This window comes from Larus michahellis, chromosome 1 (genome assembly GCF_964199755.1).
Source record: "Larus michahellis chromosome 1, bLarMic1.1, whole genome shotgun sequence".
Lineage (NCBI taxonomy): Eukaryota > Metazoa > Chordata > Aves > Charadriiformes > Laridae > Larus > Larus michahellis.
Genome location: NC_133896.1, coordinates 61026281 through 61153475, shown reverse-complemented (window position 1 = coordinate 61153475; position 127195 = coordinate 61026281). Strand labels below are relative to the sequence as shown.

Genomic DNA, 127195 nt, shown 5'->3' with positions numbered 1-127195 from the left:
GGGCAAAACTCAGGTCAGAGGTCCAGAAAGACTCCTGTATAAGGAGAAACTGGATAAACTATAACTCTTGTACCTGGAAAAGAAATACCGGGGGCAGAGGATGAAGGGATATGATACAATTCCACAAAGACACAAAGAGAGTATGAGGTATTTCTCACACCCCAGCACGCAGGGGCATGCAACCACAGTGTCCGACAGAAGGTTTGAAATAAAAGAGATTTTTTTTTTCACACAGCTTGCATCTACATTGTGGAAGTCACTGCCACACAAGACGCTATGAAGGCAAAAGAAAGACTATAAACCAGGTAAAAATAGCTGGTTACAGGTGAAAGCCTAGAGAATTTCTTTAAAAACATTATTCTACATTTGGCCTGTTTCTTGTACTCTTTGCTAGACAGCCAGTGCTGGGCACTATCAGGAAGAGAATACCAGACTAAGTGGGCCTTTGATTTTACACGGTGTGGTTGTTGCTATGCTCTTGCATTTTCATATACATTAAGGGTTAAATTCAGCATAATGTCTTCACTCAGGAGTTTTGCCAAGAAGACAAACTTGGGCATTTTGCCTGCTAAGTAAGCACTGTGACAGGAATTAGTTAAATCCAACTTTGTAACGGACACAGTGCTTAAAACCTTCACTGCTGTCCTCATTGCTGCTGCCCTTGGGTGCAAGGCCGTCGTCAGCACAGTCTCTTTTCCCCCTAGTCTTTGGTCTATACACTAGTCTATAACACTAACTGAAGAACTCACCCTCGCTCTTCTACTATATCTCCTCTTCATACTTATCAGCAAATCTGGAAACTTTGTTCAATAATAGCATTCAAGTTTTAACACGACAGATCCATCAATGGAAAAAGGCTGCATTGCATTGATCCTGAATTAACAATAGTACACCCAAGTGCAACCTATAGCTGCTCCGCTATTCTATTTTTGCGGAAATTGTATTTAAAACAGCTCAAATGCTGAGAACACATGAAGGCAAATCACATCCAGGGAACATGAAAATTTGGGGTTGATAATATACATTGCTTTGTGGTAAGAATTTCCAGAAAGAGTCAGCTTTTACAACCAGACTCGGATGCTATTTACTCACCTAAATAATTATTAGGAGGTTTTCAAAGGAGCTCAGCACTCAGTGTGCTGAAATCTTTTGAAAACCTGGTCATAATAGTCACAATGGGAACTGAGCCCTTTTGAAAAACTAGTCACAGCTGAGAGTGCCAAGGCAGCGAGAGCTGGATCTCAGACAGAAAACTTGCATCATAACATCTCTTGAAATACTCAGCGGTGGTTGATGGGAACAGATGAGCATCTACTCTACCCTCTGATTGAAGCCTGCATCGGATGAACCACCAGTGGTGATTTTTCCATTACATTGATTTCCCAATAGGAAACCTGGGTTCCAAAAATCCTTTTCTGAGAGAAGATATTGATTTTGAGGAATCGGTTTTATTTTCCCTCGGAACATCATTTCCGTGCTCTGCAGCTCCCAGAACCTCCGGGTAGCCTATGCTTCGCAGCTTGTGGATCCACAGAAGCCAAACTACATGGGTACTTAGAAAGGAGATATCTGTGGTCATCCTGGGCCAGGCCTCTGTAGTCCCATAAACTCTGCAGCTCTTCATGCTTTCAGATTTCTAGTTCCTTGCAGTCGTTATGCCCACAAGATGTGTTTTAGTTGCCTAGGACTGTTTCAGATGCCTCGTGGTATCCCACGTGGCTGCCAGGTGCTACTCCAGAAGGCCACAGCACTCACTAGTCCTGAACATCCAAAGGCATCTAAAGAGGCACTAGATGCCTGTGATTAGATTCAGGAGGCACCTGAATTGCTCCAAGCCTTTCTGCTCCTCGGCAGAGTCTGAGACAAGCTATTACACCTCTGAGGAGCTCAGTGTGCCAGGTAGATGCTTTACCCAGCAGGCAAGGTAGAAAAAGGTGAACGCTTTCATTTTTTTCTGCAGTAGAATTTCTTCAACTCAACCTGTGAATACTTACATTCTGAGTTGGAACAAAACAAAGTTATTAAAAACCAAAATATTTTCTACATGAAAGAAAAGGTTGCTTCTCACAGATTCAAGTTAAATGGTGCTTAGGAAGCCTGTTAAGCAGAGTTTTCTGCCTGGTTCTTCTCAACCACAAATTGTAACAGATATGAAGACTCACCTACCTACAATTAGACAACAAGAAAATTAGAAGTTGCACTAGCAGAAAAGACTAAAAGTTTTGTCACCTCTTCTTTACAAAGAAATAACTTTCTTTTGTCTTTATTTTAAACGTAATTCTTACCGTAGAATTACAATAAAAGAAAGTTTAAGAATTTCCCATTTAGCCTCTCCACACACTTCATAATTCCTCTATTCATTTTACCTCTTTTTAGTCTTCTACCTACTCCACACAGGCATTTATAACTTCCTGGCTTTCTAATCATTACCATTTTCATTCTCCAGATCCTCCCAAATCCTTCTATATTCTTCATGGCATGGAATGATCCGAACTGGACACCACAGTCAGAAAGCAGCTGAAGGGAATTTCCGTCATTAAAATATTCAGGCCACATCTTTAATTATCTATTTGGTCCTCTCTTAGGAAGCAGAGGTCTTTTCCCTCAGGAGATCAAACCAGAAGCTAACATTCAGTTCACCTTAGCGTATTAATGCTACTGAACAAGGTGAGGTTCATGAGATTATGCCACAGTGTTCTTCTGCAATAATGTTATTTCCCCGCGTGATAACTGAAGTTTTTACGTAATTTCACATCTGCAGGTCAAAATTTAAAAACAAACAAAAAAAGCTGAAGTTTGAATTACATTGTCCTAGAGCGCTATTCCTTATCCCTAAATAACTACACGCAGCCAGTCAGCATTTGTCACGTATGTCCACTCACATGGTACCACTCACTGGGGCCGCAGGGACTTTTGGATTCTGGCTGGTCTAATGTCATTGATGATGCACAAGAAGTGGATGCTAAAGAGGGCGTGAATGTGGAAGAGTCTGTCTTTACACTGCCAGAATGTTGCTCATGCAAAAGGATATTAAAATACATTCTGCAGTCACAGAGACAGAGATATAATGCTGAGTGAGAGTCTTGGAAAACTATCTGGCAGGGCTGGGAAGATACATCTGCAAAGCCAAGCGATGTTAGTGGGGCTGAAGAGTTAACATTGTTCCAGCTTAGAGTTTCATGTCATCAGACCTTGTTTCAGTTGCTTATAACCACAATGAATTTTTAAAAAACTAAATTAAAGCTCAGATGGGTTTGGTCTTTTTCCTTTTTTTTTTTTTTTTTTTGAATTAGATGATTGCATCTCCAAAAGCTTGAAAAAAAATATCCATTTTTAATATTGGAAAACAAGTCAAGCCCTCAAAAAAGAGAAAGTTTATAATTTATAACCTCTACATAACTCAGTTTTTATGTCTTTAGGTGAATATATCCTGTTACTCTCTCTAATTGCTGAACAAGATAATCCTGTTGGGGAGGGCATTTAATTTTGGACTCTTCATTTGTCTAAATACTTGACTTCTCCATGAAAACTTTCAGAAACTGTAGCTTCTTTTTTTATACTTATTGGACATACCCAGAACTTATCTATGTTTGTAGGTGAGGAGTTTGAAGGGTTCTTCACAACTGCCTTCGCACTTCTGTGCAGAGCCTTGCTACACATATGAGCCTTTGAAAAGGTTTTTCTGCATATGCATGGCTCAACCTAATCTCATTGCCAGTTACACTAAATTTTCGGTTTTATGCTTATTAGACTTTCCAGTGTGTTTAACACAAAGTACACTCATTTTACCATACCTTTAGTATAATCAGAAAGGACCTCTGTATGTTTATTTCATCACAGTAAACTTTCTAACGACGTTTGGTCTTCAAAATACAAGGTACAAAACAGGTGGGACTTCAGTGGATGCTCCTGTGTATTTGAAATCACTCTGATTTTTTCCTTCGTAGTGTATGTACAACACTTACATGCTCAGTGGGAGTCATGGAAGTCAGGGGAAAGGGAATAGTTCCCCGGGTGCTCAGTTTTTGACATCCTGAGTAAGTTTGTGGAGGTATCTGGATGCATCCTCTCCCTGTTACCTCATGTCCTGTGTACTCTCTGCAACTAGGTGAATGCCTCCAAACTTCTCCATCATATAAAAACTATGCACCATTTTAATATTGTCATAATCACATTTTTATATATTTTAGGTTGATGGTTGGACTCGATGATCTGAAAGGTCCCTTCCAACGTAGACAACCCTATATGATTCCATGATTTTATGCATTTTGGGTCTTTGTTTTATATATATTTTATGTATTCATTTAATATATTTTTTATCTATTTATTTTATCTATTTATTTGTATCTATTAATTTATACCCATGTGCTCTCGGACTACTTTTAGGAAATCAGTACACCTCAATCGGGTAAACGCGTCCACACTTTTCACCCCCCGGCGCATCTCCCCTGGGTTGCGGTGGGGTTTTACCCACGCAGGCTCTCCCCGCCCAGGGGGGTCGTGGGGACGGAGGAGCCCCTTCCAGGTGCTGCTGCCTGAGGGTTGGAGGGGGTTTGAAGCCGTGGCTTGGGCTCTGCTGCCCTCCGGTGGTCCCGCGGGAAGGGTCCGGGGCTCGGAGGCGGGAGTTGGGGGGAGGCGGGAGTTGGGGGGAGGCGGGGGGGACACCCCCCCGCCTCCGAGCCCGCTGCAAAACAACCCCAGGACAATCCAGACCCCGGAGATGCCAGGGAGAAAGCCCACCCTTGTCTCTCCCTCCTCCAGCAGGCTGTGGCAGGAAAGATTTAAGGACAGAAAAACCAAAAACGCACTGAACTGAAGACGGATGGAGGATGCCCAGGGAAGTTGTGGATGCCCCATCCCTGGAGGTGTTCAAGGCCAGGCTGGATGGGGCTTTGAGCAACCTGGTCTAGTGGGAGGTGCCCCTGCCCACGGCAGGGGGGTTGGAACTAGATGATCTTTAAGGTCCCTTCCAACCCGAACCATTGTGTGATTTTGTGCTGGTGGAGAAACGGTATTTTGTTCTTCAGCATGAACTTGCGCTGGAGGCATCCTCGCCCCAAGTGCCGCTTTTGGAGGCGCTGACACACACCCGTAGTGAAAGGCAACCAAACTATAGAAAGGCAAAGGAGAGAAGACATAGCCAAGGGAGAGCAGTTTTTCTACATCTTCAAACAAACGGAGCCAAAAAACGCAGCCTGAGCTTCCTTACCCCGAGTCGGGCTCTGTTTCTTAGGGCAGTGGTTTGCGACCTTTGCTGGCCTGCAGCCAGCTGGCAAACACTGGGCAGCACCACACTTGGCTCTTCCCCACGATGTCAGATGTCCCCGTAATGTCAGATGTCCCCCGTGGGCAACTTGTTGCCATTTGGGCCACAGTTTAGGGGTTACTGCGCTGCACACCCACACTGCGTTGCCCGCCTAGCACAGCACAGCACAGCACAGATCCCTGCAGCCTGCTGTAAACCGCGGCAAGTTTCTATATCATACGGAGGAAGACAATGAAAGATAACATTGCGTTATTCTGCTTGTGGAAATTAGGCCAGCTTGTCTTCTGCGTGATTTTCTTTCTCAAACAAATTTTGAGATGGCTTTTCCGAGACAAGATAATTGACTGAAATCAATTTGCTATAGCCGTAAACATGCACATTTGGATAATGTTATAAAGGCTGCATTTAAAAGGAAGAAGGAAAAAAAAAAAACTGAGCAAAGGTTGATTGCTCCACATCATTATCTGCAATTCAGTTCTATTACTAGTAAATTATTAACTATATTAAGCTAACTTTGTTTAAATCTGACTAGTCAAAACAAAAGCATTACTATGAAAGCATACAAGCTCTATGTTAGGCCAGAATTACACGAACTCTCTGCGTTGTCTGAAGCAAGGAAGGAAGTCAGCAGGTAATGACACCAGAGCTCTGGTGGTGTTTAATAACACAGCCTCTGCTGCTTCCCCTGACTCCACAAGCTCCCTTATGGTGCCTGGAGTTTCCAAACAGCCCCAGTCCCACCACAGCCAACTGCTAAGAACTGAAAGGTGTGTGCTTCTCGCTGGCCTGCTTCTCTACCGTGGGGCTGGAGGAATCGATGTAACGCTTCAAGCACCAGAAATCCATGCTCTACATCCCTCTGTCCATCCCAAATCCTGGAATCTCAGATTTTTCCTGGTATTTTGGCCTTACACACTGCAACCGTATCGGAACTGCAGAAGTACAAGACACACTTACAAACAACCCAGTCTGCTTCCTGCCTGGAGGTTTATAAACTGCAAAACATGTCTGCTTGAGAACTTGCCATCAAGATCCATTTGAGCCACCTTCTTATCTTGTGTAAACCCATTATTTGTTCCCAGTTTCCAATATCCTTTGATCACATCTTAAAGCTGAAGCTTCTTGCGTACTGACATTACACAAACAGGCAAATGTTAATTCAAACTACAAGTTTATTTTGGTGCATTTATCCAGCGGCTCATAACTGTGATTCATTTTATTCCAAACCTGTCCAAGGAACATGTGTTATATTTATACTCCATTAAATATGAGATTTAATGATTCTGAAGAGTTTTATATCACCAGGAAGAGCCACAGTCTTCGAAAAGGTCACGATTTATTACCAGGGTAGTACCTTCTGTGTTTTTCATGCCATTAGGCTGGCAGCAACGTGGGACCAAAGTCTATGCATGGTCTACCAAGAACTACAATGCAGGAGATGCAGAGCAGAGACAGGGACACCAAGATGACATTCATACTCCTGTACACTACCCTCACGTCCAGGCCTGGGTTACTAAGTCCTTCCCTTCACCCCCATGGCATGAGCCCCCCACCCCCAGGGCAGGAGCCCTGTCGCTCCATTGCCCTGCACATCGTGGCCCGAATGTCTCACAGCTGAACATGGGGAATGCTTCCACAAATCGGGGACTTATTTATTAAGTCCTATATCCTGCTGGACCTACAGGGCATAGGACCTTGCCTATGGCTTAACCATGACTTCCATTTTTTTTAGCAACATATTATTGTAGCAGAAACGGTAGCAGAGGTACCTGTGAGCAGCCCCTGATTTTGTGGTCGTTCCCTTTAGAGCATGGCGCTGATTTATAAGTTCAGCCTTACAGGTCCCCCACCTAACACCCCCTTAAAATTTGTAGTAAATAACGTTGTCCAAGTTAGCACCACGTATGCTACTCTCCTCATGTCTCCCTAGAAAAGCCCTCTCCGCCACAGCCTCAGCTAGAATGCCTTTTGTTTACAATTTCACCAGCTGAAAGACTCTTTTGAGAACAAAAAAAAAAAAAAAAAAAAAAGAGGGGAAAGAAAGAAAGCTGAAGAGGCCACTACGAGGATCTAATCTATGGCTAAGACCACCCCTTGACTGGCAGTCTGCATTGCCATCAGCTGTATGCATCATGAACGCATTCGGGTTTAGATCAGCTGTCTGTGCCTTCTCCCTCATTAACATTGATAAAAGCGATGGCCTCTGCCGGGCGCGCGGCATTCCACAGCATACCAGCTGCAGCTCTATCTTAATGCATCCTATGGGCTTGGAGAATTAATTAGTTCTGATAGTCACCATGTTTCAAAATGATGGCTGTCATAACCCCACAGATAAAATTACACACCCCTAGAATTTTCCACATGGCCCATTCAGACTCTCCGTAGGCCACCGTTGGCCTCCTCAGATGTATGGCACTGGAAAGATTTAACTTGCCAAACCTTTTTTTTTAAATCTTTTTGTTACGTTCCAATTAAGCCTGTGTTAATCAAAGGCAGTATTTCCCAAATATCCCCCCCCCCCCGGCCTTTCCCCAAGCCTCCTCCTAGGCAACTTGATGGTTCTTGCCCCCCTTCCTCCCACCTACAATTAGCATTCAGACGTTTCTCTTGGCAGAGCCAAAGCCTCCCTCCCCCTAGGAAGCTTTCTTCTTCTGAGCACATTTTATCTTTTCCTACCCCTCTGCAAGGTGCTTTATCCAGTTTCCAAACAAAGAGCAAAGTGACTTTCCTCAGACATGTGGAGTCTCAAACCGTATTCAGACACCCCTGGGACAGTTTTCCTGCTGTGATCGGCTCTAAAACTGAAGCCACATACAGTAAAAAGCAGCAATTTGTTTGTTTTCTGCTGCTTACTTTCAAATTACTAAGTAAGAATATTAAATTTATCTCAAGGCTGCCCTCAGCCTTGACAGTCTCTAAGACCTCCTTAACAAGGCTGCTCCCCTGAGAGAGGAGCTGAGCTGCAAGTAGGGTGGGATGTACCAGAAAAGCAGGACCAGCTTTTATTACGCAGAGCTCGTGAATGTTCAGGCTGCAATGAGTGCTCTGCTTCAAAAATAGTCATATTTCTTTTTTATTTCTTCCTCTAAAATGGTGATTTTGTCGTATGACTATTTGTGAAATGGCTGAGCTTTACATGAGTCTCTGAGAGCTCATCATATGCTCTTCAGCCATCTCTTGTTGAGAGAGCTTCATGTTCAGAAAGTTCAAGGGAATGATATACAATGCAAGTCATGTAGTCAATAATCAATTAAAAAAAAATTTAAAATGCAAGAAATTACATGGTTATCAAAACTATGTAGAGGAAGGTGAGTACTGGGGCCTACAGGAAGGATGGGGAGGGACTCTCTATCAGGGAGTGTAATGATAGGACACCCAGTAACGGCTTCAAACTGAAAGAGGGTAGATTTAGATTGGATATCAGGAAGAAATTCTTTACTGTGAGGATGGTGAGGCAGTGGAACAGGTTGCCCAGGGAAGTTGTGGATGCCCCATCCCTGGAAGTGTTCAAGGCCAGGCTGGATGGGGCTTTGAGTAACCTGGTCTAGTGGGAGGTGTCCCTGCCCGTGGCAGGGGGTTGGAACTAGATGATCTTTAAGGTCTCTTCCAACCCAAATCATTCTATGATCCCATACTGCAACCGTCACGTCGGTATCTCCACTAGTTTTTATTGACTTTTCAGACGACCTCACGCACCATATGCCTCACTCTGAGAAAGATAACTAACACATTGTAATGCTGAAATAAGTTGCAGCACAAAACATTGTTTTCAAAAACACCTCCATAAATAAACTATCGCATTTTCTCTGGTTGGTTGACATTTTCAGCATAGAAATAGAAGGAGCAACTCAGAGAGAGTCAGTAGGTGGATGAAGAAAGTAAAAAGGCAACCAGCTCACATCTACTTAAAGTAGGAGCATCCAGTCCAGGAATGCAATAGGAGAGCGGAGGAAGGCATGAGTGTGTGCCACAGCACATGGTATTTGCAGTATTACAGCACACACAATGACTCTTACTAATGTTTTTCACCGGGCTGCTTGCAACCTGAAAGTTTTCAGAGGTACAAGGGTGACTGGCAGCTGAGACAGGCAGCATCCAAGTGGCCGTTGTATCCCCAGGGAGGCTTGGCTGGGCTCCTCCATGTCAAATTGATCCCAGCTTTCAGGTGTATCCATGCCCACTGTCACTCCCACATTCCTTGCTCTCACTTCCCTCACCTGTATCAACATTATTGTGAAAAAATCCAAGGGAACCAACTCCACAGACGCGTTTGCATTTTGATATATGTCATCTAGGGCTTCCAAAATTTTCACCTTCTTGTAGGAACCAAAGAGTACCAAGACCTCTCCACCACTCCACAGCAGGACACAGAAAGAGGCACAGCACAAAGCTAAAATAAAATATCCTGCTAAAGCCAGGAAAGAGTAGGAAATGCAAGAGCACAAAGGTCTCAGCTGAGCTGTATAAGCAACAAGATAACGAAAATGTGACAGCTTGCCACCACCACCCTGGAGGAGGACAGCCCCAGAAACACACGGGCTGGACAGCCGGGACAGGATACAAACATGTCAAGGGCAGGAGCTGGAGGACGGCCAAGACAAAAGTCGGCAGGGACGCGGCGATGCGCAGGGTAGCACACTGACAGGTCAAATCCCCAGCGGGGATGCCAGAGGTGTGCAGACCCCGCGGCACTCTGTGCTCCGGGCACCGGCAGGGGAAGGGGAGGGCGGACGTGGGTCCCAACCTGCAGAAACCACCACCATCATGTTTCTAGAAGCAAAGGGGGAAACCGGGCAGACAGGGCTTCCTGCCCATGCCAACAGCACACTAACACAGACAACAGCGCTGGAGCCAGTGGCTGGCCAGTACCTCAGACACTGGCCAGGCCACCAAGGCAACCTCCTCACAAGCAAAGCACTATGCCAGGTTCCTGGCTGGCTGATGGGTACGCTGCCACACTGCACAGGCCGCTTCGAGCACCGAGTGCCACCTTCCCACCCCCCAAATCCCTGAGGAGCCCCATCCTCTGAGCCAGGTGATGTATTAGCCTGTATTTCTGCCCAGAGTGGGGCAGGAGCTGGCACCAGGCAGAGTTATAGTTAGCGCCCGGCACAGTCTGTATTTAACCCCCACGAATGAGGAAAATCCTTATCACCAACACGAGGAACGTGTGGCCGGTCCCTCCAGCTGGTCCCTCCTGGTTAGCGGGGAGGCTGCCCTCCAACACGAAGGGAGAGGAAGGAAAGGGAAGAAGGGTTTACTTCACACAAATGCCTATACGCGAGGTAAGAGCAGATAACAAGAGAGCTGATGTGTGTTGCTTTTTATCTCGATCTACAGGACAGGAAAGGGACATGCTTGATTTACTGCTCCTTTCATCACTGCCCTGTCTGAAGTGGCAACAGGCAAGAAACCCATCTGACCTCAAGCCGCTGCCGAAGCTGTCAGCTCCTGCCGTCACACACACAGGGACCCGGCAAACGTGTTTTGCCCGGGTAGTGCAGACCCTGCCCAGACCACCTGCCCACGCTCCAGCAAGACATGGCTGTAGAAGAGGGAGGAGAAGTTTTACTCCCAGACATCCCACAGAGGGCAGGATGCAGCCACGGGCTACCATTACACGGGAGAGAAGATCCTCCAGGATTCTGCTCTTTTGGAGAAAAACCCGAGACATTCCTTCCACCAGCCCAAATTGTATGCAAAACCAAAGATGAAAGGCCTTGACCTCAGAAAAGAGAAACGGCACTTCTCAGGGCCATATGTACCGTCAGCACGTACATCACAGCCCCTGGCTGCTATCTTGTCAGCGTAAACAAGAAATGATTTACTTTCCTCATTGTATAGCAGAAAGGAACAGAATCTGATGAGCATGCAGGAAACACCTTGCCCTGCCACCTCCTACCAGCAATTTTGCAGTACTCAGAACATATAACAAAAGTAGATGAATTTGTGTGTTTTATGTGTATCACCACTGATTTCTTTAGGAAAACAATAGGGAGTTCAAGATAATAGTTTGTAACTGCATCAAATGTTACATTTGCGGTCTAAAGGTGAATGCAGCATCTAGCCATTACTATAAATAGGAACCTGGGAGAAAGCACTATGTTTACAGCCACTGTAGACTCTTCAAAAACCTAACCTACCTTCAAGGCACAATTTTGTATCAAGGCACCCTTATGGAGTGCCTTCAAATGGCTGAAAAATTATAATGTCAGGGGCAAAAAGCAAAGCTGACAAACTAGAGGCAGCCAGATTATTAGGTATTTTAGACATAAGAGAGGTTGCCCTTAAAAGACTGACCAGAGCAGCAGCAAAGAGCAGCACTAGGAAAGAGCTGAACAACTCTGAGAAGAAACAGTCTTGCTTCTGGCAAATCAAAATGTCTGTCTACTCATCCCTCCGAATCATATGCAAGTAACACAGCTGAGTTAATTTTCCTCTGCTTAGCTCCAGGAAATCAGTAAAAATTACTCAACAAAAATAGCCAAAAAAAAAAAAATCCCCCTTTTTATCCAGCTAACCAAAGCGGGAAGATGTTCTTTTGGCCTCCTGAGATAAAGTCAGTGGTATTTCTCCCAGGACTACATTCAGGGGACCCACCCTTACGTTATTAGGGCTGATAAGCCAACTTCTAGAGATCCTTTGCTTTGCCTTAGATCAGCTGAGCAAATGTAACGATAACAAGCGCAGCAGTTACTCCAGTCCCCTACCCGTGCCCACCTAAAAGAAGAAAACATCTTCTATCATCACAGTTCAGTGTCCTTGGTTTTGTACTGACAACAGCTTCAGAGAAAGGGATAAACGAACAGAGCCCCACCAGGATATCCTGTCATTCAGTTAGGAAGGGTTTATTCAGCTTTGCAGTGAAAACTTTCAGCAAAGACCCTGCATTTTGGAATTTTTCCTGCCTGCAGGCAAGCTTCACATGCTGTATCCTTCACTCATTTTCCTTCAGAAAGGCAAGAGTCCCGTTAAACTATTTGCCTAAGAATGCAGAAGAAACAGCAGCTCTAACAAACGATCCCTTTACGTCAAAATTTTAGTTCTTCTGTCTGGAGGGCTCTGAAGGAAAAAACCCAAATTCTTTACAATGGAAAAAAATCCAGTTTTTTTATTCTTCTTGGCTTTTTTGACTGCAGTGAAACCGTGTTTGACATCACAAGGCCCAGATGAGGTAAGAAGCAGCTTTTTATTCAAGTAATGAATTATTATGTGTCTGTATTGCACTATGGGGCAGGGGCTCTTTCACTGTCACAGAGAGACTGGTTACCAGATACTGTAGCTGATAGAAGAAAAACCCACTTTAACAGTCACTGATGCCATAGGACACTGAATTATAAACCAAGAGCTGTGTAATTCAGTCCCCTGAAATAACAGAAATGCATCTGTTTATTTCACATGAGAATTTGGCTCAAATGATGTTTCATGAGTACGCTGAAAATGTCTCTAAAAAATGGCAAACATGGCAAAAGACTGTAGCTGACTTACTCATCAAAAGCAACAAAAGAAAACCATTGGAATTTTTGATAAGTCATATGAAAGCAGAAATTTTTCGCTAGTGAAAATTATCTGCTCTACTAACCACAAGGAGGAAAAGCTATTTCAGATAGGTGGGGAAAAAATTCTAAGGAACTGAGCTATTGGAAGTAATTGTAAAAAGTTATAAATTTAAGTAAAAGAGTTGTAGACTTTTGAGGAAGCAGTGCATTTGTCATGTACAAATCCTATGGATCTGTGGAATTTCACAAAATCTGTTTTCACCACCCTTGTAGAAAGGCAGAAAGTATTGGGTTGAAAACCTGAATCAGGAGTTCAACAGCGATACATTAACTCACTTAAACTGTCTCACAACATGAGGCTTTAAATTACTGCGTTCTGGAGAAAAAACACTCGTGGAAGAGGAAACAAAAGGATGGGAAGAAACTGTGGAGGGCAAAAAAAGAGGCAAGACACTCAGTTTTGTTTTAAATGGAAAAATACTTTGAAAACTACAAATAAGTACTGGGAAAGGTGTTATCTTATTCTGTCTCTAGAAAAGAGCTGCTAACAAATCACCTTTCTTCTATTCTCCATAACAGCAAAAAAGGAAAATGAAGAAATGGGAGAAAGTGGAAATAACTACACAATTTAAAAAAAAAAAATAGTTTTTTATAACTGGTAGTAGAGAAAGGATATAACCTATTTTTATTTCGATTTTACCTTTTCAAAATCTCCTTGAATTTTGTTGTTCTAAAAATGAAATGTTGGGGGAGAGAACTTTTATGCTAACTTTTTTATAAGAACTTCTTTTTATGAGAACTTTTGTAGTGAGATAATTTCCGCCACTCCTGAACCTTAATATCCTACAAGCCCAGACTCTTAATGGCTGACCCCGAGCACCTGCAAGGTCTTCAGTAGCATATATGGTTAAAGATTCAGAAAAACCAGCAAACACTCCAAGTTTATGATTCTTCAACATTGACAGTATTGGTTTGACTCAGTGGAAATACTCATAGAAGTTACGCTGCCTGGACTGTGTGTTTGTGCTGTGTTGGTTCTTGCTCTGGTGCGTGAGTCATCTCTCATTAAGGATGGGCCATTGTGATGGCTGTGCTGCTGCTGAGCACCGCGTGGTTTAAAGGGCCTGAAGTGTTCAAGCCCCCTCGTGTTGGTGCCTGGTGAGGTGGTTTTGGACGGGAAGCAAGGTGTAGAGGAGCTCCGGTTTGAGTTTTTGCGGGCCACCTTAGACCTGAAGCCCAAAGAGCTGGGTCAGTCCACTGTCCCACCAGCGCCGGGCTCTGCTGGGAGGGCAGGGAGGCTGCTGGGTCTGCTCAGCGTGGCACTGCTTGTCACTGCTTTGCCAAGTGTCTGAGCGAGTTGTATCCACATTATACTCACATCTGGAAAAAGGTCTCATTTTTATTTATTATGAAATGCATCCACACAACAGTAAGAGGTTTCACTACCCAAATATAACTACTGTACCTGAACATTGCCCAAAAATCAGATTTCAACAGTACATTTGGAAAGACTAAAATTTGAAGGCTAAATAGATGTTGAAATATACTTATAAGCTGCGTGATGACTATAAAGCGAAGTCCCTCAGAGCTCATGCAACTAAATCTCCTTATCAGTGTCTGCGATACATCCTTACAGTCTTCACTAGGGAAACTTGCTGCTATCACTAACGCTGAAGGAAGGATAACTAACATGGGGAGAAATCGCTGGGGTGAGGTCTTCATCCAGGACTACTGGGCTGTGGCACATATAGAAATCCTGCCCAAGGTGCCAGTGTACTCACCTAGGCCAACTGTGAGCTTCTGCAATGAGGCTGCAGCATCCTACATGTGCCCAGAAGGTCCAACGCTACCTGGATGGCACAGGGTTGCACGTCCACATATGTTGTTTGGGAACCCCTGGACAGAAATACTGCAGGATATCCATTGAGCAACACATGGTGGCACTGCAATGGGCTCCATCCTTGGAAGTGATGGCTTGGAACAGACCCTAGATAGCAAATGACCTGAAGCTCCTGCTGTGATGCTGCTGCACAAAGGGTTAATGGTCAATTTTCCGAGGTGGGAGACAAAGATGACCTTGCAGGGTGAGTGCACAGGAATTGCCTAGACAGGCCAGGTCTGACACTCCCCACTCAGGAGGGCCATTGCCAAACTGAGCAGACTCCAGAGGAAAGCTGGGGAATGACTGGGAAACTGGATTCGTAGCAGGGAATTCAAGAAATGCTATTTATTTAGGTGCACAAAGGAACTGTACTTTGATCTCAGACTGTAAGTATTCATAGGAAGGGACTAGTAAACTTGGTAGGAGAATGGCTTCCTACCTGTTGTGCAAACTACAGAGGAGCAATAGCTGGAAACGGAGGCAAAACCATCGCAGGCAAATCAAGACAAAAGCAACATACCACGGATTGTTTCTCCACAACTGATCATTTCCAAATCAAATGAATGCTTTCTAAAAGATCTTCTTGTTCATGCAAGAAGCTCCATTATCCTCTACTATGCTCCTCTGGTATAATTGTCCTTCCAGCTTTATAATCTGGGAAGCTATTTAAAAAGTCCATAGACAACTATTAACATATTTATGTATTTTCAAATGGGTGGTGCTGCTAGAACTGGCCCCTACATATATGCGCGCACACACACGCACACAGTGGGCAGGTACAGCTTTTCAAGATAAACATTAAGCATTTCCTCACGCTGGCAACGATTCAGACGTTGCCTTAATTGACTACTTGAGGGCTTAATTGAAATCCCATTCAGAGAGTTCACATCAATTCTACTGTGCCAGACAGGAAGCCTGTCGTGGTCAATATTGCTCAAGTCAGTTAAGACCACCTAAATGGGTCCATACTTAGGGAACAGTGGATAAATCTTGGAATAGAAAATGGAGCACTTCACAGCGCTTCCTCTCCAAGAATGATAATTTCATTCATTAATTTTGTTGGTTTTTAAAGATCATGTTTTGCATTAGATCATTTCTCACCATTTGTGAATTATGAACTTACTTCTACGAATACTCACAAGGAAGAAAAAATATGAGGCCAACAGTAGGTAGAGTTCAGCAAAGATTTTTTGCGTTAAAATAGGTCAACTGTTTTAGTAGTAGGAAACAGACACTATTTTTGGTATACAGATACTTTCAAATCTATGAATTCTACAACCACAAAATACAATGCCACTGCTGTGACAATACCCTAAGCCTTTTCTCCTTTATGCCACCTTCTCAAGTCATTGGTCAGATTTGCATTCTTGAAACTGGGACCTCCACAGCAAGGGGCACGTGCCCTCAGCATTTGAGCTAGAGGCCTATTACGGCCAGGTTTCCCAAGATGGGCTGGTTCCTTCTGTGGCTTTCTCTAGGTGAAAAAAGAGGAGGCTGCACTTCTCAGTGTGCTCTGGTGGGGTCAGGCCCGTCACTCCTACCAGATTTCAATGCAAAGCCAGACGTCATTGTTTTACGCCAATTGGAAAATACCAGCCATAATCCTCTAATTCAGTACAAGCGGTGCTGATAATATGAAACCTGCCTTTTGAGAGGAACAAAGGTTTGTGCTGTGCTCTGTGTGCACAGAGCCACGAGCGACTTCCTCCACACCTTATGTTTAGTTTTGCCATTGAATGGAGGAGGAACTTGCCGGCACTTGTCTTTCTCCATCCTGCTTTGGGCTCGTGAGGCAATTTCAGAACTAACGCTCTGTAGGCTGATGCTGCGTCGGTAACCCGGCTTCTAAGTCTGCTGAACTTAGCATTTGTTGATAAAGCATTCTTAGGAGAAATATGACACTTAGAAGGGTTTATCCTGCAGTGCTTGGACATATTTTGTGAAGACAGGACTATCACAAAGCCCTAATATGTGGTCTGTTACCTAGCTTAGCTCCAGAGCAGGGAGCTCCTGCTGAACAAGGTAGAGCTTGTGGCTGTGAGCAAGAACAAAGCTGTTAAATTTGTCGTTTTTCAGCAATGCCACTGGGGGCAGAGTTAAACCAACTCAAAGAACTTTTTCCTTCCTTTTAATTAATCTTCTCCTGTTACAGATGAAGAAGCAATGTGACCAAAAGCTGCTCGTTCGAATGAAAACAGAATGCGTACCTTGCTCTTTAAACCTCAAAACCCAGTGCCCTGCTGGTTACACCAAAATTACCAATGGGACTGGGATACCAGACTGCAGGTATCTCTTCTGTCAGACCTTCTCTCTGTGAATATTGTTCTCCATTAATTAGAAAACGTTAATTCATATTAAAAATGTCATATTTTATGCAATTTTTGTAAGGAACGTTTACCATTGGCTTCACCAACTCCAGAACTCAAGTTTCACTCAGAGTAGTTCACGCCCAGCTAATCAGCAAATGGTATAAGAGAAAAATAAACATTTCTATTGAAGGCCTATCTGATTTTCTTTTGAGTGATATCATAAAATCACTTCCTTGTTTATTCTGCATATTGATATGAATGATATATAAATATCATATGATAAATGTATATTAACATATAAATTATGTCTTTATATTATTCATATCATATTATCATATATATATTATCATACAAAATCATACAGATTTTTCAAACTGCCAGACTGGGGAGCTGTGGGGGGGTGAAGGGCAGGAAGAAATATCTCAAAACAAATATGAAATCTTGTCTTTAAGATTAAAAAAAAAAAAAAAGAAAAGCAGTATTTTAGGGAAAATGTAACTATTTTGAGCTTACCTAACATTTAAAAAATCTTGACAGTAAATAAATTTTAAAACACTATTTCAAAGCAAAACTTAGAGAAAATTTCTGCGTGTAGGTTGCAGAAATTAAATAAAATTAAAAAAAAGATAAATATACTCTGCAAAAGAAACAGCTCCAGGATCTTTTTAGACCTTGGTGTTCAATGTATGTTTTAATGAAGAAAAAAAAGCCAGATCAATACAACTAAGCTTAAAATGCTCTTGTCTGACACTGAAAGGAGGTTAAGAATTTCATTTTTCCCCACAGGAGGCTTTTAAGTAGTTTAAAGCAGCTTCAACTTCTTTTCCTCAGGTATTATCTAGAAATTAAAACACACGTACTTTCTTTTCCGGGATGTCGGCATCACTGTATGAAGGAATTTGAACAACCTGAATGCTGCGAGGGACACTGGGGCCCAGATTGTATGGGTAAGCTCACTTTTTTTTTTTTTTAATAGAATTTGAGTAGAAGTAAAGCAGTGATTTTTCTTACTTTCAGAAACTATTGCCATGAGAAGATTGCTCCGCAGAGCTTATTATAGGAGTAGAAATAAACAGCAGTTTTCAGCCAAAACTTAGAGGATTTAGAGAAAAACACATATTCAAAGCTTCATTTAAAGAAGAAAAATACATAGAAAAATTCAAAAAACTCAGGGAAACCCCTTGGTTTTGAGATTTTCAAAACAAATCATTTCAATTCAATGCTTGCAAAATGACTTTTCGTTTGGGAGGATCCCCACAACAGTTTAAAAATTAAAATTTTCAAACCACAAATTTAAATGTTTCATTTTGGGTCAAAAATACCCTCATCTGAGTCTGAAATATCTCCAAATCTCTTTAATTCTTTACTTTTTGATGCAAGGACGGTCTTTTCTTTTAGCTCAACTTGAAACAGTTTTTTCCTCTGAGTTTTTTGAACCTCCAGCAAAAGCTAAAGGCCATTACTGGAGCAGGGGTAATCAGGAGTGCCTCTCTTCCCGCTGCCCCTTCCTCAGGAAAAGCCTTTCAGCATCCCCACAAGTGCATCAAACCTCAGGCTATCGAGGCTGGGCATCAAGACCCTCTGAGGAAGTTTCCCTGCCCAGATAGAGCATTTCCTTCTCTAGTTAATGGGGTCAAGGTCTGGTTCAATATCTGTGAAGTCCTTTTGTCCGCAAAATATAATTATAGCCCAAGCTATGATTTAAATGCCAGTCATTTATCTACTTAAGCAAAATAGTCAAACCCCAGCTTATAGCTACTTCTATAGAAAAGATAGCCAAACAGCAGAGGTCATAGTGTGTGGTCATGTCTTCTGAAGATAACCACTTGTGTGGTGATTTACCACCTTTCAACCAAATGCAGCCTAAGTGAACCGGTAGGAGGAAGGCAATGCTACAAGTGATCATCAACCCCTAATTCAGGGTGCTCTGGGAAGGCCACATTAGGGGCATCGGTATTTCTAGAGAGGGACAGAGCTCGCTGCCCCCAAGCCGGAGCCCTGCCTTCAACACTGCAGGTAGGAGGCTGCAGAGGCAAGGAAGGCCTCTCTTCCTTCAGACAAACTTCCTGGCCCCAAAAAGCAAAGAATCAAGGTCTCAGCATTGTTTCTGCTGTCATTCGGGGGAAGAAAATAGCTCTTTGCATTATCGCAATCTCTCTAAGAACATACGGCATGCCTTGAAATGTTTGGAGGAAAGACGGTCCTTCCTGAGGCCAGAGAAAAATCCCTGACTAGGTGTTTACTTCACATTTTGCATCTGATGGCAATGACAAAATTAGGTCTTAAATAGCACTCTGGCTTCCTTAAACGATAGCACACGCTGAAACACAAAGTGTGAATGAAAGGTCTTGTCCCCTTCCCTCCCCACGAAGTAAGGGGAAGATGGGCTTCAGTAGGAGCTACTCCCTATCCTAGCTCTGGGCAAATATTTGCATGGCTCCAAAGAAAAGCCTGGGTACCAACTGAAAGGTGTGTGTTATTGGGCAACTGAATAGAAAGCACTGTAATAAAGAAAAAAAAAGTGAAAGGGAAAAAATAAAGGCCAAGAGGAAAGATAATAAACCTAATTCCATCAAATTATACGTCCAAAATACATCATCTTTACAAGTTCTACCCACTGCTTCAGCACGCCGGGAGTCAGATGAAGAGAAGGAATCCAACAGGCTGCATTTAAAAACACTTGGGAAGTGCTGAATTAAACTCTATGAGACAAAAACCCAATAGATTTAAGCTTTTTTGGCCTAGGTATAAAGATTTGGCCTTTGGTCTCTAACGGCTGTAAGAGCTAAGCAGAAGCATCTCTCTCTTGCTACTTTTCAAAAAACATCCTCAACAAAAGCAAAGGTCTTGCTCCCCTCCAGAACCGGGGTGGCGGCAGGTGACTGTGCCAGCATCACTGCCATCGCCGCTCTCTTCTGCAGCCCCGTCGGCCAGGGGAAGCATTTTATCTGCCTGACCAAACTCGTACAACAATATGGTAATTTGCTAAACTTCTGATAAAGCTGTCCCTTGGTGGTGGTATCAAAACAAGAGACAAGAGGATAGCGAAGACAAGGGGAAGTGTAATGAATATCAACTGCAAAAAACCTGTTTTGTCAGCAATTTTAAAGTATACTTCCCTAGAATTTATACCATAAACTGAGTTTTCTCGTGATTTCTCTATCTTTGCGCATTCAATAAAAACACCAGTGCCGTTAAAACTGTTCCCACTCAGAGCAAATATTAAACAGTTTGCACCTGCGTCAGTCCTAAAGATGAGATATAGCTATTGCATGGTAGCCAGAAATCAAGACTCACAAAAAGCCACTTTAAAGATTAAAGTATATGTATTTATTACTTCACCTCATTTCTGGTTATTTCATCTCAGTTCTTAATAAATCTTTTTATTTCAGCATGTATGAGAGAAACTCAACTAAATATTTCATCTTTAAATTTATTGGTTTTTCACAAGAAGCTTACTCAGATCCAACAGACTTTACAGACTCATCATTAAGGAATAAATTAAGAAATATTAACAGATTGGTATAAAGCCAAAGCCTTCACTAAAGTTAGGTGTATACGTATACGCATCCACTTACTTGCTCATCACTCTGTCCAAATCAAATTGATTTTCATGAAAACTTCCACATTACTTAAACACTCTAAATCAGGATTACGTTACTCAATGGGAGAACAGATCCAGCGCTGCCCATCTCCACCCACACAGAACAAACTGAGACTCTTTATAAGCGATAAATCTCCCAGTAGAGTACAGCAGAGAACCTGTGAGGGCAGTAGGAGTTTGATACATTTAGATACCGCCTGCATCAGGATTACGGTACCTAATGGGAACTCCTGTTACGGGAAGGAAGGGCTTATGGAGGGGAGTTACTAAATCATTTCCACGGAGAGGCTGAACAACTGTAAAATATGAGGATATCCCAAAAGGGGGAAAAAAAAAATAACAGAACAATCTAACTAAAAATTACTGTAACGTGCATTTCCTACAGGCAACCTTTCAGCACAAAATTGAATGCTGAAATATTTCAGCCAAAGTTTAAACTATTTTGATTTGGAAATAAGGTAATTGTTTCTTATCCTCTCCTGTGGGGTGGGGTTTTTGGTCAGGCTCTGTCTCACCTGGTATATCACTGCCTGTAATCATGGTTTTATCTCCAGAGGATCTGAAGAGCATAGCACATCTTTGGCAGACAAGTTTTACTAGTGATCACACCCATTCATTGTACAGAAATGGGTTATGAGATACCCAAATTTCAATTTCCAAGAGCATTTGAATCAAATATCACAGTCTTTCTGGAGGTAGCGGGCGAAATGAAAAACTTTCCACGTAAAGGAAATGCAATTTGTGGGTGAAAGGAAGAGGCTTATTTAAACTCTGATTGAGCATCAAATATTGTTCTGACAGCAAATTTTCAGTCAGAGTTGTATTAACCAACAGAAGAAGTGGTCAGGCAAACTCCACTTGTATCAAAAAAGTTAACAGTTTAGTGTGTTTGCACATAGAGGTTCATCAGCAGGGACAAAATTAATATGGTACTTTAGAATAATAAAACTATTTTTGGTACAAGCTATTGATTACAATCACTAGCTTAAGTTCCCATATTAGAGACGGTGATGGTCTCTACTGAAGCTGAGATTCTAGTGAAGAGAACAGCAAAATATCAGCAGTCACTCAAGATCCCTGTCTGGCCTAAAACCCTGCAGCCTCCAACTTCCGTCACCCCTAACATGCAGGGGGAACACGTAAGGGTCAGAGCAAGCTGAGTAATGGCTTAGCGTTGTCATTTGAGAGAGTTGGGGTTATACAACCTGCAGAAGAGAGGGCTCCGGGGAGATCTTCAGATCTTCCAGTATCTGAAGCGAGCCTACAGGAAAGATGCGGAGTGACTCTATCAGGGATTGTAGTAATAGGACAAGGGGTAATGGATTCAAACTGGAAGAGGGTAGCTTTAGATTAGATATTAGGAAGACATTCTTTACTGTGAGTGTGGTGAGGCAGTGGAACAGGTTGCCCAGAGAAGCTGTGGATGCCCCATCCCTGGAAGTGTTCAAGGCCAGGTTGGATGGGGCTTTGAGCAGCCTGGTCTAGTGGGAGGTGTCCCTGCCCATGGCAGGGGGGCTGGAACTAGATGATCTTTAAGGTCCCTTCCAACACAAACCATTCTGTGATTCTGTGATTTCTAGCCTGTCCGGGAGGAGCTGCATCACCATGCAACAGGAGAGGACGCTGCTCCCAGGGTATAAATGGGGATGGAACGTGCACTTGTCAGGTACATCCCCCTTCTTTTAACAACAGCATATAAGCTCTGCTAAGAAATAATGCATGTTATGTGGTATAAATATATTAAAAAGAAAGTATTTCAGAAATAGCAGAGATGATCTGCTTGGAGTTCATTTTTTGCTTGGTTTGTACTAATCTTCACACTATTATTTCTACAGACTTGAGCATGTTTGGGTGATATTATTAAAGAGCTCTTCCATCTTGTCTTTCGGAAACAGGTGGTTTGAGTTCCTCTGTTTTTAAGACTGTGCTATTACTTATGATTTTTTGCCCTAATTAGAAAGGACTTGTACTTGGGACTAATACTCTCAATATAATGTTTGTTTGCTGAAAGTGCAATGTGCAGTGCTTACTAACTTCAGCCAAAAAAGATTTTTTTAAAAAACAACTCCAATGAATCTTTTTTAGCTCCCCCTCTACTGGTTAATCTTTCCATTATACCAAAAGCACATCTTCTGGAGACATGTAAGAAAGAGACAGAGTGAGAAGTAGTCATAAAATACAACCTAACAATTGTAAGAATGATTTAGGCATTAAGCTTGATTACTGTTCATTATTGTTTACTTGCTATTCAGAATATCTGATTTGATTTGAAGTGTGAGAGCTAAAAATTTAAAATAAATTTAAAAAAAGACAGGAAAAATATCATTCAAAAGACAACGTTTTCTAGATTGCAGTAGTCATCTCTGATTTACTGACTGAACCTTTCACGTTATTTTCTTTTGGTAGCTAAAGATGCTGTTTAGTTAGAGGCTGCTAAGCATGTATCTATCTACATAGAGATAGATGAGAAACTTAAGTTTTGATTTCCAATCTGTAATTTACAGAAAGGCTTTGGTGGGACTGCCTGTGAAAAATGTGCTGAAGATAATTTATTTGGGCCTCACTGCTCGTCAGGTAAGTTGGAGCTTTCTTTATTGAAGTGGGGGAAAGAAGGTGAGTGAAAGCTGTATTCAGACATCGGGAAATCGCTGTGAAATGGGTAGGGGGTCTAAGGGTTTCCCGTCAAGAGCTGCTGTCTCCTTCAGGGAACACAACAGGGAAAGAAAATAGGCAGCTATTCAATTCCTTATTCACAGTGGGGCTGGATTCAGCTCAGGACTGTACAGACAACACTCTCAGTGTTGCACTATAAAAATATCTTAATCTTGTCTTGAATATGTTTGCTACAGCCAACAGTCAAATAAATTAGGGATTAGAATCATCTGTGTGTTCCTGCAGGTATACCTCCCTGTTAGCCAGTTATCGTGTTATCCACTGTTCACCCTAAATTACAGATTCAAATTTATTTGATCTAAATACAGAAGGTTGTTACAGTACTATAGTTGTTATAGTTGGATGGGAACGTATCAAATGCATAATTTATAGTGGCTTACAGTGTTTTAGTATGTTTTCTAAATACATCTACAAACTGGAGCATCTGTATTAAGGCATGAAATATTCATGTGGTATTGAAATCAATATATCTGACTCAAAAAAGGCCATTTTGAATCAGGCCAAAAGTTGTTCTAGCCTAGCATCCCATATCGGAGGCCAATAGTTGATATCTACGAAAAGAGTAAAAGCGGCCAGAAATGCATTCAAATTGCAGTGTTTAAAGGCTCCTGCTGGATCCATCCTCCATAAATTATCTACCTTGCCTCTGAGTCCAATTCTGCTATTGCTTTACACAATATTCTGTGCCAAGGACCTCCATAATTTAGTCAAAAATGTGAAAAAGGATGAATTTGGTTTCATTATGATTTTTCACTGGTAGATCATTCCATTGGTTGGCCATACTTCTATTAGGAGAAGCAGGACACTGAGGGAGGGATCAGAGCTATGTGCCCTATTTGTATATGTACCACAAGTGTATATATTTGTATAATATTTTCCAGTTTTGCCTGTATCTTAATGATTTCTAGTATTTTATTTGCCTTCCTAACCCCTGCTGAGAATTAAACAGACACATCGGAAAACTGCCTGAAAAAAAATACTAAGAAATGTCACTTTTTTAAGCGGTAACGCTTGTTTATCTCTGACTAAAACTCTCTTTGTTCCCTTAAGATCTACTTAAAGTTCTTTCTAAAAAGAGTCACGAATGGCCTCACTTTAAATGATCTGTGTTTCTACACTAATCCTACACCACTGCTGACTCAAAAGCCCTTTTTCCACCAGCTGTCCACTGGATGCCACTGTTGATACACAGAAATGTAACTGAGCCAACAATTTAATGAAAATAGGGTACTTGAATGAATTCAATATCGTAAATGTAATTATTTTCCAAGAAGCTACCGGAGGACTCAACTGCATATTAATTTAAGCAACATTTTACACTTCAGCTTTCAGATATTTGAGCTCCTCCAAGTTTTCTAAGCACGTGCAAATACTGTGCATTTGTGACTAACTGCTTTTCAGCAATACATTAGACATTCCTGGGTTTTATATCACAACTACTAACATAGGTAGAATGTTACTAATTAATTAGCATAGGTGATTTGCATGAGCACAGGATATGTTTGTAAAGGCAAGAGGATACACTACATCAATAGGAATAGGACCAGAAAAAGGCCTGAGACCTACACAGTGAGTAATTATTCTTTTAAATAAATAAAGTCTGTTTAGGGGGAATAAAAGTCCCAAAACTCATCTCTTCTGGAGGTGTTTGAGAGAGGCAAACAGAATTGAAGTAAAAATGAGTAATTTGTTAACAGCTATAAAAACGGTCTCCCTTATACTTTATATTCAATTTTGACTCAAGACTGTATGTCAAATTTTACAAGTTTTATGTTATTAGCAACTAGTCAGTTTGGTGTTTATAGCATATGTCCTGAAGATTTTCAGGCCCCAGGCTATTAGCAGCCTGCAAAACTCAGTATGTTATTTCCTGTTGTACTCACAACTATACTCACAGTTGTGTGTTATATTCACAACTGTGAGTATTGATCTTCTCATTAATGGAAGACTATAAATTCAGGAACTTGGGTCAAAACTGGGTTTGGCCAAAGCTGTTGGCCAGGACACTATTTCCTATATGTAACCACTAATGATGTCTTTCCAAACACCATTATTATTCAGTAAACCTAGTCCATCTCTCCACATAGTTTGCAACTGCGTTCATGGAGTATGCAACAGCGGAATTACAGGAGATGGAAGATGTACTTGTTTGTCTGGATACAAAGGGCTCAGCTGTGATGAGCGTAAGTAGATTGTTTTCTATATAAGATATATTCAACAGCTCTGATGCAGCTAGAATTGTCAAGGATGAACATAACATTAGTCTCAGGGTAGTCACTCTAGAGCAATCAAACACACACTGAACCTCAAACCCTGTGTGTGAGCTCCTGTAATCATCATCACCACTCCAGTCAGCAGAAAAATGACAGCAATGAGATCAATGGTCTCTAGATCAGGCGTTCTTTGAACTAGTATACTGCAGAAGGCAATGCCTCCTGGCAGAGTGTGCAGACACAGCTTAACCTGTCGCGCTCTGTCCCTCAGCGATAGCTGAATGCGAGGCCTTACGGTGCCCTGCAAACTCCAGATGCACTGCCTCAGGAGAGGATGGAAGACAACTGCAATGCACGTGTCTGCCCGACTACTATGGGGGTGGTACACAATGTGAACGTGAGTAATTTTTATGTCCACCGAGTTCTTTGTATACAACATTGTTGGTATTATAGTTCAGATATTGTGTGCGCTTTTGAACCAAATCTCACCGTCTAGTTTTTCTTGGGTTCATATCACAAAAGCATTCTCACGTGCACAAACTAGATACCTTCAGGGTGAAACTAAACCCTATAATGTGCTTCAGAAGCACATCAGTCCAATTTCTAACAAGCTTCAGTCCATGCAACCAGACTAAAGCTAGTAAACCCCCTTGAAATACATAGTGTGGATACTGGGTCAACAGCGGTTACAAATCCATTCCTATCACATCCCTCTACTTGCTAAAGTTCAATACCATAGTTTGCTTCCATAAAAATCAACAGCAACCAAGGCCTTATATTTATTAAATATTCATCATGTAGCGGCTCAGCTTCATCACTAAGCATAGACTCTACAGACAAGTAAAGCTCATTTTAGCTTTCCTATTTTTCATGACACAAAGCTAATAGTATCTCAGATAGAGGTAAAAGTCTAGCTTAAAGTTGTCTTTATAGACTCCTCAACTTGCCACTGAACGTGCAAATTAACTATATTACAAGAGTTCAGATTTTCTTTCCTCTACTCACATTATCTCTTACAGCACCAGCTCTTCCTTGTAGACCAATTTCAATGAAGAAAAGTGGTTGTATCCGATGCTGGGAGTGCTATTTAGTAAATGTTGGCTTGGATCAGGCCACAAATACAATACTTCTTATCCTGTCTGGGAATATTTACATTCAATCCTCCTCTTGTTCCTAACTATGGTGTCATCCTCTTTGAATAGGTCTGAATCCAAGAGCAAGGCATCAGAAAGTCACTCCTCAGGGAACGTGACCTTCTAGTAGGCAGCGTAGACAAGTGAGAGAGAAAGAAATTGCAGCAACCAGCAGATAAGAATGATGCTAGCATCCCTGCCTCTTTGGGTTTTGTATTGATGCAGTCTGAGTGGATGTTGCTCCTCTGTCCTAGTGCCTCTAGACGCTGGGGTCATCTGTGGCTTAAGCCAGTGTCCTTTACATTTGACTGGCTAGGAAGCAGAGAACAAGCAGCTCCAGCACAGCTAAGTATGTAAGTGAGGATAGCAATGGCTGCCCCAGACTCTGCTTGGAAGTGGTGTTGCTTATGGTGGATTTGAGAATGTGAATATGTGTGTACACGTGTGATTTCACACAGAAACAGAAGAGGCAGCCTTGAAAGGGTGAGGCTGAGCATTGCCAACTCTCTCAGTCCCAGCTGGCGGGGAGAGGGGAGGAGAATGGGGGGGAATGGAGGAGGAGAGGGGAAGACAGTGAGCAGCACCACCTTTTAGGTTAGTCTGGGACCAGCCACCTTTCAGCTACAATATGTGCTTGACCATATCCTAAACAGGACCCAAAGGTGTGAGGAAGTGTTCTCCAAGCACTGATGGACTATGAACAAGGATAAACAATGCTATTGCCTTGAAAAAAAGGGCTCATGGAAATAACTAGTGAGCTTCCAGCCCGGTCCTGAAACTACAGCAGTGTGGAAGACTCAACTAAAGCGCTTGCTGGCCAGTTTTCCATATACCTGAACAGATGACATTATATTGTTTAATTACCGGAAAGAAAACAGCAAAGGCCTATTGTATTGAGAAATATTTTCCAACTGATCTAACATGTGCTTAAAGCTTGTACAGACCTCGTATCACCTACGTGACCTTCTCTGGTTAATATCTACCAGAGAACAGAGAAATAGTTGTGATATTTTAATGAGCACGTTACATGTTTTAATCTGTTTATAACTCAATTTGCCAAGTTAAGAGATCATGTCTGTTCAAAAGGAAACAGTTGGTTGCTACGTTAGTATAAACACATTCCTCCCTTCTGTCTTCATGCCACCACTATATTTCAGACTTGGCTGCTATGGGAAGTTTAGTCTACCCAGGCTTTGTTTGCCACGGAGGTGCTCTGGCAAATCCTCACCTTCAATTTCAGAATGGTGGGCAACAATTCATTTACTTCACTTCTTTTTTCACAAGCTATCAACCCGTGCTCCAAAAAAGTCTGTGATCCTAATGCTGACTGCGTTTACCTTGGACCAAATCAACACAAATGTACCTGTCGAGAAGGTTACAGAGGGGACGGTCAAGTCTGCTTACCCATAGACCCCTGCCAAGCAACATATGGGAATTGCCCTCCACAGTCTACTATTTGCATATATGATGGTCCAGGAAAGGTTAGTATTGAATGGATGCCCTAGACATTTCCTGTGTCAACTGCCGAGGAAGGAATAATGCTTTCTTTCCAAAAAGAAGGCACAAGGGTACAGGAACAGGCCTCAGGGAAGCCGAGCTCTACTCCTAGCTTTGGCATAAGCCCTGCAGGTGACCAGGGGTGAGTCCCTTTACCTCCCTCTCTATGCATCTATGTGGTGCTTTCCCCTCGGAAAATGGAAATTGCCATAGTGTTCTTTTTCCTAGAATATTTTGGCTCAATTTGCCTCCCAAAAATGAAGGCACTGAAATTAAGTTTCCCCCAGTTAAATTTTCTCTCTGACCACAGGGGGCTTGTGGGACCAGGAGGCTCCTTACACAGGTACTGCAGATAAATGCCTACAGTGAATGTATTTAGGAAAGAAGTAATTTGGGTCTTTGAGGACTACCAAAATGAGAGGCACCATATAAAGGCTTCATATTATTTACAGTACCAGGAATTAGCTCAGGTTTCTGTGTGTGATGCCACCAAGAAAGCAAGACTTCAGAAGACCATGCCTGTTTTGGCTGGACACCCTGAAGAGCTGAAAAAGGAGTCAGTTATCCAGGGTCATCCTGTAGTTCACATTCATAGAAGTGCTGATACTCCTCGCTCATTAATAATATGAATTGGCACTCATTTTGGGAGGCAGAGGGCTGTGGGAACAGAGGTAAAAAATCTGATCTACCCACACTGATTTTAAATGTTTTCTGGTCATAGAAGCAAATATAAAGGGCTTTATCTAAAGGAAATTTACCTGAAAGTCAGTAGTTTTCTGGAGTGGATAAAACCTAGAATTGAGTTGTATAAATATGGATAAGCTTTATACTTGCATGTGAACTCACCTGGTAATTAACTAAGGCTTTGGAAGCTCACTGTCTTTAGAGCCTAGTTCCAGAAAGTATGCTGAAATCCACAATTTGTGCATGTCTAATTTTTCTCTCCCCTCCCCCAACCTTCTGATTTAGTCCCACTGTGAATGCAAGGAGCATTACACAAACTTTGTACCTGGGAAAGGATGCAGCATGACGGACATCTGTGAAACAAACAACACCTGCCATAAAAAAGCTAAATGCTCAATGGTTGCACCGGGACAGTTTACGTGAGTCTTTTTGCTTATTAAAGCTTTCACCCAACTTCTCCCTCCTCCCCCTGGTAAAGAGACTGCTAAAACAAATCCAGTGGATGAACACCTCCTGAAGTTATCGTTAATGGTTTCTTTATCAAGGACAAATTACAAGATTTAATGGGGTTAGGGTCAACTAATTAGCATCGTGTTTGATTTCATCAGCCCAATTGCTCACACCTACTAAGTTTTATTTTTATAGCACTCAGAGGTCATTGCTATACTAGTAAATAAAAAAGTCCAAGACCTCTTTTCTGTTCCTCAGGGCAAGCAGCATGGTCTGGCTCACAGCTAAAGTCTCTTCTTCTTCCAAAACAGAGTAACTGCCTCTTGGCAGAGGTCCCTGGCACACGCTATCCCTTCCACTCTGCCTGGGCACTGCCTGGGAAAACACTACTTGGCGTGGGCCAGAAACATGCCAGGCAGCATGCTAAAAATTAATCAGCATTAATTATCATGGGACAGCACTGGAGCCCTGGCTATTTTTAGTATACTAACACTAGGGAATCTGACCCCCATGCTGGGAAAGCAACACCAATCTTCGTCAGACTCCTCAAAGCCTCGAGACGAGCACATGGGAAACTGCAAAACCTCTGGCAAAGTTTGGTTTCCGGTACAGAAATTTGCTACACAGATCTTAGGGGGAAAGTCAGTTTCAACACTAAACTTAATAAAGCTATCTTAAACCAAACAATTTGGATGACATGTTTCTGTAGCCCAGTGATGGCTAGTACTGGGTTTAAAGAGCTGGCTCTGAAATGGTAGTTTCCAGGAGCTGAGAGTTTGAACGGGAAAGACAAGCCAGGCCATTAGTTGTAAATTGGGAAGAAATTATTTTTCATATAGAGCTATATCGACAGAAAGTGTTCACTTGGGAGAGTATTCATATTGCCAGTTCTTGCTTTATCATCTCTTTTATTCTCTCACAGTGTAATATCGACATCACTTTTGTGTAAGCTATTGTGCATTTCAAACAAGTTTATCTAGAATATCCCCTAGTTCATTTCTAGAGCATACTATACTAGCCAAACTGCACTTAGTATATACTTACACTATACTTAGTATAGTATACTGCTGTACTGCACAACAGGAGTTGAAAATTAAAATAAAAATCCACATTACATAAATCAGGACCTTTCTTTCCTAATTTGTCTCTGTTTCACTGTTGCAATTTTCAACAGCTGAGGAAGTTTAGGGAATTTTACAATGGGAAAATTAAAAATTTATGACTGAGGGGGAAACAAGCAATCCAAATGTTTTGCACATCGTTAATTCAGTGACTTTTAATGGCAAAAAAACCCACAGAAGATAGGAGGGATTCAAATCAAACTAAACCTATCCGTTTGGCAAAAAACTAAAACTATACTGAATAGTTTCCAGCTAAGGAAAATCCATTTATGAAATAGGAACTGCGCAAAGAAAAACACTGATTGGTAAATGTGGGCACAGTAAATTGCTTCTGATAAGTGGCAGACACCGTATTTTGGCTGCATCCCAGATTTTAAATGTATTTGGGAGGGCTTGTTTTGGTTGGGTTTTTTACTTCTTCTAAAACACAAAGCTGTTACAGAGGCCACAAACCTCCGTCGCTTCCTTTCTTTTATTTTTGGTTTTGTTTTTATTAAAGACGCAATTGCGCTGCTGGCTTCCCCCATGAAGAGTCACTTCTACTTTCTTCAGAATGAGATTATTATACAGGAATAAGTCTCTTATACAGACAAAGATGTAGAAAAGACAAACATTTAGTTTGTGAACATAATCTTGATTTTCCGGGAGGTTGTCGTCTCTGTTTTCTGTTCCCATATATATCTTTCCTGAGTGATTGCTGACACTTTCTATGGCATTGCTTCAGCTCACTAATTATGTTCACTCTTGCCCAGAAGCTACAAAGCTTCATCTGGTGCAGAATTACACTGCGTATCAGACCACAACCTCTCTGGTTTCTGAGCAGAGCTAGCTTTCCCATGGTTAAACTCAAATTATTTTCCTTTTTAATCTCACTCTTATTTTTACTCTAACTATGTCTTCTATGTAGAAATTAATAGCTTCAAAAACCAAAACTCTATTATACAAGTTTCAGGTAAAATGGAGACAGAAAGCTGAGCTCCCCTTTTATAGAGAGATACAATTCTCTTCCCCGTCCTGGGTAAGCTGAAGTAGTGACAGTTCCCATCTTTTTCAGTCCTGCCTGTACTGTCCATGCAGGGCATTATGAAAACAACAACTAAGTTTAAATACTGCGGTGGGGTTTGTTGTACAGCTGTTCCTCTTTAGAGGCACCCAGCCTGTACAGTACACAGTGCATTCAAAGCAAAACTTACACAGCCACGTGCAGTATGAGTCGCAAACCAGATCCTCCAGGCAAAGCTAAGACAGAGCTCATCTAGTCAGTCACCCAGCTGGTGCTTCCCGAGCCCGGCCACACAGAGTCAATTACTCCGTCAGAAGGGGACAGACAGGTGGAAGGATTCGACCCTTCAACCTATGCAAGAAGCGCTAATCTGTAGTTGCTAAATGCTTTCCTTTGGCAGTCAAATCCAAACCGTGTTACTGAACAGCCACTCAGTTAAACGCAATATTGTCTTCAGAAAAGAAATTTCAAACTACGTAGATATTTCTGCAGTTCACTGTGCCCCTGGAAATGATAGCCAAAAAAGTTACTATGTTTAGCCACCTGCTTCTTTATGACCGTTTGCTGAAAAAGAGAGGAGAGGTTTAATTTGAAACCTTGGTGTGATTTGTGCAATATTTCAAGGGTAGTTTCTTTTTTTCTACTAAACTGTTCCGCGGCTCCTTTGAAGCCTCAGGTTTTTTTCTTCTCTGCTCAGAAGTGAAGGGGGCTATCTACATCAATACAGCAATATTTACCCCATCAGAAGAAAGGGGTCAGCTCCCAAGGAGTAGCAGCTCCTCTCTCCCAGCACTAAACCCTTTATCCGAGCTCCACAGTCATGCCCTCTGCCCAAAAGATCCCCTTAAAAAGAAGAGGGCTAACCATCAGAATCACATCATAAAATTTTAAGACGCTTTTAGACTGCTGTTTTCACCCGGGACCAGAAGGAGTCAAAGCTTGCAGCTCTTGGCCAAAATCCCAGCACCCCTCTGAGTCTATATGTAGCCCCCCAGACTGCAGGGACCGTGGGGATTTTCAAATATTGCTATCACCAGAGAAACATCTACGGTAGAGACCGTACGTGGGAAACAGGAGATGATTTGGCTCTCCATCATTTTGGAGATGATTGGTTGATACTACTGTGGGGTGTGAGTGGCAGATGTGTGTTTGTAACAACCAGCACATGCAAATGATTAGGTCATTAGTTATATAAAGAACATCTTTTGCTTGCATGGAGTAATGTTCCTTCTCTAATGATGCCTTTAGGAAAAAATATCCAGAGAAATGAATCATTATGGATAAGGCTTATATGAAGACTGAACATGCTGGAGACTTAATTAGGAAAGGCACCATTAAAAGGCAATGTTTGGCAACACACACCATACAGTTGCTTAGCCTCCTAAGCATAGTTAGGATTTCTTTCTGTGCGTGCTATGTGTTGACAAGCACCTGCTTTAATTTTAGCTCTGAAGATGAGCAATGACTGAGCTGACACCACCAGCCAGTATCCCAGGAGCAGCCTAGCAGGGGCTGGTTTTCTGAAGACTGCAACAGAAAGAGCTGAGATTGGCAAATCCAGCGGGCATCGATGGCCCCTCACGTTGAGACAGGCTTAAAGATTTTTTCAGAAAGTACTAACCCCCTCTCCCAGTGAATGGTCAAGGCACATGCGAGTCCTGGTTGCTCTTCGAAACTCACAACCCTTTGTACCTATCAGCATCTAATAGCAAGCACGTGTCAATCACGTTGACGACCAACAATTTCTTCCCCACCTCTCTTGCAATGCTGAGGTCTTGCGCATCCATAAGATTCAGTTTTAATGAGGTGCTTTCCCTCCCTCCTAAGACAGAAAATGTCAGACTGACACTTGGGGTCGTTCTTCCATAAATTTCCTTTAGATTTTTGCCTTGGCTGCAACACGCTACTTCAAATGCAGCCCATCCCAAGGCAGTGAGGACATTGAGCCCACCTTGAGGCATTGCCTGTCACTCTCATGGGCACCAGAGCCTAAGCCTGCTTCAGACGTATGTAGGACTGGGTCAACCGCATATCACTGACTCCTCTCACAGGCTGCAGTCCCCAGGGGACAGCTGGGGTGTTAAAGATGAGATGCTATTTCCAGTGCAGAGACAGCAGAAGCATACATTTGAAAAAGCATGAGATTTCATGCTTCAGCAGCTTCAGAAAAAAAAAGATTAATATTAAAGCAGCAGTATCATTGCCCAAAATGGTTGCGTTACTTAAAGGGCAGGGTAACAACCAACCACTTTGCTTTGTTGAAAGGACTGAAACCCCTGCCTGCCTTTTTCTACCAGTCCCATACAGCTATTGCAAGTATAGCTTCATACGTAACTTGATGTTCTCAAAGGTCTCTTCCAACCTAGATGATTCTATGATTTATGCCGTAGCCTCTCCTTGCCCACAGGCAGGCAGCCTCAGTGGCTTTCTGAGCTCCAGCAACCACAACATTTGGGGACCAGAGGCTGCACCGTAGCCAGGGGCGTCGCCGTAGCCCCCGTTCAAAGAGGTCCTGCAAGACAGACACCGCTGCCTCCTGGCCCAGCTGACAGAAAGGCATCACGTCAGGCAAGCAGCCACCAGCCTGCCATACATGCTGACATATTTCACAGCATGCGGAAGCAAAGATTAAACTAAAATGCCTTGGTGCTTCCTGAAAATGTCTTCAGAGAAGCAATAGTTAAACATCTGGCACAGATCCTCCATGACACCACAGGGCACCAACGCACAGCTAAAATGACAATCCCTTCACAGGTGTTCATGCCAGGGGGGGTCCGTGGGGAACGGCTTTGTGTGCTACGGAAACATCATGGAGCGCCTCCGAGACCTGAATGCAGAAGTGGGAGGACGGTGGCAAGGCAAGCTGACATCTGCCTTATCGCTCATGGGTAAGTGACCACACACAAGCAGAGTCAGCTCCTGCTGGGTGGGTTGATCTTCCTGTCTTCCCCCAATGCTCCCCGCTGCAGGAAGGTGCCACTAACAGCATGCCACGGCATGCACATTACTCCCCACAGGCTCCCTCCATCCACCTGAAGCTGCCTTTTCTCAGCATGCCGTGCAATCTGCAAGAATTTCCAAGCAGAAGTGCTAAACACATTCCCAAAACCCCTCACACAGCTTTTGATGTCACCAGTAGGGGGGTTTGCCCCAGAGTGGAATGAGTGGGATCATCCCACTTCTTCTCATTCTCTGTCCCCATTGATTTGGATAATTGAGATTTGATCTAGACTGACACACATAAGTCACCAAAAAACACCAGGATTCTCAGCTGGGTCTCTCTTCCCTGGTCCCCAGCCATCAGCAGTGGCATTGCTTTCACCAGGAAAGAGGAGAGAGGCAAAGAGATTTATCCCATCCATGGTCTCCATCACCCTCAGGACCACCCACCAGAACACTTCAGCCATAGCTAGGGTGTCTCCACATCTCCAAACCGTCTGCGGAGGTGAGACAGAGCCCCTCTCAGGGCTCACAGCTTCTAGTCTTTCACAGCTATTACAGTCGCCATGTGAACAGAACAGTACAACTGTCTTCATCATCTTCTGTTGCATGGCCACAAATTTGAGCTATGAACAAACACTGCTAGAATCAAGTTGGATCTTTGAGTTAAATTTGTGAATACGAAAAATTTCCTCCGGTTCTTTCCACTGAGCCCAGCAATTAAAATAAAGATCCTGAATTCCTGACCAGAACAGAATAAGAATTCCCCATAGCTGGCCAAGAACAAAGTCTGACGGTGACCTTCACATTCAGCACTGAAGAATGTGCCTCAGCACTGAGAGTTCAGTTTCTCTGCGTGTTTCTCCTTACGTGTCTGAAAAGTGCCTTACATGCTGGGCGCCACCATTTGTTAACAACAACCCAGATTTTATGTTCTTTGGTTAAGTTTTGGACATAAGTGTGCCATTTGATTTACTAGCCAGAAACTACAAAGACACATTAACTGCAAAAATTATTTTACAATAAATTTACTCCATATTAATGTCTTTCAAAAACTAAGAATATACAGCAGAATAGTCCACATTGTTTTGTAAAATTAATTTTACATATTTAAGCATATTAATTTTGAGGAATATTCTATGGTACAGTATACCTGTAAAAACTGTAAAGATGGTTTTAGTTGTGATTTTAAACCTCTGGAAAAACATCTGAATATTAGAAATATTTAGTGCCTTCAACTACATAATCAGTGGTCTCATACTGCTGTCTTGGAAACGGAAATACCATCTGGGTAGCAAATGAACTTTAATTAACTTTCAGCGCATCAGCTTTTATTACCAGCTATGTGTTTGCTGATATTTGCACTACCAGCGGGTTATCAGCAGCATATTCCCCACCCCATGAAGATTAAATTGATTTGAAGCAGGAGGCCATCTTCCTGTAAAGACACATCTGCAAAGAAATGCTGTTTTCACGTCCATCACCGTGGTCTGCGTGCCACAGAACCCAGGGTGCCAGAAGCATTCTGGTTTGCCTAATCCTGTGTCAAATATGCAGCAGCACCAGGAATTTTACGCCCCGTTTGCCTCTCATCTTTCAACAATTTGAATTTTAGAATCTTAAATTAACTTTTAATAATCACAGGTAACGTTCTTTCTAATTCTGCCCTTACATACCCGGCACAGATTACACAGTCCCTTCCTTCAATGAGCTTTCCAATACACATTTAAACTTTTTTTTTTTGTTTGTTTGTTTTTTTTGTTTTTTCCCTCTGTCCCTATAAGAAAACGTCTATGAATGGCCACTGAGTACTCTGGGACCATTTACTGTGCTCGTACCAACAAACAGGGGGCTCAAAGGTACAAATGTAAGTAAACAACAGAGCGGGTTTTAAACTGGGGGGGGGGGTGGATTTAGCTCCTTCAGAAATCTCATCTGTATTAAAAGCGGTTTGATTCAACAGATTCAGAAGAACTTTTTTCTCTGGTACACTTCTGGATACATTTAAATGTAGGGGCCAGAGATTATCTTTTTCCTACTTGAAAGAAAAGCAAATAACTTGGCAAATCAGGGTAGAACACAGTCATGCTTCAAGTAAGTCTTGGATTGCCTTACGTTCATATCCTCAAGGGTTTTTCAGTTAGTTGAGACAGGGGCTGAACTAAGATCGGCGTTTCCGGCAGGGGGCCTGCAAGTCACTTTATGCCCAGGTGATAAAAAATTATGGTTTTTTTTTTTAAAAAAAAGTGGCCTTATATGCAAATGGTGAGCATCCATTGCCTTCCACTGAAGTCAGGAGAACTCTGGAGGCACTGACTGCTCACGCAGGGTCATAAGGGTGTGATCTGACCTGAACTGAAACCAAGAGAGGCCTCCACCCAGTTCAGACCCTCTAACCTCACTTCAGAAGAAAACATAATATTTCAGAACGTAACAGCTGGAGGGAAATAAGCATTCACTATGAGATTTTTGATTTTTTAGATGGAGCCTGTATTGAAACAAATCTCTGTCCTGCTCTTCTAGATAAAGGATCTCCTGAATAATAAACAGAAAGCACAGTACTTCGTGAAACTCCATGTAATTGCTGGTCAACTGAATACCAGTAGCTTGAATAATACTAACATAATCTATACGTTGACTGGCAAGTCAGGAGAGATGTCAAAAGGAGAAAAGGTAAGTGGCCTTCCAGCCTACTTCAACAAGAATGCTACTCTCTGTTCACTCAACAAGGAGCATGACAGGTCTTTCTGCAGCGAGACGTCAGGTTGCAGATAGCTGCTGGATTATGAAAAAAACACAGCTGTGGCTATGCATTACAAGGAGTTCAAGTCAAACTTGAAACCCCGTCAGCATCAAAGTTCCCACTAAAATCAGAGAAAACAAATATAGCCTTTAGAGATGCATCACCGCTGAGTGACATAGCAGTCTAACACAGACTGCTCTAAAAAAGTTTGCTAAAATTAAGTCATCTTAAATCTGCAGGTATGACCAGCAGAGCTGGGGGGGTTATTAAAAGAGCCTAGGTGAAGTAAGAGGAGGTGTGGGAAGAGAAAAACCCAGAGCATATGCTGGAAACCTGTGCCTACTCCTCACACAAAGCAAGCACCGACTGCACTGCAGATCCCACCTCCCACTGAGCATCAGCATCCTTGGAATGATGCAGCACATAAAAGTCTTCAACATAAATAAAATGCACGTGGTGATTTATCATGAAAAACATCGAGTAAAGTTCATCGCTAGCCCAGCTTATTCGATGTCAGAAAACATCAGGGCAGTCTGATCCCACGGTTTAAAAGAATGGTTCTATACAGCTGATATACTAGATTTTATAATATAGAATTATTGCTCTTGGTCCATTAAATGTCTGCTAATGACTTGAGTCTATTTGAAGGCTGAAATCAAGTACTTCTCATGTTTTTTAGTAAATCAGTGGCATCTGAGAAGAGAGATCTATTTTATTTCTCTAACCAGTACGCACTCCATCTGTAACAGGAAAAAATCATTGCTGTCTGAGCCTGTTAGTTTCCTGCAGGCTTCAGTACAGTGCAGAATCAGCAACATTTTGTTGTTTTAAATATACATATAATATAAGGAAATGGGTTGTAGTCCCTTAAGATTACGGGAGTTGACCCTTTCAGTACAATCACGTTCTAAATCATTTCCTGGCAGACTTTTATTACTAGCAGTCATCAGAGCATTTTAGGTACGTTGCTCTCCCCACAGGGCCTGTCCCCACTTCTCTTCTGAACTTTGCTGTCCTGGAACAAAATAACATGGTCCTGATCCAAAGTCAAAGGAATTTTTTCCATTTCCTTGATAAGCACTGGAAGCACCCTTTAGCCTCCCCAGATTTAAATGGCCCAGGTGTTGGCAATGGAAGGGGTTGTTAGACTTTATTCAACACTCATGGTCTCTCTGTTCTCATCCCATAATAGAGAGCTCACTATCCATTGCCTGGCTTCTTTCAGGATAATCAATTAAGAGTCAGAATCCAAGGAGGAAAACGAAAAGGAAAACTTTTGCAGGGAAATATTATTGCTTCCAATGGGATTTTGCACATTATTGACAAAGCCTTGGACAACATGGAGCCATCATTTAAAAGCAGCAAAGAGGTGAGCTGTATGCTATATACATGCAATGGCAAACTTTAAAATAGTTTCACATTAATTGAATGCAAAGGAGGATGCCTGACAGCAGGTAGACAAACTCTACCCAGCCATTGTGCGTCAACTCAGAAAAGCAACATTCAAAGTGAAAGGTAATGACACAGTTTCCACAGCACACAGACATTTATTCTTCTGCCAAGCTGGTCTGCGGAGGATCAGGTTGTACTCACTGCATTTGAGTGGTTTCCTTAGGAAATTGGCAGTCATGATCAGTGTATCTCACTGAATTCCAGAACAGCATACTAAAAGCAGGGACATCTGGACAGATATCAGGCAAGACTTTTATTCAAAGCAGAGATCCCTCCCCCCAAAAGGCTAATATTATGAAAACTGATGATTTGGGGGGGCTGGGGTGCCCTGCTTAGCGTACTTCCTTGAGAATTCACTTATTTATATAGTGTTTGGCAAATATTTTATTTCTTTACCCTTTTGCATTGGGAATGAGGAGATAGTAACACTTTCCCCATACATACACAGTTTGTGTATTCTGTGACTACGCAGTATTTCAGGACAATGACGAATTCTAACTATGCACCAGTATGCCACCAGGACAAGAGTGCTACCATCTCAGCCATTTCCAGACACCACCAGCCACCCAAAAAATAAGAAAACCCAAATGCACTCAATCTGTAATAACTGAGAGTTGCACGGTAGTTCAAAAAGTGTCTTATAAGAATTGACATTTATTCTATGTTCCCAACTGAAATAAATCTTACTTTCATCTCATTTTAGGAAACGATAATGTCAGTACTTCAAGATAATGGAAGATACAGCCAATTTACATCTTTGATAGAGGTAAGGATCCAGAAAAGCAATTCCATAAAGCTATTTTCAGATGTTCTTCAATATTAATATGCAATTTCACTTTTCTTTTTAAATCAAAACAGAAAACTGGCCTGGGAATGGATTTACAGCAGGACAGCAGACCTTACACAGTCTTTGTTCCAAGTAATGAGGCTCTGAGTAATGTGAAAGCTGAGGCTCTGGATTACCTGCTTTCCACAGAGGTAAAGTCTTTCTATAATGCAAATCTTTCTTAGATAGTAGATACATATATAGATATATAGTAGATGTATACAGATATCCTTTTCCTATGTTGATCTAAACTAAGCTCCTGTGATCAAGGTTTAAGCCATCTCTAACAATTAGAGGTCAATGTAACACCTAGAGAGGAACGGGATTTGGGATCTCCCATCCTATGAAGCAGCACCAATCCCCCACACCAGGTCCTCACCCCTCTGCTCTTGCCCCGCCAGCACAGCCCAGACAGCCACATGGCAAAGCCCAGAAGCCTCTGCTGGGAGGTGTCATCCTTGGCAGGGACAGACAGAGGGAGCAGACACCACAGGGCAGGTTGCGTGCCACGAGCTGAGCACCATCACTGACCCAGAGGTTTCTGGTGCAGCAACCAGCGATGCCTTTCTCATCCCCATGTCCTCTCACAGGCCAGGTTGGGTTCGTGTGACTCATTTTGGGCTAAAATGGCCTCTTTTCCACTTGGGCAGGGTTCATGGAAGCTGCTGGAGCTGGTCCGATATCACATCATCCCCAACACTGAGGTAAGCATGGCTGCTTTACTGACCCAGGGGTGCAAGAGCATTTTCAAACCCTTTGTCACTCAGAAGGCAGAGATTTCCCAAGATCAGGCTCCACTCAGTGCTGCACAGCAAGGCTGCAAAGGACAGCTGCGCCTCTGCACATAAAGAAGAGCACAGAGAACACAAACCTTTCACCTCAGTGTCACTAATCAAAATAAAGCCCTGCAAGGAGGTATGGGATAGTCCTTGAATCGTGACAAATTAAAACTGTCTTGTGTCACACTAGTGTGTTACATGCAGGTAACTATTTCCACTCTAAAATATACCTTTTGGTGCTGGATACTTAGCCCAAGTGGGAAAAAGAAATATATATACGCACACACACACATATATATGTGTGTGTATATATATATACAGTCATCCTGAAGTTCAGACCTGCTACCTTAGCCTGCTGTGGAGCAAGAACCATTGTCAGGGTATATTGTCAGCTTGGCAGAGCTGCAGGAATGAGCAACAGGAAAAGTATTGTTGTTATCAAAATCAAGCACTCTCTGAGCCTATTCTGCTAAGATTAGTCTCCTGTTTATCAGGGAAAGGTGGTTTTGCCATCCTCTAAGCAAGCCCCCTGTTTTTCCCCTCCTTTTTCTACTGGAAACAAAGAGCAGAACCCAAGCAACACCACCAGCAACTAAGGGTAGAGGAGACTGAAGCTCATCCCCACCCCAACCCCTGCTGCGGGGAAGGAAGGATGTGTTTCTATCCTTAGTAAAAGGCCCTGCTCACAGCATCCAAGGCAGAGGTCATTCCCGGCACAGAGCAGGATCACAGCGAGCAGAAGCACGAGATCCTCATGTCCCTGCATGGGAGGGATATCGGCACCACCGTTTCCACAGTGGTCTAAGGGTGCAAACAGAGCTATTTTTAGGGAGAGGTGATAACTTTACTTAGACTGTTTGCTATAATTAAGCAAAAAATTAGCATCCTTTTGGGCAACAAGCTCTTCACATGTAGCAATCGGCAAGCTCAGTCGAAATTTAATCACTCTAACTTCATGACAGAAGCAGGTTAGTCAATGTGAGGCTGCCCACATAGCTACAGAAAAGCTGGTAGGGTCATTCGCTCACCCTAAAGAGGAAAGTGGTCTTTCTTGGGAAATCCATCTGGATTTGAAAAGAATAACGAAACTACATTTCTTTCCACCCATTGATATTCATTTCAGCTGGAGGTTGCCAGCCTCGTCTCAATAGAGCACATCAGAAGCATGGCGAAGCAGTTCATTTACTTTAACAGGACCAGCACCGTAAGTCAAAGGCAGCTCTCACCTGTGAAGAGCTCTCTCTGCTCTGGGCAACTCTTTGCATGCAGGGGGAATGGGGGGGGGGGCGGGGGGGGGGGAAAGGGAGGAGGGGGGACATTAGCAGAGGAATGTCTTACTATAACGAGGCAGAAATTTTCAACTTGCCATTCTCACCTACTGTTAGAAATTAGTATTACAAAAGATGCAGAGCAAATGACTGGCATGTAAGGACAGCCTGCAGTTCCTTTTTTCTTATGATTAAACCCAGTCCAGGAATGATCCTCATTTATGCTCTGCCTAGTTTAAAAAAAAAAAAATAGATCTATTTAAAATAGTTTAAATCATTTTGTTATGTATTTGGATTATTTTAAACACTTCTCAGTGCACACATAGATATTCTTTTATTCTTGTTAATATTATACTCTCTGACCCTGATGAACATAATGAACACGTTTTTAAAGGGGTTAATTTGTCAGTACTTTTGTAAAACCAAATTTATCTGTTACATTAACTCCCTTCTGTTCTTTGCATATTTTAGCCAAATATGAGCGTTCTGGAGAAGAGATTCACCTATGAAAATTCTTGTAAAGACATGAGTTGCATGAATAAATGCAGAAAAGAATACTTTTTTTTTTTCCTCCTGTGAATTTGGATAGATCCCAGATTCTCTCTCATTTTACCCCTGCTTTGTCAGAAAGGGGAACAAATTACGCTTATGTCCACTGAAATCAGTGCCTGAAGTCATCAGTAGTCTTCTCATTTTGTCCAGTCTTTTAATCACCAGTTCCACTGGCTAACTGCAGATTAAGAGGAAAACTTTAGATACCGCTTTTGTAGACCAGTATTCAAGGAAATGCGCAACATACACCTGCTTCTTGCATAAAATAAGTGTAATAAAAAATAGATAGCCAATTAAAAAGATGTATGACTAGAAATTCTTAGAATTAAGTTATCAGAAATTGAGAAGCTATGAAAAATTTATTAATAATATTAATTTATTGTTTCACAGGGACAAGTCTTGGTGAGTGGAGAAGAAATGGAAGAAACAGATATTGTTGCAAAAAACGGTCGCATTTATACTCTTGCAGGAGTCCTTATCCCACCCACAATTGTTCCAATTCTACCACATCGGTGCGACGAGACAAGAAGTCAAGTCACAATGGTAAGAGAATCACGACAAGTGAATAGCTCTACACTGCTCCATATAACATGCTCCATCTTCCTCTTTACTGCTTTATCTCATATTGTCCATAAAAGGGGGGTATTTGGGGAAATTAATGTATCAATGACATACAGCTACCTGGCTAGCAGTACTGAACAAATATAAATAATCCATAAATAGGGAACTCATATGAGGACCTCCTGTACCACTTCAACTCATCTAGTTCTTGCAGTAGCCCTTTTAAATATCTTGTCTCTCTGGTCAAACTTTTTCCTCCAGTTCCTGAATCCCACCTGTGCATACAAGTACATGGTAAGTAGTGTCAAATTCGCAGGGAAGCTATTTTGTATCAGTATTTTCATTTCTACTAAACACGCAGGGAAAGGAGCCAGCGAGTTAAAATATTAACATAATAATTAATTTTATATTAATATATTAGAAATATGTTATTTTCAGAAGCCACAATTTCCCCTAGCCCTGCTTTCTTCCGGTTTTCTTCAAATTAGGAATTACAAAACCGTTTCATATTTCAAAGGATGGATTCTGACATACCTTGTTCAGTTTGGTAACACAGTACAGGCCTTTACACTAGGTAACGTTCAGATACTATTTCTGGTAAGACGACTGAGTATCAGACTGAGCTTTTAGTTTGCGGTAAGCGGGGCTCCAATGACTGGACCATGTTCAAGCACGTATCTGGGCCGGTAACTGTTCTGGTACAGCAATGCAAAACATTTACTGTCTTAATTTACAACAGTCCAGAACCATAGCCTTGAAAGAAGTTCCCAGAAGAGCTGGACAGCATCAAAATTTAACGAAGAAAACACAAGAGCTGGCACTAAAGAACTATTACCTCTGGCAGTAACTACACAGTGCCGTACGTGCAATCTGAGCGTAAACCAGGCAGAGTGCCGAGCCGCAATCTCCAATACAAAAAAGCAATCAACACCTTACAAATTCAAATTACACTCCAGTAATTTGAATTCCCTACCAGAAACCTACCTACAAACTATGTCTGACATCAATCAATCCTAAAGCAACACTATGAAAAATTAAGGACAAAACAAATGGCATCTGTCACAAAAATTATTCCCCAAACTGAAGTTAGGAACTTTTGTCAGCTTTGAAAGCTTCATGCTAGTTTGAAATATAGTTTAATATCCAAGGCTTTAAAGCAGAGCACTGCTAGCAAGGAGAATACCAGAGGGAGCGGTGGCTTTGCTTTTCTTACCTGCCATCGTGCATCTTCATCACCCTCGGAAAATGGGAGCAATGCCACCTTGTAAATACTACTTGTGGTACCAGTGAAAAGTGACAAACCTTGTAGGAACTGGCAGCTGTACACACCAACAAGAAGTGTACATCCCTGAAGATGAAACCATTATGTTAACGCATACCTAGCCACGTAACTGTACCCGAATGTTGCTAATAACTGCAGGACTCAATGTCTTGCTCAGCCTCCTCCCAGAGGTCATGACTCTCACAGCAGACTTGGTAGAAGGGAATACACGTCTATGCTCCAGACACTTTGGTGCCAAGACAGTATCTTTTATCTACTGCTGAAAATAGGCAGGTTGGACCTTGCGTGGAAGTGCAGACACATTTCCCTATCTCCTCTCTGCAGTGTGGCAGAGGGGAGAGACAGGACTCCCATCCTCAGGAAAAGGAGGGAACAGGTACATGTCGAAGGCTGAGACCATCCCAGGTGGAGAAAGGGAGCAAACAGGTGACGCTGAGTGGCACTGAGCAGCAGGGAGACAACGCCAACAGCAGCAAACACTTTCCACAGCAATCAGCCAGATTTTTAAGTTCTAAAGGAGCAAAGAGGCACTTGCAGGAATTTTCAGAAATGCAAAAAAAGCTAAAAGCCAAAGTCAACTTCAGCCATGACTACACAGCTTATCAAAGAGCTTCTATAACGCCCAAATGTGTTTGCCAAAATACATCTGACCCACAGACCTTTGAGACATAGTAGTGGCATTGATACCTCAACTGTTTGATGCACAAATGCTTTTGTTAGTCTGATCCTTCATTTCTTTAAGTGCTGAACAACATGAGAGACTACTAAATCCAAACCAGTACCTGATTCTTTCCTCACAGCTCCAGTGATAAATCTATGTGGAAAAATGCCATAATTCAAGTTCATGGTCACTTGTCCACTGATTATGAAACACGGTGAAGTAACACACCAGATGCCAGCTCTAGGATTTATTCTAACTTGGTTGAAACACGAGACATTAGCAGTCGTGAGCAACACAGCTTTGACAAACTCCATATCCACGCGCCGAAAGGCTCAACCTCTCTGAAGTTACTGCTTGGTGAGCCTGTCAGGGTACCCACTTTTAAAACTGCCACTGGAGTTCGTATCTCCTCAGTGCTGTAAGCGGCAGTCTCTGTCACCACCACATGGTGATAAATTAGCTAGCGGGGAGAGGCAACCGAAAGGTGAAGACATAAAAATAGCTATACACAGCGTGACCGTGGCGGAGTACAGGATCAATGTTGTGGAAGCAAAGAATATTTTTCTCTCCACCACCTATACACAAGACAAATTTCTATTCACACTGTCTATATACAAGACTCAACTAATTTGTGGTCTTCCTAGGAAGAAATAAAAAAATTCTCATAGAAGTTAAGTGTACGGACTGCACCAGACCCTCGAACAACTTTAGCTAATATATTATACCGGGTTGAGCAAACGATGCCAGTGCATTTGTGTCCATGCTTATCTTCTCTTTAGGAAGCTGCCAGTTTTTTAAAAGAGGGGAGTAGGGAAAGGACAAATGAAGACAAAAAGAGGAAGTTGGAAATGAACAACCATTCAGCAAAAAAGTCAGAGCCAGCGGATATAGCCCTGGTGCTGCTGTTGGGTTCCAGACCCATGTTGTGACAGTTAAAAGTCACTGAACAGACGCAACTTAAAATTTACAGGGTATATCAGCCATAAGTATGCATCTCAGTAGTTGGTATAATGCCTTTTCAAATAACTACCCTTTATTGTTTCCATCTAGGGTGTCTGTGCAAGTTGTTCATCGCATGCATTGGCTCCCTGTCCTCAGGATTCAAACCCCATCGTAAGTGACATTGCCCGACAGGTTCCTCAGTTGTACAAAACGCATGGGGAGAAGGGGTCCCCATACGTTGATTACTGCTCTCCTGATATAGTGAGCAAAAGAAACAGATATGAATAGAGGAGACTGCATAAAAATACAAATACAGACAGTACTTCAGTCTCTTTTTGGCAATGACTGAAGCGTTAAGTAATTTCAGCATTATTATGTTTGCTGTTGCAAGATCCCTCATAGACTTCATAGAATCTCTGACTCTTTTCTCAGGTAAAGTAAGATCTATTTAGGATAGGCTTCAGCAGAAGAGGAAGATGAGAATAAGAATTGCTACAATTATGCTTTGAGAGTTAGTAAACAAAAAACAGGAGGGATACGTTTAAAATAGACCTCACATCTGTTTAAAATTTCCTTTTGATTAAGCATCCTCCCAGAAGTAACTGTCTGCAGAAGTAGCTTCAGAAAGGATTGAAAAATCTTCCATCTGCTTTGCATCTAAGAGATGCAAATCTGGCTGCTTGTTTCTCCACATACAAAACTCAAGTCTAGCTACCACAGGAATTTTATTCCCCATCTTATTCAGTAATAACCTATATGCCATTACTCAGTTATAATGAAAAGAAAGTTCATATTATGAAAAAATACATAATTTAATAGATTTTTTTAATGCAACACTATAAAAAGGTGCTTTCTGTTCCCCAGTTAAATTGTTGCAATATTAAGACTGTTTCACAGAACCGTACATTGCTTAGAAATCCTAACGCTTCCAGTTTGTGCATGTTCCAGCCTTTCTCAAAACGGAGATGCATTATTGAAGGCCCAACCTTTCAGAAAACCGGCTGTACTAGATCCTGCAATGTAACGATAAAGGTACAGAGTTACAGTTTCTTAAGGGGAAACGGGCATAAAAGTTTTCCAAAATGTTGTCTTTTGCATTGTGAACTTTCCTTTTGGAGTTGGCTTATGTTTGGAGATGTCCATGTAGTTTCCATACCCTTCTACAGGGCACTGAGAGGAGCTACGGTAAACCGTAGAGCAAAATACCAGGCAAATTCCAGTGAGGTTTTTAACTGCTGTACAATATCGACAACAACGCTCTCGTACTCTGAGTGTGAGGAGGAAAACTCGGGAGCTTTCACATAAGACTCCAAGCCCAAATGCTGTCTTTGCCCACCTTCACCCACAAAGAACAGGACAGCTTGGTCCCCCCTTGGTCCCAGCCCTCCAGTCCCAGGACCTCACACAGTATTGGGTAACAACAAACGGGAAACACTTCCGAGAACGTTGCTCCACTTGCTCTGCGTGGCAAGTCTAGTCCTCGCAGGAGTCATCAGCCCCTGACAAGTGCTTACAGCTTTCTGGCTGCTAAATAGGCTTCTGCATTTTATGAACACCATTAAGTAAACAAGCAGAGAACTCCACAAATCTATAAGCTTTGAGAGACTTCTGCTAATTCCCATTTCCCTTGAATCACACATGTAAATGAGGTTTTTTTCTAAAACACTTTCTGTGCTCTTGATAAATAAACGGATCAAGCAGCCAATTCATGAATAAAACAAAAGACGCAGCAGAGAAAAACATTTAGGGCTGTGTAGTGGCTAAATCCCACACTGGTGCAGAGGGGAAGGGGGAAGATCAAAGCAGCGTGTCTAGCTTTCACAGTGTCTCCCCAAGGTAAAACATATCTTCGAGTTCCTGATCTCACGTGCCAAGGAGACCGCCTGCCTCTGAACTGCACTGCGCTCCCACTGCCAAATACGAGAGCGCGCACAACACCAGCAGATACACACGGGCACCTTTGTAACCGGTGACAGGGCAGGGATTTCTAACGCCAATGAGTCTGATAAGGACAAGGGAAGGATCTGGTAGTCTGTGCATCCTCCTCTTCGGCTGCCAACACCCCTCCTGGTTTTGACACCACCATTGCAGAAGTCGTTCTGGTTCAACATAAACTTTTTAAGAGCCAGATACCTCTACAGGCCCTTGCCAGAGGGCCAAAACACAACAGAGAGCTGTCTTTTGTGCACCGCCTCCCCACTAAGGCACCAGAAAATACGATACTTGCTTTATTTCACAGGAACCAAAGTGTTGCAAAGGCTTCTTTGGCCCTGACTGCAGTCCGTGTCCAGGAGGTTTCTCCAAACCCTGCTCAGGAAACGGGCAGGTAAGCAGAGCATCTGGCAGCACCCTGCACTCCCACAGGGAAAAGGACAGGCTGTGTCCCAAAAGTCCCTAAAGCACTTCTACATGACAGGAATGTTAGGCTCCACGGGAGCTGCACCCTCCATTTATGTCCAGTGATGGCTGTGAAATTCAGGTTCAGTTGTATGGAGGAGGGAAAAAATGAATCGGTCTCGTCTCAGATGTCCAAACCGCAGGTTTCTGTAGTTCCAACACAGAGCACACAGGCAAGGCTGGAACTGGGTGACCCACTCTGATACTTTTACTTTGCACAGTACAGGATAACCACCCAGATCACTATTCTCAATTTAAAATTGCAAAGGAAGGTAGAATACGCAGCAGCAAAGTACAAGCACAAGAAAAGCTTTTGCTTTGAAACACCTTTTTCATCAAAGCTGAAGTTCTTCCTGGTAGTCTATCACATAATACGGACAGGCATATAGTCTCTTCTCTGCGTTGCCCAGAGAGGTGGTGGAGGCCACATCGCTGGAGACATTCAAGGCCAGGCTTGATGAGGCTCTGAGCAACCTGGTCTAGTTAAAGATGTCCCTGCTTACTGCAGGGGGGTTGGACTAGGTGGCCTTTAAAGGTCCCTTCCAACCCACCACATACTAAAAAAAAAATAAAAAAAAAAATATAAAAAAAGATTTATTTCAATTTATACATAGAAATCACCTCTCTTCCATATCACAGTGCATGGACGGCCTGGATGGAAATGGGACCTGCGTTTGTGCTGAGGCATTTCAAGGCTCACGCTGTCAGTTCTGCTCAGACCCTGGCAAATACGGACCTCGGTGTGAGAAAGGTAAGTACAGTCATACTTTCTCAGTCCAAGAATATGGGCTATTTCTTTTGGATCCAACTAACTTTAAGGTAGGAGTTAACTGCCTGCTGAACAGTCTCTACAGAGGATGAGTAAGATCTCTCTGGGGGGTATTTTCATTTGTTATTTCAAAAGAATACATCGTAAACCCAGAGTCAGTGATAATCTTCTCGCTGACTTAATTTGGCTTTCTGCAGGGGCCATAGCTTGCTTTGTATTAATTTATTGTTCTTTCCATTTCTGTCTCCCTCACATAAGTAATTGAAAAAGAAAATCCTTGTTATTCCAATCCCGTCTGGTATTGCAGAACAGAACAGATTCTGCCTGCAGTGACAAACATATGTAATCTAAGAACAACTAGATCTATAAACAGATTGTGTTTATGGCCACTCAATAACTATCCTTACTGAATAATTTCTGATCTATTGAATAGCTTATAGTTCTTAGCAGTCATCTTCTACATACTGACAGATTTAGTCCTGCTACGTCAAACCATACTACGTTTGAGAGTCTACAGAATACACAACATCAAATATAGATATATTCCCCATCTACAAAATCATTTTCAGTCTTTTTTGCTATGAAAGAGCATGTCATTCATGAAGGACAGCTCACTCAAAGGTTCAGAGATACATGGATAAAAGCCAAAAGACAAATTCCATAAGAAAGGGTGGTATTGCCTAAACTCCAGTCCTGCCAAAGCGGTATGCATTGGCTTAACTAGTCACTACTGGCAATTCTTGAGATTGCAGAAGGCTTGCCCGCTATGTCCTTTGGGCCTGTGCCCCCGATCAGGACTGATCAGGCCAGCCCCAGCAGAGTGCTGGTAGGTCTGTGCTGCTGCTCTGTGTACTAGCCCAGCACTGTGTAATTTGTAGGACTGTGGACTCACTATTAAAAGGCTTCCCCTATCACTGAAAGTACACCAAAAGTGGTGCAATGAAATAACTTTACCCTTAATAGCCTAGGGCACAGTATTTTCCTCCTAATTCTCTGAAGTACTTTGAAATTCATTGGTAGATAAGTGCACTATAAAGGCACACCTGAAAAGACACGGATATGATAGATAAATAGTAAGTCCCCCAACGAAGTGAGACTTCAAAAACACAAAAGTTTAGATTCCAGAATAAAAGGAGGACATGAATCATAAGAAATGCTATGTAAGGATAGATGCCTTTTACCACTATGGAATTGCACATTGTAATTTATCTCTGGCAGAGTGCCTCTGCATTTATGGGAAGTGCGATAACCGAATAGACAGCGATGGGATCTGTCTTCCTGGCTCCTGCAGAAGTGGATACGCGGGGAAACTCTGTGATAAGCACGTTGTTCCCTGCGAGCCCTCCCTACAGCTCTGCCACGCGCATGCAGACTGTCAGCTTAGCGATGGTGCAGTGAGGTAAGTCAGTAACTTGTATCTAATTAATATTAACTTTGATGCAGCTCTTTCCCATTTGCCTGATCAAAAAAGCACCTTGTAGCAGTACACAAAAATCAACCACTGAAGCACTGCTATGCAGCAAATAAGCATAAATCTGTACCGCATCGACCTCAAGTTGCAAGATAGTAATTAAGCGTTCTCAATGCCCTATCCTGTACCTTATATTTAACATTGATAAGATGGACGCGTACACATCCGACCCTTACTCAGAAGGCTGCCTTCCTACCAACACCTACAAAGGCTCTTAGGAACCTCTTAACCATCCCATAGTGAATGGCGAATGGCTTAAAATAACCATCCCATAATGAATAGTGAATGGCTTAAAACCTAAATATAAGAAAAGTATAGCAAATACATACCATAGTGAATCCCACCCGCCTGGACGTGTTCCTGTGCAACCTGCTCTAGGTGACCCTGCTCTGGCAGGGAGTTGGAGGTGATCTCCAGAGGTCCCTTCCAACCCTACGATTCTGTGATTCAGGAGCTTGAACTTTGCTGAAAAACAATGAAACTCTCAAACAGTTTGGGGACAGATAGTTCACTCCCATCAGCTCAGGTAAGGTTTGCACACCACGACACAGGGGACTTCAGCACAAGCTCTCCAGTCCTGACAGGACCCGTCACAGAACCCTCTTACTGCTACAGCTGCCTTACCCTTGCCTCACGTTCACCTTCACAGGCAGCAAGTTTCCCTTTTGCCGCAGTCTGTTCATAATGAGTCACCACAGAAAGCAGAATGTGGGATGCTGCATAGCTGGAGCGCTTAAGAAATTCCCTCCAATTTGGCTTAATCTTCGGGGGGACAACCCAGGGGAACAGGGCACTTGTTGTCTTGCATGCATTTCAGGGAGGGAGCAATCTTCTGTGTCACTGAAAGAAAGAGCAACCCCAGCACATAATTAATTTAGAGCTATTATCTCTGCAAAGATCACATCAGCGCAGAATTAATTTCACTCCCCATCTCATACACAGAGAACGGATCCCTGATTTGACTTAATTAACCCAGTCAATATTTTGGGGAAAAAAACCCATAATGTATTACTTAAGCTATTTTGCATCATGCATCCAAGGTTACCAATTTTAAGTTGCCTATAAATAGCAGGTTACAGTGGAAAACAATCGTTTCACTCTGCAGCTGTTCTATCACATTTAATGCCTCCCTCCTCCTCTTGTCTCTACAGCTGTGTTTGCAAACCTGGCTACGAGGGAGATGGCATGAGCTGCAGCAAAGTTGACCCTTGTGCGGCTTTAAACCCAGGTGGCTGCAATATCAACGTAAGTATGTGTTTATCTCACAGAGCCTGACAACATAGAAAAGTGGGCAGCAAGGAAGGTTTGGCCAGAAACTTTTGCAGAAGGAAGAGTCACAATTTGCACTGCAGTTTCAAGCTCTTTCCCCGATAGCGGCGTCACTATTCCTTAGACAAGCCTTATACCTAAAGTCAGATGCTACCTAACTGTCCTGAATGGATGTCTCTGCATCTCCGCCAGGCCGAGTGCATCCAGACAGGCCCAGGAGAGCACACATGCGCTTGCCAGGCAGGATGGACAGGCGATGGAAGGGACTGCTCGGCCATCAACAACTGCCTGCTGCCCACCGTGGCAGTGTGCCATGAAAATGCCACCTGCATATACATTGGGCCAGGTCAGGTACGTCCTCTCACATTCATTGCCACCTGTGGCACTTGTCCTCATCCATTTTGCTCTGCTGGTGCTTCCTACCCTGTTTTCTTCCCCAAATTCTCCTCTTCCCCCCAGCCGCAAGGCTATTTCCACATGGACTCTACCCAAAGCAGTTTCCTTCAGTTCCTATCCCGGTGCTCCCTCCCTCCTACCTGGTGGTGTTCTGGCAGCACATACTTTTTAGTAAGTACGTTAGCAGATATCAGGTATAAATATCTCCAGAGAGATATTAATCAGTGCCATTCCACTGAAGTCAATGGAGCTACGCAGAAACACAGAGAGACTAATCCACCACATCTAGAATATGCGTACTATTTTTAACATTTTAATGAATTGCTGTGTTTTATTGAAACAACAGAATGACTGCAAGTGTAAGGATGGATTTCAGGGGAATGGAATTGAATGCACACCCATAAACTCATGCCTGGAACAAAATGGAAAATGCCATCATCTGGTGAGTAATTAATCATTCCCTGAACAAAGTGTTCAGATACGTATCACACCTCGCCTCCTGCGCACAACATAGAATTTCCTTGCCATTTCAAGCCTGCAATTTCTGTTTGAGTTGGAACAAAGCTGAGGGGACAGACTGTAAGGGCTGCTCCCACTTCTGCCTATACAGTAGGGCTACCTCAAGCCCGGAGTAAATAAGTCCTGCTTCTCCACCAGCAATTGCAATGTGGATGCAGTAGTCTGAGATGTTTACCCAAGTCACGCATCTCTACGCGGGCATCTACCAGCTTTACCAGCAGCTGCCCAAGTTCAGCAGACCTGCAGGCTCTGCTGTGCTCTGTAGTGCCCTCTCCAGCCTTAGGCAGGACACAGGGACAAAGACAAAGCAAAGAGCACAGGGGAGCAGAGTATGGGTCTGTCATAGTCGGGTGAAGAGAGGAAACACAAAAGGGTAGAGCAAGGGTTTAGACTCCTTGTAGACTTAACGCATGGTGGGAAGGTGAGGGAGTCAGTGCCCTCAGCTGGTGGAGTTTGTCCTATAGGAGGGTGAGGAGGTCCATGGAAGATGGTCCTTTGTTAAGTTGTGTACGAACGTGTATCAGTAGGAGGGTTTACAGGCTGTCCTTGCTCTTGAGTGGCTTCCTGAGTATTTAACAAATTTTTTTCTCTTTCTGGTTCAAAGGCAACTTGTCAGTTTGAGTCTTTTCGTGGCTGGGAGTGTGTATGCCCAAAGGGCTATGAAGGAGATGGTAGAATATGCTATGGAAATGCTGCAGATGTAAGTAAAATGGTCATCTTCTCTGAGCACAGGATCTACAGCACAATTGTCACACTGGATCTTAACTAGAGAGATAACAAAGCCATTATAAACAGTTGGAAAAATATGATGCCCACCAGTACTATCTACAGAAAGTGTTCCTGCTGGAGACTCTTGCCTGATACAGAAATGATCTGCTGTGTTTAAAAACATAACTTGGAAAGGGGCCTAAGGGATACAAGAATATTTCTTTAAGACAAGTTGAAAAATGCCAGCCCCAGAGGCCTAAAGTGCAGAAGTGCTAAGCACTCCCCTCCCAGCTGGGAGCCGCGAGCACCCAGCTCTTCTGAAATTCTGCCTTGAGGTCTATCTCAATGGAAACGGCCAATTCATCATGTTAAAACAAACCATACTGACCAGCAGGCAAACAAAACCAAAACAAGTAAATTGGTGAAATGAATATGCACTTAACAGCACAGGAAAAATGAAAGTGTCATCTGTCCGAGCCACTGGCAATGATCTTACATGGCTCTTAGCACAACCTGCTGTTCTTGCTCATGCCATCATCTATCTCTGTTCAAAGCACTGTGGCAGAATAAAGGCTCTCCACGTGCAGGATGATAAGTAAGGTGGTGTACAAATACCAACCAAAACAGCATATCTTCTTTCAATTAATGTTGCATGGAGTTAAGAAAAGATTTAGGTTTATGTTGCCAGAAAATTAATGCTTAGCCTGAGGTCAGTACACATTACATACCAAGGTCTGGTACACCTCATACACCTAAGCAATAGATGGCCTGATTTTCAAAAGGGTTGGTAACTCACCACTCCCACTACCAGAAAGTATCAGTACTGGAAAAAAACAAACGTCCTCCCTTTTCGCACATACTGAAAGCCTCCTCCTCCATGTCACATCAGCCAGACCAGACACAGTGGGTTACACCACAGGCTACAGCAAGAGTACTTTGGTACAGCTAATTATAGCATGCATACTCATTGCTCTCTCTCTTTCTAATCAAGGAATTATCTACTCTGTCAGAAGCAGCTGCATTTAACCAGTGGGTTAATGTAAGTACACTTCACAGTCGATTTTTTTTTTAGTTATTTCAAGTTTGCAGAAATACATGAGCCTTTTGGAAACTGGAACCTCACAGTGTATTTCCATCATACAGTGGAGACCCAAGCTCCGGAGAGGCATCAGAGCGCCTCTCCCACCAGTCACGGCGAGGCTGGTTATCTGATTCCCTATTTCTTCTGATCCCAATTTCAGGCAAGTGAGGAAGCTCCACAAGCAGAAAATCAAGTTACAAGCCCATTCTCTGAGGCAGGGGTCTACATAAGCCATGACTCTCTCGGTACTTAAGGACACCGCAGTCCAGGGGACCAAGAGCAGGGTACAAGCAGAGCCTGAATATGCACCTAATTGGCTCCTTCCAACTTCCCTCATGCAAATAAGTGGAGAAGGAAGGCAATGCCTTCTTCATTCACAGAGCCCCATGCCAGGAAAACACAACCATATGGCTGGTCAGCGTGCTCCTGCCACAGCGAGCAAGGAGGAAAAAAAATATATTTATTAAAATAAATCAGTCTGTGTGGGCTTGACTGAGGTACAGGAAATGAAGGAAGAGATTAGCTTGTTTGTCTTCAGATTAGGGAAGAAACACCAATTTAAATGATAAAAAAATAAGGTTCTAGATTGATTGATTGTCACTATCTACTTTTTGTTTTCACATGCTAACATCTATTACTAGGGCAGCAGTAAAATTAAAGGTCCTACCCCACTGTGGTTGGCACTGTATGGATAAAGATAAAAACCAGTTTCTCCTACAAAGAGCTTAAAAACTAAATGTAAGAAAAGCGTAGCAAATACATACCAAACAGAAGGGAACAGGGATTTATTAATGAATATCATCAGAAGCAGAAGTCACAGCGTATTAGTTGCTTTCATGCTTTTCAAAGTTAAGATGGCTCAGGGATCACTAAATCACACAATTGCAACAGAAACCTCGGGGAGCTGCTTAAAAGAGAGGCCAGCGTGAGAAATTTAAACCTGTTATCTGCCTGGCCCTGGGCTTAGGCTGCAGCACTGGACACTGTAGAGAGAAACTAATGAAGTTAAAGAAATGAACACAATAGGAAAGGCTGTTCAACTGCTAATGTGCTCTTCAGATAATGAAGGGGGGTGGGGAGGCTGTGGAATGAGGGAGCAGATTCTATACAATCCATTGAAATAGGGATGTGGAAATTTCTGCTACACTTCAGAGAAATTATATCCCTTAAATTAAATAACGGTAGCTACAAACATGAGCAAAATAGGGAGGTATATCCATCTGTGGAGTTTCTAACTTCATACTTGAGCAGGAATGTGATGTTTATCACTTTTCATAACCAAATATTATTCTTCTGGCCAGGAAGGATGAGAAGGGGAAGTCTGTTGCTATTTCTATATTTAAATATTTGGAAGGTGACGGTGATGATGGCTAGAAAGAAAGATGATCTTAAGAGAGACAAAATTCCCAGCTATTTAAGGAAGCCAACTCCCTTCTTAACTTAAAACCCAGTATGGGTATTGAAGGACTATCCAAAACAAGCCAGCTTCCAGGCAGCATACCAGCTGCAAAAAGGTAGAACCCAAGCTCATATTGCTCCCTCAAGTTTTGCAGTATCAAAAATGGCAGGTTGTGAAGCCTGTGAATAGTTTGGAGAACCACATCTTCAGCAAGATCGCATTCAAATCTTCAGCTCTCCTTTTTCTACCCCACAAAAAAACCCACACAACTGGAAAGATCCTCTTCAGTGGAGGGTCTCTCCATCCTTAAGGCAGGTACAAATATATGGAAGATGAATCAGTCCGTGCATACTACAGAGTCCACATCCCCCATCTAAAGTTAGAGTTGTCAGCAGCAAGCCCCACTGCAGTGCCAGTGGGTACAGATATCCCTTGGACATCTTGAAAAATCCCAGCCATGTTAAATAGCCTTATTCCAAATGGGAACATTGGGTCATGTGGGTTTCTTATTTCACAGTTCATAACCCTTCTATCTATTAAATAGCATGGAGTGCTCTGTAAAAGCAGGTTAAAGTTATCAGTAATCAGCAATATTTATCACCATGTTTGTTTGTTGGTTTTTTGTTTTGTTTTTTTTTTTAAACATTCAAGTGCATAAAATAGAATCCGTGAGACAGAGTAACTTTTGTGGGAGGCAGCTTATGCGTTTCATAATAAGAAACAATTCTGACCTAAACATTGCTTCTGCCCTTTAAATGCTGGCGATCTATTCTGTAAAAAAAATAGACACTCATTTACCATTTTGGTACAGCTCTAAGTACGTTTGTTCAAGTCATTGCTCAGTATAATAGTTTTTCCTCTCCAGGCTGGTCACGAAGCACGTCACATACTCCACCTTGCTGAAAAGTCACCAGCTGCTATTTATAGACTCAGGACAAATTATTTTATGCTCTTTACTTTCACGCAGGAGGCCGAGATAAACTCGGTGTTGTCCACCACCTCGAACCTGACTGTCCTCGTGCCTTCTCTTCAAGCAATTGAAAACATGGATGAAGATGAGAAAGCCTTTTGGATGTCAAAGAGTAACATCCCAACTCTACTGAAGTACGTTAAAGGTTTTGGATTTGGGGCGGGTGGGATTTAGTGAATTGCTTTCCATTCCAAACAAGACTTTGGTTTGAAGCCTCTAAAGCAAGACAGCTCTTACATTTCTAAGGGAGGGACACAGGATTCCCCTTCTAGTTACAGTGGTATAAATCTCTGTAGCAACTCCACTGAAAATAAAGATGTTATCTGTATTATGTCAGAAATGTTTAAAGGCCAACCTAAGATCAGAACAAAGCTGAACTAGGCATTGTACAAACAATTCCTGCTTTAAACCATAGTTTTAAACACACTAAGCATATTTATCTGAAAAAAAAAAAGAAAAAGAGAAAAGACAAAACCTTCAAATCCAGTTAATTTCCTTTAGGTATCATGTATTGACAGGAGCTTACAGCTTTGCTGATTTCCAGAATTTATCATCCTCTGACATGCTGCCAACATCTCTACAGAGCAACTTCCTACACTTGTCTAAAGAAAATGGGGTGAGATGACCTGCAAACCACTGTGGTATCATGCACCAAACCCTGACCATCACTGCCACCAACTTTCTTGTATTACAAAACCACACAGACATTATGTACCCGCATTTTTAAAAAGACCATGTCATAAAATTAAAGGAACAGATCAATTATATTGGGCCCTCTGGGAGAAACATTAATTTTATTTTCTCCACCGCTTTACCTAGCTGAAATTTTGTCCGTGGCATTATTTATTCCTAATGTCTCGGTAGCTGCTGCAAACACTGGACTGTCTTGCAGCCAAGCGGAAGAGCAGTCCCTGCCTGGAGCAGCCTGTGTGAACTAATTTAAGACAAAGACCATCAAGGAAACCCAATAACTTATTTGAGGGAACTGGGAAGGTGGGAGGAAGCTTTGATACCGTGCACATGTCTGCATGTGTAACTTGATAGTCCCAAACCACCCAAAGGTATTTCTAATGGTAAAGAACTACAGCTGACAGCCCATCCCCCTCAGCCTTTTTATTTAGCACTCCATGTTCTGAGGAGGGTTTTCTGGAAATACATATGGCACATTTAAGCACTTCATCCCCATAAAGGGAGGGAAAAGTTCCTCCTGCTTCCGTGACCCAAGGGGAAAAAAAAAAAAAAAAGCCTCATGAATGGGGTCCTTCAAAGCTGCACAGTCTCAGGAGCACATGAATGGGCACAGGAGCTCATCCTGCCGTGGGCTGCAGGTAAGCGCACCTACCCCAAGTGACCACCCCAGTGTAAGAAACCCCATGACTTTGCCAGTCATGCACAAGCAGAGCCATGGCGGAGCCCCAGGCAAGTGTTTGAGAAGGTGTGGAAATCCAAAGCATGAACCACTGGGGAAACGTCACCACCACGATGCGAAAGCAAACCCTCTCTCTTCTCCTCTCCCTTTTTCAGAACCTCACCCTTGAGGGTGCTCACATCGTGGCTGGCGACATCGCATCCACAAATGGGATCATACACGTTATTGATAAGGTATACAGCCACATAGGAAGGATTTGTTCCTCTGCACTGTGAGAGGTGGAAAATAATTAACAGCTCTCGGAAAAAAGTATTTGCGCAGAACAGCATTTTGTCCTGCATCTGATCCTTGTAGCTGCAACCACAGCATGTCCACGTGCACTGACATGGGATATCTGCTGCCTTTTCAGGTTCTGACCCCCCTCCGCAGCACCGTCATGCCGAGGCTCCTGGCCCGCCTGGAGCAAATGCCCGATTACTCCATTTTCAGGGGCTACATTATTGTAAGCTTTCACATCCTCTTAAAAATACAAGCAGTTCTTTGCTTTGTTTGCATTTGGACTGGTATCAGACTATCAGCGGTCATTCTGATTTGTTTTTATGTGTTTCACAACAGCAATACAGCCTGGCAAATGAAATAGAAGCTGCAAACACATACACCATCTTTGCCCCAAATAATGATGCCATAGAAAATTACCTAAGGGATAAAAAGTCTGCTACTCTGGTACGTATTACTCACAAGACCTGTCTTAACAACTCAGTATCTCATCTCAGTTTTAAGTGGATGGACTGAAAGGACACAGGAATAGGAAGAGGGGTTCATTTTCCAGAAATCCAGCAAATTTGGTTTTCTTTTTAACACCAGAGGAGGTGAGGAGGGATGGATCCACCTGTAATTTCCTGGAAGAACCTAGCTATTTGGTCTGGGCTTTGTCCTCTAGGTTAAAACCATGCCGATAGTATCCAAGACATTTCATCAGTAGACTTTTTTTTTTTTTTTTTTTTATTCCTGGAATGACCAGGAATAACAGTGAAATGAGTTCCCTAGGTGAACAAGTCCAGGCCCCTGTCATCACTGGCAACCCCATCATTAATAATGCCACAAAATATTCTGACTCTTTCTTAAAACTATCCAGATGCTTGCCCTGTCACTCCTACAGGAATGCTATTCCCCAGCCTATTTCTGCAGGCCTTTTCTAATCCCAGTTTTCAAGCACCATTGGCCTGTCCCAGGGCTCAGAAACATTTCCAAAGTTTTCTTGGCTAGAAAAATTTCCTTGGGCAAAGCCCGTTGCTGCTGCCCACCCCCAGGAGCCCCATGCCAGGTTCATGCCTGACTTGGCCACCAGCTCCTCCCACCAGCACGGACGTGTCCATTCCCACCTGTCCTGCTGACCTCAGTCCTCATGCCCAGAGCTAGTTTATATTATTTTGACAGCAACACCTCTGGTCAGTTTATATCCCTTTAACCTTACGCCAGGAATATGTTTTAGCTGAAACAACTTTCTCTCTCTGGCATTTGTGCCCTGATGCATTTACAAGGCCAAACAGCCTTCTCAATCCTGTCGCTCTCCTCCCAAGATAAGCTATCAGTTTCCTCCATTATCCCAGCACCTTTCTTCATGTTTACTCTGGTTTGAAACAACTTTATCAAATGCGCATATCGAGAGCCACACCTTGCAGAGGAAGCTTCGCCTCTGACTTGCTCAATGACATTAATACTTCCCTGCCTCTTCCATAAATATTTGCCCTGCCACGCTCTCTCCCTACTTCCGTGGTCTCCATTTACAGCCAGGAAGCTGAGGAGCACAGGGTTCAAATGACTCATCCCAAAACATTTACCACCAACCGGCAGACACAGGGCAAAAGTCCTGCTTACTGCTTCACCAGAAGAATTCATGCGTGATCAAGCTATGTCTGCTCAAATGATGTTTGAACGCTATTTTAGTTGTTTCATGACACATCACCATAAGACGCATTTATAACAAACTTTGAGAGATACATAAGACATCAATCCCATTGGATTCAGCTTACACACACACAGAAATCCTTTTCATTTTCACTACGTACCAATGTTTCTCCTGTCTTTCTTCCGTCCTCCCAACCTTGCCTGGTGTGGTGATCTGACAAAGAAAACCAGAAAGCCGTCGTAAGGTTAAGCCTGTGTAAGCCTTATCCTCTTCATGAAACACCTTGGGAGAGCTCTGCCACAGAGGGAAGAGCTCGGCACAGGGAAGAGACTCCGTTTCTTGGCCTCGCTGGAAGGAAGGTTTTGTTCTCATTCTGCTGCTGATTAAAGACAGAAATGAAGATGCATGAGAGTTAACTTTTCCTCCAAAGCATCCAAGTAAGGAGGATGACATAGGGTTGGACATTGATGGAGGCCTATGCCTTAGAAGATTAGCTCTATCTTAATATCCACCTTCTTGCCTGCAAATACTTCCTTGACGAATCTGTGGAAAACAAAGCAGAATGAGTCCATCCTATGAGATGTAAAGACCACTACTTCACCCTGTGGGCAAAGCCAGGCAACATCACAAAACCTGCAACCTGGGGTTGTTTCATGCTTTCACACACTTTTGTAGGAGCTGACGAGCAAGGAGCAGTATGAATGTCCGTAACAAGGGGACAGCAGGCAACGGGATTTCCCATAAGCACTATTTATTGCAAAGACATACAACTGCAGCAGCATTATGTCTGTTGTCTAGGCAGCTCCTAAACCCTCCAGATGCCCATCTTCTCTCACATCTACAAATCTCTCATAAACACATCCTCCTCCTGCTGTCTCCTCCAAGTCAGGGAGAGCTCTGGGAGTCCTCTGCTTCCAAACAAGATGCAGAAGCCTTGGGAAGGCCTCACAAAATGTTGATGTACAGGGAATAATTTCACCACATCAAGGAAAAAAGAATACACTCTAGCACTAATGCATAGAAAAATTTCCAATTAATGGGTGTGGCTCTAGCCCTTTAGTGACGGAAGATGACCTTGAAGACTAAAAACAAAACAACAAATCACTAACCTACCAATTGCTGTAAATGTTCACCTATAGGTTATTCAGGGATTCCCAAAGGAGGAAGGAATGGGTATGGGGAAGACTGTAAAAGCATTAATGAATATGCAACTTGTGATGGCAAATGAACTCAAGAAGTTCAGAGTCCTAAAAAAAAATAATCATCTGACTAACTTTCTGTCAGCCAGTCCTATGCACAGAAAGAGACACTACCAGGCACAAGCTAACCTTGGTCGCACCAGTTCAATAGTCTTCCATTCCCAATGGTCAATAGAAGTTTTATTATGACAGGAATGTAGACTGTCCACAGTAAGAAATATGAAATAACCTGCCAGCTGGAGAAGCTTCTCCTAAAATTCAGGCAGTCTATGTTTGTCTTATACTTTGTGGGAAAAGCTATCCCAAAGAACTTTCCATGCTTTGTTACTTAACTCTGAATGTAATTGCACGTTTGCAGGATGAAGGCCAAATCCGCTATCACATTGTGCTGGAGGAGAAGCTCCTGAAGAACGACCTGCACAATGGCATGCACAGGGAGACCATGCTAGGGTTCTCCTACCAGGTTGGGTTCTTCCTTCACAATGGCCAGGTACTGCCGTCTGCACTTGCTCAGATAAATGAGTTTCCTGCTTTTTACTAATCCAGCTCCAACTTTAAACTAACATGAAGTCAAAAAGAGCTGTGCGCCTCACATTAGCCTCTGGGACTTGTTAGCACAGAAGACGTCACTCAAATGCAACATCTCTCTCGGACCTGCTTAATTCAAAGTCACCGTTGAAGGGATCTTTGATTGAATTTGATTTCAGTTATACTGTTCCCATTTAGCGTTGCATTTTAGAAGCTACTGTGCTGGATGTGCATCTCCAGCAGATACAAGCCTGCATCACAAAGCAGTCATTAGTCTGACTTCCAAGAGCTATTAGAAACCTGCCTTCAATTATAAAACATCAATTCTATTTTCTGTGGATTTGCTGCCCTTTCAACCCTAAGATCCTGAGTCACTTGGCAACAAATATGAATTGCCTTTTCACACCACTCATCAGAAAATGAGGCACAGCAAAATTTAGCGACACACCCAATTCTGTGGCACAGACGGGAAGGGAACTTGGTCCTTCTTCTCTGTCCCAGAGCTTCCTCCAGCTATAGGCAAAGGAGGACAGAAAGAAAGCTCCGCACCAAAGGAGTTTCAGCCCTGCTTTTTCCTCTGCCACCACAGAGCCTTGGAAGAAACATCTGCTCAAGGGTCTGTTGCTGGTGAGGAGGCGTGGGGTAGCAGCAAAATGATGGAAGTCCTCCTTGAAGGAGCAGCTGCTAGGAAGTCTTCCCTGAAGCCCCTCATCCCCCACAGACCGCAAACCCAGCTCTTAGCTTACTGTCGGCTCCTTCTTCAAACCCTTTACACCACACGGTGGAAAAAGCCTCTCTGCCAAATCCCGTTGCTAAGAAACTTCAACAGGCTGCAAGTCATCTCATGCCCTCCAGCCCAGTGAATCTCTTAAAGGGAGCAACTGGGATATGATCACATGCTTGAAGTTAACTACATTCATCAGTTTCCTGAAGTGAGGCTTGTGCATTGCTCCTTCTTTCACCTGTTACTTGCTCTAGTTACCACATAGCTACCAAACAGCTCTGCTGCTTTCTGACGGATTGCATTTCTTTTGCAGCTATTCATAAATGATGCACCTATAAGCTATACAAACGTTGCGACAGACAAAGGAATTATTCATGGTTTGGGAAAAGTCCTGGAAATCCAGAAGAACAGATGTGATATCAATGATACCGTGATCACTGTAAGTGGTTCTGTTCATATAGTTGTTGAAAGGCCCATCAGAGAGATTTATAGACAAACACATCTAAAACATACCAGATACGTGACACTCTGTTTCCCAATAAGGAATGCATGCATTTTCCGGAAAGGACATTACTGCCAGAGTTTGAGCATCTATTAAGACTGCTGTGATCCTGACAACCTAGATAAAATGTAATTAGACTAGCAGAGGAATAAGCAATTCCTGAGCTTTAATTTTCAGAAAATAATAGTAATGCACTATTCTTATACATCTTCTTAGCCAGGCCACTTCTTTATAAAGTAAACAAGTAAAAAAGAAAAATATTCTTAATAAGGAAAAATGTTTCTTTTCATTCCCAGTGTATATTACTGCTGCACATTTGCATGAACTTTTCCTCGTGCCCTCCAAGTAAAGCATTCTCCCTCTTTTGTTCCTTTCACATATGAAATATAAATGGGTTTACATTCCTTTAAAGAATAGGATGTGGTTTCCTCGATCTGGCAGAGAAAGGTTTCCTTTATCTCTTCTCCTGAGTGAGTCAAATAGGACAGCAAACAGGCAGCATACCTCCCTTTTTTATGGGGCATGCAGCAAACTAGACAAGGAAGACAAAGTGAGACTTGAGCATCAGTTAAAACAAATTTAACAGGCATGAACTTTTGCAGCTTAATTCTTTTCCTTGGGATACAGTCCCATATTTGAGTGTATTTCACTCAAGGCTTTCCCCCAGCTTTGCTCTCTCAGGTACTGGGCAAGCTTTGCATGGGGAAAATTATTTTCCCTGCTATGTTCAAATGCAGCAGCACACTTAAACATTCATTTAAAGCTTACTAAAACTAAGCACATATTTAGCTAAACAGGAATAACATTAAGCATTGTATATTAGGTACAACAGGTACCTAAGCATTTTGCAGAAACTGACCTTACATGTGCAAACGGTCCACACGCATGCAGAGCACTGGACATATACGCTATACGAGTTTTTCCATTTCCAAGCTGCTATTGCCCTTGTGCCCCAGGCAAACCACATCCAAGCTCAGGATTTGCTTCTTATTTTGCTTTCGATGGGGAGGCCTTTGGGAAGCATGGCTTTAGAAGAGCAAAGTGAAATAGCCAAAAGAGCTTTACTTTTCCTTCAGAGAAGGCTTCCCATGGGGTGTCCCTGCAGACCCACTGGTAGGGACATTCTTCCTTGCTGAGCAGTCCAGCTACCCCCACCACCTTTACCAAAGTGGTTATCCTGACTACGCACCCCCTGACTCACCCTGCAGGTTAGATTTAGAAATATAGCTGGAAATTATACATTTTTCTGTTAAACGACCTGTCTGCAGCATTACACGCTCGTTGTTAACTCCTTCCCATTTGTGTTGCTTAAGGAAAAGTGCAGAGTTTGTTTGCAGCCATCAAGTTGTCCCCCAGGAACGAAAGAAATAGTAAGTAATTTATCATTAACGCTAATTTATTTTTTTAATCAGAACTGAGCATAGATGTATTCAATCCTGGTTTTAATATAATTGCCTCAGTTCCAATAAAAGTCGATGTAGTTACTTCAGCCTGCTACATACATGACTTACAGTCAACAGACTCAATCCAACCTGGAAGCAGAACCAAGAGCAGCTTAAAGATAGTTTTATCATGGAAGACCAGTTTCTAGTATGCATTGGGACAACTGAAGCCTCCTCTAACTGCAAAGGTGACCTCTACCATGCAAGACCAAGGGAGCTGAGCATGGTCTGGAGTATGCCTGCTACAGGAGGAATTACAGAAGAAGCTTTTAGCCCTTCAAGTCAGAGATGTACAGAAGGGCAAACTCAACCTGTCCCCAACGATACACTGTGAGTTATGGTCACAGGAAGACTTGGAGACTATAGAGACTTTGGATGCACAGGTCCAAAACATAAAAACTGGAGATATTTAGCAGATCCCTGTCAACCATGGTAGGACCTAGAGTTTCTTGGCACCTAAATTTTTCTGGGAAAGCCCCTCTGTTGGGATTATATAAGCATATTTCCCTTTATAATTTGTTATATTTTCATTAATTATGCCAGTAATAGGATTTCAAAACAGATCAAGTCCCATCCATTCCATTAAAGTAATTGGCTGGCAAAGCCAAACTGAAATGCTCATGGGTAAAACTTAAAAACGTTAATGTTTCCTTGACAATGAGCAGCCAGATGCTTATTCTCAATTTCCTAACAACTGTACAAAGAAACTGGCAAGTCTTCTTGCGCAAGCAATCTTTCCCAACCGTGTCCAGACCTGTAAGATAAAGTTTCAATAGCTGTTTTAGCAGAACTCAGTTTTCCAAGAAGAATTAGGAAGAATAGGAAATGTGTCAGAAAAAAAGAAATATTTGTCAAACTTCAGAAAAACATTCTACTCAATTCTGAGAAAAGGCAATATTAGACACATCTTTAGAATGCCACAGGGCACTGAGTTAAATTGATCGTATGTTCGCTAGCAAAAATCATTTAGCTAATGCATTTTTATTTCTAAAAGTATTTCCTTCATTTGCATTGTGAATGTGTGAGTCAGTGCACAGCATGCATAAAGTTAACGTCCCATTTTTTAACAACACTTGAAAGTTGCCGATCAATATTACTCACAAGTGGAGCCATTTCTCCAATTTGTGTTCAGGCAGGGGAGAAGAAATACTGCATCCTCTCGGAAAACAACATGAGAATGTACACCATCCGGATCGGGTGCCAGCAAAAGTGTGCGAAAACAGTCATTGTGAGTATACCAGTTCTGTCACAGTAAAAGCCAGGAACCCTCATCCCCGAACCTCACCCTGCTTGTAATCCCTGCTAAACACACACAGCACGTCAAGGTGGTCCCTGACAATACATTTACAGGCCTTTTGTGCTGGATGCAGCAGAGATTGGAAGGTTAAAGGCTGCTGATGGCTGTGGCATAGGAAGGGCTGGGAGCTGATATGGTGCAAAGGGAGCACAGGTTTGGGGAGGGTAATCCCATGCTTGTCCCTAGCAATCCCGTCCACCTTTCCCTGGGGTGGAGGAGGACACCTGGGTCCCACCAAGGACTTGAGGGGGCAGCCTGAGCCCTGTCACACTAAGGAGCATGGCCAGAGACCAGCAGAGCTGATCCTCAGCACAGCATTTCTGGGTTTCCAGACGAAGGAGTGCTGCGCAGGTTTCTTTGGGCAGCAGTGCCAGCCCTGCCCAGGGAAAGCAGGGAATACTTGCTTCGGAAATGGCATCTGCCTGGATGGCATCAACGGCACAGGCGCCTGCGAGTGCGAAGAGGGATTTGTCGGCACAGCCTGTGAAGGCTGCATCGAAGGCAAATATGGCCGCAACTGTGATCAAGGTACCGAGCATCCCTAAACCACACAGGCACCTTCCCTAGCCTTGTCAGATGTCAAAACCTTCCCCTTAGATCTTCTAACCATGTCCATTATAGATCCTGGAAAGGTACGTCACTTTCAGGGTAACAGGCCAGTCTTAAAAACAACAAACCTTTTCTTTCCCCGTTATGGTATTTTCTCCCTAATCCCTTGTTTGGAGATGGTGCCTCCTACTCTGGCATGCCACAAACAGCAAGAATAATCCTCTTTAGCACTGCTTTTTCACCAATGCTTTCCCATTAAAACACAGTTTCAGTCCCTGCATTCGGGAATAGAGGAAAGATAAGCATACTTTAAATTTAGATCTACTCTGTAGGTAGAAGCCAATAGGCACAAGCCAAAGCATTTCTTAAAATAGGCTAGAGCAGAAGGTGCCATGAGCAGAAGGTGTCTGGGCCATGCGTCCTTCCCCTCCTTGCCTTGCTGCGCACGTTGCCACCCTGCCCTGGGACAGTGCCTTCCTCCCTTCTCTCTCCCTGCAGCGTGCACTTGTGTCCATGGGAAGTGCAACAGCGGGATCGACGGGGACGGCTCCTGTGAATGTGACGTTGGCTGGAGAGGAGTGACGTGTGAGACAGGTGAGCGTCCCCTCCTTTTTGCCCTCTGGTGCAAGACTCGGGCAATTCAGGAAATGCCGGAACTACCGCCGTGATCAGATCCCAGTGCACTACCAGATACACAACAGCTTTTCACAGGCAGTGGAATACAGGTGACACTGGTGTGCTATGGCAATTAGGTACCATATTAATAGAGAGCCAGCTGAGATACTGCTCATGAGACTTAAATGCCTTACCTAGCTAATTCTCTATCACCCTGTGTCTGTCCCAGAAGAACATCCCATTTGTTAAGGCTATATGTTTTGCAGAGTTACCTAGCGCATTTTGATCCTCTGATCAAAAGCCTGAAGCCCTTCAATAAGTTGATTTAGGTATGCAACACTGGATGATATTAAATTACGTTCTTGCTAATACAATAAAAATTAATTAGCAAATAAATCATTTTGTGTTGGTTTAATACAGCTCCTATATCCGATAAGGTTATATTTTAGTTAGACATAATTAAAACGTATTCAATAACGTTTTCAGAACTCCATGTATAATAGAATAAAATTTAAAAAAATGTATAAGCACATATAATAATAGCATTCGATACCTGTTTTAAATTTGTTTAGGGAAAAAATAGTAATGAAATTAACTTTATCATTAACAAGTTGCTATAGTTGCTGTATCTGAGCAAATTTCAGTTCCTTTGGAAAACCTACACTTATATAATTAAACTAACAACAAGCAAAGCGTTCCAGAGTAAACACAAATAAATGACAACAGGTGAATTTAAGTGGTACCCGCTGACCTATACAGATGGAGTCTCTATGCAGACTGAGAGAGTGGTCGTCTGGTGCAGAACTCGTATCAGACTCCAGCATCTCATGGTGGGAGAAAAAGACTGGGAAACTAGAAGGATGTTCACCCAAAAGGTTCTGATCCATGTTTCTTTTTTTTATTATTTTTTTTCTTGCAGAAATCAAAGACGATGCATGCAATGCCTCATGCCATACCAGTGCTAAGTATGTATAAAATCCACTTATTTGGAGGAAGGGGAAGAAAAAAGGGGTCTCTTGCAAGCAAAAAGCATAGTCCAGTCCGTCTTGCTCTATATGAAGACTTCTCAACAACATAGATAACACTCATGTTTTCCACCACAGAGATAAAGGGTGGTATTAATGTACCATATTCATTAGGACTAAAAGTTCAAAATGTGCATGTTAAAAGGGGAAGCAAGATTTTGTGGGGAGAAAAAACAAACAAACAAACAAACAAAAAAAACCCCACCTTTGAGACATCCTACCATGCATTATACATAAAGATGGAGCCTGCAGCGCTAAAGAGAACAAGAGAGCAGGTCAAGGCTGATCACAAATGTGGGTTTCTGAGGTGGGCTTTAGCTGTCTCTCCTATTTCCCCCACCCACCACCACACATATAACTGAGAAATGCCATCAGCACTAGGGACTTCACCAAAGAGAGCTGCATTTGACAAGAAACAGCTCTCCTCTTCACATCAAAACATTAAAAAAAAGAAAACACTCTTAGTGGTCCAGCACCAGTATTGGGACACTAACCAATTTCCAAAGGAGCAAGTCACCCCCACTGAGCCATTTACTGAATTGCACCTGCCCCCATCGTTGACCAGACAGCAAGATTTACATTGCCCAAAACATTTAAAGAACAAGGAGAGGTGGCTGGAAAGAGTCCTCATTTTCAGCCACAGCGCTTCTGTAGGAGCAGAGAAACCAGAGGGGCAAAACCCCCTTTTCCCCAGATGTAGATCATTCTCTCCCCGTGTGTTTGTGAACTGCAGTTCACAGCAGTGATATATTACCAGGCTTTTTTGGCAAAACTCGACTCTCAAATTTGCTCAAGGGGATCCCACACATGCTGGCATCAAGACTGTGTTTCTGACAGAAGACGACTGTTCTTCTGTTGAGCCTTATTCATCTGCTGTCGTATCCCTATAGGTACCAGGATAGATGCAGGCATGGCAAGAGAGTTGGGGGAAGGACATGATTGTGCTGGCTGTGTTGTGGCATTTTCCCTGGGTGACAACAGGGAGCAGTCCCTATATTATACAGAGCTCATGGGTCAGTAAACCCACACTTGCATACAGAAGGCCAAACTGTCCAAGAAAACCAAACTTGGAGCCAGGGGACTCGGATGCCTGGCTCTCACCCTGGCACATCATTTCTGCTGCATCCCTCCATAAATCACGTGCACACAAACAAAAATTTATGCACAGGTTTTGGGTGAGCAGGCATGCAACTTCTGGAGTTCTGCATGAGAAAATACAACACTCGACAGCCAAAGCGTGCATTTTTAATACGTAAAATAATACATCAAAAACACATTTAGAAAGCTTGGTCTGACTAAGTTCATTTTTATGGTTGTAACTACATCATACCATATGGTTACATGCCTTGTTATTTCTATGAGACATTACCTTTGGAACAATGCACAAAAACAAGGGCTGTACAGAAGACCTACTTTTTTCCCTTTTTTTTTTTTTTTTTAATTGTCATCTCCCACCTTTTACTTCTTTAGCTGCCTTCTCCTATCAAATGGCACTGCCTATTGCAAGTGTGCAGCTGGGTTCGAGGGCAATGGGACGTTCTGCACAGGCAAGTGGACTTTTGTTTCTTCCCTTTTGAAAAAAAAAAATATAAATGCTTGAAGCCCTCTGTGGTCACAGCGGAGCTGGTGAGAGATAAGCACTTCCCTATGCACCAGTTAAAAAGCAAGAATTGCTGCCAGTTTGCTCAAAACAAATAAGAGCCCAACAGGTGCAGATTCATAGCAAACAAAGGGCTCAAAAATCTCCAAGTTGTGGGGCATTGTGCTAAGGGAGACCAGAGAAAAGGGAACATGCCGTGCACAACCCAAGCCCTATTGTTTGCACAGTAATGAAACCTGGATTATGACTTTTACTCCTTTTCCCAACAGAGCCCAATTCAGGGTACAATAGCACTTCCAGCTATTGGAAGCTGTGTAGCCCTACCATTTCCTCAGCTTTCTAAATTTGCACAGATTTCTGGGGTGGTAAAATCAACTTCTTTAGACCAGAGAGATCCGAGAGACCCTCAGAAAGGGCCAACAGCAGCTTATCCCAGGTGTCCCTCCAAGAGTCTGGGATATCCAGACTTACAAAATAAACTGCTTCCGGCTACAGTGATTGTAATTAATTTTACAGTTGTTTTACTTAAATCTTAAACTGATTAAAATACTAATTCTCTTGGGAACAGAAGCGTATTTGTCTACTTACAATGGCTGGCAGGGTCCTAATCCAAGATTTTAGCACTCTTACTCTGGCTGCTTTCACTTTCTTTTCTGGCACAAATCAACCAAATCCATTTTAATCTGCTGGTGGGAAATTCCCCATACGCAGGAAGAGCTGGGTGACACAGGTCACCCACAGTGTCTCTGCACTCACCTTTATTCCTGAATATACAGGATTCACAGGCAAAAACAGTTACAGGACAAGTCGTCTCCCCAGTCTGGCTGTTACAGCTGCTGAAACAGCAGTTTGAGGTCATTTGAGGCAAAAACTATATTAATATTTGGGCTCACTTGATTCACGCTGAAGATCAGAAAAGGCTCCCTCCCTGTTTCCGGGGTAACCTGAACAAGCTCAATTTGCCAGCCTCCAGCTCATCCAGAATTGCAGAAATAGCGCGAGTATCCACCTGAATAACAACCAGGACTTTTTGTTACAGGAGGTGGCTGGGTGGTACTACACTCAGGACCTCCCACAAGGGAAGGCCGTTTGATCTGTATGCAGAAAAAGGCAAGCTATGGGAAAGCTTCAAATGGCCATTTAATCTAGAGAAGAACGTGAAGGTCCCTTTTTTGGTGCTTGGTTGGAATAGACAGAATCAGAAGATGGGAAATTACTGAAAGTCAGTTCTGCACGAATTCTTATCTTCCAGGCTAGAAGAATCTTCTCAGCTTTCCCTCTTGTAATCAATAAGATGAAATAAATATCTGGCACTAATGAAATCTACGGCCTCTCAAATCAGAAAGGTTCTGCGTTCAGAAAATGTTAGCAAACCCCTTTAAAAGATAAGGGCACCTTATCCTGAAAAGCACAAAGCCATTTAAAGCACATTGTTTTAAACTGGGTTGTTGTCACTGTTCAGCTATTGATGCTTGTGAGACCAGCAACGGTGGCTGTTCTGCTAAAGCAGAGTGCAGAAGAACAACGCCTGGCAATAGAGTATGCGTCTGCAATGCTGGGTACACCGGAGATGGAATAGTCTGCATTGGTAAGCGTTCACAATATCTCATATATCACAAGGAGGGAAGCTACAGGAATGAACTTTCCTATAGGTAGATCATTCTCCCCATATGACCCAGAAGTGCAGTTTCCTGATACTATAGACCCTGATGCCAAAGGCATCTCTACGTGCCACATGGTTGATACTACTTGTCAGACCATGCAACTATAGCAGTGTGGTGTGACACCAAAACTTGTTAAAAAAAAAAAAGACCTACTTCTCAATAAGGATAGCCCCATCTTCAGCAGCTCGACGCACTCATATTCCTCTGACCATTGCAAGCTTTAAGACTTCTAGATGTTGTTGTACTATACCTCCCTAGGTGTAAATTTAGAAATGCTGGTGGCAGGGTTTTAGCCTTCACCAAAACAACTGCAAGACCTAGACGTTAAGTAGCTAAAGGAATGAGTTTGTTTGATTCATAGATGTCATAAATCTGCATTCCTAGTACACTTTACTTAAAATTCTCCCTTCTTGGGTTTTCAGCAGTCACTCTTTTTATTATACTGTTTCTGTTTTATAAAGAAATCAACCCTTGTCTGGAGAACAACGGTGGATGTGATAGAAATGCAGAATGCACGCAGACTGGACCAAATCAAGTGAGTACTTTGTCATTGCAGAAAAAAAAAGGCTGACCCACTGTTTACTTTTGGGTAAAGAAAGATTTCCTCATCTCAACTTTGTTTTAAATGGAAAAGCAGATTTCATAACAAAAACTTTGAAGAGTATATGCTTCTCTCAAAAAAGTATTTGAAGGGGAGCGTGGACAAATATGAAAAAATTAATTTCAGTAAAAGAAATCCAGAAGTGCAGAGGAAAGCATTGTTTTGCTGATTCGAGCAGTTGTTTTTCTCCTTTGGGAGGTTTTGACATGCAAGCCTGTCAGTTTCAAAGCATTGCCAAATAGCTTTTCTTTTATTGTTATAGAAACTGTCCACGGAAGAAAAAAATTCATTTCAGAATAGCCCTTCTCCCAACATAGCTCAAACATATTCACAAGGAAACAAAACAGCCTGAATCATAGTTCTCATACAGAGGTTACGGCATACCGGCATCCATCCACTCACTCCTCTGCTGTTCTGCATCTCCCATGCAGAAGTACCACATACTCCCCAAAGAGAAAGAAGTATAAAAGGACTAGGGGAGAAAGGAGAAGCAAATTGGCCAGGGCAGTCAAGTGACACGGATTAGTGTTTCTATTTTTCCTAACAGTCTCAAAAGAAGCTGAACTCCCTGGCTGCAACATCCCCCTATAGTTTCATATTGGCTATCAGCAGGACTGTAATCCTCCTGCAAGCACTCCACAACGGTAGTTCTTCAGCAGCAACGCAGAAAACGGCAACCAAGAGTCAGAGGCCACCTCTTGCCTTCCAGTTGTCCAGGGACAGGAGGGGCAATAACCACATCATCCCGTTTTGCCAGTACTGATCAATTAACTCTTTGCCTTGACTGTCGTTGGCAAGTCAGTACATTTCCGGTGGGAGCACAGAGACACTTAACTCCTTCCCCATCCCTCCAGACAAGACAGGTCATGGCTATTTTGTTCTCCACACCTTCACTGGGGCTGGAAGTAGTAGCTACAACATGACAGGTCCCAGGTTCAAGAAAGACAGGGGCCTATCAGAGAGAGTCCAGTGAAGGACTACAAAGATGATCAAGGGACTGGATATGGGGAAAGGCTGAGAGACCTTGGTCTGTTCAGCCTGGAGAGGAGAAGACTGAGAGGGGACCTCATCAATGCTTATAAATATCTAAAGGGCGGGTGTCAAGAGAATGGGGTCAGACTCTTTTCAGTGGTGTCCAGCAACAGGACAAGGGGCAATGAGCACAAACTGGAACACAGGAAATTCCATCTCAGCATAAGGAGAAACTACTTTACTTTAAAGGTGACAGAACACTGGAACAGCCTGACCAGAGAGGTTGTGGAGTCTCCTTTTCTGGAGAAATTCAAAACCTGCCTTGGTGTGTTCCTGTGCAACCTGCTCTAGGTGACCCTGCTCTGGCAGGAGGGTTGGACTAGATGATCTCCAAAGGTCCCTTCCAATCCGTGGTTATTTATATTTCCTTACCCATGGGAATATGTTAACAGTGGAGCAAGAACAACCTGCACTACAAAATCCCATTGCAGCAGAGCCAAACTTATAGGACAGAAATGAGTGTGCTTTCTGTAATACTTTCAGTCATCCAGATACCTAACACACTGCTATTACACTGCCTGCCAGTTTTATTTCTGCTGCAGAAATCTCCTTGAATACTCAATCTCCTATATATTAAATGTGAATTCTAAATTGAGAACCATAAAGCAGTGAATTGGAGAGGAAGATAAGTAATTTCTTTGCAGCCGTGTTAATTTTTCATCTTTGTGGTGACTGCAAGTGCAGAACAGTAATTGTGACATAAGCGTCAAATGCATTACCACTGCATGGGAAGCCGTCAGTAACATCACGACACCATTCCAAGTGTGTTTTGAAGATATTTTTCATCACTTAAAAAAAATAGAGGAAGGCAACACAAGAGAGGGGAATACTAACCTATGCAAATCAAATGAGGGAAACAAATTAGGGTTTTAGCCTGTTTTGCCAGCAGGCGTGCAGGTGTCAGAGGGGTCATTTCAAATGGCCAGGACAGCAAAGGAGAAACAAGAGATGGGTAGGCAGAGAAAGGGCAGGTAGAGCCCCTTGGAAATTGTTATTCCCCAGTCTCAGTCTATGGCTGTTCATGTGGCTAAGAAACTGCTGCGGGAGAGATGATGTACACCATATCACTATGAAATATTTTGGCAAAAATGTAAGTTAACTAAGTGTGCTGAAAAAAAGTCAAACATGTTGTCTGGTTTTGCTTTGTAGGCAGTATGTAATTGCCTGAAGGGATACTCTGGAGATGGTAAAAGATGCACGTACATCAGCCTGTGTTCACAAGTAAGTATCCATTTCAGGAGACTATTTCAGGTCTTGTTATAATCATATGCTTTTGGGTTTTGTATGCATTCAAAACTAAGTCAGATGGGTATATCTGGGACCTTCTATGCGCAGAATCCACTTACGCTAGCTTAGCTAATTTTTAAACGTGCTTAGTTCAGTACATGCTTTAGTGCCATCACTGGTTTAGAAACTACACATGCAGTAAGGGCTTTTCCTGGACCACAGCCTGGACATAATACAAATGAGGGCCTGGACTCATCACTGAGTCTTAAAAAACAAAACAAAACAAAAAAAGCCTTCAGATTTAGAGAAACAGACCCTAGTCTGCAGTGGTAAAGTGAAAGTCATGTCTTCTCAGCAGATTTTTTTGTCATTGCTAGAATTCATACAAAGAGCCACCATCTAAATTTGTGTTTGGGACCCAGAGGGCTTGACAACATTTCCGTTACTATGGCTGGGGAGTGGAAATGCAGTTTCTAGGCAAGACAGTTAAAGAGCTTGGTTCAAGTTATAAAAAAAAAAAAGAGAAGCGTGATCTATTGCACGTTACCTGTAATGTGAAAAAAAAATAATTAAAAAATTTTAAAAAAAATCAAAGGTTCAGATTGTTGATGCTCAGGGGCCAGTTCTAACTTTTCTAGGAGCCAGGTGATTGGGGACCGAGAGAATAACCTCCTGTAGATCAAACCCCCTATTTATTTTGAATATTCTCCTGTCATTAAGTCCTCTGGTGTGATTTGGGACCGTATCTGTGCAGCCTGAACAAGAGAAACAATTAATTGCCATCATACACATCCCCTTCCCAGTCTGAAATTTTTATAGCCCAATCAGAGTATCAATTCCTCACATTGCGGGGTCGTTACCAGTGAAATCCATGTTGGGACAATCCAGACCCATGCACCTGGGTGTGCCTGGACTCCCTGGAGTAGATGTCTCCATCAGAGGTCCCAGCCTGCAGGCTCACCTAGGGCAAAGCTCCCATGGAGCAGCCAAAGAACAGAGCCTCACAGACCCCAGGGCCACGCGTAGGCTGCATCCCAAATGCATCCCTGTGGATGCATCATACAGGACAGCAACACTGCAAGCTGCAGCAGAGGTGGGTTAGTGGACAGTGAAACGGGAGATGGGTGGGAGGATGGAAACTTCTCTCAATGGGGAGGTTAAAGGAAAAAAACAAGAGAGTATTCTCCACAGAAACTGTTTCCCTCCTTTTCCTCCACAACACGCAACACAGGGCTTCCTGTGGCATTCCTCATTCTCTCCCTCACTTATCCCTGCAGGCTGAGAATTAGCCACATGGGTTTCACACAAGCTAACTCACACACTGCAAACCATACATTCGCAAGCAACGCGGTGCTCTGCACCAGCCGCATTGCTCTGCTCCTTGGCAAGCTGCAGCAGGGACACATCCTCTCGCCCGTGCACATTAATCCTTTGTGCTCCCAGTGCAGCAACAATAATTCTCACCCTCCCAGCTCGGCCTGTCAGCAGAGTTTCTCTAACCTTGAAAGGTTGCAGAGATGAAAGAGCAAGGGCAAAACCAGAAGCTGGAGGAAGGGGAGCTCAAACTTACGAGCTACTGCTTCCTGTGATTTTGTATGCTTTTTCTTTTTCCTGTGCCTCGTTCCAGCAACTCTGCTTCCACCTGAGAAAATATATATATATCAAAAAAAAAAAAAGATAGTCTTGAGAAGTGCCAGTGTCAGACCAGAGGCTAATCTGGCTTCACTGTGGCCAAACCCCTGTGCAGCAAAGCTTCACGGGAAGCTATGATAAACTCAAGATCGCCAACAGTCCATGTAAAGCTAGCCAAATAAATAGCAAATGCACCCAAACTGACTCCTTACAGCCAGGGCTCACTATGGCCGGTCAAGTCAGGCCCTGCTGGTAGCTCCCAGAGGAGATTCTGCTCCCGCTCATGGCCTGTGGGAAAGGATCCTTGAGATGACCTGCAGCAGAAGGGACACCATGAAACAAGCACAAGGAAAGAAAAGATGGCTTCTCAGTTCTTCCTGATTTGCTTTCAGATCCAGGATAGAAGTGTATTTGCAAACCAAGGTGCTAACTGGGGAGCACCTACTTGTGGCTGGGCAGAGCTCTGAACCCCAGCACACTGCTTCTGGATGAGGAACATCTCCCTTTAGCACAGAGACTTTCCTGGAGCAGGTGGCCAGGTGAGGTGCATCTGCTGCTCCAAGCCTTAGGTCACACTGGTGGTGCACCCAGGGGCAGACAGGAGGTGTTTTAGAGGAGAGCACGTGTGGTAGGGCCCCATTCCAGCCAACCTGGGCCATCAGACAAAGAACAATAGGCAGTCCTATGCTAGTGGTCCTCTAAAAATCCAGCCTCCTGGCACCATAAAAGTGATTTACAACTGTAAATAGTTCCCTTCAGTATAAGTCAATGCTGCCTATGCAGAGCGGCGAAGCCTCATGCTCAAGGTCCAGAATGAAACCTGCCTGGAAATTTATTGGATCCTTGTAGCACCACAAAATAAAGATATAAGGAAGAAATCAAAACTACACCCTCTGCATAAAAGGATAGTTATTTCTTATGAGCCTTAAATGCTCTTTATTGTTTGCAAGAACACACATGCCATCAGAAGTTCCAGTAAGATCTGGTTTCAAAACACTTTTGGGATTAAGTCTTTCTAAACTATATACATGGAAAAAAAAATGATAAGCTAGAATCATTTTGTATGCCTGGCAATGAAGGAATTAACTATTTTAAATTGTTATCTTACAAGAATAATGGAGGCTGCAGTGAATTTGCCATCTGTAATGACACTGAATTGACAGAAAGGACCTGCACCTGCAAAGATAACTACATTGGGGATGGATTTAAGTGCCGAGGCAATATCTTCCAGGTAAAGTGCCACATGTGTTTTCTGGACCTTATTTTTCTTCAGATAGTCAATTAATACAATGGTTGTCTCTTGAAACATGCCAATTTTTTCATGAACACCCTAGATTTTGAAATAATCCCAATCCAAGAAACTAGGAATAGGAACAGGATGCTGCAAGATAACATTACCTGCCCAAAAAAACCCCACAAACAAACAACTGATGGACAATCAATGTGACTGCAGTGCTAGGGAGTTAATACTGGTATTTTTCAGTTTCAAAGAAGCCTGTTCTTTGACAGAGAAAGGTAAGAAAAAAGCAGGAGCAATGCAGATGGGCATCATTTATTCCAGGACAGAAGTTCTCTTTCTTTCCCAAGTGCTGCATTTGTTTTTACGCCATAGATGTTGCCTCATGTTTGCAGCAATGTTACGAAGTCTTGTTCTTGATTGCAGGAACTTCTCAGGGACTCCAACACATCTAGGTTTTATTTCCATTTAGAGGTAAGAAAAGGTCAGCCTCTGGGGGGAGGGATGCTGTGTTTACCAGGTTTTTTTGGGGTTGTTTTGGTTGGTTGGTTTGGTTTGTTTGGATTGGGTTTTTTTTTTTCCCCCCTCAAGGAGCAGGGCAGGGAGCAGGCATGAATCCACCAACTTAACTGGAACTGGATTTGGATGACCAGCTACTAATATGGGAGATGCTCTAATTTAAACTATTGACTGCCATTAAAACCTCTAGAGAATTAATAATAAAGATTAAGATCCCAGGGAAACATAGGGCCCCCAGACCAGGCATAACACTGAAGCTTTCACACATTCACAGTCTGAGATCTTCCAGCATATCTCTCTTGAAGTCTGATGTGAGCAAATATCATTCTTCTGCTACATTCCCAAACTGTGATGCTCTTTTCTGCTGACACCTAGTCCAAAGACTCATATTCTAGCTTCAATTTCACTACCATGGGTAGATGGATGGTGTCCTCTCACTTTGGCAGAGCTCTCTTCTTATTTTAGTTTATCAGCAGTCATTGCAAAGCACCTTCAACACCCCAGGTCCATTTGTACCTCTAACAGTATTTAATCTACTCCTAGGTACAAGAAACCATGTATCAGCTAAATGCATGTACCAACACATGCACATATCCACTTTTGACTATCTCAGGATGAAAGAGTTTATTCATCTTCCTTTGCCCAGGAGGGAATAGCCCTCTCCACCCTCCCTACGCTTAGTTTGGTTGAGAGCTTTCCCTCTTCTTCTCCCGTCTGTTCATTATCGCAGAGGAAATGGAGTCTTGGCTATAAGCCAAAATCTTCCATTTGATACCCACGGGTATGGGAAGGAAAGTCCACACCATACAAGAATTTCTCTCACCCTTGCGCCACAGGGAAGGGAACTCAATGTGCAACAGGGCTGCAGGCACCACTTCCCACTAAGTAGAGCTGTCTCCATCACCAGGTGACACTACAGGCATTAACGACTCACTACTGCTTTGTCCTTTTAAATTTGGCAGACCTTTTCTATCAGAGATATTGCAGGCCCTGGCCCTTTCACTCTGTTTGTGCCTCGAACAGACATACTAAACAGCGATCCACGAGTAAGTAAGAAGCCAGAAGTTTTTCGCGAGCTGGCAATGAGCTTTTGGATTCAGATGCCTTGCTCAACTGCTTCACAACTCCTCCACTTTCTGCTGCAGGTCAAGAACTGGGTTGCCAGAGGAGTGATGGCTCAGGTCCTCCGGCACCACATAGTGGGTTGTGCCAGTCTGATGTACAATGACCTGACAACAATCAACAACGTCACCTCTCTCCATGGGGACCCAATACACATCAGCTACTCTCAGGTAACAGAGCATGAAGAGGCAGGGGACAGAATAATAAAACAGTCTGCTCTCATTCAGCTTTTAAAAAAAAAAAAACAAAACAAAAAAAAACCCACACAACACTGAATGGTTCCCTTTCCTCCTCTGATTCACGAAAATAAACAGCAGTCTTCTTTGAATGCTCATTCAGCTGAAGTGTTCAGCATTTATCTACTATGCAAAGAGCAGAGCTGTACAACCCTTGCTTTGACACAAGTTATTGTACCCTCAAATTCTGGCCTTATGAGCATGACCAGAGTTTGAAAAAGCAAAGGGCAATTTATCAAAACTGAAGCTAGTGTTTACTGCAGAGAAGGGATGGTCTGGGCTCACTGTATCAAAGAAATTTGGCATCGGCCTCACCCTCCCACAAGGTTCCACAGAAAATGTGTTTTTGTTGCCTTTCCAGAACTCGCTGGTTTTGAACAACAAAGCTGAAGTTATACTCAGTGATGCTGTTGGCACAAATGGCGTGATCCATGTCATAAACCAAATTCTGGTCCCAACACATATGCAGGATTTCCCCCTTAAGAAGGTATGTGTAGCTCATTGCCACTGTCAACCCAGGGGCTTTTACACAGTTACCGTTAGATATAATTCATGTAATCTACAAAAAAGGAAAGTTGCAGAAGTACAGACCTTATACAAATATTGTTTGACACTGCTGAATAAATTAAATGTTATGTTTAAAATTCATTCAGGAGTTACAGTTATAAGTATAAGAGGACTTCTGCACAGGGCTTTTACAGTGGCTTTGATTTCATAACAAGAAATTACTTACAGGGGAAAGCAAGCTAATATCTGCTTTTTAAATACCCATATAATGTGTTTATTAGATAAATTACTGAAATTCCTTTCTTTGTAGGAAAGCCTTAAAGTGGTTGCAGCCCAACACGGCTACATCCTGTTCAGCAGTTTGCTAGAGGTAAGGACACAAGAGACAGCAGCCATTGAGCAAAGGTTTTAAACAATTTTTTTTAAAGAAAAAAGCATAGACATGGCACATGACATTACTAGCAGGATGGTGTTCAGTGGAGCCAAAGGGCTGACAACACAGTACGCGACAAGCCTGGTCACCACGTGGTCCCTCTCCCACAGAGGTGGGGGGATTCCAAGCAGACCAACAGCCACCTTCCTCCTCCACGCTCAGCTCTGTCCTACCATACATCAAGTTACATAGCCAAGGTTTGACCCAAATACGAGTTTGAGCCCAAAGTTGTGCAGTCAGCCTGGTTTTTAGTGGGCAGTCCTGGGTGATGAAGGAGTTCTGAGAATTTGGTCATGTAACTCAACTTAGGCATCTGTTTTTTTAAAGTCAGGGTGTTTGGAGGCTGGTGACCAGGCAGCCCACAGGCTACTGCATCCGAGTTATACTAGACGTTCGCCCGATAGGATCAATGTCATTTTATAATCCTCCACCCCAATTTTTGGTATGTTGCAGAAAAACAACCTGCTTGGGCTGATCAACGATCCTAATCACAGACCCGTCACGCTCTTCTGGCCCACAGACACAGCTATCCGCGGGCTACCACAGGAGCAGCAGGACTTCCTCTTCAAGAAGTCCAACACAGACAAACTGGTGCAGTACCTCAAATTCCACATTGTCCGTGATGCTGTGGTAAGCCCTTGCTTTTTAGGTGTGTTGCCAAGGCCAAAACATGCAAGCCCAGACACAATCGTTTCCCCTGTTTCCTTCCAAGGTGTTGGCCTACCAGCTCCCCAGCTCCACCACATTGAAGACCCTGCAGGGCTCCAACCTCAGCGTTAGCTGTGGAGACAACGGGGAGATTGTAAGTGTTCACTCTGCAGCATGCTTACCCCTTGTCCCTGCTGCAGGACCCACTCATGCAGACCCCACTGTGCCTGTGCACAGCCCCCAGAAAGGGTCAGTGGCACCAAAACTCAATTGGTCTTCAGCAGTCCATGTCAACAGCCACAAAACTGGGGCAGCCACTCCAACAGATTCAGCAAACTAGATGGTTTGCAAGACTCTTTGGAGCCGTCATTTTCTCTGTTGTAAGATGCTATTTGTTCAAAACAGCTCTCAGTTACCTCAAAACTGAAATACCAGCATATTTTAACTTCTTCTACAATGAAATACACAATGGAAAACTATTTATGTGGACCTGGCTTTGGCAGAAACCTCATGAATGCAGCACCCACCTGCAAACTCTGGTTTGTAATCACTTGCAAGCTAAGATCACAGGCACACATGCAGCCTGTTAAGCCAGAACAACGGCACCTTTTTCTTTGTAAATGTATCAAATCATACCTGACAAGCAACCGCCTCTGAAAATGTGACTAAGGATAAACATGAATAAGGTAAACCTGTGGAAACAGGGCTGGCACACTCTGTCCCATCAGGAGAGGCAGAAGATCTGCCCACCTGTGATGTTATAGCATTCAGCTACAGGTCCCCAGATTGCTTCAGAGCAGAAGGAGGATTATCCCTAACACCCATGCAGGACCTGGAGTTAGCCCAGCCCCAAGGAAGACTGGCTGATGACTTGTCACATCCCCCCCTCTCCCCACCCCATCTCTCAGGGCGCCCTTTTCCTGAACGACAGACAGTGTAAGATAGTGCAGCGGCAGCTGGAGTTCGACGGGGGCATCGCCTACGGCATCGACTGCCTGCTGATGGACCCCAGCCTGGGGGGACGCTGCGACAGCTTCTTCACTATGGAGTTCATGGTCAGTCCCCTTTTTTTGGTCCCCCACTGTGGCAAAGACACAGCCCAAGGGCCAAACCCTGTCCTCACAGAGACCGGGGCAACACTCGCAGCAGCTTTGGCACTCAGGAGATGAAGTCCCACCACTTCAGGCTTTCTTTCACACATGAATGGGCACTGTTAGCATGGAGGAAGTTTCCTCCGTGAACTTTGATGTGTCCCAGAAACAGAAAGTTTTGAAACCCATTTTGAAATGGTTTCGAGACCAAATTTACTTCAGTTTAATTCAAATGTATGAAAAAACTACCTGGAAGTAAAAAAAAAAAAACAACCAAACATGTAATCAGTCTTGAAAAAGCTCGTCAGAATTTATATTTCAGCTATAAAACCAACACTTGTGTGTATCCCATCCGCGCAAGTTACCTTTTGTTGTATGATTTTGTTAAATGAAATTAAGTAGATATAAATCTCCTCAGATCTGGTCAGTGCTTCCCGAGAAGTAACCATTTACCTCTACTCCAAATTAGACATCCAGATATGATACAGCCCATATCAATATTTACTTGAAGAATATTCGCCATCTCTTCCCTGCTTGTTTAAATCCAGAGTGAAGTTTCTTCTTCCCAAAGTCATATTCTGGTATCAAAACTATTTTCTTGCAGCTTATGGTACTAAATTAATGCAATTATTTTGTTGTCATTTTCCTCTCTTCTTTCTCCAGAGCTTTTTTAAATCTGTTTCAAGTGTAATAAGCCCACACTCTTCTCTGCTTATATTTGCTGCTCTCAAAAAACAGACTTTTTATCCATGTCAAATAGCCTTTTGTTGCCATTATTTTAATATACTTTTTTTTTTCTTTTCCATTTTGTACAACAGGGGCATTGTGTTAGCTGTTTCAGTAATTCTAAATGCCCTCCGGGGACAAAACCAAAGGTAATACATTAAAATCTTGCATTTAAGCAGTCTACTGTACTTCACACTAGCAAACTAGAATAAGTTGCTTTGAAAAAAATGAAAAAAGAACCCTCAACAGCGAAACCACTGTTAAGTGATGCCATAAAGCCTCAGGGACAAAGCTGTCCCTCCGCAAACACCCAGATGCTGGTGGCAGGGGACACTTGTTGGTCTCACGCAGCACCCGCTGTAGCGAGTGCTTCGCTTGACTTCGGAGCAGCCCCTCCGTCCTCATTAGCAGTGATTAGCGAGTCAGGAATCAAACAGATGGCGGGGGCCTCACACCAGCACTCTTCACACATATCACAGTTTGATTCAACATACATCAGAAACTGATTTAAAGAGAAAAAACCCCAAGCCCCCCCATAGCACTCATCTTCCTGTGTTTTTTCCCCCCTGCTCTCTGCGCTGACGCCCAGGAAGGGACCCACTGGTGCATGTACGAGTCCTACGGGCTGCACAGGGACGGCTGCCGTAGTACCTGCTCCATGGTCATCCACGCAGCCAAGTGCTGCAAGGGCTACTTTGGGCCAGACTGCCAAGGTAGGAGCCCCCTCCAGGAGCACAGCCATCCAGCCATCTGAATCTGAAGAGACCGGACCCAAGATGGGGGAACGCTCTTGAAAGAGCTGAAGTATGCAGAAAGAATTATTGTTTTTTCACTCCAGATAATCTCTTTTTAACATTTCAGTTTTAAACTCCATGCTACTAGCCAACTAATTGAGTGGTATAGGCAGTAGAAACTTCTCTGCTGTCACCAAACCTGGCAAGTCTTAATCAGTCGCCAGCTGAAAGTCCTCTCAACGTAAAAACAGACATCAGGTTCATGGTGGTGGTACCAGGGCATACCAGAGATACCGTGTATGATTCCCCAGCCACCTGCAAGCATGCACAGAGCTGGTGTAAGCTCAGAAATTGTCACTTTAACCAGGTGTGAGACACTTCGGGAGGCTTTATCTCCAGCTGTTTGTTAGCAGACACTAACAAACTTCGTGGTCCTTCACCTGCCAGCCCCACAGGGGGACAGCACTCAGGCTCTCACCGTGACACATAGGGTCAGGATCCATATTAGGATCTCTGCTGTCAGACAGGTCCAGGCACACAAAGGCCTGCTGGCTCGCTCTGTCCAAATTTCACAGACACATGGGGGTCCCGAGCAATTTTGGCCACCCCAGCAGGCACCTGGAGGTGACCAAGCAAGGCTGGATCGGGGCAGGGGCTGGGCAGTGCCACTATTCACTGATGGGTCTGAACGAGCGAGTGGCTGGGTAAGAGCAGGGCTGGAAGGGTCTGCAACACCTCTCTGACAGGAGTTGTAAAAGCACATCAAGGACCTTGGAGTACAAGGCTTGTGGTCGCAAGTGCCACAGCTGCTTTTACATGCTCCAACAGAGATGCCTTTACAGGCCTTTCACTGTTCAAGGATTTTTACAGAAAAATAAATAACAAATAGTCACAGTGAATAAACAGGCAATTGAGCTAAACAGACTTCTTTTGTTTGTTTGTTTTTTTAAACCCTTCAGCTTGCCCAGGGGGCCCAGAGACCCCATGCAATAACCACGGCTCCTGTGACGAGGGGTACACGGGGACAGGAGAGTGCCACTGCAACAGCGGCTTCAATGGGACATCGTGCGAGCTGTGCTTGCCGGGCAGATACGGCTCCAACTGCAGGCGTACGTTTAAGTTTCCATGCTTTTGCCTATGTCACACCTAAACTATTTTGTCAGTGATGGGTTAAGCAAACCAAGAAATGCTTCCCCCTTTCAACACCGACATTTTTCCCAAGTGCTTTCTCACACGGAGGGATGGCACAAGGTCTTGGAAGGGAGGAGGAGAAGGCAGGGGGGACAGAGGTTTACTTTGCTTTCTCTGCAAGGCTCCTCCTATTCTTATATTGTACATAAGCAACTGGAAATGGAGATAGAGCCTCCTTCAACAAGTTTTCAACTACAGCACAGCTTTCTCCCCATCCCCATAAAGGGCAAGACAGCATTTTAGCAACGTGGTTCCTCAAGGATTGCAGGAGACCAAGGCCACACGCTAATTTTGCTTAAGAGAAGAAAAAGGGCACCTATATGAAGGAAGTTTGTGCAAACAGACAGCAGCAAAGAAACAGGTCACATAATCCATTTCACTGTGGTCTTAAATGTAAACTAAGTGGAACCAGGATCGACATCACCCTTTAAATTTAAATGTTTTCCCAACATAAAGCTTTCAGATGGGAAGCTACAACATTAACCCGTCCATCCTAACCCTGTTCACCTGTAGCACTCATAATACACGTACAACAGAGTTTATAAGCTAGATACCCTTGGGGGTGGAGGCAGGACACTAGGCTTGGATACCAATGCTCACAAGTATGCTCACCTGAAATTAATCATCTTTATAGCACAACATAGCATAAACCGTGTGAGCTGGTAGTCTGACCCAGATTGGGGTATTGAATAGAAAAAATATTGTATAGACCCTTCTCTTTAATGCATATTTATATCAGCCAAAAATTAGACAACTAGAGGGTGAAACTCCTTTTCAGCAGGACGAGGTCTTCACAGAATCAGTTTCCCCAATCAATCCCACATCATTTTCCTCTTTAAGCAACAATATTTCAGGAAGAGGGACAAGGCAAGAAGAAATGCTACTTCATCAAGTTATAAAACAGAGAGCCATGAATAGTTCCTCAAGGAGGACTCAGCATGTAAGTTATTGTAGGGTCCAAAGAGTGGGAAAAAAACATCACTTACAGATTAAATCAGTCCCTCATGCTTCAGTTTGCGGGGCACAAGGGGTAACACCGCAAAGGAACAGAAGGAATTCAGAAGCTTTTAGCCATAAAAATATCTAAAACCTTTAAAAAAAAATTACAGCTAACTTCCCCATGTTTTACAGCAAAGGTCACTAACCTCATATTTGATTTCCTTACTCAGACAGACCTTCTCCCAAGCAGCAACTAAATACTTTCTCTCCACACACCTTCCTTTTCTCTGGCTAAAAGGTTTCCCCACAACCAACAGCTGCTGCTCATTAGGACAGGATCAGGCTGGGTCTTCAGCTCAGCCATTAACTCCTTCCCGTCACAGTTCTTTGTGAAGTTTGCTTTGCTACCACAATGCAGATCAGTACTCATTTTCACTTTCAGAGGCATATTGAATGAACGCTAGTTATCACTGGTGATATCACTGTGATCATAGGATCACAGGATAATTCGGGTCAGAAGAGACCTCAGGAGGTCTCTAGTCCAACCCACTGCTCAAAGCAGGGTCAGCTCTGAGCTCAAACCACGTTGTTCAGGGTCTGTCCTGTCGGGGCTTGCAAACATCCAAGGATGGAAACTGCCCAACAGCTCTGGACAGTCTGGCCCACTGCTTGAATGGCCTTGTGGTGAAAAACCATGAGGTTAAATTTATCTAAATAATTGCTTAATAATATTGTATCTAAACTGATGGTCTAGGTGATGTCTCTCTAGGGAAAGGTTTCCCCCTTCCCAAAGGCAGCTCCGTAAGTGATCCCTCTGTATTCCTTTTGCAGCCTGCGAATGCAAGACTAATGGGCAGTGTGACGAAGGATATTCAGGAACAGGACGATGCTTCTGTGAAACAGGATGGACTGGCCGGCTGTGTGAAACCAAACTAGGTCTCTGCCTCCTCTCACCAGACTCCGTCGCACGGAGCCATGTGTTGATGGCACTTGCAATTCAACAGAGGGTTTGCGTAGAGAAGAAAGAGAAAGGGTTAACAACATCAGAAGCCTTCAAAGGAAGCCAAGGGTCTCTGCTCTGAACATGTCCCTTCACCTCCCTGTCTGCTCCTTTGTGAAACGGGAGTATAATTGTTTACCTCCCTTGTGGAGGGGCTTTGGGCTACGTGAGGGGAGATACCACCCCAGAGCTAAGCAGTCAAAAAAAAATGCTTACAGGGTTTCCAGTTTAGCAAGACTGGTGCAAGGGCTTTTCTTTCTGCATGAAACAAGGGTGTTGCAATATAAATAGCATCTTCATCCCAGCTCTTCTGCCTCCCCCACAGCTCTACAGCCAGTGTGTTCCCCGAGCTGCTCTGCCAACGCCGTCTGCATGGAGAACAACACGTGTCAGTGCAAGCCATTTTACGACGGGGATGGCATCACTTGCACAGGTGAGCTCTTCTTGCACAGCCCGCTACAAGAAAGCAGGTTGTCCTCTCTTGCACATGCCCTTGTATGCAGTTACCATCCGCTACGAAATGTTGGCTATCAAACCTAAAAACTTCCACAGTGTAGCAAGTGAAACAAACTTAGGATTTATACAGATCAGGTTTCTTCTGAAGCAAGTGGCTGCTTCACCAGGCTTTACCAGGCAGGAGCAAGAATCAGAATCACACAGAATTGCAGAGTGCTAGTGGTTGGAAGGGACCTTCGGAGGTCATCTAGTCCAATCCCTGTGCCAAAGCACGTTCATCTAGAGCAGGCTGGACAGGAACGCATAGAAGTGTGCTTCAGTCAGGTTTTGGAGACAGCGCGGTTTTCAGTGGTGTTTCACTTACAGGATTTTCTTTGGTGGCCTTAGGGAAGGCAGTTCCCCAGTAACACCACTGCAGAAACAGTCATTCTTTCCAAGCCAGGTGTCTCACGTCCTCCGAAGTCACCCTGGCCAGAGCAGAGTCCCCAGAATAGCAGCTCTCTTGTGCCAACAAAAGGATCTCTGGGGGTGGTGGTGTCATGTCTCTTAAATCAAGGACATCCTAAAGGATAGCCTTCACAGAAGCTCAGGAATGCCTCAGGAAACTCAAACAGTGGGGTTTTTTTTCCCCAAACAAGTGTTCTAGTATTTTGAGTGTGCCTTTAAAATCTGGAGGTGGTTTGTCTTTGTGAAGAACATCCCCTTTAAAAGCAGACTTTACTCACCTCTTCTTTTCCCCCGTGCAGCTGCAGACCTTTGCAAGCAAAACAACGGCGGGTGCCACAAGGCGGCTGAATGCACGCAGCTTGGGGTGAAAGTCTTCTGCATCTGCCAGAAAGGATACAAAGGTGATGGCTTTACGTGCCTTCCAATAAACTCCTGCGCCGATGGCTTCAACGGAGGCTGCCATGAGCATGCCACTTGCACTGTCATAGGACCTGTAAGTTGAATGATTTCGGTCACCAGCAGGGAAGTCTGAGGCATTTCTTCCTGGTGCCAGCAGAAGTCTTTTTTTTTTCTGGCTGGATCACACTCTGTACCTCTCAAAGTCCCTGTTTTCCAAAACAACCTTTACATATCTCTAACCTATCTTCCACGTCAGTTTGGTATCATCTCAGCTGAGGGGTGAGAAAGTTTGACATCTTTCCTCTGATCCCAGCAGATGGGATACTTTGCACGTGTAATTTTTCTGTCCCCTTCTTAACTATTCCTAACTGGTTATCCCTATGGCAGTAGGAGTTAGTTGGCTTGAAACTGAATATATTTTGGTAGTTAAACCTAAGGACAGTTGTGAGAACTGTGTCACTTGTTGGTTGGGTGGACTCAGCTTAAAAAGGTCTGCAGCCACATGATACAAATTCCTTGGCCCAGATGGTGAAAGTTGTTGAGGAAAACATGCGCAGTGACTTGATCCAGCATTCGTCCTGATGCTTTTGGGATCACCTGTCAGATCCATTTTGGTGGCTTGCCTGCTGTGTCTTCCAGGAGCTATCTAGAAAAGCCTTGCCGCTAATCCATTCCAGCTGCCAACCATAGCAATCCCTGGATGTCACCAACTCCTGCTGGGTTTATAGTTCTCAATTTATTACTATCAGTAGGCCGCTAAATTCCTTTCATGCTCCCATGCCCAGTCATTTAGATATCGTTTTGGTAGGTTTGCCATCCATTTTGTTAATTATGTGTCATATAATTCTCCAATGCATGTTATTAGCTTTGTGGATGGAATTATGCTTTGGTCTTAACTTAGCAAAGCACCCAAGTACGTGTGTAAATGTTTTGCTTAGAAGAATAAATGTCAGTGTCAGGGTTTGTGGTCTGTTGAATCACAGTTGTTATTAGCAACTTTCCTGTTTGTCCATTCCTGGCTATATCAAGTGAAATTTTTCAAACAGTTCAGAATGTTGCTTGAAATAACACTTTTATGTCAGCTAAGTACTTGGCCTGGCCTTTTTTTATTCTCTCTCTGACCAGGGCAAACGCAAGTGTGAATGTAAAAATAACTACATTGGTGATGGGCTGAACTGCTCAGTGATGCAGCTTCCTCTCGACCGCTGCTTGCAAGACAACGGGCAGTGCCACCCCGATGCTGACTGTGCCGATCTCCACTTCCAAGGTAAGGATGGCACATCACGCGTGCCACGGGACAGGGACATCCTCGTCCCTGTGCCACTGCACTGAAGCCAGTGGCCAGGATCCTTGTGTCTGTAAGCTCACCCAGTCTTCTACCTATATCCCCTTGAAACAATGAGATTTAACTGTGTTTAAAGTTAGAATACATGCCTAAGTACTTTACAATACCAGATTATGAAGCAACAGAAGCAAGCATTCCAGGTAGGAATATTAACCTCTAAGGGATCAATCTGTCCTAACTACATTTCACAAAATTCACGGGTAGTTGTATGGCACAGTTGACCCTGCACGCAGAAATGGAAACCCCCCTCAAGAAGAGCTGGTTCTTCTCTCTCTTTGCAGATACCACTGTCGGGGTTTTCCACTTACGGTCCCCACAAGGGCAGTACAAATTGACCTACGAGAAGGCAAAGGAGGCCTGCGCCAATGAGTCTGCCACCATCGCTACGTATAACCAGCTGCTGTATGCTCAGAAGGTGAGGTAGCCTCACTGCGGGAGAAGATGCCCAGAGCAGACGTAGCCACGGTGTAAATGGGGAGGGAGGAGCGAGGGGGCTGCTCTGTGCTAATAACCCTCATTTTCCCTCCTTTCCCTCTCCTGTGCCCCAGGGGTTGGCTGGGAGCAGTTTTCAGAGTGTTTATTGGTTTCACGCCTGCTCATAGAGCACTGAAACCAGTTGCCAAGTTCTTATTTCCAGTGATACTGGGGTGAGATGGTAAAGTCAGATTTACAGAGTGTTTTCATGGGTGTTTTAATTATTAGCACTTCTTAAAGAAATGTACACTTCAGAAGTATGCTTAGATTAATTTTTAAGGTAAAGCTCCAGGAGTCTTTTCCCCAAATGCTGTTAACTTAGCAGAGCCATTTCGATATTCTTTTCATTGAGTGTGTTATAAACAAGGCATAGCTGCTGTCAGTAGGATGAGCATCACACTTTGGGTTATTAAAACTTGTTTTAGAAGAGTGGCTTAGACTGACTGTGCCTTTCTGGCTCCTTCCCATCTGTGGAAGGGAGAAAGACACTCACAGTTTAGAGACACCTTTAGCAAAATGTGAGGCTGGACCATGGCCAGCATGTAAACCTCCTTCTGCTGCCCGGGGAGACTGAGGCTGCAGCCAGAGCTGCATGTCCCCTGTGCTCCATAGGCTAAATGTTTCCCTCGAAGCAGCAAAGTTGGCAGTGGGGCTGGCTCCAGAGCTCCTGGGGACTTATTTTCTGTGTTGAGCTGGTTTGTCAGCACTTCCCATGCTGACAAAGGGTGGGCCAGCACACGGTGGGATTGCGCATCCCCTTTTGGCTTTCACACCCACCTCTGATGCTGCCCGTCTTTGAGCTTGGGGAAGCTTTTCCCAGGGAAGTGTCCCTTGGCCTGTACTGAGAGCCACTGACATTCAGAGGGCCCTTGTCTCTGCAGCCCCTTCTCCCAGGGCAGGCTGCAGGACAGATGGGTGGACAGAGCCCCCTCAGAAAGACCACGGGCCGGTCAGGTGCTGCCTGAGCACCCCAGGGGGATCATCTGGTCTGTAGCACCCCAGCCCCACCACCCAACTCGTCCCTCTGTGTTATTTCCCTGCAGGCGAGGTACCACCTCTGCTCTGCCGGCTGGCTAGACAGTGAGAAAGTGGGATACCCGACCGCCTTTTCCTCCCCAAACTGCGGCAACGGGTACGTCGGCATAGTGGACTATGGGAGAAGAAGCAACCTGAGTGAAACCTGGGATGTCTTCTGCTACAGGGAGAAAGGTAAGAGGGTCCTTAGCTGCGTCCCTCTGCACAAAGTGGGGCAGCAGCCCAGATTTTGATTCCTTCGGTTGGCCACAGGCTGCTAGATAACACTGCAAGAGACTCTGCCTCTTTTTTAACTTTAAAAAAGATAATAACGCGTTGCCAGCAAGTTGGTTTCCAGGCAGAGAGCAGCCTAAAGCCTTCTAGCGAGGGGCGTTTGCCCACGCGGCTATCTGCGTTTGTACCTTCCAGAGGTGAACTGCACCTGCAAGCCAGGCTACGTGGGGGACGGCTTCTCCTGCAGCGGGAACTTGCTGCAAGTGCTGACGTCCTTCCCGACCCTGACAAACTTCTTGTCGGTACGGCCCACAGCTCGGCGCGCTGCTCGGTGGGGTGAGCGGAGCGAAGCAGGCTCTGCCACCGGGTTGTGTCTCAGTGTTTGATTTGCTAGCAGGTAACAATGGCGCAGCAGCAAAGCAAGGTGGGGCGGTCGAAATCTTGGTTGCTATATTTTTTAATTACTCGCTCCAAAGAGGTCTGGGGCGGGGGGAGGTGTTAAAACTCTTTTGGAAATTAAATGCTGCTGCAGCTTTAGCTTAGAGAGGATTCTTGTGCACAGCTGCTCTTGGCTTTCTAAGCATCACAAAGCGTGCGGTGCTTTCTTTTGTAATTTTATTGAATTGCTGCTGGGGAAAAAAGCAAAGCATTAAAAGGGTCCCTTTCTTGCCACTGCTCAGGAAGACATTGTATGTGTAAGGAGCCTCACAGACAACAAGGGCTTTATGCCCGCATGTCAGTTTAAGCTGTACTCACCAAATCAGCAGGTAAAACTGGGTTTTGAATAAAAACTTCTTCCGTAATACCATTCCAGAGTTGCTTCATGGCTATTAATAGGAAGCTTCTTTGTTGTTATTTATACAGTCGCATCTTTTCAGCTCCCCGCACAGGAGCGCACAATTGCTCTTCAGTAAAGCGGGGTTTTGTTTCTGCCTAGGACATCATGGCTTACTCCAACAGCTCTAGGAAGGGGAAAGAGTTCCTGCGGTACCTCACGGACCTGTCAGTGCGCGCCACTCTCTTTGCTCCAAACGATAGCGGGTTAAGGGAAAATGAGGTCAGGTTTCTTTTCTTTTTTCCTTCCTCGTTTCAATATCGTCTTTTAAACAGCCATGATGGGTTTCTGTATCCTGGTGAAATAATCTTAGTACAACATGACTTCTGTGTAACCCCACATAGTTTAAACTGTGCTTCTGAAAGAGGTAAGTTCATCATTTACATTTCTTTTCCCTAGTTAGGAGCGTAAGGTTATCGAGGGTTCAAGTCACTACAGAGACTCAGACATCAAGGATTTTAATTACCCAGTTATAAAGGAGTCTGCCTGAGATGCAGCCTTCTCTGGCGTATTAACATCAAGCACAGTTATTTGAAGAAAGCAGTGCACGGCTTCGGTATTTCCCACAAATACATTAAAGGCATCTGTTCCTAACTTCATTTCTGTGCTTACCCCTTTTCTCCTTCCTTCCTTCCTTCCTTCAATCAAACATTGTCCCAAACAATTCACATGGATTTATGCCTTGGCTTGCGTCTTCAAGCTGTTTGGAATATCTCTGAGGCTCCTCACTTCAGGTCATCATACAAAAGAATAAAATCCTTCATCCTGGCCAGAATCAAGGTAGTGCCTGCTGCGGGCAGCCATCACAGGCCAGCAGGGACAGAAAATCCCACTGTTCGCATCCAGATATCCCAGTAGCCTCGACCCCATATTGCACTTGCTGCAGCACTAATAGCAAAGAGGGAAAAAGGTCACCGGCACTTAGCCTACTGGTAAATCCAGAGGATTAATGAGATCAGTTAACGTTCTTTGTATTCTGCCCTCATTCGCAGACACTTTCCGGGCGAGACATCGAGTATCACTTATCTAACGACAGCGTAATGTTTTATGAAGACTTGACCAACGGAACCACTCTTGTAACTCGCCTAGGGGAAAAACTCCTCATTACAAACACCAGGGGCCAGGAACATCCAGCCCCCACCGCTGAACAGGTGCCTTTTTAATAAATCTCCCATCTTCGTGCTTTTTCCCCTCTTGTGCTTTACCCTGTGGTTGGGTGACACGGTGATCCAGAGAGCAATCCGCTGAGGTTACAGGGGGCAGCAATGAGAGGCTGACTTCAGGAGGCTCTCTCCTGCCCAGAGACTGCAGGACAGCAGCTGGCAAACTGCAAATTTACAAGTTTGCGAACAGCCAAGCTCTGAGCCGCAAAACTCCAAGGAAGCTGTACAGGTGGCCCGCAGGAATGGCAGGATGGGCTACGGGCCTGATTCAACCCTTCTGTCGGCCTGGCAGGATGATGGGAGATGGCAGTGCAATAGGAGAGATGAGAGCAGCAGTATATCGTCAAAGAAAGGTGTTGGCATTTGTAAAATTAACTTTAAAGGTAACTTTCTGGGAGAGGGGAGATCCCAGCATAGCATTGCTCAGAGCAAAAGCAGATAAAACCTAAGTTTGCATTTTTTATTGCTATTTCAGTGTTTTGGTTTTTTTTAAATGCAAAAATGTATATCCTTTTTGCAAATGGAATATGTGTCCTCTGACATTTTAGGGAAACACATATTTTGAAAACACACCCCCAAATTCTCATTTCTTATTAAGAAAATACTTTGCTGCCCAAGCATTTCGAATGACCTCTGTGACAGCAGCCCCTTGAGACCCAGGTTGGGGCCCTGCTGTGGCTGATGGGGGTAGAGCTGAACACAAAAATAAGAAACCGTGTGCCTGTGGGCTTGCAGTTAAAACGTGCTCTAGACGATGCAAAGAAAGCTGAATGCCCAACATGCCAACTGAGGGGGGGCATTTTTCATGGCCCCCAACAAGAAGGAAATAGGTGCTTCGGGAAGAGATGCACAAGTGGCTCATCTGTTGCCTTTGCTTCCTTCCTCCTTCACCTTTCAGGAGAAACTCCTTTAGCATGAGAATTACCACATACTTGATTCGTATGTTTAAAAACACCCTATAATGCAAACTCAGTAATCACATTAATAAAGTATACCCTCATGAGAGATCGGGGACACCAGCACAAGGCTTACCTCTATCACCTATTGGTATGCCAGGAGCTCTTTTGGATCACTTTGATCTGGTATTTGAGTTAGCAGAGGTTCTTCTTTAAAAAAATCCTCCTTTCTTCAAAAGCTGCCAAGGGGAAGCTCTGAGACCATTAACACAAATCTTGATCCTGCCCTTCAAAGCTGTTTGAAATGTGTAGCTTTTCTTCCTCCCTGGAGGGACCCGGAGGATCCTGCTTCTCCTGGCTGCAGTAATGCTCAGCAGGGTGCCAGGGTGGGAAGGAGAGGTGGCAGCCGCTTTCCAAGCGTGGTCCGGATGGCCGAGCACCTGCCTGTCCCAGTGCACAAAGTCAGAGCCCACGGGCTTTCCCCAGGACCCCAGCAGGGCAGCGCAGGGGTGAGGGAGAGGGAGGAGGACACAGGGTGACTCCCACACTGCTCTGCGGTGCCACCACGGCCAAGCCCGTTCCTCCCTGGGCACAGAAAGTTGCCGTGTGCCCCAGCAGCAGCAGCATTCCACCTTCTGCCAGGGGCGAGAGCGGGCAGCAGCTCCCATTTCTGCTCACCAAGGAGAAACCATTTTGCCAGGATGCGATTTAAAGCAGAGTTTGCAATAGCACAGAATCCCATGAACCCATCCCCCCAAAACACTGGAGAGACTCAGGATCGGCTTGAAGCGTTCAAGGACTCCCATTATCAGCAGAGTCTAGAGAAGTGCTGGGGTGGCCGTGATTGATCCCATCCCTCTCCCTTCTCACATCCTGATGAGCTGCCAAATGGGAACACCTTCCAGCTCACTGATGCTGGGCCACCACATAACCTGTGGGCAGCAGGTCCCCGTCAGTGCTGACCCAGCTCTCCTGAGCTACCAAACTCCGCGCAAGTGGCATCCTCGGCACAGAAAGCAGCTGTAACGGAGGCAGTCTGCGGGCTACCTGGCACTCAGGAATAACAGCACAAACACCTTCATTTAAAAAAAAAAAAACAATTTAAAAGGACAAGGAAATGCCTGAAGGCAATATACAGGTAATGACAATGGCTACTTAATGCACAGGAGAGCTGTGACCAGCCTGGGCCCATCCCAGGCTGATGTCCAGGGAGGTAGCGGTGTAAGCCCCCATGGGATTTTTCCTCTGTGTGTCAGTAACTGAGGTGGGGAAATAGTCTCAAGGTTTCAATCCCAAAAGGAGGAGGGTCAAAGCTCAGCTCTCATTGCTCTTTCTCCTGGCAGAGCGAGATCAGATACGTGGAGGGAAGTGCTATTGTTGAGTGGGATATAATTGCTTCCAACGGGATAATCCATGTCATATCAGAGCCTTTAAAGGCTCCACCAGCACCTGTAAGTACATAGTGGTTTTTACTTTTTTTTTTTTGGTGGTGGGAGGTGGCTGTGACTTATATCATCCCAAACTCACTGCTGACATTTCATATATTCCCAGTTTCCCTCTCATATATGCAGTTTTGGTTTAAAAGGTTACTTTGAAAGAAAACTAGAATTTGAGAAAAAGGTCCCAGTGAAGCTTGTTCAAAATGTTTCGGCCTCAACAAGTTCTTCCCACATTTATTTTATATAAATAAAATATAAGTTCCATATTACAAGGGTTTTATAAAGCTCCATTTCAGTTCCTCTGAAAAGATCTTTCAAAGCTTCCAAGGAAAATTTTTTACTCTTGGCTTTGCATTCATTCCTATCCAAAACAATAAGGTTCTTTGAAAATGGATGGGTTTTGCCTGCACGATTCCCTGGAATGGTCCCATTTCTCCCATTAGGAAGACCAAACAAAACTGTGCATGGCACAACAGCACAATTCCGAAAGGGGTGCCGTCCTTTCCATGGAGGAAAGTCAAGTTATAGCATCTGCACTGCTTCAAGTTGGAATCAAAATGGTACAGGGCCCAGCAGCAGGAAGGCAGGAACGTTGTTCTATTTATTTCCCACCAGCAAACTTTACTGCTTTGTATGAAAGGGAGGAAAAACATTTTGTCCACCTGCAGCGCAACTGGGATGTTTCACAAGAGTGATTCCTGCTGCCCCTGGGAGGAGGTGTGCAGCGAGCACTTTTTTTTCCAGTACAAAACGTTTTCCTTGACAAAGGAAGTGTTCAGATGTGCTGTGTTAGCAGTCCCCAGCTCTGTTTCACACAGGGTACTCTGTGACAGCCCAACACAGGCTCAGGGTGACCTTGCAAGAGGACCCACCACTTATTTAATCTGAAGAACTTCCCTTCCATCAGGGTAACTCATTCTGATCCTCCTCTCCGTGCGCTGGAGGGGCCTCACTCACGCTTACAGTCCATCCATCCCAGCCCTGATTTGGGAAGTGGCTAACCAGCTGCCTCCTTGGTCCACAAGATTAATCCTCTTGATGTCCTGTTTCTCACCTTCCTTTAGTTCTGAGCAGCCCTTCCTCCTTTACAAAACAGCCTTCTTGTTCCTAGAAGCTCAGTAATATGCCTGCACAATCTCAGTTCACAAAAGTCCCTTGCAGCCTACAATCTTCAGAAGTAGGAAATGACACGCTTGGGTAAGGGCGTAAATTACTGCCTGAAAATTATTCACAATAATAGGCAATTTCTGTCAGTCTACAGCAGCATGATATTACAATCTTTATAATACTTTTCACATGCTAGAGGGCAACTAAATATTTTCTAATATTTAGTTGTCCAGCTGCGCCATGTAAATTACTTTGTTTTCCAAAAAATAAATGAAGAGAGCATATCTACTAAGACAACAGCGTGATTATTTTTGCCAGAGTAAGTTTAATAATTAGTTTTCTAGGCAGGAGGCTACAGAGCTAAGGCATCACATAGACAAGCAAACGTAACAGCATACGAACCTTCTACCCATTTGCAGACCCCTCCTCACCTCTTGGATTGCCAGCAAAGAGCACGGTGCTTTGGGGACTCTGCAGCCTGTGTGGCTGCATACACTGGGAACCCTCAAACTTATCGCTACCCCAAAATTGCCGGTCACCTTCATGGTGACCAGTCTACCAGGCCACAGAGCTGCAGAAGGCAAACCAAAGTCAGAGTCTGGAGGCATTTAGATTAAATCCAGATCGCGTGTTAATTTCACAGAGTCACAGAATGGCAGGGGTTGGAAGGGACCCCTGGAGATCATCCTGTCCAACCCCCTGCCAGAGCAGGGTCACCTAGAGCAGGTTGCACAGGAACACATCCAGGCAGGTTTTGAATGTCTCCAGAGATGGAGACTCCACCACTTCTCCGGGCAGCCCGTTCCAGTGCTTTGCCATCCTCAAAGTATCGAAGTTCCTCCTCATGTTGAGATGGAACTTCCTATGCTCAAGTTTGTGCCCGTTACCTCTTGTCCTGTCACTGGGCACCACTGAAAAAAGACTGGCCCCATCCTCCTGACACCCACCCTTTAAGTATTTATAAGCATTGATAAGATCCCCACTCAGACTTCTCTTCTCCAGACTAAAAAGACCCAAGTCCCTCAGCCTCCCCTCATAAGAGAGATGTTCTAGTCCCCTAATTCTCTTCGTAGCCCTTTGCTATACCCTCTCCAGCAGTTCTCTGTCCTTCTTGAACCGGGGAGCCCAGAACTGGACACAGCACTCCACTGGCATTTTACCCGCTTGACTGAAGAATGTTTTCAGGTTAAAGGAAATGCATGTTTTGGGGCAAAATGACCCACGGAAGGCAGGTGTCGGGCCGCTGCGGAGCCCAGCCCTGTGCAGCCTCCACACAGGCCATCAGTCCCTCTAACCAGCGATGAGATGGGCCTCCTCTCAGATGAGGCTTGGTTTGAGCCCTGCTAAGCAGGGCCGGCGGGATGGTATGGCTGCCGATAGCTGGCAATAACCAACACCTCCCCAGTGCACAAAACAGTGGGGAATAAGCTTGAACCCATGCAGAGCCCTCTAGGGTTTGTAGCACAGGTCTCCAAAGCTGCTGAAGGGAATTTGGCACCTGTTTCTCCTCCTCAGGCCAGTGAGGCTTCAGCCTCACCGCAGCCTCTATAGCTACTCTGAAAAACCTGCCCAGAAAAGATCACTTAGGCACGTTCTGTAACTTCAGAAACATAAACTAGATGAAGCTGTAGTAGAGCCGATGTCCACTATCCCAAAAAAATCTAGCTGGTAATTACTATCAAAAGGCTATATTTAACTGTCTCCAGGGAGCACGCACCAGGAAGCTCGATGACCAAGGCAGTTTAGGACGAGGGCGTATCTCAAAGGTGTCCCGCGTGTGCTCAGGTGCTGGGAGGTGACCAGTGCCCACCCATAGCTCACTCACCCTCTCTCTTGCTTCCAGGCTGCTCTCCACGCCGGTACCGGGACAGGAATATTCTTTGGCATCTGCCTGGTTACTGGAATTGTGGCTTTTATCGGATATTTTTACCTCAGGTTCAGGAAGAGAAACGCGGGCTTCCAGCACTTCAAGGTAGGCGGCAGACAGGAACGCGAAGCGGGGGGCAGCACTTCACGCCCACCACACCTCCCAAACTCACAGCCTCCAGTTTCTCCTTGCCTTTTATCAAGCTAGAAACATTCCCCTTTGCTTCCCACTTGAACCATTCAGACTAAGACACGGAGAAAGCGGGGACTGCACAGCACCAGTGCAGAAGTCTTTGCCTCGCCAGAAAGCTCACCCTTAGGGAAGCAGGTAATTAAAAGCGCGGAAAGGGTACCTGCCCTCTTCCCCCTCCTCCGTGGCATTGCTGATCATTTTGCTGCTCCAGAGGTCAAAATGTTTGATAGGAAAAAGGTCAGATTCAAAAGACAAGCAAATTGAAATGATTGCAGGATTGAAAAGTCCGAATTTTTATACTGATGCACTCTTATGCTTGCTTTCTTTCAACTAACTTTGCCAGTCTCATATAACATCACAATGATGCAAAACCAGCCAGCAACAGCCAAGCCACTCAGAGACGAGGGATGACCAAAAAAGTATTACAAAATACACAAGAATCAATCCAAAAGAAAGCCTACCTAGAAATAATCAGAAGTCCCTTCCTATTCTAGCTCCTGCATGTAATGTGAATCACCTTCTAGAAACAAAAAAGAGCAGCCACGAGCCAGGGGAAACACTTGTATTTTTATACAGAAACATAGATTGTGTTGGGTTGGAAGGGACCTTTAAAGGTCATCTAGTCCAACCCCCCTGCAGTAAGCAGGGACATCTTTAACTAGATCAGGTTGCTCAGAGCCTCATCCAGCCTGGCCTTGAATGTCTCCAGGGATGGGGCCTCCACCACCTCTCTGGGCAACCTGTTCCAGTGTCTCACCACCCTCACCATAAAGAGCTTCTTCCTAATGTCTAATCTAAACCTACCCTGCTCTAGTTTAAAGCCATTGCCCCTTGTCCTATCGCTACATGCCCTTGCAAACAGCCCCTCCCCATCTTTCCTGTAGGCCCCCTTCAGCTACTGGGAGGCCGCTATAAGGTCTCCCCGGAGCCGTCTCTTCTCCAGGCTGAACAACCCCAACTCTCTCAGCCTGCCTTCACAGGAGAGGTGCTCCAGCCCTCTGGAGGAGGAACTAGAGTGTTCAGGACCAACCAGATAGCTTTTACCCCAGGCATAACGTCAGGACAACACTTCCTCCCCAATCTTTGCTGAGGCTTCAAAATAAAGAGAGAAAAAAAAGGTACCAGCATTAAGTGACCTGAGATAATACAACAACCCAGAACACAGTTCATGCCCAGAGACACTGATTTAGATGATAAAACCAGTTCATTCAAAACGCTGCACTTGGCAGCAGTAGAACTTAAGCACCCCACTTAATGCCCTGTTAGGAGGAGGATGGATTTTAAGCATGTTTGTGTGGTTTTGTGTAGTCAAAAGACGACACTGACGTAACATCGCTGGACAAGTCACAGCCTTCAAATATCACCAATCCCTCATACGAAAGTTCTTCTGCACTGACTCCACCAGAACCTGCTTATGATCTTTTTTCAGTAAGTGTCCCTTTCGATTTGAGACACAACTAAAATAATACTAAGAAGGAATGACTTTATGAAAGGAAAATGTCTAGTTGGATTTAAAAACAAAATAATAATTCAGGAAAAAAACATTCAAGTTCCTGGCTTTCCTGTCTTAACACTGCTAGGAATTGGGTAGCCTCACTTGTAGCAAAATTGAGGCTGTGGTCAACAGCTGTATCTCAAGTCTACCTTCAAAGGGAGCTGAATTAAATTGGACTTCAAATGCTACTGGATGCCAGTATATACAAACTTAAAAAGCCTTCCGATTTTGTCTTCCCTTCTCCTTGCTGCAAACGTAGCTGAGTGCCATGCCAAAGAATCTGAAACACAACGGGAAGGGGGCTGGGAATCAAGGGAAGGAAAGATTGAATAAAAGCCAGAGTATCTGAATAGCTTCAATGGTCTAATTCTGCCAGGCCCTCATATAAATGCAGAGTCTAAAATCAAAATAAATCTTTTTGCATCCAGTATGAGACTTGTTTGGTGCGAAAATGTCAGGTGCAAGCTCTGCCATCGGTATAGACAACTTTGCCAAAAAGTGACTTTTATTTCTTAACATAATGTTCAAGTCTGATATTCTTTTTTCTTCTACTTTATAGGATTCGGACGACCAGCAGCTTGTGATAAGTGGTCCTCATGATCAGAACTAAAGACTGGATTTGGCATTAGTCAATTATAAAACACATTTCTATTTACACTTACTGTGAAAAAAACAGCACCTACACATTTCAGGGAATAAAATCCCATTACTAATTACAAAAAACCAAAAGAGCACAGCTTTGTTAAGATGCAGCCTATAGAGTTCAGGGAGTTACCAAGCTCAGAAGTGTTGGCTGTATCTCAGCAATACAAACTATGGGTGCCAAACGCAAAACTGAGTCTCAACTAACCTACCCAGAAGCAACCAGACACCTCTCTGTGAACGGCAGAATCTCACTAGCCTACGATTTAACTGCTTTTATTCTTCTTCACAGACTTTAAAAATGGCCTCAAACACACAGAGCTGCTAACTTGGCAAATATCCTAAATTTGTTAGTACTCTAGGCTTTCATTTTGGCTGAGTTACAACTACAACTGGCAAGTGCGAAACAGAACATGTGTCAAACCTGTATTTTTAAACTGAGGGAAAATACTTTCTTGTAAGAATTTCAGCAGCGGGAAACGCAAGCATCCTGCCTGCCCCGCTTGCCTCCTCTAGCTTTTCTGTCTTTCCTCGAACTTGACTGTGTTATGTTTACATCTCGCCTCACCATACAAAGGGAAACAGTAATTGCAGCAGCTTTAGTAAGAAATACAGGTGATATGGGAACATTCTGATAGTAATCAATTTTTACTTAAGCCATTTTTGTGGAAAGTGGGCAATGAAGATAAACATACCCTTGCCGTGTCATGTCTACAGTCAGTTTTTTAGGTTTTCATAGAATACCAGGTGGGAAGGGACCTCAAGGATCATCTGGTCTAACATTTCTTAGCAAAAACATGGTCTAGACAAGATGGCCCAGCACCCTGCCCAGGCGAGTCTTAAATGTGTCCCGTGATGGGGAATCCACCACTTCCCTAGAGAGATTATTCCAATATTTTTTTTTTATTTTTTTTTTTTTAGTTTTTAGAAGCTACCCACTTATTCACATGCCATATTTTTACCAAGAAGCTACCTGCTTGTTCACATACCGTATTTTTACTGAGCACGTTGCCTTTCAACCGATGCACAGCAATAACAGCTGTGATTTTCAACATAATATTAGAAATGTGTTAAGAGTTTGATTTACTGTTTTTCCCTTCCCTTAAAACATGAATATCACAGAAAATTGTGAGGACACTATAGAAACCACAAAACAGCAAGAAAATCACAACTTTCTTGCTGGCAGCAGCAATGTTCCCCTGTGATGTGCTTCCTGGTGTCTGCCATGCATGGGGGACAGGAGGGATGGTGTGGCTGCAAGAAAGCATTAGTTACCTCTGAGAGCAACCCCAGGATGCCACCCATCAGAACAAGGTCTGCAGGCAAGTCCAGGGTTGTTGATGCAGCTATCAACCACTAACAAGGGAATCTAATGCAAAAAATATGCCTGGATGAAAGAGACAGACTTGAAGTCATGTTCCTAACTCCGTGCCCTGCCCCCCCATGCCTGCTTGGTTTTACCTAGAAGACATTAAAAGATTTAGAACACACGCATACGCACACTTAAACACACATACATATATTTAGGGGAGTTTTCCCCACAGAATTTTGCAATTATTACAATTCACATTCTTTCCTTCTCCCCAGTCACCCAAAATATTAAGGCTCATAGGGACCAGAAGATAAAGTCCAAGCATTTATTTTTGTAATCATCATTAAATACTTTTATCACAAAAAAAAGTTTCCACAGTTCATTAAACTCTTCTTTTATTGACAGACAATTCTCTTCAGAGTTTTTGACAGAACAGGAAGTTTCTTCTTTCTTTGGTGTTCAAATGAACAATACTCCCAAAATGAATATAAAGAGACACTGCCCTTTAAACATGCTCAAAATCTCTTTGCAGTCAGTAACACAACAAGGTTAAAATAAGAATGCAGAGAGCAGAGGCGTACAACTCACGTTCTCTGAAGTCATTACAAAAATGCAAGACATTTTTAAAAGTTAAAGAAGAGTATTCTAGCACTGAAAAATAAATAACACACTTTAAAATTCTCACTTAAATTCATATTATTTATAGTTGGGTTGTTTTAAAGGAACATAACCCTGCCATAATGATTTTTTTTTCATGCAGTGTTGTTTATTTCAAGAAGTCATGCAATATAAACAAGATTTCACTTCGGCTGGCTTGTGTAACATAGCTTTGTACAGAAGTTTTACTTGTAAGTGAAGAGAAGGGAAGGGGGAGGAGGAAATCATCTTGAAACAAAATGTGTATTACGTGGGTAACACCATCCAACCCAATTAAACTGTTCCTGCTTAACACAGGAAAATTAGTCAAAACAAACTGACTCCTAGCCAGCTTTAAAAGAAGAAACATCACAGAGCTATAGCCAACAAAACATTATCAAATTCAACAATGCAGAACTGAATTAACAAAATACTATTAATTGCTGGTAGTAAGATGGAGAATGTGCAGTGGTTTGGGGGCTTCTTTTAAACAGTGCATTGAAGTTTCTGGAGCATGAGAGGTGCTACAACACATGTAACACCCAGTTCAGTTCTAGCTGAGCCTTAGAATATAGAACTGAAGACAAATTGGGGATATTTCCATCCCCACACTTCATTATCAAGTTATGCTAAATATTTCTCACACAGCCCCACCACCAAGTCTCCTGATAAAGCCAAACTAACTTCCTGCAAAACTTTTATCTTTTTCTTCCAGCAAAACGGCAGGACCGTCAGACAAACTTACTTCAAGCACGTTCATCTGTTTAAATACACACACAAACGCTCACTTCAGGAGTGTTGCGGGTCAAGTTTGAAACAGCAGCACAAGAAAACCAGGAACATAAATTCTGTAACCACCTCTGAGGACTTCAGACTGATTTCAAGCATACAGGAAAACTGCTGATGAAATTGTGCAGGCTAGATTAGAATACATTCTTTACTTTGCAAACATGCTTTTAAAAATATGAAAGACACTGCATATGAAATTCAATATAGGTACTCGCACATAATACAGATAGTTTGTTTTTTAAAAAAAAAAAAAAAAAAAGAAAACTTTTGGTCACCAAAAGTTTATTTATCTGACAATCGTGGTAGGAAGCAAGTGATATCCCAAAACAAAGTGAAGAATATCAAATGCTATATATTTTCTAAATTATGTGCTTTTAAAAACAGAGCCTTCAATAACTAAAATTTGAAAAACATTAATCATATGATGCCTTCTAAAATGGCTGGGGTGGGAAGCACCAGTTAAAAAAACCATTTCCTTTGGATGTAGAGAAAGGAAAGCATCCTTATTTAAAAACAACTATGTAACAGTTCTATAAAGTGCCTGTTTGAGGAAACACATCAACAGATGTTTTCCTTGTGCAAAAGAGACATTTTTCAGCTCAAATCTTTGGAACATATATATGCTACCCAGAGTTTATGTTCATGCATTATCTGCAGTTTCAGTAATTCAATAAAACTTCTAATTTGCACTGCCAAAATTATTTTGCTTGATGCAAACTGTTCACCACCCCCAATTCAGCTTTGAGGGCTTGAGCTAAAAAAAAGTCATCATAAAACTCTGGGTTTCATTTTCTCATTTCTTAATATTTCTTTCAACTCATTTGCCTATTGTGCGTGTTTACTTTTGACTGTAAGAGTCCATTAGTGAAGGCCATATGAAATACATTCTCTCCCAGGGAACGGCAAAACCACATTACAAACCACTGTAAGACACTGGTAACATTTTTTAAAAGCAGCATTTAGGATCAATCTAAAACCTGACAGAGATCTGTCTCCGCTTTGAAATGCAAAATGCAAGACCTCTTGAAATGGCTTTATTACCAGAGAGTGGATATTTAAAGTGTTTTGAAACTTAAAAAGAAAAGGTGCCTAAAAGTTAAGAAAAGGAAGCTGAAGCAGCCCGAGTTACCGCCACTTTCAGTTTTAGGCTCAGATCCACCTATAGCCAAGCACAGACATTACAAGAACAGAAACTGCACAGAGAGGAGAAAAAGCCCATCAGCCTGAGCCCGCGCCGGTGCCGTAATCACTGCAATGCAGCAGAGCCACACCAACACCACAGCAGGTAAGGCTCTAGCTACAGCAGCAAGGGAAGTTAAAATGCATACACCGTCCCTCTCAATCTCACGGTAACCCAGTTACTGCATATCACTGAATTACTAATACTGGGTTTAAGCTTTTCGGTGCTCAGATCCATTACAGGCTCCAGCTGGAGTTCTGATCAGGGCCAGAACAGAGTATAAGTATTTCTCTATAATCCACAAGGCCTCAGATCAAAATTTCCAATGAACAACTAAAAACAACCAGCCCAGAACACCGCCAGTCTTTCCCCTCAAATTTGCCATCCCCTCCTAGTCCACCACTATTTTGGCAGTCCATTATCTTTTCTATGTGTAAGAGGAGTTTAAACATCTCCGAGCAGGAGAGGAGAGAATAGGTACAACACTTCTGAGAACAAGTATGAACTACATCTAAATCAAGATAACAGATTTAAGTGACTTAAATAAAATACATGTACATTCAAAAAAAGAAAAAAAAAAAAAAAGAGATATGTATTTGCCCATTTTAGAGAGAAGGCGCCAAGTGTTTATTTGATCTGAACTGTATCTTGTAGGAAAGGTATTCTGAATGTACCAGTGCACAGCTGGTCTGACCAGCCAGGAAGTTCGTGCTGCAAAGGAGTCCTTCTCGGATAAAACGTGTAATCAGGCTCATAGTTCAAGAGACAGCTCAATGATGCCATGTAGATATCCGCAAATCTAGAGAGACGTCTTAGGAAATAAGTTGGATTCTCATCAGTTCTGAATAAGCTTCCAAACTGCGCGTTGAAGAAATTCCTGTTCATCTCCCTGTCCCCCCAAAAAAGAAAACAAAGAGAATGAAGTGAACATACCTGCACACATCTCATTACCAGCTGGCATTCAGAACCTGAAGCAAGCAGTTCCTATAATCTCTTCTACGTATTATTCTCTTAGCGCTGCACTTCAAACCACATAAATGTGCCACGTAAGAAATTTTTGCATCTCTTCCACACATGTAGCCCAAATCTAGCAATCTCAGTAGTAAACAGAAGAACTTCACACTTCTACTGAAACTAGCGATGAGTCGCTTCTGACTTCAGAAACACATCTCAAGCTTTCCTTTCAAGAGATTATGAAAGAAAACTTTTGCCTTCATCTAAATCCTAATGACATCCACTTGTTCCAAAGACAAAAGACTTTTTAAAAAAATGCAAAGATTTGGCTTAATGTACACAAAAAAGCTTAAAGACATCTTGGAATTAATGTCTGTTATTAGTCACTGCCAAGTACCATTCCTCTTTCATTAACGTCCACATTTCTGGGAAAGGCTGCTGGTGGTACAGCTGCTGGCCTTGCCAACTGTGCGCTTCACACCCCCGGCATTTAGGGATTGCTCCTTCATGACAGTAGATTTTTAGGAGTTTTAGCCCTATTACCTATCTCTGTGACTAGTCCACTGCTAAATCCAGTCTAGCGCAGAGCCCAGTTTTTGCGTATTCTAAAATGCATTGTATGTAATCTGAAGAAATAATCTACAAAAACTGAAGAAATGACCTAAATCTTGATACAGAAACACATTTTTAAATCATGCAGAAGTAAAGCTGTGTAATCAATAGCAACAGTGACAGCTGAACATAGAGGGTCAGGAAAACCGAGATGAGAAGTATTTGATACGATGGTACGCTTTCATGCGGGAAACTAACATCTGTTCCAAAGAAGGGGAACAAGGAAGAGGGGTTCATAGGCACAAAGGGTCAGAGGGCAGAAGAGCTGCGCCAGAGACAGGCAGAATATTGCTTCACACAGATAATTTTAGAAGGTCTGTAAGTACCAGGGAATATAAATCAGGAATGGAGAGAAATTCTGAAGAAATTCTTCTATGGAACACTGGGCTACTGTGAAGCAAATTTTTCATCTCCCATGTCTTACCTCATTTCCTTTCTTTCCTTCTTCCATTCTTCTAAAATCATTTGCGAATCAGGATCACGGTGAACCTGGAATGTAAATTATGGATGACAGGTAACTAAGGATGCCCTCTTAAATGAGCTTTTCCATTAATAAATCCTTATCAGCTAACAGGACAAGAGCATGGTTCATAAATCAGTACATAGAAGTTACCCACACACAATTTAAACAACGGAAAGGAGGAATCAATCCAGGCTGACCAGTGGAGGAACGGGACAAGATTTTGGGAAAACTCTTACTAACTAGCCACACGAATAATTGCATTTATTTATCTACAGTCAAACTAGTGAACTTTAATGAGACAGAAAGCACTTGCAACGTCAATGTCCAGCATTTAGAAACTTGGCTGGATCCCTTCGGCTCTACAGAGCCAATTACACACACACAGAACAAACCTGCATGTGTTCCAGTAATCCTGTCAAGGTTTGCAGCCAGGTCATGGTTTGAATGTACTTCTCTGTGTTCATGATTTTAATCTCTGATCGCAACTCTGGAATAATTGCACCAGTGCGCCAGCCATGCTTCAGGGTCAAATCCTATTTACCAAGAATTACAAAATACAAGTATTAGTCTTAAAAAGAACTACTTAAAAGAACTGAAGAATCTGACCATTGTTTATCCCAAAGGGGCACTAATTTAATTGCTTCTTACGTATAAGCAGAAATATTAAACAGTGGGACTTAACTGTGCCAACAGGCAAGAGAATTTAATTTCAGAGTAAGCTTCAAATCCCACATTTTTAAAGAGAGAGAGATAAAGAACACATAAGCACTTTGCAAATAAGCACCAATTCATTAGGTTTAAAACTAACTGTAGGAAATTCCAGAGGATGAGACCTCTGCTGCTGTCAGAAGCATCTAGAGGAAACCGTGTTGCATTTGTAGCATTTACCCATACGCTCAGCTGACAGAAGGGTCCTATCGGGACCCCCAGCTACTCAAGCTCCTCCTGACAAGTACAGGACGAGGCAGCTGCCACCTGTGCTCTTTTCTCCATGTCCTGTTTGACAGGTAGACAGAGGCTCCATAGCTCCCCCCTCCATAGGGGTTAGAGCATCTGTCGTTCTCAGTGGCCAGTTCGGCCCAAACCACAACACTCCACTGTGCCAGAGAAGAACAGATCTGCATCCTCCTTCCTCTGACCCTTGGCCTTCTGAAGCACCAAAACTTACTTTTCTTTTTAAAAGCAGATTGGAGCAAAAATGTTAACATCTGATGATGATGAAGAAAGTTACCACAGCTTGGCAGTGGCAAGTCATATCCAGGCATTCATACGCAATCAATTGCAAAAGAGTTTAACTGGTGGTCACTTACTCTAAAGTAACAGTTAACAATACATTTGTTTGTAAGGTAGTAAGAAAAGGCCTGGACAGTGGGGCTACAAACCATAGCAAGATCTCGGGAAGAAAGAAAGTTTCCCATTAGCGACAGGAAGATTGCCTCCTACCATTCAAAACAGAAGTTCATTCAGCTCTTATTACACTCGGTAGTAAATGTCATCCAAATCAGCCACATCCTGTACATTTGGATATCTGTGTTTACTCTCTTGTTACATCTGACACAATCAGTATCTGGATCAGGAACACAAACTCACACATTCCTGAGCGCAGTTTGTAAACAAGTTAAATGCTACTAGTCAGGTGGAAAATATGGTCGGCCTTTTGCAGCACCAGTTTCCTTCACTGCGAGAAAAGCAACATGGCTTAACTACCATCTTAAATTTTGTTGTATTTAGAAATCACAAATGAAAGTGTGTTATATTGAATAACTGAGGAGGAAGAGAGGAAAACTAATAAAAAGCTTTGTCTTTTATCCTATTTTGTGAAAATAAACGACTTACTGCCAAGTCACTGTAAATGTGATCACCAAAGTAGAGAACCTTAGAGCCCCTCCAGCCAGTAAGCTTCAGAAATTCATACAAGTTACCCTGTGGAAAGAATGACACATACATTGCAGCAGCCTGCAACGTGCACCCTCACAGGCATGAAAAAAGAATTTAGTACACCCCTAAAAATATTTTCATATCAAGAATCTTGTCCTCGGTTTATATATTATGAATCCCAAATTTTACAGCCGATTTCAGTAATACTATCACTTCAAGAAGCAAGTAAACTGCAGACATACAATACCGACAATGAATTTGTACCACTTCAATAATTAAAAGAATTCTCTTTAAAAACGTATCTACTTTTTAGAAGCCTTTATGATATCTGAAGAAGCTTGGGATTCTAGGAAATAGGTATTAAATTTGAACTGAAAGAGTTTATTGAAAGCGTACCTGTTTGTAAATCTGACCTTTCTGCAGCTTGTGAATTTTGTCCCAAAGCAACACTCCCCTTTCATTTACCTTCCGAAACGGTCTAGAATAGAATTATACACAATTGTTACAGCGCTGTAGAAATTCTGTCACTTTTTAGGAGATTAAAATTTGAAAGATGAATATTTTTTACATTAAAAAGGAAATCATGGTCTCTAGCATCCGAACATTTTGTAACAGAAAAAGCGCAGCTCCAAAACATCTGCATTAGCCAGGGAAATGCAACAAATCTGTCCATCATACTGATGACATTTTTAATGGAGCTTGAGAACAGCTGTTGAGAACTAAGGCGGGGATCCCAGACAGAGGGGAATAAACAGTGTGAACTGTCTGCCATTAAGAAGGAGAGAAGAGAACACGAAAGAAGTGAAGATGTGTAAAAATCTTGCCCAATACCTCATTTTGTATAACTGAGCAACTGAAGAAGGGGGCAGAGGACTGGGGGCAAGATGTACAGCAAAGTTCTTTTTAAAATTAAATGAAAAAAAGGTAAAGGAGAAAAAAAAAACCACCTTCCTCTATCTCACTTCCAAATCATAAGTACACATAAAGGAACGGGTCTTTTTCAAGTGTAAGAGTAGTGCAAACGCATTACGAATGTGTTTACTTAATCGAACAACTAGTCCAAATACTCCAGCCTGTCAGCCAGTCTGCCGTTTAAATATCATGTATTACTAAACAAAACCAGAAGCAATGAAAGACACTTCCAGATAAGGCGCTGATTCTGGAAGGCATCAAAATTTCTCAGGTTTATTAGCAAAAGAACATACTTCAACTTACAAGCTAAGATGCTAAAAACAGCTTCTGTGAGCCTGACTCAGTCCAGTAGACCTGTAATAGCTACTAGAACTTTCTTCGGTAAGAAGTGACAAAACATTTGGACTTTAGAAATAGGTGTTGCTGCATTCTTGTAATGTCCCTAAACAGGATTTCATCAAATATGATTTCACGTTAAACTGCCTCCAAATAAAAATATTTCATAACATGCTCTATAGCCTTATATGGAATAAGCTGCTTGAATCATTCTTTAGTAAATACCCACCTTCGCTTATCGTTGAAAAAGTTTGGCTTATCAGCCTGTACAATGACCACATCAAAGAGGTCCCTCCAGTCCTTGCCGACTATGAACTTCATGCCTTTGTCCCTAAAAAGGACAGAGGGATATTAACAGTGGAGCGTAACAGGAGTGCAGTTATCTGTGCAGTATAACGAATTACATTAGAGAGCCTCATCCTCTGCATCCTTTAAAAATGTATAGTTGAACAGCAAAGAACTGTTCACTTACACAAAACTGCTGGGACTGTTTGTGATGAGAAACATCTTCTTGCCATGATCAGCCAGCTTTGCTAACACCGCGCGAGTTTGTTCAGCATAGCAGATGTATTTCTCTGTGAAGATTGGGGGAAATACAATATTAACTGAAAAAGATTTTAGTGAGAATTTTCTCTGCTTTCAATCAAGGGTTCAGAACATGAGGTTATGCTTAACAAAGGCACCTCAGACAAGTGGAAATAACTCTTTCAAGCTTTAAAATTTAGAATTTGTAATCTTAAATAAGGAAGACAGAAAGATCATTATACTATCCGTGAAAAAGCCTTTGACAGATGATCTCATTAGTACTTACCAATATCTGCTTCAATTGCTCTGTACATTATTCCTTTGATGTGGACATCTCTGATTGAATCCTGTCAGGAAAGCAACAGAGCACTAAACAACTGAAAAATCTTTTCACATATAAAAGCTACGCTCACAGCGTAGCAGTAGTAATTTGTTTCTAAAGCAATTCCTTTCTCCGAACTACACTTTCAACTTTACAGAAATGCCACATGATGTTCATTATGTGTAGGTCATCACTAGACAAACAGCAGGCCTGTCCTCCAGCAAACTAACTTCATACATTTGGGAAGTAAAACTGGATAGCACAGGGGCTCTTTTACATAACAACTGTGAAAGGGCGCTCGGAAAGGTGAAGTGGGGTGAAAGCTCTGCAGAGGCAGAGTCATCACAGATTTCTAATGACCTTTGGAGCAGAACACATTCCTTTCCTCTTGGGGGGAAAAAAAAAAAAAGCTTTAAATCAGATAGATTTTAGATTATGATAACTCCCAAATACCTTGGTTATTTAAAAAAAATAAATTTATGAACAGACGAAAGAAACTAAGTGCTTAAGCAAAGCACCCATAAGGTGCTCTGAAGGCATTTGGCAGCTTTCCTGAGCCAGCTCTGTACCAGATCGCTTTGCTTAGGACAGTGGTACTGCCATTTTGGTACTTAGATGCAGTATGTCCTAGAAATCCCCAAAAAATTCCACTACAGAGCTTCCAAAATGTTGCTAATGCTGAGGAGCACAGAAGTTTCTACAAATACTTCAACAGAAACCATGGGAACTACCCTTCTGATCCTATGTAACCATAGGCAGAAGGGAAAGTTATTCTGGAGGTCAAAAGCTTCTGAAAACCTCTCTCATCTACTTTTGAAAGTAAGAAATTCAACATTCAGGTGCATCACATATACTGAACAACTACACGAGTTTAATATTTGTCAAGAAGGGGCCAGGAAAAGGTTTTGGATGGAAAGCTTGTGTGGATAAATGCCATAAACTTAAGCATGACCTCTTCTGTTCTTAAATAACCATGACATAATTTTATCTCCTCTGCAGGATACATCCTGAGGAATCAAGAGGGTCAAATTACTCTAGTCATTATTACTAGATTTTTCTGGAGGAGGAAAAGACGAAAACAAGCAAAATAGATAGGCCAAAAGCAAGAGACAGCAAATGATCATATACTACTGAAGACACAGAAGCAGTATAACTGAAAACTCCAAACTGGAATTCCCTATAGCCTCTTAGAATTCCTGCTACTGAGAAAAGTATACCTTTAATAAAAGGAACTTTACTGACGTACAAGAGCTTCTTCACTTTCCCCCTATCCACCCCTCAAACCTACAAAAAGAGCAACAGCCCTAGAACATCAGATTTAAAACAAATTTCAAATTATTATATGTTCTTTTCCAAGGTGTACCTTCATTTTACTTATATTTTTATGGTTGTTATAACAATAATTACTGCATACAAAACCTAAAGTTGAGGCATTTCACTGGAGCTGAAACAACGGGCTGAAGCTTCCTGAAGCGCTCACAGAGAAGACACACAAATGTAGAGGTTTACCTACATCTTCAAAGCTAGTACCTTGACATCTTTGTACAGATGAACAGGCTCATAGTCTATGTTGTTTTTCAGAAAATATTCATTCACACAAGAAAGGAGTGTCATTTCTGGCAAGGAAAATATATCCATGAATTGCTTCATTGTGTTTCCTTGTGAGCTCTAACAGGGGTGGCAAGAAAAAAGAAGAAAAAATGTCAGGCATTTCTCAGAATAGAGTACTTTCATTCATTCAGCATAAACACTTCAGCTTGCTTGCAGATATTCAGCTTTTGCCATCACTGTTCACATTGCTTTAGATTCTTTTTGAATTAACAGACTTCTAATAAAATAACTCTGACAAAACTGTTGGCTTTATTTTAAGAATTACTCATGAATAATTACTCCTTAGAGCAGTATTTTAATTCATAAACACATAAAAGACAGTGCTGAGCTAAAAGTCAAGAGAAGGACTTAGGGGCCTTCACTGGAAGTCTGCACTTCTGTAAAAAAGAGGCAGTGGGTATTGTGATGGAGGAGTGGAGGATTTGTTTGCTTGTTTTTTTAATAAGTGGAATACTGATTAGGACTGCAAAACAATTTACTTCCTTGAAAAGAGATAATAAAAAGCTGTAAGAATCTACAATAACTCATGCAGGAACAGAGGAAAAGATTTCTAGTCTGCAAAAGCTGTTAACTATAGTTAAGTTTCACAAAAGCAGAGAACCTCATTATAACAAGAACAAATACAAACCAAATACTTCTCAAGAAGAAGGGGGTTAAAGCAACCAGACATCTTTGCTTAAGACAAAACACTAGTCAAGATCAGAAACACAGAATGGTTGAGGTTGCAAGGGACCTCTGGAGGTCATCTGGTCCAAGGCCCCTGTTCAAGGAAGACCACCTAGAGCCAGTTGTCCAGGACCTTGTCCAGATGACTTCTGAATATCTCCAAGGATGGAGACTCTACAACCTCCCTAGGCAACCAACTTGTGGTAGGGCTTGGTCACCCTGACAGTAAAGAAAGTGTTTCCTGACGTTCAGAGGAAACCTCCTGTGTTTCAGTTTGTGTCCATAGCCTCCTGTCATTGTTCTTTCCAAGATCAAAAAAAGCATAGACCTGCGGAGACCAAGGCATCCCACAGGGAATGCCAGGCCAATATTCAGAACTGCTGCAGGCACCAGATTTGGGAATTCTAAGTTTAACTCCTTAAAATAAGAACAAGTGGAATTAACACCCATAAGTAAAAGGGGTAAAATAAACTTGGTTTTTACTAAAAAGACAGGACCATTCTTCATTTGGGAAAGACGAAGGAACCTACCAGCAAAAAGATTAACTTTCCCCACGAAGTCACATCCTAAACTTAAAAGCTTTATCTTTTATCATTCATCTTTCATCAAATCCTCTTACTGTCACTACGCCAGCTTGTATGCAAGAGATGCCTCCACGCATTTACGTGCTGCTACAGCAGCTAAGCCATTACACCACTGGGAAGAAGTACATAGCTGGGGTAAGGCACCAGATATGGTTCACTTCCCAGCCTTTATCAGATTTGCTGTGCAACACTGACCAAGTCACTTAATTTTAATACGTTCCACTTCTCTGTCTGTATGACTGGGAAAGGGAACAGTGAAAGAAGAAACTCCAGCAAGTGGGAGAAAAAAAAAAAAAAAAAAAAGACATTTGTCACTTTAGAGGGCAAACTTCACATCTAGAACTGTAAGTCAGTCATGTACTGAGAAAATGTAACTGCTAGTAAGTACAAGAACAAAATGCAAACAGCACCACCCCACCTCCCAAAAAAAAAAAAAAATCATTTTTAAAGAGCCCTCTGTGGTTTTACCTTTCCGTAAAAGTCACTCATTTGTTCTAAAGGGACATGTGAACCATCATACATTGCAATGACTTCTTCATCCGGGACAACGCTGAGGCCTCTGGAAAACAACATTAGCTTTAGTTCAGAAATCAGATTAAAATTTTCAAGTAATTACCGAATGAAAGTCTGAGAGATTAACACTTAGATCTGCAGCTTATTAAAATACTAATAATGTCATAAGACCGCTTTGGTCTGTAAGTTAAAACAGCATCTTTCCTTACAGAACAAGTAACACTTTAACAGGCTGACGCACACGGAACACATTCCAATTTTAAGTCCTTTTTACTTTCTTACGGGAAAAGAGCTAATTAGTCTCCATTGAAACTATGCCTCAAGGGTTTGTAAGAAGTAGTTAGAGCTTCCAGTTTCTTAACACAAGTAATTCTTCACTCTGCCTTTGTTTCACGCAGCACTGATGATGTGATAGTGTTTAAACCAGATTATTCTGCAGCATGACCTTGAAGATGCAAGGGAAAGAAAAACATGCACAATCTTTAACTAAATAAGAATTTCTTTTAAACTGTATCAACAATTCAGTTTCCCAAAATTTAAGATTACTTGAAGGATTGTTGACAAGTAATTAAAATATTAAAATATAATAACAAATAGGGAAGAAGGAGATATCATCTCTCTCCAGAGTTTCTTTATCAACTATTAAGAGAGTAAAGGCTTTGGTTTTGTTTGGTTTTGAGCATTTACAGTATCAAGCATCTCACACTAAAGCATCCAAGACACTGCAGGCATGCAAACATCCTCACCAGAGGACACAGAAGCGTTGAGGTTTTGCTTAAGATTAAAGAACACAAACAAAAACCAGATTATCTCGTCCCTTTTTTCCAAGCCTACTTGTGGTGTTTTGCAGCCTTGTAAGACAGACAGTTATTCCACTACCTCCCTTTCTTGGTCTTTCCCAGAAGTGTTGTGAGGCATTAAAAAATAAATTAATTAATAACCTAGTACTTTCAGTGTTTAGCATCCACACCAGCTTTGCAGTGGAAGGGCATGATACATGAACTTCCTCAGCGCTGCTACGGTAGCAAAGTCCCACGTTAACCAGATCCTTTACTGCGCTTCTCAATCCTACAGGGACTTGTACGTAGTTCTGTGCTACTGCTGGTAGGACTCCAGCATTCAAGTTAGGATTGTGCACAAACACGGCAGGTAATACTTTGGTTTTGTAAGATACAAAGCTCAGCGTCACCCACTCCACAGCAGTAAACATGAAGAAACGCAACCAAAATGTAATACGATCAGAATTGAGGACTGACTCATCTTCTAGTCTGCAGACAGCTATGCCAAGTGGTATTTGAATACTGCTAAGGAAAACACTTGTGGATCAGGAGCTACTTAAGCACAAATCAAGAGAGGACAACAGACATACATAAAACCCAGAGAGGAAAGACGACTGTGTAGGCAAAGCTGTAGATGAGTTTTTCCAGAAGACTCATAGTCTTGACACAGGTCACAGTCCAGCTGTGTAACTACAAAGTTTATTTTATTCCACTGACAGCACAGACAGACAGCACTAAAAGCATCACAGTTCACCCACAGCCGGGCCCACACCGCTGCTCTTGGAGACATGCGTTGTTAGAGGGACGCCAGAACTGCTTACACCTCTCAGTGCACACAAGGCTGTACGCTTGGCTGTACAGCTGCTACCTTCAGCTGTATAATTGACCTACACACATACAGAGCACATGGAAGGTCAAACCTAAGAACTACAGATATACAGCAACTAACAGCAGTGCTCAGTGTTGGTACAGAAAAGTAATCTCATTTTAAACAAAATTAAGGGAAAGTATTGAGTGAAATCATAGCTTTCGCTTTTGCCCTCACACACACTCACAAGCACCAAGATGTGCGGCCTAGCAGTCTGTCCAGAATTACTTTGAGTAACACGGAGAACAAGGGACACCAGCTCTTCACCTCTCTAGAGTTTTCTTGCCCGGTCATCATGTTCTGGCTTTGGATGTGCCTTTTGTACTACGAGTTGTCAGCAACTGTGATCTTCTGCCTCTTCATTCTGTCCCACTCTGAGTCATACAGCAACACTGCTGAGGGACTCACCACCCATTCAACTGGTCACTATAGAGTTCCAGTCATACCATGGTTCTTCCTAACATCATCTCTCAAACTCTTCAGCCTCTTTTTTGCTCCCCGTATGGATGTTTGGAGAAACAGCATGCAGATATGATGATATCCTGATGACCAACTGATGCAGGCAACACCACCACACACCATTCTTTTTTCCCCTTCTGTCAACATTTCTTCTGGTGCTCTCACACATACACATTCCCATTCATACCAACCTTAATATTTCTACTACATACCTCTACAGATAAATGTAGCTTTGATTATTTCACCTGTCCTTTAATCTAGCAAACGAGCATTTTTCACAGTGAAAAATGTGACAGCTCTTTTAAACAAGTCTTACAATCAGTGACCTTCACACTGAGTTCTCTGCTTCCCTCCTAGCCCTGCATAAATGATTCCTTCAAAAATCACAGCAACAGGCTTTGTCAGTTGAAAGATACAATAACTATTGTATTGCAGATGACACGAAGCTAAGCGGGAGTGTTGATCTACATGAAGATAGGGAGGCTCTACAGAGACACTTGGATAGATTGGACCGATGGGACAATGCTAACGGTACGAGCTTCAACAAGGCCAAGTGCCGGGTCCTGCACTTGGGCCACAATGACCCCATGCATCGCTACAGGCTTGGGGAAGTGTGGCTGGAGAGCTGCCTGGCAGAAAAGGACCTGGGGGTTCTAATTGACAAGCAGCTGAACATAAGCCAGCAGTGTGCCCAGGTGGCCAAGAAAGCCAATGGCATCCTGGCTTGTATTAGAAATAGTGTGACCAGCAGAAGTAGGGAGGTGATCGTCCCCCTGTACTCAGCACTGGTGAGGCCACACCTTGAGTATTGTGTCCAGTTCTGGGCACCTCAGTATGAGAGGGATATCGAGGTGCTGGAGCGAGTGCAGAGGAGGGCAATGGAGCTGGTGAAGAGCCTGGAGAATAAATCTTATGAGGAGCGATTGAAAGAGCTGGGACTGTTTAGTTTGAGGAAGAGGAGGCTGAGGGGAGACCTCATCACTCTCTACGACTACTTGAAAGGACATTGTAGAGAGGCTGGTGCTGGTCTCTTCTCACAGGTCCTTAGCGATAGAACAAGAGGGAATGGGTTCAAGCTGCAACAGGGTAGGTTTAGGCTGGACATTAGGAAAAAATTCTTCACAGAAAGAGTGGTTAGACACTGGAATAGGCTGCCCAGGGAGGTGGTGGAGTCACCATCCCTGAATGTGTTTAAGGCTCGTTTAGATGTGGTGTTAAGGGATGTGGTGTAAGGGAGAAGTATAAAGTTTTACTCAGACTCTCATAATATGTACAGAACACATTGTTTTGGCAGCTTTAGATAGCTACTATGTTGACAGTATGAGCCTAATGCTGGACTGTGCCATCTTGTTTCCTCTTTCATTTTCCTTCTGTTCCTCTCCTCTCTCCCAAAGGGCATCTCAGACTAACTCATAGAAGAACAGATCAACAGCTACCACTGAATCATCTACCTATCTGCCCGACTGGCAAACAAAAAGAAGTAATGAGCACATTATTATCATTTCATACTACCACAGACAGTCCCTCATAGCAAATCACCTGAAGGTTGCATTATCTTTTGGTCACAAAAGAGAACTTTTTATCCAATGACATTAAGAAACATGCTCAGGCTTGTTGTTTAATTTAAAATCTGGTACCAAGTGTGGTGTTCACGACAGTTAAATGCGTGCTGCTTCATTACAGCAAACTGAGCCATACTAAAAACTCTCCTGTCAAATATCACGTACAGTATATCTATATCATGTAACGAAGCACAGCACAGAGATTGCCAATTCTACGTAACTCAGTAAACTCAAAAAGTGTCAGGCTGTGTGGGCACAAAGCAATTGTGCTCCATTCTGCAAGTATGATGTGGTCGATATGCCCAAACTTCAAAGCTCTGAGCAAACACAGCAAGACCTCCCAAGTGTCTCTACAGCCACACCAAAGTCATGCTAACGGGCCCTCTGTGACAATTATTTACATAGAAAGCAACAGCAGAGAAGTCATCAGCGTATTTTTAGATGTCTTTCAGCACAATTTAACAGCCGGAAACAAAGTGAGTCAGCACTATGTGACCAACCAGCTTGCCAGCTTCCCCAGCTCTGAACTGGGGAATCAGCTGTACTGTATCAGTCAGTAAATGTGTGCTCATGTCTGTGTGTACACACAGTGGTGCAAAGAAAGCCCCTTCCAGCAAGACTGCAATATTCATTCATGCCCGTGCTTTTCAGGGAACCATTCCTTATGTGAACCTAAGAGGTACACTAATAAACGCAACTAAGATATTCAAAAAACGTAAGTATACATTTTTATTATAAATAGGAAATAATTTTACCCACCTGTAAACTGTTCCCAGCTGAATATAATGAAAAGCATCAATCTTCATTAACAATGCCTTGCAGGTGGGGGGAAAAAAAAAAAAATCCATTTTCCATTTTTATCATGTCAACTATTTGACATGAAATTATAAAAATCAAAGTAATTTTATCTGTAACCTTTCTGTCTCAAGAATGCCTGAGTACCTTCACTTCAACTTCCTTCATAGCCTCATTGATAAAATACTTTTATCAATGGCTTTTATCTAGTGCTTGCCAAATCACCAAGGAAACATTGTCCGGTGACCTGAGCCAAGTCATGAAGAAATAGCTTTTCCTACTAGCAGATACCTGCTTAGGTTTATTCTATTACGCCCTAAGTTGTCTTCCTTCCCCCCCTGCCCCCGTCCCCTGTCCCCCACCATGAGAACAAAACACTCAAAATATTTTATACTTAAGAGCTATTTAAAAAAATAAAATTAAATTAAAAAATCAAGCTTGCTATGAAAGAGAAAAATATGAAACAAAATCCTTACACATCAACACAGCGTGAAAAGTTGGAAGACTTAAACGCCTTATTTATTTTCTTTGGCTAAGTTCTCGCACTACATAACTCATCACAAAGTTATTTATACATACCCGGTGTACATCATAATGAAGTCCTCTGATTGCAAAATTGGGATCATAATCATATTTCCTTATTTCTGCAGGATACTAAGAAAAGAGAGCAATGATTTGATTTTAAAACCATAACAAAAACAAATTTAAAAAAAAAAAAGTTTCTGCAGAATTTTAAAAGCCTTCACTAGTCATTAAGAGGCTTTCTGAGAGGTTGGTGAGATTCGCAGGAACATATGCACAGTGCAAGACAAACCAAACATTTTTCCAAAATACAAGGTCAATGTTTTAAATCTCAGTCAAGCACGGTACCTAAAGCTGGATATCCAGGTACTCTGTAGTGATCACGTTTGAACATTAGCCTCTTGTTCAAAAAGTTATTTTAACGTATGCACTTTTGAAAACAAACTACATTCTATTAAATTCCTAAAATGTAATAGCTGAGCTACCTCGCGTTGTGAAACCTCCCCATGAAACAAATGATATGAACACAGTTTCCAATTCAACCTTCTAGCTAGGAACCTAAGAACATGGCCTGATTTATAGAGATACCTGAACTTTACTGCTCACTTCAACTGAAAGAAAAAGCAATACCACATCATCAATATTAACAGGAGCAAAAAAAAAAAAAGTCTTTGGCATTTTTGAGAAATAAAAGAAACACAACTGTTTTAACTCCTTCAATGTGGACCATACTCCTGATCCTAGATTGTTGAGTTTGAAATATAGACCCCAGAGGTGTTTAAAGGCACGGTGCACTGAAAATAAGTACAGATGGGGAGGGATGAAAGAAGAATTCCCTAACAGGGACTTTCCCCAAGGTACAGTATGTCACAAAGATCAGATCGTGAAAGCAAGTCGGGCATTAAACGTCGTCAGGGTGAGCCGCTTCAGGAGAACACTACAGTGATCCAACTGTATTTACCCTGGACAGTGTTTGTAGACCTTGTTGTGTATTGAATGCCTATGTCATGTACTCTTCCCTCAGGTTCTTTACAGATAGCACAGGTAGCTCACACCGCCTATTTAGAGAGTTTTCTAACATTTTACAGTATAAGCCCATTTTCAGCCAATCATAATTTTGTCCTGCTTTAAGCCTAGGTTAGCCATGAAGAAACATATACGTTAGATGTGTGCCTTGGGCTAAGGGTTTGTTCATTTGTTTTTAAAAGGTAAAATGCTTCAGTGACTTCTGACAAGGCCTGGGAAAACTATAATTTCTTTGATTAACCAACTGAAAGGCAATCCTTCATTTCCCTCCCACAGGCTACAGCAGTCTTAGAACTTGACAAATTCATCTCAGGCACATTCTCCACCTTCACTACAACAATCTCCATACCTATATGGCTAATTTACGAGCCTTTGGGGAAAAAAAAGTAGATTACACAGCTTCAACAGAGGCTCTAGCAACTTTCACAGAAAAATAAATAAACTGCAATTTCTCCACAAAGTTTTTATCTATGCTAAAGAGGACTTGCTCTGCAACTGCTGTAGATTGTGCTTGTACTGAGCACGGGCGTCTACAGTTAAAGAAAATACTCCTTTCTCCTAAGTTCTGAACTATGATCCCTACTACCACTTCCAGAAAACATGGGGAGGCTACCGATCTGAATGAAGAACAGCATCAAAAGCCCACAGATAGGTTGAGAAGATGTGTAAGTTTGGCCAGGAACGTGAAGCAGAAGAGACAAGGGAAAACATCAGAGGAGGATATAGAATGTGATCAATTAAAAACTACAATGTACTGCACATGCCCCAAAGCAGCCACATCAAGCACAAACAAGGAAATTTATTTCTGACTTTTTCAAATTTCTGCATACTTGACTTTACTCCTTTAATTTAGTCTACTAGACAGCTGTCTTTTTTGCATGCATGCCAGTACATATGAGAAAAAGATTGGGTCTACGTTGGCATACAAATCAAAGCTTCCTTAGAAGTCAAACAAAAATAAAGTGATAAAAATTGCACTGTTTGCTTACCCCACTCTTGGTAGGGATACATATATCTGGACTGAAACAGCAGTCCAGATAAGGCCCGTATATTAGGAAAGAAATAAACCCAAGAGCAAGAGTTTACATTCAACACCTGCTGCCACCTCCAAGATTAGCATTAAATTTATGTTTATTCTCCTGGACACACTTCAAAATTCCTGGCTTCCTACATTGAATTTTGCAATTTCTGATGAATTACCTTACCCTACCATGACCAAAATTGTCCATCTTTTATGTTGACTGTGACAGACATAATAGGCAATACTAGATAGAAGTTTTTTCTAATGTTAAAGGCAACAAAAACATTAACAGTATAGGCAGCTACAGAGATAGAATTAATAAAAACTGTTGTCCCTCAATAACAGGACATGATGTATTTCAATAAGCTGCCTCAAAAAGTAATTGCAGCTTCGTTTACTAGAACTCAAGAAATTTTAGTTGAGACAAACTGGAAAGTTATTACTACCTGAATTCATCCAAATAGTAAAGACAGAGCACCATTTGAATTTTTGTCTACAAGAATTAATCTTCACTCCTACAGTAACAATGTTTTTTGCAAGAAATCACATAGCTTTAATAAAGTGTATTTACACATGGTACAGAAATTGCTACCAAGACATGCCAAAACCTTAGGGGGATCAAGTTGTGTATGCTTGTAGCGCCCGTGAAGTTTTGTTTGTTCTTCCAGGGATATTTATAGATGTTTATATATAGCTCCTAACCTTTAGATTCAAATACGAAAGTAGAATAACACCACCCATTCAGATTTAGGTCGTATAAAATACACAAGCGGTTTTATTAATTAATTTACTCTGTGGAGTTTTTGCCTTTTATTTTCCTGAACTGACCTACAGTTCAATAAACTTCACCTCTTTCAGTCCACGTTTTCTTCCATCTTTTTCCCTGCGATACCTTCAGTTTCCCCAAGTCGCCCGTCTCCCCCCCTGCTTCCTGACACACAGTAACTTCTCCCATCCCCAAACTACGCAACAACCAGCTCCAAGGTTCTTGGATGTCAACTGGTCACCGGTGCAGACGTGCTGCTTGGTGAGGCAACAGGGCAGCGCTCCCTCTTAGGGACTACGGAGCTGAACACTTACGTGGGTCTCTCTTGTATCCAGCCTCCAATTTCAGCGTCACTGCACTCCCTGCCCCTTCAGCTAACTCAGCTGAAACGCCGGGCGCATACAGAGCACCTCACATGCACATGGTGCAATCAAAGACCTCCTAAGAAGTCCAGCTAAAAATATTTCATATAGAAATTCATCACTGCACTCACAGCAATGCATAGAACAGTAACATTAACTTTTAAGCTTATTTATTAGTGCGACTCCAATAACTGACAATCAGGAAAAAAAAAACCAACCAAACACACCACCACATTAAAAAATAAAACAAATATAACTGTACGCCTTAACAGTTGTCAGATTGCGCTCTGCTCAAAACTGCAGCTGAGAATAAACCAGGACTTCTGTGGTTCACATGTAGCTGTTGTACAAAATGTGTTATAAGTGAGCCAAGATAGGACTGAGGCATGAAAAGATGAGTTACACCCCTCTCAGAAATTATTTATTAAACTCTTTATTCATAAGTTTATTGTTATTCCATTGTTTTTACTTACCCGATGCTCATTAATAAGAAGGTCTCGAGCAGCATTGAAGATCAGCGTGTGCAGATGTTTAGAATAAAAGACCAACGTGTAGTCATAATCAAAACCATAAATTTCAATGTCTGACAGGCTCATTTCATTGTTTGAAAAAATAGCATCCGGATTCAGCATGTTACTCATAATTGAAGGAACCAACTCTGGGAACAAGGGAGAGAGAAAAAAAAAAAAACAACCACGTTAACACCAGTCTTGTAGTTTTATTTAAATACATAGAAATCCAACTGCGATTTCTAAATGTAGATAAATGGTGATGGAAACTATCAAACTAATTCACACTAACCAGCTAATCCTTAACAATATGATGCTATTGAAAATGCTGACCCTAACTTGTCTTGGTGACCCCATAGTTTTTACGTGAAGCACACTTTTCTCTGTACAGTTCAAGTAGGACAGAAGATGTATTTTGGCATCCTGCTCAGAGAAGCTCAGACTCAATATATGTAAGTTTTTGCTAGCTCCATTACACATTATTACTGCTTTGGAAAATGAACTTTGGAGTTGAAGGATTGTTATTATAATAGAAGCCTTGTCTTCTCCTCCCATTATTCGGCCCAGCTTCTGCCCCAGAAGCAGAACTGACCTTGTTTTAATTTAACTTTGCTTTAATTTATTTTGCTTCACCATTTCAAGGTTGTCACATTACTCAATTTCAACTAAAATAAGAAAACTTTGTGTGCTTGCCATACTTTCCAAACAACAGTTACGTACACATTGCTGCACTTATTAACCTTCTAGAAAATCAGGAAACCAAAAATATTCTGCTTATTCTCTACACACATCTACCTAGTGTGTGTAAATCACTTCCATTTTTAAGGGTGTTTCTCTCGATATTTGTTTGAAAAGTATTCTGAGAAGTTAAGACCACTTACACAGAGCCATAACGTATAAAGTAACTTTAGGACCAACATCAGTATTAAGGATGTTTATATTTCTTGTTTAGAAAACTTGAAAGAGAAACATTAGGAGTCTGAATGATACCCTCCTGGAAGTATAAAACACGAGCATGTTTTCTTCCCTTCCCATATACTATCTTTGTAATCTATCCTTCTCTGCTAGTGGAAAAGGGGGAGCTTTCATCTTAAATCAGTGCTTGGAAGGGTGAGTTTAAAGGGAATATGCTGCTTTGGTTACGTTCTACGTATAAGTCTAGAAAGAATTGGTCAAGCTTATCTCAACACCTTCAGCTCTGACAGATACACTATGTGCTCCACCATGGGAGGAAATCATCTCAACAATGCAGGTAGGTGCGGGGACTCCAGATCTGTTAGAAAGATAGTGCTCCATTTTGAAAAATCTGGCCAACTCATAGAAAGAGAAATAACATTTTTTTTTGTATAAGCAATGCCCTAGACTGCTGCACAGCTGACAGGCAGATACAGTAAGAAACTTACACAGATGCCCAATAACAGACAGTAATCTGAAACCATTCAACTTTATCAGATGAAGATATCCAAGTCTTAATTTTTATGAGAGAGAAAGAACAGCATGACTGAGTTTAATTCCAAGTTTCAAATAGAGTCCAGCATCTTTTTCACCAAAAACAATCCCAGGAGTTCCCCATGCTTAAGCTGACATGAAAAGCTATACCTTTCATTTCAGGGGATCCAACAAAATAAGCTACAAGCAAAACCTTAGCTCCTACTATCTCCAGGCACTGCTTATAGTAATACAGGAGTTAAATATTATGCTCAGTTGAGGTAACAAAATAATCAAATGCAATCTGACACACTACTATTAAAGTAAATACTCTTACTCTATAAAAAGGGCCATGAATCATTTCATTAACTTGAAGTCATAACCATAGTTTTGAGTGAACTTCCAAAATCACCTTACAACACCCATTTCTGTATTATAGTTAAAGTATTTTTTCAAATGACAATTGTGCAGCCTGGTGAGTCAACAGTTATTTTAAAAATAAAGATATTTATAGATATAGATATAAAGATATTCCAGATTAAAAAAAGCTTGACTAGCGCCAGTCTGAAAACAGACAGTATAAACACTTTGTAACTATTAGACATTCTGGCTGGCAGACAGCATCCCAAGCGCTATAAACCTTGGGTCAAAAATCAGGACAGATTTGTCATCTTAACATTGTATCTAAGTGGAACGTCACATACTTGAAACCGCTGGGTGACTTAGGCTGTAATAAAACATTCAGAGAATTATTCGAGAAGCACTTGGCTCCTCGTTCGCCAACCCACACCCATTGACTGACTTATTTTCTCTTAACATTACCCCACGCTCTAACCTCAGCTCTGAAGTATTATTTGGGTGTGGTTTAGAACAAGAAAAAGCTAATTCAAAAAAAAAAAAAAAAAAACAGGAAAAGGAAAAAAAAAAGATTAAAACCAAAAGGCATTTACTATGCCTTACATTCTTCCTATGCCTTATCCCACCCTCCAAAGTCCATAGCATTCTTCTGAGATCTCTAACATGGCTTCTTATTTCACTTGTGAAATGCTGCCACTATTTTATGTTTGCCAATGCTACGTGTGCAACCAGCACAGCGAAACTCCAGTTTATGCTCAAGACTCTTAAGAGCAGGACAATACAGTAATTTATTTTTTTTTAAAGGGTAAAACATGCAAGACTAAAGCATTATCCATTGCCACTACAGGACAAGCTTTCCCACTTGATGTTGTGAAACACATGCTCCCCCTTTCTCTTTCAGCTCTCTAAAAAGATCACACGTTCAACACCTTGGTAATACTCTTCCAATCAGAACAAGGGCAGAAGCAAGCAAGTATATGGCCCTTAACTTTTTGCCTAGCTGGGCTGAAGAACAGGGCTTCCCAGTCATGCACGTATCATTAGCATTTCACCCTGCCTTCAATGCTTCACGTAGGCAAAACGAAAAAACAAAAACATCCAAACCTCACAGCATTTTAACTTTTTGGAAGAGCAGCCTATTGCAGAAAGCCCTTCGGAGAGACGACCATCTTCCTGATTATTTTCTTTACATTTGTTTTCCTCCACACAACACCTCCGATGCCGGCCGCTTTGCCCGGCCCGGCCCAAGGGGCGCCGTACCAAAGGCTTCTTGCCCGAGGCACCTCCGAACGGCCGCAGCCCCGGTGGGCCGGACGGGCGCTGCTGGTCTGAGGGGATCACCCCTTCTCCAGAGGCGGGGAAGAAAAAGGGGCAGCCGCCCCCACCAGCGCATGTGAGTGTCCCGCCCTCAGGACCCAACCCGCGCTCCCAGTTTGAGACTGGGAGAGCGCCGGAGACCACCAGAAAGGGACAGCGCTTTGACACCGGAGCCGCGGTGACTCCAGGAGCGGACGGCGGCTCCGCCGAGCGCTGCGGGACGGACCCACGGCTCCTCACCGCGGCGACCCACGGGGAGAAACCCCCCGGCTGGAGGCGGGCAGTGCCTTGCACGGACCCCCCACACACCCGCGCCTCGTCCCCCATCAAACCGCCGCAGCAGCTCCCACTGGGATCCCCGTTCCTCCTCTCCCATGCATTTATTCGCTTTCCAGCCCGGCGGCGCTCCGACCCGCAGCAGGAGGGCCCCGCGCCCCGCTCACCCTTGGTGACTCTCTTGGCCTCCTTGTAGCGCGACCACAGGTAGCTCTTCATGTCGGGGGGCGGCTGTCGCTGCTGCTGCTGCGGGGCCACGGTGCAGTAGGGAGCGGCCCCGGCGGCGGGCAGGGCCCGGCACCGCCGCCCGCCCGCCCGCGCCCGCCCCGCCGCCAGCAGGGACCGCGCCGCCGCTGCCATCCTCCGCGCCGCCGCTCAGCCCCGCCGCGCCGTGCCCCGCCGCTCCGCCGCCGGCTGAAGTCACTTCCTCGGGCCCCGCCCCGGGACCGTGCCGAGGCGGGAGGCGGGGCCCGGCCCGCCGGGGGCGGCAGGTAGCCGCGTCCCGCCGCTCCGCCAGCCCGGGGAGGTGCCGGCCGGCCGTACGCCCCGCCGCCAGCGCTGGGTTGTGGCGGGGGCACAGGGAGGTGGTGCCCTGACTTCAGCGGGAAGCGGCTTTCCGAAGACCTGTCCCCGCCCCGGGGGGAGCTGGCCCAGGGGCGACGGGGGGCCCGGCCCTCAGGTCTGACATCCCCACCGGAGAAAGCGACTTTCCCCCCATCCGTCACCGCCGGCAGCGTTTTATCAGCAACTGCTGAAGGTTTTTCACACGCAGGTCAAGGTCAAGCGGAGCTGCGTGGGGGAACGTGCCCTGACTTCTCGCCTCCGGTGCTGCTCCGTGGGTCTCCCCCTGCACTAGGAGCTGCCTGGGATCCTTTCACAACACACACATCAACAGCAAATACTTCTCCAGCCAGCTCACTTTTGAGAAGTGCTAAGGGCACCTGCTTACATTCCTGAACAAAATAAGCTCAAAACATAAGCTGGATACAAAATGTGCAATACAAAGAATACCCTGAAATCCACAGAAATCCTAGTGCTGTTTTGAGGCCCCCACCTCCTTGTGAAACACTTGCCACTAATAGCGGTAGACCCTGGCAGTCTGAGAACTCAAACCATACCTATTAATACTCATTTAAAAAAAAAAAAAAAGTTAGATGATGCATGGATGAAGAAGAACAAAGACCAGACCACTTCCACAGCAGCAAGTTTAGAGCTCCACGTGCGGAATTCCTGATGCGCTCAGAAACTTTGTTAACAGTGAAAGGAATGTATTCTTTTCCCAATACAGTAAACATTAAACATAGCTTGTTCTTATACCAAGGAGATCCACATCCATTGTCACTTATGCCCAGAAGTTACTCACCCATTCCTCCCCATACATCTCTAAAGTAGCAGTCCTATACAAATCCAAAGTACTACTTTGAGCATTCTCTTTTTTTAGAGAGAATGATGCCCACCTTATTTTTTACAGGCAAAACCACAACAAACTGAACAAAAAACAATCAACTTCGGATTTCAAAGCACCTGGCAGTGGGTAACTATATGCTCCATCCTTCCCACCTAGGCTGAGTTCTTGAGTGACACCACAATTGGGATTGCTGGAAGTCCGATACCCTACAGACTCCCCAGACTTGGTTACTTGTGAAGACCAGATACAGCTTTCATCAGAGTTCCTACATTATCATTTATGTTACGTTGTCGTTTTGATATTGCGGTATGTGATCCTGGTATACATTATTATGAATCCGTCATGATAAATTCCAGGAACAAAGGGAGAACAAGATGATCAATATTTAGGAAAAGAGACAAGGTGAGAGGAAAAACAACTTCATAATTTCTAATCTGGTACTTGCTTTCTCTGATCTTTCTAGTCAGAGAAGATTTTTACAGAACTTTTGCCACAACACCCTGGGGCAGAGAAAATGAAAGCTCCCATTTACCTTTCAGCACCAAACTTTCCATGTACAACTAGAAAAAAAAAGAGTCACCTACGAAATTAGTAGACTCTCTGAAAGTCATTCTGAATTCATGGCACAGTTCTAGGGTACTGCCGGTTTTCTTGTCATCCCAACTCCTAATTAATCAATCACCTTCAACAAAGCAAAAACGTAGTAGAACTGGACAGCTTTTTCACTCCAGCCCATGAGCTAATTAATCCCACATGCAATTCAACTGAAATTAATAGAGAAAGGCACATTGTTCTTCTCCTGAACACAGCCTAGCCTGGTCTCCC

At 43.0% G+C, this 127195-nt stretch overlaps 2 protein-coding genes across 9 annotated transcripts; one reads left to right on the top strand and one right to left on the bottom strand.

Annotated features, from left to right (window-relative positions):
- Positions 1-12186: 12186 nt before the first annotated feature.
- On the top strand, positions 12187-101089 carry STAB2 (stabilin 2). 7 transcript variants are annotated; one of them, XM_074581464.1, is made up of 69 exons: positions 12187-12440; positions 16800-16933; positions 17788-17903; positions 22141-22226; positions 23065-23134; positions 25321-25416; positions 25718-25843; positions 27864-28060; positions 29046-29179; positions 34089-34222; positions 36059-36141; positions 36798-36947; positions 38243-38386; positions 39173-39235; positions 39328-39447; positions 39946-39999; positions 41198-41278; positions 42285-42437; positions 45449-45511; positions 46289-46372; positions 47580-47666; positions 48377-48488; positions 49725-49905; positions 51129-51222; positions 51439-51597; positions 51989-52084; positions 52766-52861; positions 53861-53908; positions 56317-56453; positions 56821-56935; positions 57844-57921; positions 58098-58190; positions 58304-58411; positions 61155-61286; positions 62362-62487; positions 63864-63920; positions 65125-65220; positions 65622-65817; positions 66337-66432; positions 67373-67418; positions 68949-69025; positions 70541-70666; positions 71204-71277; positions 73525-73596; positions 76346-76465; positions 76898-76945; positions 77953-78036; positions 78136-78282; positions 78710-78835; positions 79166-79225; positions 79742-79918; positions 80001-80090; positions 80845-80991; positions 81846-81902; positions 82343-82466; positions 83447-83596; positions 85449-85553; positions 85943-86050; positions 86820-87013; positions 88045-88186; positions 88546-88679; positions 89782-89947; positions 90182-90288; positions 90924-91043; positions 91814-91972; positions 94224-94331; positions 97270-97398; positions 98794-98913; positions 99540-101089. In XM_074581464.1, the coding sequence occupies exons 1-69, from the start codon at positions 12357-12359 to the stop codon at positions 99588-99590; spliced, it is 7647 nt and encodes a 2548-aa protein (XP_074437565.1). In that variant the 5' UTR covers positions 12187-12356; the 3' UTR covers positions 99591-101089. The 7 variants fall into 7 exon arrangements, 5 of the variants coding, with proteins under 5 accessions (XP_074437565.1, XP_074437597.1, XP_074437575.1 ...); XM_074581496.1 differs by lacking the exon at positions 25718-25843; XM_074581474.1 differs by lacking the exon at positions 46289-46372.
- Positions 101090-101245: 156 nt separating this feature from the next.
- Positions 101246-125364, bottom strand: NT5DC3 (5'-nucleotidase domain containing 3). Of its 2 annotated transcripts, none has more exons than XM_074581530.1 (14): positions 125130-125364; positions 121549-121733; positions 117958-118032; positions 117343-117398; positions 112871-112961; positions 111072-111209; positions 109506-109566; positions 109167-109269; positions 108924-109025; positions 107843-107924; positions 107405-107491; positions 105961-106101; positions 105530-105594; positions 101246-104428 (listed from the first exon to the last, which is right to left on the bottom strand). In XM_074581530.1, the coding sequence occupies exons 1-14, from the start codon at positions 125320-125322 to the stop codon at positions 104167-104169; spliced, it is 1641 nt and encodes a 546-aa protein (XP_074437631.1). In that variant the 5' UTR covers positions 125323-125364; the 3' UTR covers positions 101246-104166. The 2 variants fall into 2 exon arrangements, with proteins under 2 accessions (XP_074437631.1, XP_074437641.1); XM_074581540.1 differs by having other exon boundaries at positions 117343-117359.
- Between the last annotated feature and the right edge of the window lie 1831 nt (positions 125365-127195).

Coding starts and splice junctions, on each gene's coding strand:
- STAB2 (XM_074581464.1), top strand. CDS start 12,357: ATGGAAAAAAATCCAGTTTTTTTATTCTTCTTGGCTTTTTTGACTGCA. Junction 17,904..22,140: donor CTGGGGCCCAGATTGTATGG/GTAAGCTCACTT, acceptor TGTGATTTCTAG/CCTGTCCGGGAGGAGCTGCA. Junction 80,091..80,844: donor GTGGAGACAACGGGGAGATT/GTAAGTGTTCAC, acceptor CCCATCTCTCAG/GGCGCCCTTTTCCTGAACGA.
- NT5DC3 (XM_074581530.1), bottom strand. CDS start 125,322: ATGGCAGCGGCGGCGCGGTCCCTGCTGGCGGCGGGGCGGGCGCGGGCG. Junction 118,033..121,548: donor TTCTTATTAATGAGCATCGG/GTAAGTAAAAAC, acceptor CTCTTTTCTTAG/TATCCTGCAGAAATAAGGAA. Junction 109,270..109,505: donor AGCAATTGAAGCAGATATTG/GTAAGTACTAAT, acceptor CAATCTTCACAG/AGAAATACATCTGCTATGCT.